General features: G+C 44.0%; 2 protein-coding genes across 2 annotated transcripts; one reads left to right on the forward strand and one right to left on the reverse strand.

The window, feature by feature from the left end:
• The first annotated feature begins 15,028 nt into the window (after positions 1 to 15,028).
• On the forward strand, positions 15,029 to 69,382 carry fam13c (family with sequence similarity 13 member C). The gene is made up of 11 exons (XM_078565904.1): positions 15,029 to 15,450; positions 15,749 to 15,814; positions 26,684 to 26,894; positions 39,757 to 39,895; positions 43,274 to 43,355; positions 45,180 to 45,391; positions 45,509 to 45,592; positions 51,822 to 51,917; positions 53,165 to 53,370; positions 56,623 to 56,724; positions 65,523 to 69,382. Exons 1-11 carry the CDS (start codon positions 15,147 to 15,149, stop codon positions 65,653 to 65,655), a joined length of 1,635 nt encoding a protein of 544 aa, XP_078422030.1. The 5' UTR covers positions 15,029 to 15,146; the 3' UTR covers positions 65,656 to 69,382.
• phyhiplb (phytanoyl-CoA 2-hydroxylase interacting protein-like b) lies at positions 68,729 to 120,989 on the reverse strand. The gene is made up of 5 exons (XM_078565905.1): positions 120,752 to 120,989; positions 87,100 to 87,296; positions 80,768 to 80,942; positions 76,918 to 77,035; positions 68,729 to 70,389 (listed from the first exon to the last, which is right to left on the reverse strand). The coding sequence occupies exons 1-5, from the start codon at positions 120,855 to 120,857 to the stop codon at positions 69,855 to 69,857; spliced, it is 1,131 nt and encodes a 376-aa protein (XP_078422031.1). The 5' UTR covers positions 120,858 to 120,989; the 3' UTR covers positions 68,729 to 69,854.
• Positions 120,990 to 124,585: the final 3,596 nt, after the last annotated feature.

The raw sequence follows: 124,585 nt of genomic DNA on the forward strand, positions 1-124,585 counted from the left end.
TAATTTGCTAGGGCAGCATTTTTCCCTCGTCAAGCAGGCACACACCTAACCCGAATGGAAGTAAAATAGTGCACAATGACGTTGTGATATTTTACTCGGCGGGTGCACGCGAGAGGCAGAAGCGCACCCACCGATGGTTAAGAGGCCTATTAAAGCCAATGGAACTTTTCGACGCCCATCCAACCGTTTGGTTGGCGGGCAGGCGAATAGGCCAAGCGGCCTTTGCATTTTTTGTGGGATGAGGTTTCGACTGGTGATTTTAAAACACTTATAAAACTCATTTTTAACATGTCCCTGTTCATGTGACAGAGTCACATGAGGGGACATGGTTCCCTTATTTTCCCATTCTTCATTTTTCATGTTTTAAATCTTCAGCTTCCCTGAGGCAGATCTGTGCCTTCAAGGAGCTTTCACTGAGTGCACCTGTGCGCATGCATTGACTTCTGCACTCGCCCTCTCCCACCCCCCCCCCCCCCCCCCCAACCCAGGCAGCACTGAGCGTTTCAGTGTGAAATCGTGGTGGGGGCCCGATCGAGGGCGGTGGACCGTTGCGTGGCCGGTCCCAGGCCCGCCCGCCCAATGAGGAGAAAATCTTGCCCCTAGAGTTTTTTGACATTCAAGGTGAATAAAGGGTAACCTGTAGATGTGGTGTACTTGGATTTCCAAAAGGCTTTTGATAAAATGTCACATTAAAGATTACTACACAAGATAAGAGCACATGGTGTAGGGGGTAACATATTAGCATGAATATAGGATTGGTTGGCTAACTGGAAGCAGAGAGTAAGGATAAATGGGTCTTTTTGGATTGGCAGGCTGTAACTAGTGGATTGCCACTGGGGTCAGTGCTGGAGCCTCAACTATTTACAATCTATATCAATGACTTGGGTGAACAGAACAAACATATGGTAACTAAATTTGCCAATCACACCAACATAGGCAGGAAAGTAAGTTTCAAGAGGAGGTAGAGAGTCTACAAAAGAATATCGACAGGTTAAATGAGTGCACAAATTTGGTAGATGAAGTACAACATGAGTAAATGTGAACTTGTCCACTTGGCAGGAAGAATAGAAAAACAATATACTATTTAAATGGAGAAAATTTGTAGAACTCGGTAGTACAGAGGGATCTGGGTGTCTTGGTACATGAATCACATAATGTTGGAATGCAGATACGGCAAGTGATTAGGAAGGCAAATGGAATGTTGCCTTTTATTGCAAGAGGAATGGAATATAAAAGTAGGAAAGTTTTACTGCAGCTGTACATGGCAGTGGTGCGACTACATCTGGAGCACTGTGTTGCAGTTTTGGTCTTATTTTAAAAAATATATAATTGCTTCAGAAGCAGTTCAGCGAAGATTCACTGGACTCATTCCTGGGATAAAGGGATTATTTTATGAAGAAAGGTTGAACAGATTAGGCCTATACCCATTGGAGTTCAGAAGAATGAGAGATGATCTTATTGAAATATATAAGATCCTGAGGAGACTTGATAGGGTTACCCAGAGAATATTTCCTCTTGTGGGGGTGACTATAACTAGGGAACATAGTTTAAAAATAGGAGATCTCTATTTTAAGACAGAATAAGGAGAAACTTTTTCTCCCAAAGGGTCGTTGGTGTGTGGACATTCTCTTCTCTAGAAAGTAGTGGAGGCTGGGTCTTTTAATTTTTTTAAGGCAGAGTTAGACAGATTTTTGTTAGGCAAGGGAGTCAAGGGTTAAGGGGGGCAGACAGGAAAGTGGAGCTGGAACCACAACCAGATCAGCCATAATCTTATTGAATGGTGGAGCAGGCTCAAAGGGCCAAATGGCCTACTCCTGCTCCTATGTTTCTAAGTAAAAATAATCCTTCTTAATATGAATGAAATATAAATTTGGGCAGAAATCTCAAAATGTTCCATGGTGTTTGTTAAAGTAAAATTGTATTTCTAAACCTACCACCTTTAACACTTTGGCATGTAATCACAGTCTATGGGATGCAAAGATTTAGAAGTCTGCTTTCAGCTGTTTTGCAAAATGTGTAAGCCTTCTGTGGACTATCCCTCAAATGATGCAAGATGCTTAATATCTTCTCATTGTCTCATCTGGTTTATAAAAGGGCAGCACTTTGTGGTGATGACATTTAGCACATGTTTTGATGATTTTGAAGCTTTATTAAGGGTAGCAGTAGATGGCATCATTTTTCTGAATCACATTATTACATTAAATATCTGTCTTTCAAATGTGTGGCTCAGTCAAACCGCAATATGCTATAAACATGAACCAAAGAAGGCTTCTTTTTAACTGAGGGGTATCTGCAATGCTTTAATGGCATTTAATGGCAGTGAGATCTATTTGTTTTACAATTTTATAAATCAAGATTATTCAAAAGTATGATTTACTATCGTGTGCTGGAATGCATGTGCTTGGGCTGCTTGGAGTACTGATCCTAAAATAGCATTCCTAGCAATGCTGAGGAATCATCATGTCAATAAAACTGTAAACTGCTTATTTGTGCTTAGAGAAGCAGAATTCAAATAGCTCTCAAACCAACTACTTGCAGGTTCGTAAAACAACCTCACTCCTTGAAGTCAACCGGATCACAGTATAAGTCAAAGACCTGTATTTCTGTCCACAAGCCGGGTGTGCAGAGTCGGGAGAATTCCAGGCTCCTCAAAGCCAACTTTTAAAAATAAAAACAGAATTACCTGGAAAAACTCAGCAGGTCTGGCAGCATCGGCGGAGAAGAAAAGAGTTGACGTTTCGAGTCCTCAAAATCAAAACTTTTAAAAATGTCTGGCGGTACGGCACACTTTCGGTCTGGAGAGGGGCGGGTTACATTCGGCGTCGGGGCGGGCGACCCTGGAAGTAGTGAGGGGTTGAAGGTAGTCTCGGTGCAGATAGGGCGACTCAGGCACAGATAAAAAGCGGGCCTTCAGAAAGGCCCATTTGAGAGGTTGATCATCTGTGGCTAACTTCCTGTGCCTCGAAAGAGACATCATTACCTTGTCAGGTGAGTGTCAAAGCTGTAAATGTTGTCCAACCATTAGCTGACCCTGGAATGGATGGCCCATCATGGGCTTTCCCTATTGGAGAACGGTTGCTGTCTAATCAAAGTGTACTCTACTGAACCACTGAAAGCATGGAGTGGATTCATAAATCACAGCCATGGAGATGGCATTGTCTTGCCACCACTAGCTGGTACAGATATTATGCAGTCATGTAGTTAGCTGGCAAGACACAGTGGGTGGATGAATGATGGACAGTGTCATGCTCATTATCCCATCCACTTGCCCTCTTGCCACCGATCTATCAGGATGTGCCCACACTGTTGACCCTTGACCAGGGCCCTCACCTGTCACGGCAAAACAGTGTGACTAAGAGGGAGGAAGTAGGGCTGTCAGTGGTTAAGGTAACACAATGCTCTACCTTGGAGTCACAGCCACAACATACTTCGCATCAAGCGTTTGTACAGAGCCATTTTCTACACCTCACCTTAACAGTAATCATTGATGATATGGTGAAAATGGTTTGTGCATGTGAGTATACAGAAGTGAATGAGAGCATTGTAATCTGAATGGCTCACAACCCTTTTCAACTTACATTTTTATTCCTAGAATGTCATACAGAGGAGATGCAGAGGAGGGGTGGGTCCAGCTGCCCCCGTGCTTTTCTAATCAGCATCTTCACATTTGGTTGAAAAGATCCAAAAGAGGAGACCAGTCCTCGACCCTGCTGGCTATCAAAATCCATCTGCTGCAAACAAGAAGGCCTGGATTCAGATAGCGGCTGTGGTGAGTGCAGCAGGAGAGCATGAGTGTTTCTGGTTTCAGTACCAGAAAAGGTTTCAGTGACCTGCCGTGTTCTGGCAAGGTGAGTAGCTTGGCTCATCCACACAGAGCACTAAGGAAAGGGTCATATCTGCATGCTGCAGCTAAGCTTCAGCACTGAGGATTGTATGTGTACGCAGCTCATGTAGCTGCACACAGAACACATGGATGAGCATTGTGATGCACAGACACAGTGAAGAGCAATATCCTTCCATGCACTATATATCAGGCTAACATAATTCATGTGCTGTCGCAGTCGAAAAGGGTGAAGAACGCTAAGGAGAAGGCCTTGGCTGGGGGTGGGTCTGCCCAGTTGAGTCATGTTTGTCCCGTGGAGCAGATGGCCATGGAGATTGCCAGGGTGCCTGAACAGCTGTCTATTGGTGATAGTGAATTGCTGTTAGCAGGTGAGAAAGGTGGTGTTGAAATCACCTTGGTATATGGTGATAATGGTGGAGGTCATGATGTCAGTTCACTCAGCACAACAAGACGTTGACATGAGAGGGAGTATATCGATGGGGTTGTGTCATAAGGGCAGTGCGAGCGTGATCACAGGCAATAGCGTGTGTCAGAGAGTGCATTCATAATGAGAAAGGCTATACTGAAATAACTCCTTTTGTGCCTCACACTGGTCCCAGCTCTGCTCCCTCAATTCCCCAGGCTACCTCATCCCTCGGGCATCAGGCAGAGGAAGAGATTTCCAAGAAAGCAGCGTCACATCTGACTAGCCCACACACCCCCAACTCAGATACAATCTCTTCAGAGGGATGTAGCATGCGTAGAGTTGGTGGGACAGGGTGAAAGTCACCGCACCAGAGTGCAGGAGGAGGTATCAGAGTTAGAGACATCTGTGCACAGACCCCCTCGGAGAAGGGAGGAAAATCACGATGATGCTCCAGTAGGCAGGAACATGGAGCCTCAGGAGTCATCTTTTGGGGCACAGTATTTAAATAATCAGCAGCAGATGTGTGGATATCTGGCAGAGTTCCCTGAGGCAGTGGGATCTCTAGGACTACAAATAGAGGAGTTAACCACCATCATGAACTCCACATTGTCCCGGGGGCTCCACTGCATGAGCTCTGACCATGAGAGATTGGCCAATCTCACAGAAAGACAACTGTAGCAACACTTGGAGTGGATGCAAGAGCTGGGTCTCAGCCAGGAAAGGGTGCAAGGCTCACTAAGTAGCCTGGATCAGTCCACTCAGCATATGAGTGCTGATGTCCATGGAATACATGAGGAACTGCATACCCTTAGCAGGACGGCCACACTTAACTGGCACAGCAATTGTTGGAATGGATGGCTGCTTTACATGAGCAGCCAACCCCATCAACCCCACCTGAAGGTCAGCCCAGGGCTGTGGAGATTAGTGAGGAAGGTGAAGGTACCGAGAGTTCCTCAGCACCCTTATCTTCCTCCACCTCCTCAGCCCCTCCACCAGAGCCCTTGTCTACTGCACGTGGACCAATGACCCTGGCTGCTCATACAGAGATGCAGAGGGCACAGTCTGAAGGAGGTCCCCAAAGGGTACCTGCATGATGAGGCTGGCCACCACGCTCCTCATTGCTGTTTAGACAGAGAAGTGAGCAGCCTGCCTCCACCACCTCCAAGGCAACATGGTGAGGGAGGGGGGACTTTGTAGGAGTGTGCGAGAGCAAAGGGCATTGTCTCTAGAGCACGAATGGGTTCATCATGGTTACACTTTACACATTGTATATAACACTTCTTTAATGTATTTACTTACACTTCTACGTGACTTGGTGTGTGTTTGTACACTGGAGAACTCAAGAAGAAAGGTAACGTTACGAAGGCGATTCTTCCCAGTAATAATGAGGGTGTCATGCTGAGGTCCATGATGTCATCAGGAACAATCTTGTCACCTGACTTGTGATGCTTTGGAGGGCTCTTCCTTCTCTATTGTATCACATAAGATCCCAGAGCTCAAAGGTTCAAGCACTGAGATGCTGTTCCTTGTATCTTTCATTGTCTATCCAAATTTGACTTTAATGGAGGCTCAATGGTTAGGCTGCATGAACAGAGGCTGGGCAGCAGGTGCAACTCAAACATGAGCACTGGGTGCAAGGCATTCACCTGTACTGCAATGTTACACATCGGCCTAGGCGTAGGCATCACAGCTCAGGAGGCCATGTGTGCTTCAGGTAATATTGGTCGCTTGCTGTGCCCACTAATCTGGTTGCATTTTCATTCCAGGTGTCACAGGATGTGCTTTATGCAGTAAGTAGAGGTATACAAAAACCAGGAATATTGCATGTGGTGCCCATGTCAGAAACTGGACCATTGGCCAAAATGGATAGTGCACAAGCTCTCTCAAAAAGCTTTTATTGCACAGTAATGGGCTCCTCATGGACAAGGTAACTTATTTATATGTGCTACAACTCAGCATGTATAGGGTTTGAAGTCTTAAGTCGTGTCACTCTCAGCATTGTGGGCATGGTTTGATTATGGACAATTTGATGGCATGGGCTTCTCATTTACAGTCATTGGCGTTCATGTGAGGGGGACAGATTGTGAATGACTTATTATCATATGTGTTTACAATATGATGAAGCCTATAGTTATGGTGATGGTTTCAGTCAGGTCAGTGTGACTGAGTCAAACTCATTGATGTTGATTCTCTCCTTTGTGGGGATGGCCAGTGCCTGTAGTAATTGTGGAGCCAATGTACAAGGTTCTTTCGGTGGAAGTTACTCACCAGGGATTGGCTGATGGCAGTTGTGATATCGGAGGATCTTATGAGAATCTATTTTGTATAAGGACCCGTCTCTCGATGATCCTCTCCTGCACAGAACCAGCCCTGGCTTCATGGCCACACCTCCCCGCTGCTCTGCCATTGGCAGCCTCCTCATCCTCATACAGTTCTGAATCATCAGAATGGAGAGGGGCTTCCTCCTCCTCCATATCTTCCTCCTCCTCTGCCCATGGTATCATTGTCATTGATTTGTAAGCCCCTCCACTGCACAATGTTGTGCAGCATGCAGCACACCACTGCTATTCTTGATACCCTTGCTGGAGCAGTTTGCAAAGCTCCACCTGAGTGCCCAGCGCATCTGTAAAATGCCAATGGCCTGCTCGATGGTACTCCTGGTGACAACATGGCTGTTGTTGTAGTAGTGCTGTGCCTCAGTTTGAGGGCTCCTAAGCCAGGTTCTTAAGGGGTAGCTCTCGTCCACTAGAAGCCAACCATGGACCTGCAAAGGTGGCTGAAATAGCTGAGGGAGTTGGGAGCTCCTTAGTATGACGAAGGAAACCTTGCTCACATTTGAAGGAAGACCTTGTTGTACTCACAAACCACCTGTACATTGATCGAGTGGAAGGACTTCTGCTTGACAAAGGTGTCTCTGCATATTGAGTTGGGGTCTTTCTGGCAGCATGGGTCAATCAACACTACCCTGCACCTGAGGGAAGCCCTCTAATTGGGCAAAGACTGTAGCTCTCTGAATCTGAGATGCCAAATCTCCAGGGAGATTAATGTGATTTCCCCCACATGAGCAAATGGAACATCAGTTATAGCCTTAATGCAGCTGTGCGCTGCTGACTGGGATATAACGGATAGGTCTCCTGATAAGCACTGGAAAGAGCCTAATGAAAAAAATTGAGAGCAACTGTTACCTTCACAACAAAGGCAGGGCATGGAGGTCGATGGGTTGTGGTTCGAGTTGATCCTGGACCATGCGACATGTTTGTCGCCACCTCACGGCTTAACATCAGTTGCCGTCTACACTGGTTCTCCATCATATTGCAGTAGGATTGGTCTGCACACCCTTCCCACAGGGTAGTAGCTGGTCATTGTCCTCCTTCCTGGTGTGCATGCCACAACCTCTTCCTCCTGACCTTCTGCCGTCTCCCTGGCCTCTGACTGCTCACGGTGACTGGCTTCTACGGCCTCTATGTGTATGGGTGCCATGCCCATCTTCTATATTCTTTTGCATGAAGCACAATGTACCCTTCTCAAGCAAATTGTTCTTCCAGTACCTGGGTGCGCAAGTCAGTAGGGGTAAAATCGATTGCCCTGTGTGTCCACCAGCCCCACCCTCCTACTCACTTGGGGTAAGGCAAGAAAGTTGATATTAAGTTTGTGCCAATCCTTGGCCAGTGAAGACAAGTTTAAAGATAATTCCTGCACCTGCCCAAAGGGGCACTTTGGGTATCAACGAATTGCACAAAGTTCAGACCTGCTCTACTCTGCGTTTCACACTCCTAGATGACCAAAATCCCACTTGAGTGGAGGCAGCTGATGACTTAAATGACCAGCTGTCTCAGTGAACCACACATGCATGAAATGTGCCCTGCCTCCAGTCCCACCCCCACAATAATGGGAAGTGTCATGTTTGGGAGCAGGACTTGCAATTTCCAGGCTCATCCATCATTTCACCATGACAGATTTGAACCCTTGTCCCTGGAGCATTAGCCTGGGTGTCTGGATTATTAGGTCAGTGACGTTGCCGCTATGCCACTATCTCCCTCATATTTTGGAGAGGCGACTAAAGAGTGGAGAGGGGAATATCTATGAATATTGTTGATATGGACTTCCTGAAGGCATTTGGTAAAGTCCCTCATGAAAGACTGTTAGCGTCACAGTCCGTGGAATTGAAGGCAAATTATTGACCTGGGGAGGAAATTGGCAGAACGTAAGGATCCCACAAGGATCTCTGTTGGGACCTCAACTGTTCACCATATTTATCAAGGATCTTGATGATAAATCAGAAAGCAACATATCCAGATGTGCAGATGACACAAAGAAATGCAGCATTGTAAGTGGTGTAGAGGGAAGTATAAAATTATCAGGAGATATTAATAGATTAAATGAATGGGCAAAACTGCCGCAAATGAATTTCAATGCCAACAAATGTGAAGCCATCTACTTTGGACCTAAAAATGATAGAACAGAGCACTTTCTAAATGGGGAAAAGCTAGAAACATTGGAGGTCTAGATAGACTTGGGGGTCAAGGTACATAGATTATTAAAATGCCATGAAGAGATACAGTAAATAATCAAAAAGGCTTGTGGAATGCCTTTATATCTAGAGGACTCGAATACAAGGGAGTAGAAGTCATGTTTCAGCCATACAAAAACCCTGGTTCAACCACACCTAGAGAACAGTGCTCAGTTCTGGGCACAACATCTTTGAAACAATATATTGGCCTTGCAGGGAGTTCAGCATGGATTTACCAGAATGAGACCTGGACTCTAAAGGCTAAGGTACGGGGAACGATTACATAAACTGGTGTTCCCCGGAATTTGGAGGGTTAAGGGAGAAACTATTTCCGCTAGTTGGAGTGAAATTAGGAAATGCTTCTACGCACAAAGGGTGGTTGAAGTTTGGAATTTTCTTCTGCAAATGGGAGTTGATGTTAGTTCAGTTGTTCATTTTAAATCTGAGATTGACATTTTTGTTAACCAAAGGTATTAAGGGATATGGGCAAAGATGGGTGTGGGGTTATGTCACAGGTCAGTCATGATCACATTGAAAGGCAGGAACAGAACTGAGCAGCTAAATGGCCCACTCCTGTGCTGATGTTCCTACCTTCATTTATTTACCACTTCCCCAACCTCAGAATGTCCCAAAGGGCTTTACAACCAATGAGCGTAAAGTCAGAAAAGCTTGGGAACTTACCGCAGATCAGACAGTGTCAGGGGAGAAAACAGACTATCCATGTTTCCTTCCTCAGAATTCAAAAATATTTTTAAAAACAGGCATGTTTATCCAACTGGTTGGTAATAAAACAGCTAAGATAAAACCAGGGAGTGCCATTGGAAAAAGAAATAATTTAACCACAAATATCTGGTAAATATTCAATGACTTTAGTTATTATCATAGCAACCTTAACTTATACTTATGGCGGTTACTCAATATTCCTACTTCAAAGAAAACAATTATCTTACAGTTACTAGTGGAGCTCTCTTGGTGATACTGGTGGGGCCAGAGTTATGCTGTTGCAAGTAGATGGGAGAACACTTCTGCTGGAAGGATCTGGGTGAGATTTGTGACAGCATTTTTATCACCCACCAATGGTCAGTATAATATGAAAAAGAATGATTTGGGTGTGGGGAGAGATGAGAGGGTGTACCTCATGAAAAAGCAGTGTAGTTCTTTTGTCTAGAAGGGTTGAGGGTGGGACAAAGTGGGAAGGGAATCATCAGTTTTAATGAGAATTCAAATGGATCCAGTCACCTTCAACAGTCCAAATTGGACCTATAACTAGACTGTGCATAGAATTCAAACCAGAGTAGTGTTCTTGTGCGAAGGGAACTTTTCCATTACCAGGCAAAGGTTAAAGGGATGGGAGGGGTGGGCGGGAGGAGAGTTTACAAGCAGCAAGTCAATGGCCAATCAATTACTATCAATCATAAAGAAAAAAATGTGAAAGTTGTCTACTTTTATTGAGTGTCCTTGGAATGCTTATTGGGAAGCCCTAGGCCTGTCAGTAAAGCATATGACAGTAGGATAAAAGCAAAATACTGCGGATGCTGGAAATCTGAAACAAAAACAAAAATTAAAACAAAAATTGCTGGAAAAACTCAGCAGGTCTGACAGCATCTGTGGAGAGGAATACAGTTAACGTTTCGAGTCCGTATGACTCTTCATCAGAACTGATGAAGAGTCATACAGACTTGAAACGTTAACTCTGTTTTTCCAGCAATTTTTGTTTTTGTTTGAAGCACATGACAGTGTTACTAGTGAGAGCCAATACACAAAGAAGTACATCTCTACAGTTTGGATCACTTTCTTGTATATTTTGAAATCTTGCACAGGCAGAACATCTAGAGCTTGAGATGGGTGTTCTCAAAGTTTAGAAGAATAGAATATTAGTGTATCTCCTGTGGAGGGGCAAAAACTAAGGGCAGAATTTTGCCGTCAGCGAGCAGGGGACAGGGCCCGCTCGCCAACACGTAAAATGACATGGGATGATGTTGGGCGGAACCCCCGACGTCATCCCGCCCCATTTAAATTTTCAGGAAGGTGGGGGGGGGGCAACAAAATCAGCTGCGGGCCCGCCGACCTGTCAATGGCCAATTGAGGCCATTGACAGGGTCATTTAAACAATTAAAGTACCTGCCCGTCCAACCTTAAGGTTGGCGGGCAGGCCAGGAGCCCCAGCGAGCAATAGAGAAAACACGAAACCTCATCCAGTGGCGGGATGAGGTTTCATGCAAGGTTTTAAACATTTTAATAAAGTTATTCTGTAAATTATGAACATGTCCCATCTCCTGTGACATTGTCACATGAGGGGGACATGTTAGAGATTTTCTTTTTCTATTTTTAATATTTTTTAAAGTGGAAGCGATCTCCCTGAGGCTGCACTTAGCCTCAGGGAGATGTGCGCTCTTTCGTGCACATGCGCGAAGAGCGCACTCTCGCTTTTAGGGAATTTCCCCCCCGCCCGCGCAGGAAGTGCATAGCGCTGGGCGGGCCTTAATTGGCCCACCCACATAAAGTGGCGGTGCGGCCCCGATCGCTGGCGGGGATCGGCTCTCCGCCCGCCAGAGATTGGGTCGGGCCCGCCCGCCTGACAGGCAGAAAATTGTGCCCTAAGAGTGGGATTTTCTGGCCCCACCTGCTGTCGGGGTCATCTGGTCGCGCCGAAAGTAAATGGACTTTTGGCTGGGCCGCCGAATCTCTCACAGGGGGTCCCACCACAACAGGGCTGGAAAATCCCAGCCTACATCGATAAATACATCACTTTGCACATAGATGTATGACATATAAAGCACGCTGTTTTATTTTGCTGCTATGGTGGAATGGCAGTCACTCTGACCTTTCTCTTTATGTCCAGAAGGGCCAATTACTGCAAATAAACACAGCTGAGGTCACTTAGAGTTCAATTATTGTTCAGTTCAAGAACTTTTTAAATTTGAATTTTGGATTGCAGCTAAGAAGTATCCTGCATTTTAGGACTGCTTTGCACCTATAACAAAGTGTGATGTCTGGACTGTGACATCTGTGCACAACAGCATGTTGTACTAAAAGTTGCTAGTAGGTCACCCGTGGCATCACTCAATGTTGAATCTAAGGATATGCTATTTCATTTAATGCAATGCACACTATATAATCAGAGATAAAAACAAAAACCTACTGCGGATGCTGGAAATCCAAAACAAAAACAAAAACAGAATTACCTGGAAAAACTCAGCAGGTCTGGCAGCATCGGTGGAGAAGAGAAGAGTTGATGTTTCGAGTCCAATGACCCTTCAACAGAACTGAGTGTAGTTAGGAGAGGGGTGAAATATTTCACCCCTCTCCTAACTACACTCAGTTCTGTTGAAGGGTCATTGGACTCGAAACGTCAACTATATAATCAGGGCTGCTAATGTGTAGTGATTGAATACATCAAATTGCATTTTCATCACAAATACTGTTGTCGGAGTATTACTGATAGCTACAGAGTTGAATACCTTGAGCTTGCAAACATTTGCATGAAAACTATAAATTAGTGCTCTTCCCTGCAATTAACTGTTCATTTCACTGTGTAGCTAGTTTTCGTACATCTTCTTCTTCAAGCTTGGCACATTATGGAAGATGGAATGGAAGATGTTCCAGATTGCAACTTTTGGGTATGGTCACTTTGGAGAAGAAAACATCAATAATTCAATTGGTTGAATTTGTGTCAGTTGCTGCTCTGTGATTCATAGCTTTTCCTACATGAAAAAGGGAACTTGCTTTTGATTGGTTTTTATTTAGTCAGTTGGATATTTAACTCAATCAGCTTGATTCACTTTACTGATTTATTTTAGTCAATTGTGATTGTCATTCTTTGCCTTATGACCAAGTGGGTGAATGTTGGCATAGTGGTTATGTTGGTGGACTAGTAATTTCAGAGATCTGGAAATGTGAGATCAAATTCACCATGGCATGTTAATTGTATGTCAATTGGGGGTTAATTGTGTTCAGCTAGTGGGGATTAATTGGCAACTCATATATAGGAACAGATTGAAAGTGTGATTGTTGGTTGGAGGTGCACAATATGTAGAGTGTCTTTTTAAATGAAAGCTTATAAATGTCTGAAGTGGATCCAGTTTATTGCTTCTATCTGAATTGTAACGTGGCAGTTATGGAATTTAAATTTGTTTAATTAAATAAATCAATAATAAACAAAAGTTAACATCAGTACTAGTGACCATGATTGTTGTAAAAATGCATCTGCCTCATTAATGTCCTAATGTTCATTTGAAGGAAATATTTCATCCTTATCTACTGGTCTATAAGTGACTCCAGACCCACAACAATGTGGCTGACTCTCAACCACCCTCTCAAACGGCCCAGCAGCCACTCAATTGTATCTTAAGGGTATTTGGGGAAGGACAATAAATGGTGGTCTTGCCAATGACACCCACAGCACATGGATGAATAAAGAGTGGCACTATGCATGTGTGACAGAGAGTTTTAATTATATAGATGCTTTCTATGTGAGAACAAAAAAATTAGACTGCACACTAACTTTATGTAGTGCAAAAAATTTCACTTTCAGCAAATGACCTGGGCTTTACATTTTAATTAAAGCGCATGAACTTCATGGAACATTGCCAACCCATTTTGATATTGCATATGCAAATCAACATATTTATGAATAATTTGCTGCAACGACTGTGATATTGAGAATGGAATTTGGGGAATTAAATGTATAATTAACCTTTATTGGTATTTATCTGTAATTTTAAAAAAACTATAAATAGATTTTTTAAAACTGACAATCGAACATTTGTTTGGATAATATATTGCTGCTATATTGAGAGTATATCAAAATTAGCAATCATCTCATTTTAAGACACTGACCTTCCCACAAGACACTTTAAATGCCTGCAATCAGTGAAGGGTGTCAATGTTTGAGTGTGATGTTTTATTCATTATTAAATGTGTGAAGATTTGCCTTTTAATTATAAATAGACACAGTGGAGTAGATCTTGGCTGTCACTGCCGGGCGGAAACCTCGTAGTTGGGGAGGAACTGACCATATTACTCTCCACTCCTGTCGCCGGTGGAAAAGGAAATTTTGTTGCGTTTGCATAATCTCTGGCTATTCCACAACTGCTGCAGTGACAGTTTAACATTTACCTCCACTTAGTTGTCAATAAGAGAATCAACATTTAATGCAAAGTGAGAAAATTCCAATGTTGCAAACCTAACAATCTCTATCTCTGTAAACATCTTGTCTGTCCTACAACCCTCTGAGAACTATGTGTACTTCCAATTCTAGCCGCTTTCAATGTTTGATTTCCATTGCTGTGTCTTCAGCCATCCATGCCCTGAAAACTCACCTCCAAGATCCTCCTCAAAACCTATCTCTGTAACCCAAGTTTTTTATTTTGCTACCTACCCTTTAGTCTCCTTCATTGTATCAGTGTCAGTTTTTACTTGACTCAGGTTCCTGTGAAGCACCCTGGGTTTCATAAGTAATGACACTAATACCATGGCAAATTGTCGAACATTTTAGAAAATGCATTAAAAATTAGTGACAGAAACTTTAATTTGTCCTTCTCATCCTTGAATTTAATGTGCACACGATACAGACACGCTTGCCATTGAGTTTGCACGTTTTAATACATGTGATTGTCTGATGACAAACATTTGAACAAACTTTAAATTGAGCATCACTTGCTGTGTGTCAGCTCCTGCCTGGAGACGTGCAGGAGTACACATTTGCATTGCGTATGCCAGTGCAGGCAATCCACCCCCCCCCCCCCGAGGGAAAACGAGGTGCTGGGAACAGCTAATTCATTGCAGTCAGGTTGTCACGAGCCTTCTGCTGAGCCGGGCTTATTATGAAGGATATGTTTGTTACAGGATTCTGCACCTATTGTGCGATGAATTTCAAAGAGCAAAAGCTGCATGTTGGACTCTAGGGGGGGAAAACTGAAGGGGCTTCATCTAAAACGCTCTCTCTGAATAGATAAAAATATCCTGCTGACTCTCATTTGCAGCTGGTGCTGGTTTAAACCCGAGCTGCTGAAATCCAACAATCAATATTTCGATCCACAAAGGAGACATTTGGTGAAAATGTATTCTGTATGTGGAGTAAAGGCATTGCATGGTTCATTCGTAGGGACATCACTACATCCGACCTAGGCTTTTATGAATGGACTGCACTGGGAGGGGCAAATTGTCACCAGAGATGATGTCAGCAGCCTCCATGAAACTATTGCACAGGGAGACACAGCTCTAACGACAGTATAATCTGGCTGGCGTGTCAGATTGGTTGGCTGACAGATCACGGAGTGCTGACGGAATGAGTGTTCCCACTGGGCTTGGGTCGCAATTAAACTACAATCCGCGATGTGCTTTAGCTGCAGAGCCCAAAGCAGCATGTTAGTCATCCTGGATAGATGGCTTTAAGTTCGACGCATCACGGTTGGCCTTCACACAAGTGCTCCAGGGCTGTGCTGCACACACCTCTCACTAAAAGCACCGTGATACGGCCGTGGGCAGAGCTGGCGTCTGTGCTAGTGTTTCATGGCATCATGTTCTGCTTTTGTCTGCAGAGCTCGCTGATGAAGCTGCAAACCTTTGACGTTGACCTGTGCTCAACATTTTTACCGAGCCCGGAGGAAAGTGCTGCAACACCACATAGCAAGGAGCAAACACCTCAGACAGGTCAGACTGGGATTGCTGATGAAGGGAGCAGCGGTGGTAAGATATTTAATATATTTGTAGCTCGACACTTAAAGCTTTAACACCTTATTTTGACACAGAAAGTGCCCTGTACTTGTGGTGCAAAACCTCATAATTCATCGTAGCTTGATACTCTTGAGAAGCTGCTGTGATACAAAACATTAGTGTCTTATCATCTTTTATTCTTTTTACATTCAGTGTATGGCTGAGTGGGATTTTTATCATGAGAAGTGGGTTTTTTAATTTCCACTGTTATAATCAATGTTTGTCCTTGCATTCTAGTTTTGTTTTACTTTATACACTTTTGTTTTGTCAGAGCACAGTACCATCATTGCCCCTATTATTGATTTCAAATTAATGCATCAGCAAAGAGATAGTGATGGTAAGTACGTTCTATTGTTTCATGCTTTGATTTGAAACTCTGAAACCTGCCCTTTAATCCAGTCACATTACTGCCCATGACAGCTTGTCCCAGTTGATGAGTACTGCACGTGAGGGAATGCCTTATTTTTATTGTACGTTCCTGCTAACGCCTACACCCACCATCATCTGCAGGACATGGGTTTGCTCAGTGATACTTTATCATAAGGAGGAGTGTGTGTGACAAAGTCACAGTAGTTCCCTTCTTTCATATGAAAATCAGATTGTCATCTTCCATCATAATTGATTTATTTCCTTGATTGAATTAGCTACTTTGTCCCTTTGATTGAAAAAAATGGGTTTATCCTTTTGTTTAAGATCTGTGTGTCTCTGTCTACAATAGGGTAGCCCCATTCTATTAATGAAATTTGACCCACAGTTTTATTTAGAAACATGTTTGAAGCATTGTTGAGTTGTCCCGAAGCCTCTACGTCAAGGAGGTTACAGGGACGTCGGTTTTAAAACCCCAGGGGCTATAAGTAGGACCTTGGAGGCATGCCCACTTCTTTCAAGAGGTTTGTTTGAACAAAGTAAGAGATACAGGCTGTAACTGATGGTGAATGAAACTTGGACCAGAAGAGTCCCAACTACTTCAACATCAATTCATGAGGATGTGGTTTAATACTTAACAGTAACTCATTAACTCAATAAGGAGCTAGTCTGAACAGCAATGGATCCATTCAAAAAGCTAGACTTCTGAAGGGTAACTACCTCCTCATTAGACACTTTTGCACTCAGATTGTGCACTTCATATATGTTGATTACTATGTTGTCATGTATTCTTTATATGGAAATAAAGCTATGAATTGCTTCTGTCTAGACTTCTGGTTTGAATGGCAATAGCCACCATTTCAAAGAGAATTTTGTACCGTGCTGTGAATTCAGATTAAACCTAGTTTATTGAAACTGCAGCAATTGGCTTTTTGGTTATGTACCTCTGTAAGCCACCAGAGGGTTTGAGATGGGGCCAGTTCTGATGGAAACGAGATGAAGGAACAGTGGAACATGTTAGTCATCACCCAGACAGGCTGTAAAAGGATTAAATTAGGCCAACCTTAGCAAAAAAGGAGGGCCTTATAATGGATATGGTGTTAGAAAATGATCTAGAACTGCTGTGGTGCAAGAGGACATTCCAAAGTGAATCATATGGAATCTAGTCTCCGGTGGATGAATTGGCCCATTGTGAATGGAATTGTATCAGCGGGCAGTGGGTGAGAAGCAACACAAAGTTAGCATAAAGGAACCCTAAATCTGTGGTGTAGCGGCAGGGATGCAGTGGGGATTCTCTGTATAGCCCAGAGAAAAGTTGTGAATGGCATTAATTAGAGGCATAAGTCAGTCAGTCATGCACCACTACAGTGGTTGAACCTGTTGTTCCAAATATACATGTTTGAAATTGTGTGGGATTTTGAATTTAAAATATGTTTTTTTTTAAACTTGAGTTATTTTAGGTTTATATTGTTCACAGTTTAACCAACCTTCCTAACGCCTCACAACATATACTGGGAAGGCAAGTGTGACAGGTGGGAGGATGGTCAAGGGAAGGCTGAGGGTTGGGACACGGAAAACACAGTGGGTTTAGGGGCATGGAGATGCAAGGAGAGGGCTTGGACCTAAATTGAGATTTTTCCAGGACCAGAAGAAATCTCACGAAAACCTTTTGTTTTAAAAACAAACAAACGTATCTAGTTTTGCAGTGGCCCACAGCAGTCTATATCCAAGCTACTGGTTAGAAAGCTCAACACTTGCTATCAATGCGTGGTGCCTCTGCACTCAAAATGGCATTGGGGTCAACCATACATCATAAGCTGCTAATTAGCATAATAGACTGACAACACAGGGCTGCCCATGTGGAGACCCAGTGCAAGAGAATGGAGTAGGAAAGGAGCAGATAGTGTATCCTTGAGATTTTTAAGATGCAACTGCATCTATCCCATCGGGCAAAGAAAAGGAAAGCCAAACCCTAGGTTTTAAAATCAGTGGTTCAAGCCATCTAAAAGTCACTGAACAGCAAAATTTTCACTCAAATCCAATTAGAGCTGCCATGAAATGGTGGGAAAAAATGGACAAATGTCTCTGTTTTTGTTTGCATCAAAATGCATACGTCATTGGGGAGGTGAGTGGCCCTTTGGGTTAAGGCACTGAACTTTCGCAGCCTGTGTTTGAATCTAGTACGTGATGCTGAGATGATGAGTTCTGTTTGGACTGTCATGACCTATTGCTTGGTGTATGCCTTGTCAAAGTGCAAATTTTGACACAAATTAGCACTAAACTGGCAGCTCACTCACTGGAGAAATGACTGTGAGGGAGCAGGTGTATTTTCTGAGGTTTTAGGCTTTTGGAACCAGGGCCAGGATTTTACCCTCATCAGCGAGCTCGCCAGGGGCGATCGGGAAGCCGACCGGGGCCAGACAGTGACTTCACACTGGCGGGCCTGCGGTCAGCACTGCCTGTGTTGTGGGGGAAGGAGGGCGAGCGGGGAACTTCACATATGCGCGTAGGTGCGCACAGGAAAAGCTTCCTGAGGCACAGAGCTGCCTCAGGGACCTGAAGATATAAAAAAATCAAAAATAAAGAATTTAAAAATGTAAAAAAAAAACATGTCCCCTCATGTGCCTCTCACATGAGCAGGGACCTGTTAGAAGTTAGTGTGAAATTTTTTTTAAAAGACGGATCGAAACCTGATCCCGCCCATGGATGAGGTTTTGCAAAAAATCCAAAGGCCGCTTGGCCTTTTCACCTGCCTGCCAATCGTAAGGTTGGACAGGCAGCAAAAAATTTAATTCAATTGGATTGTTCGTGGCCTTAATAGGCCTGTTAATTGTCGGCGGTTGCGCTGCCAACTCTGCGCGCCCGCTGAGTGAAATATCGTGCAAGTGCGTAATGACATCAGGACGCTTGCCCGCTTAAATTATTAATGTTAGTGCAATTCCTAGCACACTCGGCATTGTTCAGCAAGTGGTGTCCAATTGCACAATCACATCTAACTTTAAACATTATATTCTGAGTTTTACAAGCGCTTGCTGGCTGAATACCAGCTGGTTAGCTAGTATTTTATAGCGTAGGAAATGCTTTAAAAAGTCAAGCAGTAAATTATTTTGTGCCAGTTCAGATTTGCCTGAGTGCCAAGCCACCATCTGGTTTAGTACTGTAGAATATAACTACAGTGGCCTGACGAGCAGTAAATTCTGGCCCAGATTTCCTCTCTCCCCACCTATGCAACAGAAAATCATTCCACATAGCATGAGTTGTCTAAATTTTCCAACTGTCATTTTAATAGGTCTGGTGTTCTTCCAGCATAGCTTCAGCCTTACACCCAGAATGTAAAGTTATTATAATGGCTGGCAGTGGGGCCTTCTAGATGCTGTTCAAAAAAACAGTTGAGTTTTTCTGGCCTTTTTATGATCATGATTAAGCAAGGCTGGCATCTAAGCCTTTTTACCCAGTACTTGTAGGTGTTCCTTCAAATAGGTGTCTGTCAGGACAGAGAAATGCAAATGAGACAGGAAGTGCTGTGACCACACTTCATTTAAATTGGGTTTTGATGCTTCCGCAAGGTAATTATCCACCCCCCAGCCCCTCTGAAAACCCAGCCAAGCGATGAGTCTCTGTTTTCTCTCCACCGTAAGCCCAGGAACTTGGCATTTCCTGGGGGAGGAAATTGTTCAGTATTATTGAGGCCACGCAGGAGGAATATTTACTCAGGAACTGAGTTTGTTATTGATGAACTGGGATGCTCAAGGGTGGAGAGAAGAAATTAAAAGCTTTCTGTTCCTCCGCACTTGCTGAGGACAAAGAATTTATTTTTACACTGCTATAGCACCTTTGTCCGCAACGCAAGTGGAATGTTTGCTAACATTATCCATTGACATCACATCATCTGGTGCAATAGAGATTTCTGCGTTGAACGTTAGTGGATCGTTGTTGTGAAAAAGGAATAAATGACAAATAGTTAAAATTACCAAGTCTCACAGCTCAGAATGAGGCCATTTGGCCCATCATGTCTGTGCCAGTTCTTTGAAATAACAATTCAATTAATCCCACTCCCTTGCTCTTTCCCCATTGCGCTACAACTTTTCCTTTTTCAAGTATATATCCAACTTTCTTTTAAATATTATTGGTGAATTTGCTTCCACTCTCCTTGTGCAGTGCATTTCAGATCATCATAACTTGCGGATTAAAAAAAAACTTGTTTACCCGCTGTTTTTTTTTGACAAATTATTTTAAACCTGTATCCTCTGGTTTTTGAACATTCTGCCTGTGGAAATAGCTTCTCCTCATTTGCTCTTTCAAAACCCCTCATAATTTTGGACACCGCTATTAAATCTCCCCTTAACATTCTCTGCTCACAATTAATCCCAGCTTCTCCAGTCTCTCCATATAACTGAAGTTCCTCATCCCCAGTACCATGCTGGCAGATCCTCTCTGCACCCTCTGCAAGGCCTTCATATCCTTAGGTACTTACTTATGCCTGAGAAGTGTTGATTCCGCTGTAGTTTTATTCTACACGAAACCAGATGGTGGCTTGGCACTTGGGTATCTCTGAACTGGCACAAAATAATTTACTGCTTGACTTTTTAAAGCATTTTCTTCATATAAAATATTAGCCAACCAGCAAGTATTCAGCCAGCAAGTGCTTGTAAAACTCAGAATATAATGTTTAAAGTTAGATGTGATTCTGCAATTGGACACCAATTGCTGAACAATTTTGAGTGTGCTAGGAATTACACCAACATTAATAATTTAAGATTATCAGTCGGGCTTGCAATGTGGCTCACTTTTGCTTGCTAAAAGCTACAAATATATATATACACACAGGGACTTTTCCTCTGCAGGCAAAAGGAACATGTCCAGGCATTGCACCTTTTTTGAGTTAAACAAAAGACCTGGTGGGGGAGGCGGGGGGACAATAGTTCCCTGGTGCATTCATCATGGCAACACCTCAAACAATCAGAATCAACTTGCCAATCAATCAGCACCCTTTTCTCATGCAGTATAAATTGTTGTTTCCGTTGAAATTTGGCATTCTTGCATCTGTCCTGATGAGTGCAAGACAAAAAGCTTCAACAGTATATCTGTTTTTTCAGTAATACTCAATATACCAGTTTTTATTTTAAATTTGTGCTATTCTGTAACATTTTTGATTCGTGTGCATATTTTTGTGTTGTATGGCCAAATCGAATTTTGAGAAGTCTCTTTTTTGGTTAGCCCACCCTTATGAAATAAATAATCTAGACAACAAAACACTCTTTTTACTTGTTTATCTGTCACAGCCAGAAGTTTGGTTGACTTAACGAAATGATAGTGCTCTGAAGGGGGGGATCTCTTATGTTCCCCAAATGAACAATATTTACAATAATAAATACGAAAAATGCTGGCAGCATCTGTGGAGAGAGAAACAGAGTTAATGTTTCAAGAAGTATGACACTTCAGAGCTGAAGAGAGGTGGAAAACAGACAAGTTGAACCTCTAAGTACAGAAATAGTCTTTCAGATATAAAGGTCTCTTCGATCTGCGATTAGATCTATAAATTTGATGTGGCTCTGTGTGATCAACTTAGAGGTGGATGAACAACATCATCCGTAGGAAAAGAAAATGTATCCTCATAATTACTGCCCTCAAAATATCCTGGTCAGCTCACTATTGAGCAGCTCACATTCTTCTTGGTGTTGTGGTGCAACAAATTGCATTGGTACCGAGCAACCGCTTGATCTACTTTGGACCTAATACAGATGATGCAAGTTTGTGGTGGCAATTTGACCCAAACCCAATCTCCAACTGCAAACCGTGGTTCCCTTGTGTCTGTACGCTTGTCAAAGTATGCTTTTGCTTTACTTGTCGCTTTGCGATTTCATCTGCTTTTGCTGTGACATTCTCGTTAACTGATGGTGACGGCTCAAGAATGCTAATTGGCATGCGAAAGTTACACCATACCATAAGTTCGGCGTGGATCGATATGTGCCAAGTAGGATGTGAATGGAATTTTGGAGTGTTTTTCCCTCTAACTTACTAGCTCTCAGACTCTACTCTGTTGCAGCGTTCAACATCACTATTCGATTGTAGACTGCAGCGCAATGTCAGATGGTGGTGAATTCTGGTAACTTGCTAGGAAGTCCATGAACTGACTGGAAACAAACTGCAGTCCATTGTCTGTAGTAATAGTCTCTGGCAAACCACATTTCAAAACAACTTGTCTAGAATGTCAATGACTGAAGTGGTTGTTGTGGAATTTGTTGTAGCAGTTTCTGGCCATTTACTATGTAGATCATGAGCAACAAGCAAAAAACTTTGACTGCTAGGGGTTGTTTGCACTTCTCCGAAGATAGCTACTTGGTTTTGCTGCCATGGTTTTGTTGGCCGTGGAGTTGGCTGTAGAGGTGTGGGACACAGTTTAGCAGTTTCTAATGAACTCTTTGACACAGTGATGTACGTTGGCCACCAGAATCTTTGTTTCACCGTAACAACATCCAGCTGTGCTTTATGGACAAAATGCAATACTCGTTATTGTGCTTTTGGGATAACCACATGAGTTTCTCATGCAACACAGTCATCACATCACAGTCATCACATAATACAAGCTCATTGTGTATGGGATCAGTTCTTTCCCTATTTCACGAGGCCACTCGGTTTTTAGATACTGGCTTACTTTCTGCAGTATGCAGTCTGTCGCTGATTCTGCCTCCAACTCCCCTTGCATAACCAGATTTGCGGTCGTGTGTGAAATCACTGCGATCACATAGTCTTTGCCATTGCAAATTGCTTCGCTATCGCTGACGCTGTCTGCAATAGCAGTATGGCTAAGCATATCAGCTTCTGGGTTGTGTGTACCTGAAAGATACTCGACCTTGAAGTTATACTGATGAAGATGACCTGACCATCTGTATGTGCATGGAAGTCAATGACCTGGTCCTGATGTAGCTAGTGCTTGGTGATCAGTGCGGAAAGTGAACTTTCTAACCTAGAGATACGTGTGCCATTGTTCACATGCGTAGATACAGGCTGCTGTTTCTCACACTCCAGTAGAGTATTTGTGTCCAATTCCTGACAACGGGTGTGACACAAGCGATTGGTCATTCACTTTCTTCAATGCACTGTAAGAGTACAGCTGCTATCACATTTCTTGACGTATCAGTTGTAACATAAGTTTCCACATATGGGCTGAAATGTGCGCGGACTGGCAGAGATGCTATAATTGTCTTCATGTTTCAAACACTGTTTGCTGTGTGATTGTCCATTCTCATTGTGCATCTTGGTGTAATCACTTCTGAAGAGGCTCTGTGATTTCTGTGCACGTAGGAACAAATTTGTGATAAAAGTTGGTAGTACCAAGGAATGATGCCAACTCATTAATTAGATGGTGTCGGAAGCAGATGAATGTCTTTGACATTGTTGTGCATAGTCTTTACTCCAGCTGCTGTCAGCCTGTACCCTAGAAAATCAATCTTGGGTGCCATTAATGTGCATTTGTCTTTGTTGAGCATCAAATTGTGTTGTGTGAGTTGAGTGAGCACCGTTGATAATCGTTGACCATGTTCTGCTTTATCCCTTCCATTGACAACAATGTCATCCAATAGGTTGAGTGTTCTGTCAACATCTGACAAGATTGCAGAAGCGATCTCCTAGAATGCACCAGGTACTGAATTTGACCCATAGGACATTTTGCAGTGCTGAAACACACCTTCATGAGTAACAAAAGCTGTAATATGTCTGCTTTGCTCCTCTAGAAGTATCTGAATATAGCACCATAGCATATTTGTGAAGACTGTGGAGTCACAAAATGATGCTGATATTCTTGGATTGTAGGAAGTGGATGCTTGTGTGGAATGATGGCTTTGCTGACTGTCTTAAAGTTGACGTGCAGTCTAAGTTCACCATTTTCCCTTTTGGCAATGACTAGATTTGAAATCCATGGCAGTGGATTCGCTCAATGATACTGTCTGCTTCTAGTTGTTTCAGCTCCTGTGACACTTCACTTCAGCATGGATTGCAAATGGCAGCCATCTCAAATTTTGTCAAAATGATGGAATTGATATGTTGATGTGAGGAGCACGACAGTACCCCTTAATCTCCACAAATCCAGTGAATAGGGAAGGATACCGTTGTGTGTGTGTGTGTGTGTATATATAGTCTGCGTCATTAGTCATGTTAATGTGTTCTCCAGTGGGGGTCTTCAAGTTTGAATCTAAGCTTATCGAAAAGATTTATCCCCATTCTGCTTCTGCCTTGAGCTATGTAGAAAGTGAACCTGCCTAGGAATACGTTTTTTGTAGCAAACTAGAACTGTGATCATTCCCGAAATTGGAATAATAGATTCATCATAAACTTGAAGAGTATCTATAGCCAGAGTGAGAGAAAGTTGTGAAAATTAACGACGGTAGAGTTTGTCGCTTGATATCGACACTTTTGCACCAACCTCGATAAGGAGTGACATTGAGATGCCAACGATCTTGACTGAGCATTCGTTAAAATGACCTGGTGCTTTAACTTTTGCGATGGTATATACATGCTGTACCTCAGTCTCAGGAAGAGACTCTTCCAAGTGTTGAACTAATGAAGTCTTCTTTGATGACCTACACATCTTTGCAAAGTGGTTCTACTTAGAGCATGAGTTGTACTTTTTCTCTCAAACTGGACATGGCATTGGGACTCAATGAGCATTTCCATAGTTTGGGCACAGTTCTGAAGGTATCTAATCCTGGTGGGACACGTGTCGATGAGATTGCTGAGTTCTCTTTGTCCATAACCCTTACACTTGAGCTGATTGGGCAAGCTGAGTCAGCAACCCTGAGCCTAAGGGCGCATTGCTGTGTAACCTCCTTGAATCTAACATGACAGATTTGATTTGAACGGTTATGGTCATGACTTTTTCCAAAGTTAAGTCATCGTCCACCATGAGGAGATGTTTTCTAATTCATGGAATTGAAGTATTTTCAATCAGTTGGTCACTAATTAGTTCATTGGTTGGTGTACCAAATTTACATGTGGAAACCAATTGCTGCAATGCTGCCACATATTGTTTGTTGGACTCACTGTTTCCCTGGGATCTCTGACAAGATGTATATCATTTGATCATCATACTGTTCTTTGGCCCAAAGCATTTTCCGAGAGCACTTACATCTGTGTTTGACCTGGCAGTATCTCCTCTGAGTTGCTTGAATATTCACTGGCCTTTTGCTCCGAGACAATATACAACTATTGCTTTCTTACTTACAAATCGTCTCTACATCCAGACTGTCCATCTTTGTAGCAAGCAAGTAGATCTTGAACCCTGCAATCCATTGCTCCCAAGACATGGGAGGATCTCCCAGCAGTGAAAGGAATGATTCTGAAGCTGGTAAAGTTAAACCTTCTCAACCATTCTTGTTACCAATTTTGTTATGCATTTTCTGGGTTGCCGTATATTTATATGTCTGATTTATCTTGGAGCAATGCGGAGATGACACTAGTTTCAAATTCAAACAGGTTCATTTACAGGACTTTAAAAGTCTCAGGATTTTGCATGCACACAAGGTCTCTGCAGCTCTATTTCATAGCTCTCCATGTCTACCCACAGGCTTAAACAATCAAACAAATCAATCAAAGATCAGTTGCCAGATTAACATAATCAAATACAGATCAATCAAACCATTGAACACTACAGAATCTATCAAGCATCTGTAAATGTCTTTGAACATATGAGTCCCCTATAACCTGTAAATTGTACTAGAGTACATGACATAGACACCGTGATGATGAGTGTGTTTTGATGACACAAAGATAGATAGAAAAGTAAATTGTGAAGAGGACATAAGGAGGCTACAAAGGGACATAAGTTAAGTGAGCAGGCAAGGATTTGGCAAATGGAGTATTATATGGGCAAATGTGAAATTGTCCATTTTGGTTGGAGGAATAAAAAAAGCTTACCACCTAAATGGTGAGAGCTTGCAGAGCTCTGAGATTCAGAGGGACCTGGGTGTCCTAGTACATGGATCACAAAAGGCTAGTATGCAGGTAAAGCAAGTAATTAGGAAAGCTAATAAAATGTTGTCATTTATTATGAGGGGAATTAATTACAAAAATAGGGAGGTTATGCTTCAGTTATACAGGGCATTGGTGAGACCACATCTACAGTATTGTGTACAGTACTAGTCTCCTTTATTTAAAGAAAGATGTAAATGCATTAGATGTAATTCAGAGAAGGTTTACTCGACTAATACCAGGAATGGGTGGGTTGTCTTACGAGGAAAGGTTGGACAGGTTAGGCTTGTATCCACTGGAGTTTAGAAGAGTAAGAGGCGACTTGATCAAAACCTTTAAGATCCTGAGGAGTCTTGACAGGATGGATGTGGAGAGGATGTTTCCCCTTGTGGGATAATCTAGAACTAGGGGGTCACTGTTTAAAAATAAGGGATTGTTTATTTAGGACAGAAATTAGGAGAAATTTTTTCTCTCCGAATGTAGTGAGTCTTTGGAACTCTCTTCCTCAAAAGGCGGTGGAAGCAGAGCCTTTGAATATTTTTACGGCAGAGCTAGATAGATCATTGATTAGCAAGGGGGTGAGAGGTTATCGGGGGTAGGCAGGAATATGGGGTTGAGGTTGTAATCGGATCAGCCATGATCTTACCGAATGGCAGAGCAGACTCGAAGGGCCGAATGACCTACTCCTGCTCCTAATTCATATGTATGTATGTTGAGATACATCGTTCTATTCCTGGCATTCCTATCATTATTTTACTTTTCGCTATGTACAAGAAGACTGCATAATAAACTGACAAGTCTTTGTCTTAACTGTAGCTTCTGTTCTCAACAGACTCAACGTAGCAAACTTCTAACAGTCTGGTTATTGTTGCAGAGCCAATTCCAGCCTTTGAAAGCTGGCAGAGTGAGCTGGAAAATGGAGTAGAAGCCCATCGATCCCTGGGGGCTGGGAGATTGCTGCATCACATAGCAGAAGGTGACAATCCGCTAATATCACCACGTTGCTCGAGCTTTAGCAAGAGTCAAAGATTTGTGTTGGATACAGAGGCTGCCCCCTCTCCACCAAACGCTCAGCTCTTCATCATGTAAGAAAAGGAATATATTTTACTTTATGCTTTCATATATGCAAAACATAGATTTGCAATGTGATTATTATTTAAAAGAAGTGCCTTTTCCTCGTGTTTCAGGCATATTGTGATAACCTACAGAATAATGAGCAGGAAATGGTGTTAGATGCAAACCATGGTAGCACCCTTCTTTGAGTCAGAATGCTGGGTGTTCAGGTCCAACTCAAGACTTGAGCTCCTAATCTAGGCTGGCATTGCTTAGGCGGTACTGAGGGAGTGCTGCACTGTTGGAAGTGCCGTCTTTTGGATGAGATATTAAACTGAAACCCCGTCTGCCTTCTCATTTAAAGGTTTCCATGGCACCATTTCAAAGAGGAGCAGGGGAGTTCTCTCTGGTTTCTTGACCATTATCCCACAACCAATATTACTAAAACATGGGGCAGAATATTGCGCTCGGTGGGCAGACATTGCCTGGCCAAAACCCGTGTAAAATGACGTGCGATGAAGTCGGGCGAGTGTCCTGATGTCATTGCGCACTTGCACTATATTTCGGTCGGCAGGTGCACGTGGGAGTCAGCAGCACGCCCGCCAATAATTAACCGGCCTATTAAGGCCATTAAAATATCAATTGAATTAAATTTTTCACTGCCCATCCAACCTTGTGGTTGGTGGGCAGGCGAAAAGGCCAAGCAGCCTTTGAATTTTTTAGGAAACCTCATCCACGGGTGGGATGAGGTTTCCAACAGCAATTAAAAATTAAATAAAAATTTTAACATTTCATTCACAACATCTCCCTGCTGATGTGACGGAGTCACATGAGGGGGCATGTTTTTTTAATATTTTAAAATTCTTTATTTTTCATTTTTAAAATCTTCAGCTCCCTAAGGGAATTCTGTGCCTCAGGAAGTTTTCATTGTGCACATTCATGCGCATGCCTGAACTTATGTGCTCGCCCTCCTCCCACCTCGACCCAGGCAGCGCTGCTCGCGTTTCACGTTGGGTGGGCCTTAATTGGCCTGCCAGCGTGAAATCACGGTCGGGGCCCGATTACAGGCAGCGGTTGCTTTTGTGGTCGCCCCCCCCCTGACCCCACCCGACAAGGGCAAAATCCTGGGCGTTATCTAGTCAGTACCTTTGCTGGTTGTGGGAGATGGCTGTACACAAGTTAACTGCTGCGTTCCCTACATTACAAGTGTCCACAGACTGCAGAGGACTCGTGATGACTTTGGCACAAGCTATCAAATAAAGCTGATGTGCATTCACCAGGAAATGCCTGCTGCACTGGACAACCTTCCAATGAGCTTGTGCTCAATGGTTCAGAGCATGAAGGAACCCAGCTCCACCGCTTATCAAAGCTTCACTCAGAGGATGGAGAGTGTTCTGGCCAACATGGAGTGCGTGCTCACCATGTCGGAACCTCTGCTGCCAGCTCTGTCATTTTCCATGGGATCTCACTGTGCCGCAGCCAGTTGGGCCAGACTGCTCCGGCCCTTGCTGAGATACGGTTGTCTGCAGATGGGTCCTGGTGGTGCAGAACTGCTCACAGTCACCCGACGCAGCCACCTGATGTGACCTGAATGGAAGTTCAGCAGTCTTCCACCTGTCTAGCTGTAGCCATTGTTAGGAACGAGAGAACTTAAGTACGTTATATGTTTATTTGGGTGTGTTAGGAATAAGGTATATTTTTAAGTTAAAGTTTAATTTTGTTTCTGTACGTTGTGGGTTAAAAGAATGAAGCCTGAGTTTTAGTTTCACTTTAAAAGATCCCTGCATTTTTAATAAGTTTTATAATCTTTGAAGTGGAGAGCTGTGTTTTCAAAGAGGGTAGTGGTTTAGGAAGTTAAAACAAAGTAGAAAAAAACTGTGCTGTTGCCTAGCAACAGGGATCCAGAGAAGGGCACACGCACATGCACACACACACACTGTTACGTGGCGTGCAGAGTGAAGAGCGGATTGGGAGAGGCTGTAGGCCTGCGGGAAGCCAGAACACGCCTGAAGGCCTGTGACTCTTTACCATGGGCATGTGATGCATGGTGTTCTGTTGGTATGACTGAGTCAGTGAGAGAGAGTGTGTGGAAGGAAGCTTGAGGCAATCCAGGAGAGTTTGAAGCCCTGGAGGTGGACCCTTGTGGAAGGTATCTGAGACAAAGCGTCATTTGGGATAAGATTCCAAAGCAGTTTCTTCAAGAGTGGAGATTGGAAACCCTCATGTGAAAGACTGAGTTTGGCGAGTCCGGTTGGCTCACAGTGTGACAAGCATCTAGGGGGAGTTGAGGAGAGATCCATAACATCTGTCTGTCGCTTGGTTTCAGAGTGTGGCGTTTCTGACTACAGGTTGTCTGTTCGTTTACATGGACTGTGCACTTACAATGGACATTAGAGTATAAGTTGGCTTTTGTAACTTGTGTTATCCTAAATCTGTATATATCTGTAAAGGTATAGGTGTGGGTGAAGGAGTATTGTAATATAGTTAATCTTTTCTTGTTTAATAAATTGTTTATTCTTTTGTTAAACGTTCATCAGCTGACTCCTGTGACTGTTCAGTAGCCGCTCTCCACGTATCTAAACAAAAAATAAGTTGCGATCAATCAAACTGGATTCCATCCTGGGATCTGGCTTGCCCAGTAGTAATTTCAGCTGGAATCACAACAAAGTGGGGGCTCATTATAAGGTGGAAATCTTTGACTCTCGTTGCGATCTATGAATCCTTTTAACGATTACATGGAGGTACTGAGGTACTGGACATAGGAATTGGAGTTGCTGTGAGGTATAGGATACAGGTTGGAATTTGAAATGGCTTTGGAGGTTGCTAAGACTGTTTTACAGATGGAAGATGTAACCCTGACTGGTTTGCAGAAATTAACCAAGAGTAAGTTAATGGAATTGATGGATGAGTTGGAGTTAGAATTACCCTTAGGGGCGAGGAAAGCAGACATAGTTGAGGTAATAGCGCAGCATTTGAAACCAGAAGGGATACCAGAGAGACCACGTTCTCCAGGGGGTGAGTCAATTGAATTGGTTAAGATTCAGTTGTAAATCAAAAAATTTGAATTAGAGGTTAAAGAAAAAGAAAGAGAATTGGAATTGAAAAAGAGAGAGACAAAGGAAAAAGAAAAGGAAAGGAAAGGGAAAGAGAAGGCAAGAGAGAAAGCATTTCAAAGGGAACAAGCAGAAAGGAAGGAGAGAGAAAGGGAGCGAGATAAGAGAACTTGACCTTCAGAGGGAGAAGGAACGAGAAAGGGAATACTGGTTTAAAAGGCTAGACTTTAAAAGAGAAGCTTCAGATGCTGAGGGAGGTTCTGATGATGAAAAAACTTCCAATCCAAAGCCTAGCGGGGAGATGTTTAAATTTGTACAAGCCCTCCCATGATTTGAGGAAAGGGATGTAGTGGCATTCTTTATTTTGTTTGAAAAAGTGGCTAAGCAAATGAAGTGGCCAAAAGAAATCTGGACATTGCTCTTACAGAGTAAGTTGGTGGGTAGACCTCATGAGGTTTATGCATCGCTGCTAGAAGAGGTTTCTGTGGATTATGATGCAGTAAAAAAGGCTATTCTTACTTAGTATGAATGAGTTGGCCTATGAGACGTACAGGCAGAAATTTCGCAACATAAAGAAACAGCCTGGGCAGACCTATATTGAGTTTGAGAGGGTAAAGCAAAATGATCTTGACTGTTGAATACGGGCATTAAAGGTAGGGATGACATATAAAGCTCTTAAAGAAATAATTCTCTTGAAAGCATTTAAAATTTCACTTCCTCCAATAGTTAGAACCCCTGTTGAATACCAGAGGGTTAAAATGGCAAATGGCTAGGCAGGCAGCAGAGACAGCTGATGTTATGAACTGGTCCATAAATCTAAACTCTTTTTCCATCATCCCCACAAACCCAAGAAGGATAGAAGATGGGAAGGTGAAAGGAAAGCAAGTGATCAGGGAAGAGAAGAGACAGTTGGGAATTCCCAGGAAATTCCTCCTCAGATCAGGAAAGAAGCTGCTGAGGGCAGAAGTGACATTCGAAAGCCTAAGTGTTTTCATTGTAACAAGGTGGGACATGTTCGGGCAGATTGCTGGAGGCTAAATAGGAGACTTATTGCAGTAGTAGGAATACCTAAGGAATCCTCAGGAAAGGTTGCATCAGAAAAGGAAATGGTTGTTAAAACTGTAGCAGTGGTACAGGTGAAACATGTTTATTCAGAACATAACAGGAAAGGGAGATATGGTTCAGGTAGTGCAAAGATTTCTTCTTTGATTACTGATGAAGGAAGTCAGGATATTAGAGAGCCTGGATGTTTTGTCTCAAGGGAGAAGTGTTCCCTTATTCCTCCAGTAAAATAGGTAAACAGATTAAAATTTTGAAAGATACTGGAGCAGATCAGTTATTGAGGGTGGCTGATGATAATTTGTGTTTTGGATAGTTTTGTGAAGGAAAAAATATTAATAAGGGGTATTAATGGAATTTGTGAGCCTGTTTCTTTGTGTAAAGCCAACTCACTTTATTAAGGTGGGAACAATTCCTAGATCAGCTGTTGAAGGGGTGGATTTTATTCTGGGTAATGATTTAGCTAGTGGAGACGGTAATGTGGCAACGACTGTATTGCAGTAGGCAGTTAATCATACTGATCTTAACAAACTTCAGAAAATTACATTTAGTAAGGTCATGGCTGATTTGGTTGTCCATTTTCTTGTCTGCCCCTCAACTCTTGACTCCCTGGTATTTCAAAAATCTGTTTAACTCAGCCTTGAATATATTCAATGACCCAGCCCCCACTGCTCCCTGGGAAAGAGAATTCCACAGACTAATGACCCTCTAAGAAAAAAAATCTTCTGATCTCCTAAACTGTGTCCCCTAGTTCTAGTCAGAATATGTGCATCACTGGCAAGACCATCCCTAATTGCCCTTGAGAAGGAGGCGGAGAGTGGCTGCCTTAAGCCTGTGAGATGTAAGTATTCCCACAGTGCTGTTGGGTAAGGAGTTGCAGGATTTTGACCCAGTGATGATGAAGGAATGGTGATCTGTAAGGTAAGGGCGATGTGTGACTTGGAGGGGAGTTTTGAGGTGCTGGCGTTCCCATGCTCCTTGTCCTTCTAGGTGGTCAAAGTCATGGGTTTGGGAGGTTAACTACATAGCTGAGGAAGAATAGGGTAGAGCAGGAAGTGTGTATGATACTGCAGCAAAACGTTATCCATTTACAGCCTACACAATTACATCACCAGGTGTTCCCAGGCTGTCTCCCAAACGAAACCAGGCCTGACTCTGCTTAGCTTCTGAAATTAGATGAGGTTGGACATTTTCAGAGTCGTGTGAATTATGACAAGCTAAAAGGGGGCACTCTATGTTTTTCTTTTTAGAGAATGAATAATTAGTACAAATACCTTGAAAGGTTTTTCTCATTATTTTGAATGAAGCACCCTTCAGATTCCTTAGGGCATTGACACCTAGAAAAGTCATGAGGCCCCTATCTCCTTTTGAGTGTCTGATGTCAGGGACATTTGGATGATGACTATTATGATTCTCACTGCTCCATAGAAGGCGTTCTGGGATAACCCATGGGTGCCACTTGGCCCCTCTCCTCACACAGGAACTCGCCTGCATTGAATGCAGGTTAATGAATTGAGGTTTTATGATTATAGCCCTATCCAACCAATCGCATTCACATCCTTAGCTGAGCTAAGCCTCATAAAATTGCCTTCATAATTCTTTCCCCGTGTGTAACACCTGATGAAATATGGCCTGAGCAGTAGTTTGGAATCTGTGTAAAATTGATCCCTTGAAGTTGGTTTGGACAGTACACGGATATTTTTAAGAATGATTTAAAAACCTAATAAAATACGCCAAGTTAATTTCTTCTTTATTCCTCCTCCTCATACACCACACAGGGGCTATTTAATAGAACCTAGAAAGCGGAAGATGGCTCTTTATTTCAGTGAAATATCTGAATAGATTTGTCAAATTATAGATTATCTTTTACCCCATGAATATGCCCAGAAACGTTCGATGAAAGTATAATTGCTGCCCACTGGAGTTGTATTGCATAAAGTGACTTGTTAAAATTAACCTGAGATATGGATGTCAAGTTCTCCCATTACAGAAAGAAAGCATTTACATTTATGTAGCACTTTTTGACCTCAGAATTTTCCAAATCACTTTACTGCCAGTGAAGTACCGATTGAAGTGTGCTCGCTGACATGTTCATCCTTGTACTGTCCAATGCGCCAACTGTGCTGAATACATTCAAGGATTCCATTTCCGCAGCCTTTCATTAGATATGGCAGATCCAAGACTGTACAGTTAGAAGGTATGGACAGTTGCTTAGACTTACTGGTTGTCAACACTATATTGCAAAATTGTTCAGTCATCCATTTTGCAAAATCTTGAGTTTTGCTTCTACATATTGCCAAATTGTGCTTCATAAAACTGGGATGTTCTATCCATTATAATCAATGGGGAAAGCAACAGCCTAGGGTTAAGCAATTTTATGATATATGCTTGTGGAGTTTTTACGCTTGTATTCCATTATATTCAGATATAGTGTAAACAATGAATAGACACATTATATGCAGTAGATGAAAATCAGACAGCATCTTTGGACAGAAGTTTGGGTGAGCTGTCCAGCTCACACCACATCACCTTTAACTGACTGAGTGACTAGGGTTCACTGTCTCACTGAGTTAGTGTCAGTGGTGGCAGTCAGTGCTGAGCTTGACTTCTATACTGTACTATATAAGGATGGAGTCCATGGCAGGACGTCATGGTAGGCAGAGGAGGGCACAATTGGTGCAAAGGCCAAAAATTAGTTTTACAGCGTTGCACAACCAGTTTGCAATCGTCCACTGCACTCAAATGGCAGGCTGCGTTTCCCACTGCTGCACGTTGGGAACTTCATTTTAATACATTTGCATCTAATTATAAGCCCTATTCGCCAGAATCATCCCCCCCCACGTCAAATTTACCGCTTACGTCGGCGTGACTTCAGAATGGCATGTTTCACAAGGCGCTCACCTGGCGACCTGAACTTCAAGGGGAACTCGGAGGCGAGTGCACACAACCCTGCGCAGCGCTCGCAAGCACCGCCCATTGAAGATCAAGGAAGATAGGTTATTCGGGGGTGGTACAGGCAAGTCGCTTATTCCTGGCCAGCTTTCAGTGCAGTAGCAGGGCAAGGGATCCAGTTTGGGTCATACTGGGTGGGGGGTGTGGGGGGGAGGGGGGGGGGTGGGGTTGGTGGTGATTGTGGTGAGGGTGAGGGGCAAGGCAGCACAGACAGACTGAAATAAACACTCAAGCACATGCCGGCGGGATAGGGGTAGGGGTAGAGGAGCGGGTGGGAAACGCCACGCACTTGGAAAAGCTTTTCAAAAGTGAGCATTCTTCAGCGGCTGAGACTGTTCAGCTGCAGCTCCATTCCTTGGAGTCAGGCCTCTGAAGCTTTTCTACCCACTCAAGCAACACAAAAGCCTGAAACTGCCACCAAATACTCCTGAACATTTCACCCCTGGAGCACAGACTGTAAATTAATGTGTGTTTTAGGGGGCAGCAGAACAATTGGCCGACTGGGCAAGTTGTAAAATCCCCTTGTGAAAGGTGGTCATGGCGCAGTCACTGGTGGAGGTGCTCACAGCCCCTTGTGATGTCTTTATTCAGGTTTGGACCAGTATCCCTCATGGTTCAAGCTAACAGCCCAGCCTTGCAGTGCGGGTTAGGAGAATGCCTGTGCCTGAACTGAGAGCACAGTATGCAGTCCAATGGCACAGTATGCAGTCCAATGGCAAAGCTGCTGCCAATCGGTCAAGTGGAGTGGGGTGGAGGTGGGTGGGGTTTCAGACAGTCAATGAGTGCACTACACACTGGCCATCCAAGTGGTGGCCAACACTCTCCTGCATGCATGGAGGGGCCTTCAGACTTAACCAAGAGACGTTCTTAGTACACCCATGCTAACCCACGCAACTCTCTCTTTGATCCTGCAGGAGAAGAACATCAGGATCATGGAGCCGGGTGATGTAGCAGTGTGCCTCATGGCTTACAGAGAGCAGAGAGGAAGAAGAGTGCAATGGGGTCGCCTGGCTTGGCAAAGGGAGGAGAACCTACCTCAAGATGAAGGGGCAGCAGGGCTGCTGAAGATCCACAGAGAGCCATCGTTTGTAGGCACCTCACTAGACCCAGGGCCTATAGACGGTGCCTGTCATTCTTGCAGATGACCGAGAGCCAGTGTCGCTGAAGACTGCGCATGTCTAGGGAACTGGTCGATCACATATGCCACCTGCTGCAGGAATTGGTGCCACGGGGACATGGAGGGCACCCAGTGGCCGTGAAAGTGACTGCGACGCTCAATTTTTATGCCAGTGGCTCCTTCCAGGGCTCCACAGGTGAATTGTGCAAGCCTCCATGCACAAGTGTACCAAGGTTGTCTCAGACGCCATCTTTGCGAAGGCACAGAACTTTATGCATTTTGCCCGGGATCAGGAAAGACAGGATGCAAGAGTGGCGATCTCAGGTTTTCCACAGGTGCAGGGTGCCATTGACTGCACTCATGTGGTGCTTAGATCTTCATGGCAACAAGCAGTCAACCAAGTCAGCCACAAGGGCTTCCACTCACTGAATGTTCAGCTGGTGTATGACCACCACAAACGCATCCTACAGGTCTGCCCATGATTCCCAGGGAGCGTCTTTGCCGGATCTCGTATCCCTGACATCTTCCAGAGTCCTCAGAGGCTGTAGGTTTGGCTCCTCGAGGACAAGGGCTACCCATTGAGGACGTAGCTGGTGACGCCGGTGCAGTGGCTTCAGACTGTATCAAGGTTCGTGCCGCCACCCGGACTTTGGGGTAGCAAACGATAGGCATTTTGAAAAATGAGGTTCCGGTGCCTCGACAGGTTTGGTGGAGCACTGCAATACAGGCCCCAGAGGGTGTCGCGCATCATTGTCGCTTGCTGCACGCTCCACAACCTGGTGCTACAAAGAGGGGGAGGACCTGGCTGAAGAGGAGGGGGAGGAGCTGCACGTATCCTCCAATGAGGAGGACATCGAAGGGGATGACAGTGATGTGGTCCTCGAAGGCGAGGATGCCGGCGGTGAGGCCATCGTACTGGCCAAACGAGGCAGGTGCGTTAGGGAGGCCCTCATAGCCGCAAGATTCCTGGAGGATGATGACGAGATGCAGTGAGGACAGTCCTAGCATCCTCACCTTGCATCTGTGAACATTTGAATCCTGTGTGGCTGATGACAGTGCACATACCCTCAGTGTTCAGGCTCATATCATGGAGATGCTGCAAGGCCCTAATAGTCGCTAGATTCCAGGAGAATGATGACACAATGCAGTGAGGACACTCCATAGATTTTCACATAGCCTGGTAGAATGTCCGACTCCTGTCTGGCTGAGGGCAGCTCGCTTGCGCTCTGTGATCAGGGTGATATGGAGACGCAGCCGTGAAACTTTAAAAGCACCTGATCCTTTGTCAGCCTTCAGCACCTGACCTCTTCAGGAGCACAGTGTCACCGGTCACAGATGCTGAAGAGATGGGGGCCAGCCCCACCTCAAAGGTTTAGAGAGCACACAGAGAGAATGACGGAACTCTGTGACGCCTGTCCACGACATTCTGGCAGTAATGACCAGCACCATCACGGTGCACGCATCACTAATGTGTCCAGTAAATGTGAAACCAGAACATCACTTTGGTCTGGAGGTTGCACACTGCCCAGGGAAGAGGCCTTGGACAGAGACACCTGCCTTTATCTTGTGCAGGAACCAATGTTTCACATCTGAATGAGACAAACACTGCTCATCATAACAATGAGCCATTGACAGGGAGACATTCTTGGGAGTTTATTTACAATAGTGGACATTATGTACAAGTGATTCACACCCGTGCCCAGACTGTGCAACTACATCAGCTGTGGCTCAGTTCATAGCACCCTCGCCTTTGAATCAGAGGGTTGTGGGTTCATGTCCCACTCCCGGAAACCAAGAACTGTGAATGTACTCGAAAGAGTTACAATCTGTGACTGTTGATAACTCGAAAGAGTTACATCTTCTTAATCATCCAAACGCTGCTGCTACATCTTGGTGTCCCCCCAACATCCACAGTGGAGGTGGAGGCAGCCTGCTGACTGATAGGGCCTGTCTGTGATGACCTTGATGGGCATCCCTTGAGGGGCCGTGACCTGATTTCGGGGACTTGCTTTGTGGCAGTGGCACCCTCCCCTGCCTGTGGAGCTGAAGCTGCTGGGGTCACAGGAAGAGGGGTTTCCTTTGGGCCAGACACTCCCAGAGTCATCTGGGTGGATGACCTGGGGTGTGCACTTGCTGATCCTCCTCCCTATGAGTGCCCGAGGGCCCCTGGCTGATTCCTTAAAGAGAAGGGGAAGCTGGAGTGAGATCAAGCTGCCCTGCACCCATCTCGTGTTGACACTGTTAGAGGCCAACTATGCGTCAGTGATGGAGTTCAGCCCATGCAGCAGTGCAGGACCAATGTCCTGGACCAAGGTCTCCCTGGCTGCCGCCATCCTACCAGTGTTGACCTTGGAGCATGCCGGCACTATCATCTCAGACTGAAGATGGATGCACTCCTCCATCGTGCCTTGCAATCTGAGGAGTGCAGCGGACATCCCTTCCTGATGTTCCCGAGCTTGCCTTTGCAGCTCCAGCAACTGTGACATGACCGAGTCCAGAGGCTCATCATCTGACTCGGACTCAGCAAATTTCTGGCCTCCAGCAGTCCTCTGAGTAACGGAAACTTGGGAACCACCTTCTGTGGATCAGACAGTGCGATATGCTCACCTGATTGTGAGCCTGAGGCTACTCTAGAACCAAGTCCCATCGAGGTGTGTGTGTCTGTCCTGGTGGGGGATGTGGATGAGCGCTGTGACGGGACTTCAATTAGGGAGTCATCAGATTCTTCTTCTGAGGTGTCTTTGGGGCTTGAGTTGAGGACCTGAGTCGTGGTCCCCCTCAGCTACTTCCCAGGTGTACCTGTGAAAGCAAGGAGAGATAATTAATGCATGGCGGGGGCTGTGGAACAGGGGAACTGACTCACAGCATAGTTATCCGATGGATGTTGCACTGCTGAATCCTCACTTGGTTGAGCAGCGCTGACCTCACTGTCAGCACAGGAACAGTCCAGCTGGATGACTCTATTTTCAAAGTCTGCATGGAACTTGATGATAGGCATTCCTCCACCATTCCTCTGTGACCCCTCCCTCTTGTGTGCCAGCTTATCCTGCATGAATACAGATGGAGAGAGTGTAAGCAGGACACCTGCCAGGCCAGATGATAAGGATGCCCTGGCATGTGTGGGTGGCGAGTGGCGCCATGGACGAGATGAGGACACGAACCATGGGGCAGATGAAGGTGTGTGTGAGAAAGTGAATGGTGATGTCTCTTGACCTGGCAGTGAGTGAGATCCCTGTGGATCTGTGATGGGTTTGTGAGTGTCTGAGTTGAGAGTGATGAGAAGAGTTACTTAAGAGTTCCTGGCGGAATGGAGGAGACTATTTATCCTCTTTCTGCACCGGGTGGCTGTCCTCTTTTGCAAGGCATTGGCGCTGACCACTGGTGCCATCACCTTCCATGTTGGTGACTTTGCGTGTTGGTCTTTGCCCAGAGCAGGGGTAGAGGACTTTATGGCGGCCTTCACTGCTTTCATTAGCAACCCGGTGTGTCTCCCAGGAATGCATTATTAATGAGGCCAGGAATGGGATGATATGGTTGGAAAACCCGCCGTTGCAGCTGGTGGGTAAAACATCCTTTTTCCCCACTACTGCACTTAGATCTGGGACGATTCCACTCTGAGTCTGCATGGGAGTGTTTCTTTGAGAAGGGGTGGACATCAGATGACAACTGCCCACCACTGCTCAGGCCCAGTGCTCCATTCCAAGGTTTACGAGAATGGTTCCAGGGATGGGACACTTCAGTTATGAGGAAAGATTGGAGAAGTTAGGACTGTTTTCCTTGGAGAGGAGAAGGCTAAAAGGAGACTTGATAGAAGTTTCAAAAGCATGAATGTTCCGGATAGAATAGATAGGGAGAAACTGTTGCCGTTCATAAACAGATCAAGAACCAGAAGGCACAGTTTTTAAAGTGTTTTGCAAAAGAAGCAAATGTGAGGTAAGAAAATCTTTTTCACACAGCGAGTAGTTAGGGTTTGGAATGCACTGCCTGGAATTGTGGTGGAGGCAGGTTCGATTGAGGCATTCAAGAGGGCATTGGATGATTATTTAAATAGAAACAATGTGCAGGGTTATGGGGAAAAGGCAGGAGATTGAGCATTTTAACTTAGTGCCAGATAGCTGGTACAGACACGATGGACCAAATGGCCTCCTTCAGTAGCATAATAATTCTGTGATTCTGTGTATATTTTTGTGCATAGAAGCCCCAAGCTTGTCCAGATTCAGATAGATAGAAGTCCTCTTCCAAATTTCATGCAGCCTGGTACGGCATTAAATGCAAAAAAAATTCTGGACAATGCCAATTGTGAATGACTGAACTGTGATTGAATAAAACAAGAAAATGATAGTACAAAACAGAGAAGGCAAGACTGAATAATAAGGAGGATTTTTTCATGCAAACTATGAGGAGGGCTCTCCTTTTCTGGGAATATTTGGGGCTGATGCCTTTATATGGAATGGGAGAGTAATATAGTGCAGTCCTGACATAAACGGGATTGAGCCCTTGTAATTCTTTTTGTTCAGAATCTGGGTTTACTCCAGTAATATATTAGAAAGATTTATCGTTTTTCTTAGTAATGTGCAAATTCTTGTTTTGGGCAGCAAAGTTGCTCAAAGAAACATTTGACTTTCTGTGAACAGTGCTCCAGTTGTAGCATTGATGTCAGAACAACTGAGTTGCTGTGTTTTGAATTGCCCCTCTACCACTCTCTCCTTCAAGGCCGAGAAACTCTGCACTGGTCAATGCAGAAGCTGAGAACAGTCCAATGTTGGTGACGCAACTGACAAAACAGATCCAGAATTTGAGAAAGAAAATACGAAAATATGAAGAAAAATTTGAGCAAGAAAAGAATTACCGAGTATGTAATTAAAAAGTTAGATTTAATAATGTTTGTTAAAGTAACTTGATTTTGAGGCTGTCTCTTAACTTTTGCTTTATGGTGTTTAAGATACATTCCTCTACTTGCTGCAATCTTCACTTTCTGCTTTGTGACACAAAAACTAACTCTGCCTTAAAAGTGAAAAACTTGTTGCAATATATTCTAAGGTGATAAGAAAATGTTGAAGGTCAACTGACCTATGAAGCATGCAACTTTGTATAATCAATCCAAACAGGGATGCCTCCACACTTACCTTCCCACTTATTAAATTGCTCGAGGTAAAATGAAACCTTCCTTGAGGAAATCCAAGAGAAACTTTGAACACCTCATTTACCTATCTCTTATTTCCCTTTCTCTCCATTGTCACACCTCTGGCACTCAGATTGGATTGATTGATTTCTATGACCACCTTTAAATTATCAACAGCAGAAACTGCAAGCACTTGACATCTCTATCTTGTTTAAATAAACATTGAGCCATTGACAAAATGGATTGAAGAAAAATAGCTTGATCTGTCGATCAATGTCTTCCCTTCTCTGAATCCATTTTGAACCACATATTTCTCCAGCTCTTTAATGCAGCATTAACTATTGCTCAGAGTCTGTTCCACATGCTCACTAATCTTTAGGAGGGGAACAATTCTTCTAACCTCAACCCTTGCCCGAGGTCCATTAACTTGTGGTGCAAGGAAATCCTTGATTTCCTGGGAGAATAATTCTGTTTGCTTCTAATTTATGCACTATGATACTGTAATAAACATAAAATTACAGTAATAATGGTAAAGAAATATGAATCATAAACTATCAGGTTAAACACCCAAAGCACAATTTAATGACTTACTAGAAAATAGCAATTAAACACTTTACGTATTAGTATTTGACAGTTGTACCATTTCCCTTCCCTATTTCTGACTGTCCCATGTTTTAATACTAACGTGAATTTCAGTCCACTTTTTTGTAAAGTTTAAGGTGTTTAATTTACTTTCTTCACCACCCTTTTACTACCACCATTCGTTTTGGAAGCGGGAACTACTTCAGGGTTTTTTTTACAAAGAACAGAGAAGATGTCCAGAAAGTCAATTAATGCCTGAGAGATAAATAGTAATATGTCCCTATGTTTCATTACAATGATGAATTTAGTGATTTCATAAACAAATAGAAATCTGGGACTATTAACCTCTGTAAATGCTGCAATCCCAGCAAGGCAGTGCAACATCTAAAGCATCGCTGCTGTTGAAAAGATGGTTTTCAAACAGTTTCTAAATAAAAATCTCCCTCTGTCCATTTATGTACGTATTTTTTCATAGATAATGCATAATGAGGTTTGGCTGAGAGCAGACTTCCATTAGTTTGCTGAAACAGATGCAGAGAAAGGAATGCATTGTTTGATTGACAGATCAAGCTTTTCTTCTATCTATTTTGTCAATGGCTCAGTGTTTCTTTAAATGAGGTAAAGAGATGTCAAGTGCTTATAGTTTCTGCTTTTGATACTTTAAAGGTGTAGCTCATTGACACTTTTATAGAATTGTAGTAACAACAATTTTAAACAAAAGTTGAATGGCTGATTTTTAAGCTTTCCCATATATGCCATTGTTACTATAGGGTTCATTGGGCCTGTACAGAGTGCATGGAAATTCTATAAGTTGTCATGAAGAGTATGAGGGGCCATTGGGGGTGGATGGGAGGCACAGGTTGGCATGGGGGATATGGGTAAGACCTTTTGAATTTATCTTTCAAAGGTTCCCGCATCCAGACTATGGTTCACAAACCATCTGAGGGGCTATGAACTGTGAGTCCTTGAGCATCTGCCTGCTCCATGAAAAATGGGGTAGGGGTGAGGGTGGCGTGGGGGCTAGGAGATGTAATACAGCTGGCCAGATTGGGAATTTAGGTTGCAGGCTCGCTGTCCACACCCTTCTCCTGCACCAGCAAAACCTGGGGATGCTGGTAATGAAGCGGGGCATCCCGGAATAGGGTCCCGTTTGCTATTTTTAAAGGTCTGTGGGGTCTCGTTGACTCCATGAAAATCCGGCCCAATATTCCAGCTGGGGGCCAAACCAATGCTGGATAAAGATTTAGCATAACTTCCCTGTTCTTTCTCTTCTTTCATTCTGTGCCTTCTCAGCTTGTCCATCCACCATCAAAGACTTGTGTACTGTACATACCCAGATCCCTCTATTCCTACACTCCCTTTAAAATAAGGCCATTTAGCTTATATTGTGTTCCTCATTCTTCCCAGCAAAATAAATTACTTTACAATTTCATTAAATTTCATCTGCTGCATGCCTGCCTGTTTCATCATTCTTGTTATGTCCTCCTGAAGCTTGTTACTGTCTTGTTGTTTGCTACATTTCTGAGTTTGGTTTCATCTAAGATTTAGAAGTTGTGTCCTGTATATGCAAATCTACATCACTCACACATCAAAAAGGGTAGTAGTCCTAATACTGACCACTTTTTTCATCTCTCCAGTCTGAGAAACAACCATTCACCACTGCTCTTTGCTTTCTGTTTCTTAGCCAATTTCTTATCCACGCAGCTATTTGTGAGTATTGAACTTGATCATGTTGAGTGTGTTAAGGCCTATCAGTACATGGTTATAGTCATGTATTCTGATGATGCTATTATCTTGCTCCTGCACCAGGTACAGGATAGGCAACGAGTTTATGCAAACCGTGCTCTAAACCATAAGGTTTTGGTATCAGCGAGGTTGACTGGGGATTCCCACCGATAGAAAGAAAACTAGTAAACAAAGTGTGTACACCTAACCAGTTTCGTCAGCCAGGGCACCCTACATAGAGAAAATAACTGAAAACAGTTCTTTTAATGACATTAATGATGAAGGAAATATAACACCAATTTCTCCAAGTCAGTGGCTAAATAATAATAATAATTATAATAATAACTCTGCAGTTTAAATCCAGTGTTTTAAGCCCAGCTGAAACTCTCGTTTCTTTCAATTGCAACATAGAAAAAATTCAGTATTTTGAGGGTTTTTATTATTTTGTAAAAATTGTTTTTTAAGGAAATAGAATTGCAGGGTGCTTCATCATTATGTCAACTGCTCAGAGTTGGAGAACCTCACATTTTGGTGCCATAGAGTCATACAGCACAGACAGGAGGCCATTCTGCCCATCATGCCTATGCTGGCTCTTTAAAAGAACTATCCAATTAGTGCAACATTCCTTTTTCACCATAACCCTGCAAATTTCTCCTTTTCAGGCATACTTCCAATTCTACCAACTTTTCAGGCAATGTTGTGTTTTTTTCTAAAGTTAAAAAGATTCATGCAGTATGTATAATTATGTCAAATAACATTGCAATGATAAGGAAAGATAATGTTCATCTGTTGTGGTTTTAGCCCTCCTACAGTGATAAAGTTGGCGATCCAGAAGTCATGAGGTGGATGAATGATCTGACAAGGGCCCGTAAGCAGTTAAAAGGTACACACTGTGGTTGCATGCAATTTGTGCTATAATTAGAGCCATTACTTTTAGCAGCAAAGCGGTAGCAATTAAACAACCAGCATGAAATGTGAAGTTCAGTGCAGCAGCTGGAATAATGTCAGGAGCAGTTTTAGCAGAGGTCCAAGCAGTGAGCTGATGGAACATTCTGTCCTTTGCAGCAATTTAAAATGTCATCAGCGGTACAATAGGTTACCTGAGTATTTCCCTTTAAAAAAAACTTCAGAAAGCAGGTTGTTCATCACTGCACATGGCACACAAGATTGTGCTCGTTATTGATGCAATGCCTGAAAATCATTCCAATCCAATAAAAAATAGCAAAGTTAATTGGGCCACTCACAACTTGTACTTGTCTAAATTTAGTCCGCATATATGAAGTCCTGAACTGATCCTTATCTCTTCATAGAATTATACAGCACAGAAGGAGGCTGTTCTTCCCATCATGACTGTGCCAGCTCTTTGAAAGAGCTATCCAATTATTCCCTCTCCATAATAGCCTTCCATACTCTTCCTTTCAGGTACTTATCCAATTTCCTTTTGAAAGTTGCTGTCGAAACTATTTGCACCACCTTTTCAGGCTGTGATTTCCATATCATTACAACCCGCTGCATAAATATTATTCTCCTCATCTCACTTCTTTCACAGATCTTTATTGTTCAAGAAATCACAACTGTGATGTTCAACCCAATTACACATTGTCTATTTTTCATCGCTCATTCAAGAACCAAGCAACATCTTCTTGTCTCTAAAGTCACAAGCATTCGTACCAGTTTCAAGAATTTATTCTGATCTCCTTCAACCCATGTATATGGGATGCACGCATTAAGATGGTTAATCTGTACTATAATCCTACCGACAATCAAGAAATGTAACTTTGACCTGGAGAAAAAGCAAAGATTTGCTTTAAAGAACTGTTTTATCACATCTCCCCAACAATTGAAAAGTTTGACACATACAATGAGTTTCTTTGAAGAGCAGTCACTGTTGTGTCATTTTGCACATAGCAAGATCCCACAAATAATATAAGAAATGAATGATCAGTTAAAACATTTTTGATGGCATTGATTGTGGAAGGAATGTCAGATAGAACAGGAGGAGAAACTCCAGATGTTCTGTAAACAAAACCTCAGGATCTTTGATATATATACACACCAACCTGGAAATTGGGCAAATAGCATCAATTATCTCCCAAATAGTTTAACACATGAACTATAGCCCTCGTTAAAAGCTAATGTCATGAAAACAAGTCACGAGCAAACAAGCCATAAAAGAAGATCTGGTGGTTTATCATCTCATTGTTTATATATAAAACAATGAGTTAAACATAATATTCCCATTGGCGTTCAGGGATATATCCACTCAATTTGTGAAACAGGATGCATTATTTGTGCTAAAGACCTGCAAAAGTGAAATGAGTTTAACAAAATATTTGTCTGATAACAGCCCTGTGAAGCACCCTGGGCTATTTTAACATGTTAAAGGTGCTATTCTAAATACAGTAAAAACAGAAAGTGCTGGAAACACTCAGCAGGTCTGGCAGCATCTGTGGAGAGAGAAACTGAGTTAACGTTTCGAGTCCAACATGACTCTTCTTCAAAGAGTCCAAAGAAGGTTCCAAAGAAGAGTCATATTGGGCTCGAAACGTTAACTCTGTTTCTCTTTCCACAGATGCTGCCAGACCTGATGAGTTTTTCCAGCATGTTCTGTTTTTATTTCAGTATCCGCAGTATTTTGCTTTTATATTACTACATTAATACAAGTTGCTGTTGTTTGTTGCTGTTATTTTTGCAATTGGTCTCACAGAGCTGAAACTGAAGATCTCCGAGGAAGAGAATAACAGACGGCACAGACACCGAAGCAACCTGTTGCCTATAAACTCCAGGCAGGACAAAGAAAACAAGCACCACACATCAGTGGAATCCCAGCAGAAACCAAGTGTTGAGGAAACCGTACAAATTGTGATGAGAAAGCTCAAAGAAAAGCAGGAAATTCTTGGTCTTCCGGAGGATGTTAAGGTACCTCACAATAAAAGTAAACTTTCAATTATTGAGGAATTTGAAATAAAATGATTTGAACAAATGTACAGTTCTATAAATGGTCTGACCAAAACAATTCAACAATATTTTGCACAGGAAATGACACAAAAGCAACTGAGGTTAGATAAGGTCAACATGCAAAATTGCCTATTGCATTTTGAAAGCATTTATGGACGACCGGTATGTATTCAGTTAAATAGGTTATGAATTAGATATGGATTAATGATACAATGGTAATCTCATCAATGGGCTCCTGATTTTCTAAAGCAGTTTGCAATCACAACCCAGAGATAAGATTCCAGTCATTCCACAGTAACTATTGTGTTCTTGTTTATTCATTATTGTGACCTACATTGGACATTGCATTTTGGTTCTGTTTGATCTTAGCTAACAGCACCTTCATGGTGGGTACTATGAGAAGTCTGCCCTACCATGTCGATAGATGATGTCTGCACATTTGCGGTTACAATATAATCACTGCAGTGTGAATGAGCTGTCATCATCACCATTATCAATTAATAACAAGGAGCTAACAAACTGGTAGATGTCCCATATAGAATAATGCATACTGGGGAATGACTTGTAGGGTTCAGGGTTGAATGACTCATGATCAGAGGTCTAAGGTACAGATTGAGATCAGTGGAGCCACTTTGGGATAGATGGGCTCCATTTTAACAGAGCACCTTGAGAGATGAAAATCATGAAATGTTGGTCTCTAAGGCTGAAAATACCCTCAGCCTGAGTATTGAGCTGTGGACGATAGAAACATTTTAATAGAGGACTTAATGGAAGAAAATGTTCCTTTACTCTCATTTAAGCTATTGATTTTAAATAAAGACAAATTTTATACCCCGTACATTTCACATTATCAGTTGGACCAGCTCCATGACTGGTAATAATGTCACCTTCACTACATACTGTAAACTTGGCGCTTCACACAGGCAAGTACCCATGTACTGGATCCCCTTGCAATCCTTCTATCTAGCAAGTTTCATTTTAGGGTTTCCACCCAAGTAAGACAAGTGTGAGAAGCCAGCAGCACAAGCCCTTAGAAAGGTAGCTATGGTGAACATTCCCCACCTAATTGATGTCCAGGAAATAATCACAAGGCTCAGAATTGGCAAGCATCTATTTGGGTACTGCTGGGTACAAGCCTGATCCTGAAACTCCAACTTATAGCTTACCAGTACAGAATACTGTTAAGCTTTTCCTTGCTTGCCCATCCATCCACGGGAACATTCTCCTATAGGATTATGTGGAACTGAATGAGAATCCTAGGGCCCAATGACTGATTTGTCCTTCCAGGTGTCTCCTTAATGAACCATACTAGTTTGTCAATCATCAACAATGCCCTGGAGGATGGTGGGCCTGGCCAGTTTGGATTACCAAGAGGCTCACAGATTGACTCTCTTCCAATCATGCGTGGGCAGAATGGTGTCTCATCTTGGAGCCAACCTGACCACAAATACTCCCCTACCTTCCACATCTGTGATGAGAATAATCACCAATTTGTCATCAAACAACTGATTCAGTTGGGTATGAAGCCTAATTAGGTGAATAGAAGCTACAGGCAGCTACTTGTGAGCAATGATGCTCAGTTTGGGTTCTGCCAGGGCCACTCAGCTCCTGACCTCATTACAGCCTTGGTTCAAACATGGACAAAAGAGCTGAACTCCCAATGTAAGGTGAGAGTGACTGCACTTGACATCAAGGCAGCATTTGACCAAGTGTGGCACCAAGGAGCCCTAGCAAAACTGGAGTCAATGGGAATCAGTGGAAAACTCTGCTGGTTGGAGTCATACCTAGAACAAAGAACAAAGAAAAGTACAGCACAGGAACAGGCCTTTCAGCTCTCCAAGCCTGCGCCGATCATATTGCCCGTCAACTAAAACATTTTGCACTTCCGGGGTCCATATCCCACTATTCCCATCCTATTCATGTATTTGTCAAGCTGCCTCTTAAACACCACTATCGTACTTGCTTCCATCACCTCCTCTGGCAGCGAATTCCAGACACTCACTACCCTCTGTGTAAAAAAACTTGCCCCACACATCTCCTCTATAGTTTTCTCCTCTCACCTTAAATCTATGTCCCCTAGTAATTGACTCTTCCACCCTGGGGAAAAAGCTTCTGACTATCTACTCTGTCCATGCCACTCATAATTTTGTAAACTTCTATCAAGTCGCCCCTCAATCTCCGTCGCTCTAGTGAGAACATTCCGAGTTTCTCCAACCTCTCCTCATAGCTAATAACCTCCAGACCAGGCAGCATCCTGGTAAGCCTCCTCTGCATCCTCTCCAACGCCTCCATATCCTTCTGGTAATGTGGCGACCAGAATTGCACGCAATATTCCAAGTGTGGCCTAACCAAGGTTCTATACAGCTGCAGCATGACTTCCCAGCTTTTATACTCAATACCCCTGTCGATGAAGGCAAGCATGCCATATGCCTTCCTGACTACCTTATCCACCTGCGTTGCCACTTTCAGTGACCTGTGGACCAGTACACCCAGATCCCTCTGCCTGTCGATGCACTTAAGGGTTCTACTATTTACTGTATAATTCCTGCCTGTATTAGACCTTCCAAAATGCATTACCTCGCATTTGTCCATATTAAACTCCATCTGCCATTTCTCCACCCAAGTCTCCAACCGATCTATATCCCGTTGTATCCTTTGACAATCCTCTTCACTATCTGCAACTCCTCCAACCTTAGTGTCGTCTGCAAACTTACTAATTAGCCCAGTTACATTTTCTTCCAAATCATTCATACAAACAGCAAAGGTCCCAGCACTGATCCCTGCAGAACTCCACTAGTCACAGCTCTCCATTCAGAAAAGCACCCTTCCACTGCTACCCTCTGTCTTCAATGACCAAGCCAATTCTGTATCCATCTTGCCAGCTCACCTCTGATCCCGTGCGACTTTACCTTCTGTACCAGTCTGCCATGAGGGACCTTGTCAAAGGCCTTACTGAAATCCATGTATATAACATCCACTGCCCTTCCATCGTCGATCATCTTTGTCACTTCCTCGAAAAACTCGATCAAGTTAGTGAAACACGACCTCCCCTTCACAAAACCATGCTGCCTCTTACTAATAAGCCCATTTGCTTCCAAATGGTAGTAAATCCTGTCACGAAGAATCTTCTCCAATAATTTCCCTACCACTGACGTAAGGCTCACCGGCCTGTAATTTCCTGGATTATCCCTGCTACCCTTCTTAAACAATGGAACAACATTGGCCATTCTCCAGTCCTCTGGGACCTCACCCATAGCCAGTGAGGATACAACGATTTCTAGCTCAAAGGAAGATGGTTGATTGTTGGAGGTCAATCATCTCAGTTCCAGGACATCACTGCAGGAGTTCCTCAGGCTAGTGTCCTAGGCCCAACCATATTCAGCTGCTTCATCAATGACCTTTCTTCCATCATAAGGTCAGAAGTGGGGATGTTCGCTGATGATTGCACAATGTTCAGCACCATTCATGACTCCTCAGATACTGAAGCAGCCCATCTCCAAATGCAGCAAGACCTGGACAATATCCAGGCTTGGCCTGACAAGTGGCAAGTAACATTCACACCATGCAAGTGCCAGGCAATGACCATCTCCAACAAGAGAGAATCTAACCATCGCCCCTTGACATTCAACGGCATTACCATCACTGAATCCGCCACTATCAACATCCTGGGGATTACCATTGACCAGAAACTGAACTGGACTAGCCATATAAATACTGTGGCTACAAAGCAGGTCAGAGGTGAGTAACTCATCTGACTCCCCAAAGCCTGTCCACCATCTACAAGGCACAAGTCAGGGTGTGATGGATACTCTCCACTTGCCTGGATGAGTGCAGCTCCCACAACACTCAAGAAGTTTGACACCATCCAGGACAAAGCAACCTGCTTGATTGGCATCCCATCCACAAATATTCACTCCCTCCACCACCGACACACAGTGGCAGCAATGTGTACCATCTACAAGATGCACTGCAGGAACGCACCAAGGTTCCTTAGGCAGCACCTTCCAAACCCACGACCCTACAGGACAGGACAAGGGCAGCAGACACATGGGAACACCACCACCTGGAAGTTCCCCTCCAAGCCACTCACCATCCTGACTTGGAAATATATCACCGTTCCTTCACTGTCGCTGGGTCAAAATCCTGGAACTCCCTTCCTAACAGCACAGTGGGTGTCCCTGCACCACATGGACTGCAGTGGTTCAAGAAGGCAGCTCACCACCACCTTCTCGAGGGCAATTAGTGATGGGCAATAAATGCTGGCATAGCCAGCGATACCCACATCCTGTGAATGAATTTAAAAAATGTAACTGTGAGTAAAATCCCAATATTCTCTGATTCCATTGGGATGGTGACTCCACCAGTCACAGGTCTGCAGCAGAATCTGTATTCCTTTGTTTTCTTGCAGCTCAGTCACATTGGGCACTGAACCCTGATAACTCCTACCAGCTGCTGCTGTTGTCGAGTTTTGAAAGTCCGTCTCTGCCTTCAGCATGTTGGCAGGAACTAGGTAGGATAGGCCACAGTGTGCCTGCCACTTTGACAGATCCAATGCTGCTTATTGTAGGGCCTCCATATAACTTGTCCTCGCAAAATTTGGCAACGCAATGAATAGTGAGCATGATAGTAACAAACTTCAGAAGGTCAGGCTGATGAATTGGGTAGACACAGGGTAGATGCAATTCAATGCAGAAAAGTGACTTTGGAAGTGAAAAGTGTGATATCATCTAAATGGCACTATAGTGAGGTAGTGCAAGAACAATAAGGGGCAAAAAAACTAAAGGAGAAATTTCTTTGGGAGGCTTTTAAGATCTAGAACATGCTACCTGAAAGGGTGGTGGAAACAAATTCCGCAGGAAGTTTTGAAACACAATTGAACCTGTACTAGCAGAGGGTGAATTTACCGGGTTATGGAGGGAAATGCTGGAATGTGGGACTAAATTGGAGAGCTCTTTGCAAGAGCTGCTACAGGAGTGACAGAATGAACACTGCGTCTCTCCTCTCCTGTGAGATTCTATGAATGAGGAAGCACTTTGGCAAAGAAATATGATTGCTGTGGCACCGACTCCCTCTTCAGGCCACTGAGCAGCAGTTGAGCGTAGGCCCGAGCTTCCCTCCTTGGATTTGTGTTTCTCTTTGTCTTAAATCCAACTCGTAGCTTTTGTACCTAACAAGCGCTGTAAATCAGAATAGCATCAGAGGATGATTTGGCCTTGGCTTTGAACCCAAGTTGATATTCTATAGAATACAGAGCTCTTGTGCTGGTATCTGCAGCTAGGGGCTGCAAAATGGTGAATATCCTGGGCCCTTTTTTTGATTACTTTGAGGATTATGGGGACTATTTATACAAAACATTCCTTTTGGAGATTAATTGGATGGGTTAGTGTCCATGGTGGAGTTTGATTATATCTGATGTGTAGAAAGAATGAGCTTAGTGGCAGAATGATTATTTTTTGGACATGCTCTACTTGACATGGTTAGGGCAATTTTACAATTCCCAACAGATAAATCTGACTCCATGTGCACTGTCTGCATAGATGGAGTTTATGAAAAAGCTATTTTATTAGTATGGTATTTTGGTGTATTGATGTAGTTGATTATGTTTTAGTTGTCGCCCTGACATGTGTTTCTGACATTTTCATAGTACTGTGTACTCTTGCTGCTCTTCCAAATGTTATTTCAAAGCAGGTTTTGGAAAAAAATGTATTAAGATTACAAGGAGCGCCGTTTCCCATCACCTCCGACTCTTTTCCCTCAATCATCCCTCCGATACATGACCACCTGACCTCGATCAGCCCCCCCACTTCAATCAGGCCAGACCTCTCCACCTCGATCAGGCCAGACCTCCCCACGATCAAGCCGCCTCCCTCACATCAATCAGCCCCCTTCCCTCCACGATCAGGCCCAGCCCCACTGCGAACAGGGCCCCCCACTTTGATTAGCCCCTCCCCCACACCGATCAGCCCCTCCTCAACCTCGAGCAGCGCCTCTCCCCAACCTCAACCAGCCCTCTCCCCACTTCGACCAGCCCCTCCCCCCACTTAGACCAGCCCCTCTTCAACTCAAGCAGCCCCTCTCCACCTCGACCAGCTCCTCCCTACTTCGATCGTCCCCTCCCCCATCTCATTAGACCACCCCCCCACATCAATGTGATCCAGTAACCCCTGGTGCACTATTCCACCTGGCTGGGTCTTTTGATATTTTGGTTTTGGTTTGGGATGGTGTCCCTCTGTCCGGTATCAGGTGCTATTTACAAGTCCACAACTCCCTCTTTTGAAGGCACACCAGTTTCATTCCTGCTAGATATTCTAATTGTGATCTCCCTTTACTTAAGAGTCTGAAAATAATTCTCAGTAAATGTCCCACTGATGACCGCTGTCTATTTGGATAGGTGAACAAACAGGAAAAACAGCTAATGAAGCCTCTGTATGACCGATATCGAAGCATCAGGCAGCTTCTGTCTCCTGCAGCAGCAATCCCCACTATTGTAAGTAAAACACAAAGGGAATTGCTTTATTTGTGTTCATGAGGGTGTCCGCATCAATTGCCCCCAGACAAATGGCATTTATTCTGCCACAAGCAATGATCCTTACTCATGAGCAATCTCTAACCCGCAAGCTTCTCATGCAGCTGTATAGCGCCTTTAACATAGTGAAATGTCCCAAAATGCTTCACAGGAGTTAATTCCAAGTCAAAGCTCGAGACTTTAGAACAAGTGACCAAATGTTTGGTCAAAGAGTTTAGGACATGGGCAGCAGAGTTTTGGATGAGCTGAAGTGAGAGGCGGGAGGCTGATGATGAAAGCATTGGAGTAGTCGAGCCTGGTGGTAACAAAAACATAAAATGAGGGTTTCAGCAGTGGATAAGCTGAGGCAAGGATAGGGACAGGTGATATTATGCAGGTAGAAGAGTCTTGCCCAAGGTTGACTGTTTGGCCCCACGTGCCACTCTGTGGCCTCTCAAAGAGTGATCACTCACTCATTTTTTACTGCGCCTCCATGTCCACTTGAAACTGATGGTCCCTGACCACATTTCAAATGGACCATTATGTCTAAGAGAGAGTCCCACCCTATCTGAATTAGATTTGAAATGATCTGACCCAAGTCTAACCCAAGCAGGTCCTTGTTAAAGCAGCACCAATGTTATCAGTAAACATGTGGCACAGTAAGCACATTGTTGCGAAAACATTTTTACTGAAATTTATATAGTAATTTATTGACACCATCCAGGGCAAAGCAGCCCAGTGGATCAGCACCCCATCCACAAACATTCATTCCCTCCACCACCGATGCACAGTGGCAGCAGTGTGTACCATGTACACGATGCACCGCAGGAATTCACCAAGGTTCCTTAGACAGCACCTTCCAAACCCATGACCACTACCATCTAGAAAGGCAAGGGCAACAGATAGATGGGAACACCACCACCTGGAAGTTCCCCTCCAAGTCTCTCACCATCCTGACTTGGAAATATATCGCCGTTCCTTCACTGTCGCTGGGGCAAAATCCTGGAACTCCCTCCCTAACAGCACTGTGGGTGTACCTACACCACATGGACTGCAGCAGTTCAAGAAGGCAGCTCACCACCACCTTCTCAAGGGCAATTAAGGATGGGCAATAAATGCTGGCCCAGCCAGCAAAACCCACATCTCTTGAATGAATTTTTAAAAATTAGTCATATATCTATGATGTATGGTTGGGAAGGTTTATAAAGTTGATGCTTTGATTTCTATAGGAAGAAGAGGGTTCTGATGAAGAAACTATCCTGAAGAGTTGTGAAATATCTACCAGACCAACAGCTGACTTTCCTTTCCAAGAATTTGTAGATAATGTAGATCATCGAGAGGAAGATCGTGAACCTGGATTTCTTTCTCCTCCAGATGAAAAGAAAGATACCAAGCAACCATCTGCTTCACTTTCCAATCTACATGAAGCATCCATGTAAGAATTGCAAATTTGATTATTTTTTCTTTCTGACTTTAACACTAGATCAAATTAAATTGAAACAAGGTTTAGTTTTATTAATTAGTTGGTTTACTATGAACTTGGTACTTGGAATTTATACCTCTGTAGATGAGCTTATGTGATTCACTGGATGCTGTGAATTTTAACTCATTGTCGCTTTGCGTGTGCATCAATTCAAAGATTTGTGTGTTTGATATGGGAAGTAAGTGTGACAACAGGAAGTATGCCCAGATACAAGACTTCCAATGTGTAGGGTATAAACTGTAACCTCTCCAGTTTGGAAATGTATTTGGAAACACCAATTGTCCGGAAATCTTTGATCAGACCCAGGCAACACATGGCATCATTTTAATGCAGCATTTTGAGAGTGGAAACATGGATGATACAGCCTTTGGATAAGCAAAACAATTTTTATTACTAGTTTATAATGTTTTATCACTGTTTTATACTTCAGATAAAATATTTGTATCCATGATGGTTTCCCATTCACGCACATGTGGTTAGGCATTCTAACGCATTCTATAATTCAGAAAATTCCCAAAATCCAGGAATGACTTGATCCCAAATGTTCTAGACTAGAGAGGTTACAGTGTATTTATTTCTGTATCTTGCACTTCTGGGTATTACCACACTAATTATATTTCTAGTTAAGATTAAAAATCTCTCATTTTAGCCTGTAAATCTGACCAGTGTCTGCATTTCACAATGAGTAAGAGGTAATGAATCCAGCAAACACAACACAATGAGTAAGGGCATTGATGTCACAAAAGCTTCTGGATTTCAGGAGTGAAGGTTGGCGTATGTGAACTGCTGTTGAACTGTTGAGAAAGATGATCAGCTCTATAAAATGCCACTTGTTCAGTGAATAATCAGCTACCTCTGTACTCCGCCAAAATCAATAACGACATTAGAAACCACTGTCTGTTTGAAACTCTACTCGCCAATGAATTTTTAAATTTTTTTACTGTAATGAATAATTTACAGTACCACTACAATACAAAATGCAAAAATGGTCACACGCAGGTAGGGCAGGATGCAAGATTTCCCCACAAACCAAATTCTTGACAACAGATGGTAACACTACGAGGAAGCAACGGGGTGAACTCCCCAATCCAGTGCTCCCAGTGGAGTGTACCACTCCATTTGGAGAAATGAAGTGTTGCAGTCATTTTATCTGACTGTAGTGCCCCTGAGCACTGCTCCCTACTTGGAATTTAGCAACACCCCCCTACCCCCAATCTCCACCCCCATGCTCTTATCCCCAAGGGAAAATTAGAAGCCGATTGATTTTTGCAACAGTTGTCTTTTTAAAAGATTCATTCTGAGGATGGGACATTGCTTGCAATTTTATTGCCTATCCAACGTTGACTTGAGAAGGTGGTGGTGGTGGGCCTACTTTTTGAACCACTGCAGTACTGTTAGGTTTGGACTTCTAGGATTTTAACCCAGCAACAAGAGAGGGACAGCGACATATCCGAGTCAGGATGGGGTGACTTGGAGGGGAACTTGGACGTGATGGTGTCCCAAGCTTAAGGGCAGCATTAGTGGAAAACTAGGAGTAGGAGGTAGGCTGCTGTGTTCCCCAAGTAATCTTACCAAAGGGAAAGAATGAGGCCAAATGGACCCCTCCCAGTCAGGGTGGAATCCGCCATTGACTCAATGAAGGAGCAAGTGGGTTTTTTATGAAGTTTTATAATGATCTGGAATATATTGTTTGAAAGGGTGGTGGGAATAGTTTCAGTAGTAACTTGCAGAAGGAAATGGGATAGATATTTGAAGGGGAGAAATTCTCATGGGAATGGGGAAAGGACATGCTAATGGGAGTAGTTAGACAGATCTTTCAAATAACGGGCAGAGGTACAATGGAACATCTTGCCTGCTGTTTCATTCTGAGATTCCATAAACACATTGGGCGGAAGTTTTCATCCGGCAGGCAGGCGCCCCACCCGAACGGGAGTGAAACAGTGCGTGATGATGTCGGGCAAGCGTCCCATCATTGTTGCACATTCTTGTGATCTTTTGGTTGGTGGGCGCGCGGGAGAGGCGGCAGTGCGCCCGCCAACAATTAAGAGGCCTATTAAAGGCCCTTAAGCAATTAAGCCGAGTTTTTCGCTGCCCGCTCAGCCTGGTTGGCCGGGTGGGGCCTGGCGGCCTTTGCATTTTTAACGAAACCTCTTCCACGGGCAGAATGAGATTCCAGCGCTTACTAAAAACACAATAAAAATTTTATAACACCCTTTTTCACATGTCCCTCTTCAGGTGACTTAGTCACATGTAGGGACTTGTTTATCTCATATGTATAAAGTTAATTTTTATATTTAAAATCAGTCGGCTCCCTGAGGCAGCTCCGTGCCTTCAGGGAGCTGTCAGTGCGCACTCCCCCTGCACACGTGCACGTTTCACCCTCCTCCTGCACCCCCCCCACCCACCCACCCTGGCAGTGCTGAGGTTACACGCTCGATGACCGTTAATTGGCCAGCCAGCGTGAAATTGCGGCCGGGGCCTGATCGCGAGCGGTGGACCATTGCGTGTCCGCTCCCAGGCCTGTCCGCTGCACCCGTCCAACAAGGGAAGAATTCTGCCCTTAGGGGAGAAAGAGAGAGAAGGATATGTTGATAAGATTAGATGAAGTAGAATGCGAAGAGACTTGTGAGCATAAACACAGGCATAGACCATTTGGGACGAGTGGTCTGCTTTTTGAGCTGTCTGTCCTTTGTAGCTGTTCAGTTGGGTAGCATTGCCCAAGCACTGGTGCCAACCGTGGCTCTGTGTTGGCACTCTCGCCTCTGAGTTCGAAGATTGAGCATTCAAGTTCCACCTGCATAGGAACCTGATCATAGGCTGGCACTTCGGTGCAGTAGCAAGGGAGCGTGGCACTGTCTGAGCCGCGTTGTCGTTCAATGAGACACCACTTGGCGTCTTAGGTTGATTCCAACGATCACATGGCACTATTCCATCATGGGAGTTCCCTCTGGAGCCCCAGCCAATGGGAGACTGCAGAGGATAAATTAATGCTTCTGCTTCTTGACTACCCCAAAATAGAGATTTATTTATTCGCTGTGAAACACTTTGGGATGCCATGAGGTTGTGAAACACATTTTATAACTGTACGTTTTTCTTTAATTTGAGAGTATATGTCTTATTTTCCTCTCATCAATAATGGTGTGGCATAAATTCATATTCAGACGATCGGTCAGCGCCAAATAATTTGCATTTATTATTGTACAGACCCGAATTGTTGGAACAGCTTCGTGAAGCTCGATCACAGAAGAAGAAACTCCGCAAAGTTCTCCGAGAGTTTGAAGAGCAATTTTTCAAACAAACAGGAAGGTAAGTTAGAGCTTCACCTAATCTTATCAACATATCCTTCCACGTCTTTCTCCCCACAGGTAGAGTTTATCCCTCAGTGGGCGGGCGGGCCTGGGAGTGGCTGTGCAATGGTCTGCTGCCTGCGATCGGGCCACAACCAGCTTTGGAAGAATATATTAGCAAGTCAGCAGCAAAACTAGACTTCATTCAAAAAGAAATAATTAGGAATGAAAGACTTTTGATAATTTTGATTATTTGAAAATTATTAGAAAGTGAAACAAGAGCTGAGGATTAATGCTCAAAAGCCCACATACTAAACATGCACCACCACTCAGAACACACACACCACACACACACACACACAAGCTCAGCACAAGCACACACAGAAAGACACACACACATCGCTCGGCGCACTGACACACACACCACCACTCAGCACCGCTCAGTGCGTACACACTCTCTCTCTCACACACACACTCAGAGCACCGCTCAGCACATGCACACTGCACCACTCAGAACAGACGCACACACACATGCAGCACCGCTCAGCACACACAGACACACAGCACCAGTCAGCATGTGCACACATACACTGCATCGCTCAGCACATGCACACAAAGGCACACACACATGTACACATGCACACAGACACACACATTCTGCGCAGAACACACACACTTTGCGCAGAACACACACACTCTGCGCAGAACACACACACTCTGCGCAGAACACACACACTCTGCGCAGAACACACACTGCTCAGAACATACACACACTGCTCAGAACATACACACAGCTCAGAACACACACACTCTGCGCAGAACACACACACTCTGCGCAGAACACACACACACTGCTCAGAACATACACACACTGCTCAGAACACATACACACAGCTCAGAACACACATATACACACACACACACACAAAACCACTCAGCGCACACACACACCAACACAGGTGCGTGCATGCACACACATACACCCACTCAGCACATACACTAACACTACACCACTTATCATACATACATATGCACACACACACGGGTACAAACACATTGCACACAGCATATGCACAAACACATGCACACACACACACTCACATGCAGCACTGCTCAGCACACGTACGCGCGCGCGCACACTGCACTGCTCAGCACACGCGCGCGCACACATACACCGCACCATTCAGCAGGTGTGCACACACACAGCATCATTCAGTACATGCACACAAGTGCACACAAACTGCACCACTCAGCACACAGACACATGCACAAATGGGCACACACACACACCACCACTCAGCATGTGCACAAACTCACACACACACACACACACACAACCACTCAGCACATGCACACGCACACACACAGCACCATTCAGCACATGCACACTCACGCATTGCACTGCTCAGCACATGTACACACACTGCACCACTCAGCACTAGCGCACACAGATGCATACACACACCACCACTCAGAACGCATGCTCACAGGCAGCACCGCTCAGCACAGGCACACACACAGTACCTAGCAGCACACGCGCGCACACACACATTGCACTGCTCTGCGCACACACACACATACATACACGGGGCACCACTCAGCACCAGCGCACACACAGATGAACACAGACACACCACCACTCAGAACACACACACACACACACACGCAGATACATGGTACCACTCTGCACAAGCGCACACACAGATGAACACACACACACGCACGCAGCACCGTTCAGCACACTCACATGCAGCACAACTCAGTACATACACTAACACTGCACCACTCAGCACACACACACACATGCACACACACACATGGGCACACACACACTCCACCACTCAGCATATGCACAAACACACACACATACTCATGTACAGCACTGCTCAGCACACGCGCACACACACAACTGCTCACACACGCACACTGCACCGCTCAGCACATGCGCGCGCACACACACACACATACACAGCACCACCCAGCAGGTGCACACCCACGCAGCACCACTCAGTGCATGCACACACACATTGCACTGCTCAGCACACACACACACACACGGCACCACTCAGCACAAGCGCACACACAGATGAACACACACACCACTCAGAACACACACATACATACACACACACAAACACACACACACACAGCACCACTCAGCACATGCACACACACACAGCACCACTCAGTACATACACTAACACTGCACCACTCAGAACACACACACACATACACACACACACACGCAGAGCCACTCAGCATACACACACAGCACCACTCAGCATATGCACAAACACACGTATATATACACACACATATGCAGCACTGCTTAGCACACACTCAGCACATGCACACACACATGCGCACATGCACAGCACCACTCAGCAGGTGCACACACAGCACCGCTCAGTACATGCACACAAACTGCAGCACTCAGCACATACACACATGCACACGCACATATGGGCACACACACACTCCACCACTCAGCATATGCACAAACACACATATATACACACACATATGCAGCACTGTTCAGCACACACAAACATCACGCTCAGCACATGCACACACACACACATGCACATACACAGCACCACTCAGTACATGCACACAAGTGCACACACATGCACACAAACTGCACCACTCAGCACATACACTAACACTGCACCACTCAACACACACACACACACATGCAGCACTGTTTAACACACGCGCACACACACGCACACACACAACCGCTCAGCACACACACACACACAGCACCATTCAGCACATGCACACAAGTGCACACACACACAGTGCACTGCTCAGCACATGCACACACACACTGCACCACTCAGCACAAGCGCACACAGATGCACACACACACCACCACTCAGAACACACGCACACGCGCACACGGACAGCATTAACACAAACACACATCAACACACACATGGACACACCCACATGTATGCAGCACTGCTTAGCACACACACACACACACGACTGCTCAGCACACGCACACTGTACCACTCAGCACATGCGCGTGCACACGCACACACCACCACTCAGAACATGCGCACACACACGCAGCACCGCTCAGCATAGGCACACACACAGCACCGCTCAGCAGACACACACGCACACGTGTGCACAGACACTGCACTGCTCAGCACATGCGCGTACACACACTGACACACGCGCACAGCACTGCTTAGCACACACACACACACACACACCCCGCACCACTCAGTACATGCACATAAATGCACACACACAAACTGCACCACTCAGCACATACACTAACACTGCACCACTCAACACACACACACACATATGCAGCACTGCTTAGCACACATGCACGCACAAACACATACACAACCGCTCAGCACACGCACACACAGACACACGCGCACACACAGCACCATTCACCACATGCACACAAGTGCACACAGACATTGCACTGCTCAGTACACACACACGACACCACTCAGCACAAGGGCACACAGATGCACACACACACCACCACTCAGAACACACACATGTGCGCACGCACGCACACATACACACACACAAGCAGCACCGTTCAGCATAGACGCACACACGAGCGCAGCACTGCACCACTCAGTAAATGCACAAACACGTACACACACACACGTACTGCACCACTCAGCACACGTGCGCACACACACATGAGCGCAGCACTGCTCAGCACACACAGCACATGCGCATAAGTGCGCACACACACACACACACACACACACAAACGGCACCACTAAACACATGCACTAACACTGCACCTCTCATCACACATACACACGCACACATGGGCACAAACACACTGCATCACTCATCATATGCGTAAACACACATATACACACACGCACTCACATGAAGCACTGCTCAGCACACGCACACACAGATGCACAACTGCTCACACACGCGCACTGCAATACTCAGCGCGCATGCACGCCCACACACACTGCTCAGAACACACACACACACAGCACCACTCAGCACATGAACTAACACTACACTAGTCAGCACCCATGCACACACACACACGGGCACAAACACACTGCCACTCAGCATATGCACAAACACATATTCACACACACACTCACATGTAGCACTGCTCAGCACACGCACATGCATAACTGCTCACACATGCACACTGCACCACTCAGCACACGCGCACACACACACATACATACACAGCATCACTTAGCACACGCACACACACACATTGCACTGCACAGACACACACACACAGAGCACCGCTCAGCATGCACAGACACACATACACGCAGCACCGCTCAGCATGCACAGACACACACTAACATACACGCAGCACCGCTCAGCACACACAGACACACACACATACACGCAGCACCACTCAGCACGCACAGACACACACACATACACGCAGCACCACTCAGCACGCACAGACACACACACAAACATACATGCAGCACTGCTCAGCACACACAGACACATACACACACACATGCAGCACTGCTCAGCACACACAGACACATGCACATATACAACACCATTCAGCACGTGCATACAGACGCAGCACCATTCAGCACAAGCGCGCACACAGATGCACACACACACCACCACTCAGAACACATACACGCACACACGCAGCACCATTCAGCATAGACGCACACATGAGCACAGCACTGCACCACTCAGCAAATGCACAAACACATATACATACACACTGCACCGCTCAGCACATGCGCATGCGCGCGCACACACACACACACACGAGCGCTGCACTGCTTAGTACACACAGCACCACTCAGCAAATGCACACAATTGTACACACACACACAAACTGCACCACAAAGCATATTCACTAACACTACAGCACTCATCACACATACACATGCACACACACACATGGGCACAAACACACTGCATCACTCAGCATATGCACAAACACACATATACACACACGCACTCACATGCAGCACTGCTCAGCACACGCACACACACACACAGGTGCACAACTGCTCACACACGCACACTGCACCATTCAGCACACGCACGCGCACACATACACAGCACCACTCAGCACATGCACACACACACATTGCACTGCATAGCACATACAGACACACACACACACTGCTCAGAGCAGACACACACACACACACTGCTCAGAACACACACACAGCACCACTCAGCACAAGCGCACACACAGATGAACACACACACCACCACTCAGAACACATACATACACATACACACAGCACCACTCAGCACATGCGCACACACACACATTGCACTGCTCAGCACACACACACACACACACAAACTGCACTGCTCAGCACATGCACTAACACTGCACCGCTCAGCACATACGCACATGCACACGCACATATGGGCACACACACTCCACCACTCAGCATATGCACAAACACACACACACACACACACACACACACACATATGCAGCACTGCTCAGCACACGGGCGCGCACACACACATACACAACCACTCAGCACACACACGCTCAGCACACGCAGACTGCACCACTCAGAACATGCACACACACACACACTACCGCTCAGCACACGCACACACAGACACACGCACATACGCAGCACCATTCAGCACGTGCATACACACACACCACCATTCAGCACACGCACACACACATTGCACTGCTCAGCACACACACACACAACTGCTCACATGCACACTGCACCACTCAGCACACACGCACATGGACACACTCACGCACCACTCAGCACATGCACACACACAGACATTGCTCTGCTCAGCACACACACACATACGCACACAGCACCACTTAGCACAAGCACACACAGATGAACACACACACAACCACTCAGCACACGTGCACACACAGCACCATTCAGCATGTGCATACACACACACAGCACCATTCAGCACATGCACACAAGTGCACACACACGCATTGCACTGCTCAGCACATGTACACACACTGCACCACTCAGCACAAACGCACACAGATGCATACACACACCAGCACTCAGAACGCACGCACATGCACGCTCAAAGGCAGCACCGCTCAGCATAGGCGCACAGTCTCCCACACAGCATCGCTCAGCACAGGCACCCACACAACACCTATCAGCACACGTGCACAGCCACACACATTGCACTGCTCAGCGCACATACACACACGCAGCACCGCTCAGTACACACACACACACACACACACACACACACACAAACTACACCACTCAGCACATACACTAACACTGCACTACTCAGCACATACACTAACACTGCACCACTCAGCACACACACACATGCACACGGGCACACACACACTCCACCACTCAGCATATGCACAAACACACATATGCACTCACACACACACACTGCACCACTCAGCACACGCACACACACACCATTCTGCACAAGCGCACACATAAACACACACATACACAGACACACTGCACCACTCAGCACATGCACACAGACACACACACATACACGGCACTATTCAGCACATGCACACAAGTGCACACACGCACACATGACACCAATCCGCACAAGTGCACACAGATGCACACACACACCACCTCTCAAAAGACATATATACAAACACACACACACTCTGTGCCGCTCAGCCACACACACACTGACACATACACACATGCGCATAGCACTGCTTAGCATACACAGACACAGACACACACACACACACACACACACACACACACAGCACCACTCAGCACATGCGCACAAGTGCACACACACAAACTGCACCACACAGCACATGTACTAACACTACACCACTCATCACACATCCATATGTACACGCATACATGGGCACAAACACCACTCAGCATATGCACAAACACACATACACACACAGACACATACAGCACTGCTCAGCACACACACGCATACATAACCGCTCAGCACACACACACGCAGCACGCTCAGCACACGCACGTTGCACCACTCAGCACACACACAGAAACACGCACATACACAGCACCATTCAGCACATGCATACACACACAGCACCATTCAACACATGCACACACACACATTGCACTGCTCAGCACATACTAACACACTGCACCACTCAGTACATGAATACATACACGACACCACAGCACAAGCGTACGCAGATGCACGCACACACCACCACTCAGAACACATACACACACACACAAAGACACATGCACACACACACATATATATACAAAGCATCGCTCAGCACAGGCACACACACACACACACCCCACCAGTCAGCGCACAAACACACACACACTCACACACCAGCGCTCAGAACATACATACACACACGTAGCACCTCTCAGCACATGCACATTGCACCGCTCAGAACACACCCACACACAACCGCTCAACACACACACACACACACCATCGCTCAGCAGAAATGCACAGTGTAACACACAGCACTCAGCACAGCGTGCACACACAAACGCAAACAAACACACACATACAAAGCATCGCTCAGCACAGACACACACCCCACCACCACTCAGCGCGCGCACACACAGAGCACCGCTCAGCACATGCACACACGCAGCACACACACACATACATAAAAACAAACACACACACAGCACCACTCAGCGCGCACACACACTACTGCTCAGCGCGCGCGCACACACACACACACACACACACACAGACTGCACCGCTCAGAACATACACACACATAAACATACATACACACACATGCAGCACCGCTCAGAACACGAACACACACACACACACACACACACACACAGTCTCCCACACAGCATCGCTCAGCACAGGCGCGCGCGCACACACACACACCCCAACCATTCCAGGAGTTTAATGTTAAGTTTCTACTCTCACCCTTTACAGTGTACATCCCTTTAATTTGTACCTGCTGGCCAGATTACAATTTCCCCATATAGTGTTACTGTGCACAGCCAGGCTAGGTTACATTGTTGACTGGTGATAGCTGCTTCAGATTATCTGGACAATATAGGCCAGTTAGTCCATGCTCCACTGGCCCCACAAATGTGACACAAAAGCCTTAATTGTGCCAGTAGATCAGTTTTGGTCCATTATGTTCAATTTTGAGAACCCATTTAATGAAGGATGTATTGGCTTTGGAGAATAATCTGGAGGCGATTCACTGGAATAATACTCCGAGATGAAGGGATTTAGCCATGAGGTGATTAAAGTAAATGAAATGTCAGCCTAGATAGGGAACAACTTTTGCTCAAGATGAATATGGAACAAATGGGTATAATTTTAGAAATCAAGTTGAAAGCAAATCTCAGAAAAATTCTTTAGGCAAAAGGTTATGAGAAGGTGGAAAGATCTGCTCAAGGTCATTTTAAATCAAACTGAGAGATTCAAAAGAGGGGCAGAAATTTGTAAATAAATGTATTGAGGGGTAGCGAGGAAGGGTAAGAAACCAAATTCAAAAGCTAGAGCTAACAAAATGGCACAGCTTGCTCAGTATTTCAAACAGTCTGCTCCTGTTTCAATGGTTAGATGAGTAAGGTTCTCCATAGGACAATGAGAAGTAACAATATTTTTTTCTATTTTGTATTTGTTTCTTCCTGTTGCCCTGGAATTCAAGCCAAGAGGAGCAATTCCTCTTACCTCCCTGTGGAGATACACCTGCTCTTAACTTTCTTTACTGTATTGCCAGTAGAGCTGAGACCGGAAGCTCATTTTGGAGGAATGTAATTGCAGGCAAATAGCCTCACTCTGTGGCACGCAGTTTTAATTAACCCTTTTATTATTATTTATTATTTTATGTGTGTTCCCTATAAATGATAATCACAGAGAATTTTCTTGCAGGAATGTACTGAAAGAAGATCGCATACCAATGGCTGAAGAATACAGCGAGTACAAGCATATAAAAGCCAAACTTCGTTTGTTGGAGGTACTCATAACTAAGCACGATGGCTCCAAAGCTGTCTTGAGTTCTTAAAGACAAACCTCATACAGAAGACAATTTTCTTGCCCTTAATTGAACCAGATGAAATTATTCAACCCTTTCTAAAGCTCTGGATACTTCATCCTCTCATTTGTGCCATAGAAACACTTGGCTGCACTTTATTATTCACTGAAGTCTGCAAATTCCAACCGTGACTACAAAAATGAACACTAGGGTTGCCGAGCAACTAATCAGAGTCACTGTCACTAATGACAACAAACGTTACAAGATGCACTGATGATATTTTTGAGTAGGTAGCTTTGAGAATTTTATGAAATAGACCCTATTCTGGACAATGATGAACTCAGAATAGTTGAATTATTTCTCGGCAAGGCACATGTTTAGGAGGGAGACATTTATTTGATGGTCTCCATGTGAGACACCATAGCACTTTATTTATGTCATTGTGAACTGAAAAAAAGTGTGTCATGTACAACCAAAAAAAAACAGCCTGCCTTTTTTTGCTCGTGTGTTTTGATGGTTTCTTCAGTTTTTATCACATTGAGTAGTCAATTACAGTTTAAATACAAAGATTGCCATTTCTTGTTTGATTATTGAAAGGATTAAAAAGGAAATTCAAAGTGAATTTATAATTGTTTGGACTCCAATCCCAATCTTCTTTGTGGCCATTTGAAACAGGGTCAAGTTGCAGCTCTTTAACTATTTCAGATTCAAGTTAGGGATTGACATCCCTTTATATTGTCCACTAGAAATGTCATTTATATTTTTGGTAATTATTTGCTGAAAAATGTTTGTAATGTTTTGTAATTTAGGACATTCATAAAGTGTATCATTCTGAAATAGGCATATTTTTGCATGCGTAATGTTCCTGCAGCATCTTAAAGGTCTATGTGTCATTAAGGTTTGACTTACTTAAACTAATTTAATTCATCCTTTCAGCAATCCATTGTTTATTGAAAAGCTGTTATGTCACAAGATAAATGAAAGAAGCCATTTGAGCTATCTGAGTTCATGATCCAAAAAGAACCCAAAGTTCCTTTATCACAGTCTATTTTTTAATTGATCTTTGGCTGCTCCTCAGTCATTTGGTATTATCGATGAATTTGACCACTTTGCACTTATATATTCAAGTCATTAATTTTTTTTAAAAAATCCTTTATGGGATGTGGGCATTCCTGGCAAAGCCAGTATTTGTTGCCCATCCCTAATTGCCCTTGAACTGAGTGGTTTGCTTGACCACTTTAGAGCACAGTTAAGAGTCAACCACATTGCTGTGGGTCTGGAGGCGCATTTACGCCAGACTAGGTAAGGATGGCAGATTTCCTTCACTAAAAGAAGTTAATGAACCAGATGGGCTTTTATAACAATTGATGATAGTTTCACAGTCATCAGCACTGAAACTATATTTTTATTCCAGTTTTTATTAACAACTTAAATTCCCACCAGCTGCCATGATGGGATTTGAACCCATTTGCCCAGAGCATTAGCTTGGGCATCTGAATCACTAGTCCAATGACATTACCATTATGCCACTGTCTCCCCAGTTTAATATAAAATTAGAAACAGTAGTTTGCAATGCCATTCATTCCCAGTACCAATCCTTTGAATACTTCACTTGCCCACTCTCCAGTCACTCCCCAAACAAGTACCAGCTGCTTCTTATCCATTGTCAGGTTTTATTTTGAATTTTGATCACTTTAAATTTAAGGAGCAGTCTTCCATGTAGAATTCTGTCAGCTTTTTTGATTAGCTCAATGCAGTAAGGCTTTTTGCAGTCTGCTTGGTATGTCATTTCCTCAAATTAAGTAGGTTAATATTGTACAGGTAATCTTCAATTTATCTTGATAACAAATTCCATTATTTCACTTGGTAAGGGATGTAAAAACCAGAAGTGAAATACTGTTAATGCTGGAAATCTGAAATAAAAACGGAAAATGCTGGCAATATTCAACACCTGCGGAGAGAAAAACAGCTAATGTTTCAGGTCAATGATCTTTTGTTGGAAGGAGCCGTTCTGAACTGCTGCTTATTTCCAGGGATGTAAAAACCATTTGGGTTTATAGTTGTTTGTCAAGTCTGTTGTATTGGAATAACTTGCTTTCACTGTAGCAAGATCTCCCCAGTGTTCACAGGATGTCTAGCAGCATCTTTCAGGTTTCATCCCTTTTATTTTGAACCCATGTGTGTCTCAGACCTTCATCCATTTGATCACGTTCAGCCTATTTCATTTCTGATTACTGAATAGTCATAAGAGTGCATGAATTATTTTCAACCTGTTTCAGGTCCACTAGTATCATTTTCATGTTCTTCTTCTCTAACTCCCTTCTTACTGTGATAGTACTGCTGAGCTATAATTTGCTTTTGAGCTAATATTGCTTGCTGTTATTTATGCACAAAGTGTATAGCAACTGCAGGTGAGGAGTAAATGCATGGTTAAACTTGTAAAATTGTGGTAGATATTAACTAAGCTCGGCAGAGAAGGTTAAGTCTTGTCTATTTCAGTCCAAGTACGGTTTTAATTATGTTAATTACAGCTAGTCAACCCCACTAGCACTGAAATACATGGTTGCTTGCCCTGTTCACTGAGGTCTTAGATGACCAATTTCCCTCACTGCGATGTTATCAGCTTACATTTTCAGAAACCTGCAATGTAAAAACTTAAAGCAGGTGCAATGGTAAGTCTAACTGCCATTAGATTCATTTCCACAGCAAATTATGGCGCAATGTGTTTCAGAAGCTTCCAATGCATCCCCAACTTACCATGTTATTTACAAGTTTTATATTTTCTTCACCTTGGATTGTTTATGGATTTACCCAGATACTTTTGAATGGTGTTTAATTCATCCCTATCTGAGGTAGAATACAACTTAGCACTCTTTCAATCAATTTCCTTAAGCTTATCCCTCAATGACTTGAAGCCAGCCATTTTTAAAAGTGTCTAGTTGTTTGTTGGCCTTTGGTGCTGCCAATCCTGTAGAACTTTAAGTTGCCACTGTCTGGTCAAGGCTTTTTGTGTTTTTTAAATGTTTATTTGAACTGCACTCATTTTGAGTTTACTTCTTTTGCAATGCTAATGAATGTATACATGTAACTTTTGCCAAAAATATTTGTAGCTAAACCTGAACTTCCATATAAATGGAATTGAACACTGAGTTTCTTTGCTTGGTTCAGGCATGCTATTATCTACACTCAACTGAAGCAGCACAAAGCAGTAGCTTTATCCTAGACTGGAAGCATTTGTTCAAAATCATTATTGGTAGTGAGAGAATTTAACTCACATTCTTAATTTGTGCCATCCTATAAAATCCCCATTTCATATTCTACAAAATTCAAAAATTAAATTTGGAAGCAATGTTTAAAATATACTGTTAATTTACTATTTCTTAGTTGTAATTTGAGTTTTCCTTGTTGTGGACCATTCAAAACACTTCATTGTTCCAAACTGACTATAAATGGGGAAAAACAACTGCTAAATTATAAGCTACTGTTTGGTTAACCCAGATAATGCTGGCACTTTGTATTTCTTTGTAGGAAGCAGTAGGAAGCAGTGTAGCTTTGTAAGAAAAATTCTAATGAACTTAATGAGGTGTTGGAATGTAATAAATAGGATAGTAATGTCTGCATGTTACAGCCATTTAATTTTTTAGGAGTAATATGGTTTCATAACACTGTCAAATTACTACAAAATGCTCTGTAGTTGATCATCCACTGAACTGTAAATCTTTTTGAACAGTACAAATACAAATATTTTTCTATTGTATTACATTTATTTTCTTCAAATACAGCAATTTAAAATGTTTCTTATTAACTAGTTATTACAAGTAACGTGAACACAATGAACAAGTCGGAAGTACTGTATTTCTATTTTGCAAGATAAAGTCATGCTGCCACTGTAACCTTCATGCTTATTCCAATCGATAGTTGTTCATTCAGGTTAAATATTTGTTTTAGAACACTACAAAATAAGCTAATTGTTTTGCTTTGCAAGAGCACATTAATATCAATTGTACTTTCTCTTAAAGCAGGAACTTTGCAGCAACTTTATGAAGTATCTCACAAAAAGAAACAGACATTTACATATTCTGTAAAATGGATGTTTCAGTAAATAAATCAACCAGCGGATAAGCTTTTGGTGAAAAGCTGCATATATGCGTGCTTTCAAGAGGAAAGAACTGAAATAACACAAAATGAAAACTATATTGTCAGTAATGTGAAAATTGTAGATTGTTCAGTTAACGTCCAGCACTAATGTTACAAGTCTTGCAGCTAGGATCTTTTTTTGCATTTGCTGTGGATAAACTCATTAGCTGATGGCCACTGATCTCAGCCACGCTACCAAGAGAGAGATCCACTGGGTCAGTGTAGATAATTTCTAAAATAGCATCCTGGGCATGATGATAAACAAGCCTATCATCCTCCTCAGTGCATGTCAGGAATTTGTTGTCTGCAATATTTAGCTGAGGAAGTCGCTGCTTGCAGAATTCATCTCCCTCTGATCCCATAGGTGCAATAACAAGAATGATGTAGTGGTATGCTGTATACATACAATAAAAATCACCAAAATAGAGGTTAGTGTTCTGGTTGAAGAGGTTGCTGGCAGGAATCTGATAGCGGTGCCTCCCGTAAGGTGAATCATGCGGAGGTTTTCCAGTGTTGAATTCAGTGTTGCAGCTAAAGAAGATGCCTTGCAGTTTCCCACTGATGGGAGAACCATGACTGCCACTGTTATCTTTAATGGAAGTTTGCATCATTTGCCCCTGATGTTCCCTGAAAGCAGTAATTTTCATTTGTCAGTAATGCAGGTGAACTGCTGCTGGAGGCACAGTGTTAGCAGCTCACCCCAATTATTATGAAGCCGGTGACCCAATTACGAGCCAGCCTTGGACTTCTCTGAACTGCTGAATCTGCACGTGACTACTGTCAGAATTCTTAATCAATTTGATTGACTCAGTTTATAGAGTACTTTCTAGAAGCTAACAGAGAGAACCCTTGGACTAAGATGAGCAGGCAGCAATTATTTAACTCTACGAATTTAACAATGCATACTGGAATTTCAGTGAGAGGTGTATCTAAATTTCTGAATGGCAATAAACTTCTTCCACATAACATTGCGTGCCTTACTTAGTTGGGTGGGTGGAGACACTTGAGCATATCAGGACAGGGCTCTGAAACCAGGGGCAGAAAGATGGGGGTACAGGGAGCAATGAGGATGAGAAGTGGGCTAGGAAGCAGGAGACTGAGGCTTGGCAGGGGAAGGGTGGGGGGTTCCATTTTTCAGAGCTCGTAGCTGCAGCAAGAGCATAGAATGGGAACAGCACAGAGCGGAGCAGTCAATTGAGTGGAAGAACAAATAAGTAAGGTTCTTAAACTGAAGTTACACCATGGGAAAAAATACTTTCCTCCTATTCATTTCCAATACACTACCTGCCTAAACTGTCTCCAATTGGTTCATCATTGTTAAAACTTAATCGTATCCCATCTAAAGGTGCATGTCTCCAAGCTAAATAACCTGCAGAAGGTCCCCTCATAACTAACAGTCCCAATTCCTTCACTGAGCACAGGGACCAAAGCTGAACACAGTGCTGGCTGGTTGTGGGGGTGGAATTAGTCTGCGTCCATTTGGTGAACAACATTCTACACCTGATCTGAGTCCAAGTGATGTCATATTGGTGAAGCAATTGCCCAGTGTCCATTGTGCCCACTTAAAACAGATGAAATGCCCTTTGAGTGTAAGTTTCAAGAAATTTAGCCGAGCAGGAGCCAGGTGTGAGCATTATCTGATCTACATGAAACCTATACCATGGTCTTCAATGGACCAAAGAAGTAATTTTAAAAAAATTATTTTGATATGGGGCTAGAAGCAACAGGAGTGCTACTCCCAGCATTTAGCGCAAAAGGTGCTGGAAACTTTATTGTGGGTCAGAATTTGGGCGTCAGCCCAGGGAAATGCTGTTGGCTTTCGACCAACTGCCCCAATTGTGTGGAATACAATCAGGAAAATTATGAAGTAACAAAATTGCTGTTCAAAATCATACTATCATTTGAATCAATTCAACATTAAACTAGCTATGTTAAGACTGCATGAGTCATATTGTATGTGAACACATAAATTAATTTGGAGTGCTCCCTAAGGAATCTGGATTATAATGCTTTCAGCAATTGAGAAATTTTGAAAGAAGTCGCAATTAAGATTTATTTAATATATATTCCTTAATTCCCTGATTACGTAATGTACTTTGCTGATATTCTTCTGGTTACCTCTGCACAGCTTCTGATGCCCTGAAGACAGAGTCCTTGTTGCAGAAGACCCAATTAGCTGCAATTAATGTTGGTTTAAAAATTTGAATTCTAAAATTTTATTGATGTTCTCTCATGGATTATTACATTTTTCTATTTTACCAGAAAAGTACCGCATACTCATTTAAAACTGAGCTGCTCATTGATATTTGTTGAGGTGGTAACATACTAATCAGGAGCAGGAGTAGGCCACATGACCCCTCGAGTCTGCTCCACCACTCAATAAGATCATAGCTGATCTGACTGTAATCTCAACTCCACATTCCCGTGTACCATCGATAACATTTTCACCCCTTTGTGAATGAAAAATCTATCTAGCTCCACCTTAAAAATATTCAAACACTCTGCTTCCACCACCTTTTAAGGAAGAGAATTTCAGACTCTCAACCTTCTGAGAGAAAATATTTCTCCTCATCTCTGCCTTAAATGGCTGGCCCCTTATTTTTAAACAATGGCCTCTAGTTCTAGATTCTCCCACAAGAGGAAACATCCTCTCCACATCCACCCTGTCAAAACCCCTCAGGATCTTTTATGTTTCAATAAGTCACCTCTTAGTCTTCTAAACTCCAGTGGATACAAGCCTAGCCTGTCCAGCCTCTCCTTGTAAAACAACCTGCACATTCCAGTTATTAATCTGGTAAACCTTCCCTGAACCGCTCCCAACAATTTACATCCTTCCTTAACTATGGAGACCAATACTGTACACAGTACACCAGAGGTGATCTCACCAACGCCCTGTATAACTGAAGCATTATCTCACCATTTTTGTATTCAATTCCTCTCAATAAACAATAACATTATATTAACTTTTCTAATTACTTGCTGTACCTGCATACTAACCTTTTGTGATTCATGCACTAGGATATCCAGATCCCTCTGAATCTCTGAGCTCTGCAATCTCTCACCATATAATAGTATGCTTTTTTATTCTTCCTGCCAAAATGGACAATTCCACATTTTCTCACATTACACATTATACTCCATTTGCCAGATTTTTGTCCAACCACTTAACCTATCTATGTCCCCTTGTGCACTCTATGTTTTCTTCACAACCTACCATCCTACCTATCTTTGTGTCATCAGCAAATTAGCAACCAAACCTTTGGTCCCTTCTTCTAAGTCATTTATATAAATTGTAAACAGTTGAGGTCCTGGCACTGATCCCTGTGGCATTCCACTTGTTACATCTTGCCAACCAGAAAATGACCCTTTATGCCTTTTCTGTTTCCTCTTAGCTGGCCAATTTTCTATCCATGCCAATATGTCACCCCCTACACCATGAGCTTTTATTTTCCGCAATAACCTTTGTTGTGACACCTTTATCAAATGCCTTCTGGAAATCTAAGTACAGTATATCCACAGTAGAGTACATCCTTTTATCCACAGTACAAGTTACTTCTTCAAAAAATGCCAATAGATTGGTTAAACTTGATTTCCCTCTCACAAAACCATGTTGACTCTGCCTGATTACCTTGAATTTATCTAAGTGCCCTGCTATTGTGTCTTTAACAATAGCTTCTAACATTTTTCCTTTGACAGATGTTAAGCTAACTGGCCTGTAGTTTTTTGTTTTTTGTTTTCTGTCTCCCTCCCTTTTGAATAAAGGAGTTAGATTTGCTATTTTCCAATCGAATGAACTATCCCCAAATCTAGGGAATTTTGGAAAAGTAAAACCAACTATCTTACTTGCCACTTCTTTTAAGGCCCTAGGATGAAGTCCATCTGGACCCAGGGACTTGTCAGCCGCAGCTCCAACAATTTACTCTGTACCACAACCCTGGTGATTGTAATTTTCTTGAGTTCCATTTACAGCTATTTCTAGTACGTTGGATCTTCACATAACGAAGACAAATGCGAAATACTAATCAATTCATCCGACATCCCCTTATTTTCCATGTTAATTCCCAGACTCACTTTCCATAGGACCAACTTTATTAACTATTTTTAAAATATCTATAGAAACTCCTACTATCTGTCTTTATATTTCTAGCTAGCTTTCTCTTATACTCTAATTTTCCCCTCATTAATATTTTAGTCATTCCTTGCTGTTTTTTATATTTTGTCCAATCTTCTGATCTGCCACCCATCTTTGCACAATTATACGTTTTTTCTTTAAGGTTGATACTATTTTTAACTTTTTTAGTTAATCAAGGATAGTGGGTCTTCCCCTTGAAATTTTTCTTTCTCGTTGGAATGTACCTATTCTGTGTATTCTGAAATATCAACTTAAATATCTGCCACTGCATTTCTACTGACCTATCCCTTAACCTAATTTGCCAATTCACTTTAGCTAGCTCTGCTTTCATACCTTCAGAATTGCCTTATTTAAGTTTAAAATACTAGTCTTAGACTCACTCTTCTCTCCCTCAAATTAAATGTCAACTTCAATCATATTATGTTCGCTGCTACCTAGGGGCACCTTCACTAAGGTCATTAATTAATCCTATCTTATTGCACAATACCAGGTCTAGTTTAGCCTGCTTTCAGGTTGGCGCTAGAACATACTGTTCCAAGGAACCATCCCGAAAATATTCTATGAATTCTTCATCTAGGCTATCTTTTCCCATCTGATTTTTCCAGTCTACGTATAGGTTAAAATCCCCCATGTTATTGCTGTACCTTTCTGACAACATCCCATTATTTCTTCCTTTATACCCCATCCTACTGTGTGGTTACTGTTAAGGGGGCTGTACACCACTCCAAGTGTCTTCTTGCCTTTATTGTTTCTCATCTCTACCCAAATTCTATCTATATCCTGGTTTCCTAAACTTACGTTTTCCCTCTCTATTGTGCTAATAGCATCATTAATTAACAGAGCCACCCTCCATCTTTTCCTAGCTTCCTGTCCTTCCTAAGTGTAATGTACCCTTCAATCTTCAATTCCCAATCTATGTCAACCTGCAGCCATGTCTCTGTAATGGCTATCAGATCGTACTTATTTATTTCTATTTGCGCTTAGTTCATCTGTTTTGTTTTAAATGCTATGTGCATTCAGATACAGAGCCTTTAGTTTTGTCCTTTTATTATTTTTGTAACTCTAGCCTTATCTGCTGATTTGTTCTTAGATTTGCACTCTGTCCCTTCCTGTCACAGTCTGTTTATTATTTTCCATATTAATACTTTTCTCTTCTTGTCTTGTCTCTACTCTTTGATTTGCAACATCTTCCCAAATTTGATCCCTTGCCCCCAATATTTAGTTTAAAACCCTTTCCACTTCCCTAGTTATGTGGCTCGCTAGAACACTGGTCCTAGTACTGTCAGGTGTAGACCATCCCAACAGTACAGCCCCCACTTTCGCCAGTACTGGTGCCAGTGCCCCATGAACCAGAACCCACTTCTCCCACACCAGACTTTGAGCCATGCATTCATCTCGCTAATTTTATTTACCCTACACCAATTTTCACATGGCTCAGTTAATAATCCAGATTACTTTTGAGGTTCTGCTTTTTAATTTAATGCCTAGCTTCTCATTTGCAGAATTTCTTTCCTAGTTCTACCTATGTCATTCGTACCTACATGGACCACGATGACGGGATCCTCCTCTTCCTACTGCAAGATCCTCTCCAAACCTGAGCCGATATCCCGAACCTTGGCACAGGGCAGACAACACAGCCTTTTGGATTCTCGCTCTCAGCTGCAGAGAATAGTGTCTATCCCCCTGACCATACTGTCCCTTACTACCACTAAATTCCTTTTTGCTCCCCTCGCTTGAACAATTACCTGTACCATGGTGCCATGGCTAGTCCACTCATCCACCCTACAGACCTCACTTCCATCCACAGAGGTTGCAAGCACCTCAAACCTGTTTGACAACTGCAAAGTCTGAGGCTCTTCCACTGCTATCTGCTTGGTCCCTTTGCCTGCCTCACTCATGGTCACACCCTCCTATCACTCATCACTGACCAAAATAGATGACCCTAACCTAAGAGGTGTAACTGTCTTCTGATGCAAAGTGTTCAGGTATTTCTCCCCCCCCAACTTCCCTGATGTTGCACAGCATCTACAGTTCTGCTTCCGGAACAATAATCCTGATCTGGAATTCCTCTAGCTGCTTACACTTTTTGCAGACGTGTTTGTCCTGGATTGTATTGGCGTCCAGGACCTTCTACATTCCACAGCTGCAACACAACACCTATCCTGCCATTGTTATTATGTTATTTAATCAATTCAATTTAATTACTTTCTTAATTATGAGGCTAATCCCAATATATACTACAATTTACTGTATTTATTAAATAGTAGTATTACTTTCAACTAAGAGTTATACATTTCTTAATTCCTAATTGGCTTACTAGTTACTCACTAACCAGCCTCTTCCGCTGCACCAAAGAAATAAAAAAGCAGGAAAGAAAGAGCAACTCCTACCAGCTCATTCTTCTTGCAATCTACACTCCATTTTCAAAGCTGCACCCAGGCCTCTATATTTATGGTCTTTGGAGCTTAGACTACAACAACTAGATTGGACTAGTTAGCCAATTAACTAATCAGCTGCTCTTCAGTACAGCTTGTTTATCCCTACCTAAGGCTGGAAGAAACTTACTTTAGTTTATTAACTTACTTTAAGTAAACACCAGTTAAATGCTAACTGCAGACCAGATTTTTAGAAAGGTATTGATACTTTAAACTCCCCACTCACTAAACTCTTATCAGCTCACTCTGCTTGCAATCTGCACTCCATTTCAGCGTCATTTTACCTCACTTATGACTAGACAACCCAAACTTATCACTGGCAGTGAATTAAGACTATAAAAGAATAGTTAATGCCTTGCTTCTGCAGACAGCAGGAAATGTCTGTGTGTAGTTACCGCCAAATATGATCAATTTACTGCCTCACACACACTTTTCCCCATAATGCACAATTATCATTAAAAAGATGTGATTCACAGCTTTATTAAAAATCATTCTTCTCCTCAGTGGTCTCATAAAGACGTAGCAACAAACACTTTTCTCAACTTTAACAACAGAAATGAAGATGGCTTTTCTGGTGATTTTTCTTACCGAACATAGTCAAAATATTCTCTGTGCTGGTTACGATAGAAAACTGAAAACTTCAACATGCGCCCTGAAATCACTTCAGCTTTTTCCATCAACTGTGTTAAGTGAACCTTGGAATAATCTACAGAAAAATAAAATGGCATTTTATTACTAACATTGCATTATGTTTCAATGTTATACTAAATTAAAATACTGAAAATTACACTGGCATGGTTTGAAGATCAAGTTTAATTTTAGTGGCATGTATATGAAAACATTACTTTGAGGGGAAAGCATCAAAATCAATAGTTGCTTGTCCAAAAACAAAGAACAAGCAAACATTTTCTGTTGTAATCACAACAGAAAATGCCGGAAATACTCAGCAGATCAGGCAACATCTGTGGGGAGAGAAACAACATCAACGTGACCTGGGTCTTTTCATCAGTGGCAAAGCTGTGGTGGAACTAAGGTGCTTGGGATGTCGGGAGTGGGGGAAAGAGGAGGGTGAACCGGGTGCGACAAAAGGAAGGGGTGAGCTGTGGATGCCGTTGAGGGAAGGGGGGGGGGGGGGGAACGTTGTGAGGGGTAAGAAGTAGAGGTGAACAGGAAGTTGGAGGGGGTGAGCACCAGGGGCAATGGGAGTCTGAAGGTCCTCCTGATTGAAAGGGCTGCTCTGAGAAGGTTTTATGCCTATTAGGAACTGTGCTAAATAAATCAGGGTTAAAAAGTGAGCTAGGTCCCATATAAACAGCCCAAGTTTATGCACTGACAACCCAGCGGGGGCTATTTCTGGCAAACTGCAAGTTTGGGATTCTGGTGTAAGTTGGCTCTCTAAAACTTCCAATTCCATTGCAGTCCTCAATAGTGGCAAACATCTGCTATTCACTGCTACTGGGACTGGAAGATCTGGGCCCATATTTCAGGACAATAACCTTTCATCAGTACTGGGCAAGTTAGGTTTTAAGCAGTGAAATGGGGGAGAATAGCAAAAGAACAAATGGAAAGGTATGTGATAGTGTTGAAGATGGATAGATTAAATAATAAAGAGTTGGTGATGCAGGGCCAAAGGGTGTGACAATGGGACGAGTAAAACACAAGCTGTGTCGTGAGGTGTGAATTGCAGAGTAATGAACAGCTGTTATCTGAAAGCAAGAACAAGAGGTTAAAACAAAAGATCAAAACTTGTAAAGAGGAGAAAATGGGGACAGAAAAATATGATCTGAAAATGTGTAATTCAATGTTGAATCCTGAAGGCTGCAAAGTGTCAAAACTAAAGGTGAAGTGCTGTTCCTCCGGCTTGCATTGACCTTCAATGAAACACTGTATAGTCGGTTGAGGACAGAGACTTCAGCATGTGAAGAAGGTGAACAATTAAAATGACAGGCCACCAGAAGTTGGAAATGATTGAGGACTGGACCAGGGGGGACAGTCCCTTCAGAATGTAGGAGGGGATGTGTTTGGTAGTGGCATCATGCTGGAGTTAGCAGAAGTGGCAGAGGATGATCTGTTGAATACGGAGGCTGGTGGGGTGGAAAGTGAGGACAAGGAGTCTATCGCGGTTCTGGGAGGGACAGGAAGGTGAGAGCAGAAGAGTGGGAAATGGGGCAAACATGGTCGAGGGTCCTGTCAACCATGAAGAGGGGAAATCCTCGATTGAGGAAAAAGGAAGATCTATCAGAAGTTCTGGTATGGAAGGTTGCATCATTATAACAGATGTGATGACAAATTGGAAGAATGGAATGGAGTTCTTCCAAGAAGCAGGGTGTAAGGAAGTGTAGTCAAGGTAGCTGTTATTTTCAATTACCATAAAAAGTAACATGTTTTTGTTCCCAGATATTTCTAGTGCTCAGCCAAACTGCTGTGATCAAGCTCTCACTCCCTACGGAGTGAGATTTTATAGCAGAAGAGGGCAAAACAATGGAAAGATCTCTGGATTGCTCTAGACCAGGATCAGCATGGCCACAATGGGCCAACCATCCTCCTCCTATGTTACAATATCTCGTAATGTACCACTGCCCAGAGTTTGAATAGAAAGCCTTGGTGTTTTCACTAACTTACAGAACTAGCATCTTCGACTCTGTTCTTCTAAGGTTTTCAATTTGTTATCCTGGAATAAAATTTGTGTTATAGATCAGCCTTCCATTGTAGAAACAGCTTCAGCTTTCATCCTCATTGATCAATGGAACTGCATTTGAGTTGTCCCCTTGCTCCTCTGCTTGACTGATCCCTGAACTGAAACATGCTAGCTACTCTAAAGAAGAGCCATATGGACTCGAAATGTTAAATCTGTTTTTCTCTCCACAGGTGCTGTCAGATCTGCTTAGTTTTTCCAGCATTTTCTGTTTTTATTTCAGATTTCCAGCATCCGCAGTATTTTGCTTTTATCATGCTAGCAGCTTGCTTTGATCCACATCCTTTACCAGTTTCTAAGCTTTCTGCTGATGTGCTGGCTTCTGGTTTAAGGTCCACTGCCTGCAGCTTTTCCTGCTTTCTTAACTGTCTTGTTTCTACATGACCATGAATTAAATGTTTTCACCCTTTTCTTCATGTGAAAGGCAGTATCATGCATTTAAACTCAATTATATTGTTAAAAATGAGATGCAGGTTTTTTCCTTCTATTTGAAAATTTTTGACAGATATAGCAGGTCCCAAAATTATACTCTTGCAGAGTACATAGGAAACGCTTAGCATTTTCAAAAAAGCTTGCATCTTCTGCTTTTAAAAGCAGGGGAAGTCAAAGATTCATGCCTGATTTACTTGACAAATGACAATATTTTTGCAATTGTTCTTTCATATGAAACAGCTTATGTTGTGGCAATCAAAAAAAGCGGGGGAACAAAAGGACAGAAAATGTGTTTAAGTAAGCACAGGGTGACATTATGGGAAGAGAGTGTACACAATCCATATCAAACAGATCCTCTACTTGTGGATTTCTCAGCACAGTAAAATCTTTAATTTAGGACGCCCAAATATGCCTATTTTCCTGGAGTCCAGAAGAGTAAGAGGTGATCTGATTGAAACATATAAAATTCTTAGGGGGATTGACAAGGTGAATAGGGATTGACAAAGTGGATACTGAGAAAATGTTTCCCCTGACTGGGGAATCTAGATCATGGGGGTTATAGTCTGAGGATAAAGGGTCGGCCATCTAGGACAAAGAAATTTCTTCACTCAAAGGGTTGCGAAACTTCAGAGTTCTCTACCCTGGAGAGCTGTGAATGCTCAGTTGTTGAGTATATTCAAGATTCAAGTTGATACATTTTTGGGTATGAAGGGAATTTGGGGTATGAGGATAGTGCAGGAAAGTGGAGTTGAGATAAAGATCATTATCTCAATGAATAGCAGTGCAGGCTCAAAGGGTGAAGTGTTCCACTCCAGCTCCTAGTTTTTATATTCTTAATGATTTTCCTCACTCTAGGTGTAATTTTATCTTTTACAAACTTCCATCCTTGAAAAATAATCACTAGGACAATGTCAGTTCAAGAATTTTATACTCTCTGAAGCCATCCGAGAGTCATGGGGTCAACTCCACCAATCTCATAGTACACTAAATTAAAGATCAGTTCTCAGTTCATTTTGTTAGTAAACCAGAAAGTTAGCACATTCTAAAGCTGGTAGATTGCTTTGAGAATATTTTCTCCACAACTGGCATTAATGCTATATGGGAGAGGCAAAGATCACATGTCACACAAAATTTTGGTGTCATCGTTCCACTGATGCTTCCTATAACAAATGACAAATCAAGCCAGAGAAAGATAAAGCAATAAAGATAAATGATGGGATTTTTATAAGAATCTTATTGTAGCCTGGAAAGGGTTAGAATGTTTATGCCTGAATAGGCCTTTTTAAGAAATTCATTATAATATAATTTTACCTGCAGTACAGAATTCCACAACTTCACTCCAGTCAGAAACTGTATAATCTCCATCACCTTGCTTTGATGCGGTCTGAACAGCCACAGTGTACTCTGTCCTGGGACTCAAGAACCAGTGGCCACGCACTGTCATTGGCAGAGGAACTGCTTTTGCCACCAGTTTAGTAGGAACATCCTGCAGAAGAAATGGAACTCTGATCTCTCAAATGGATCAAGCATTTACATTGCAGATGATACGGTGCTCATCATCAAAGACAACATCCTCCCTGAGGCATTCAAGTTTCAAAAATTTTCAATTCAAAAGAAGCTATAGGTTGTTGAAATACTTCTTTGTCCACAGAAATTATGTTGCCAAACAGATTACAAACCTGGAGCCATTGAGCAAGTCAGACATGAGGAAGTAAGAAGGTATGTGACAACTGAGGCTTCATCCTGATATTCAATTTGTCTTGGTTTGTTACCTTGCATTATATGTCAGGAAACACATTAAGAAGCCCTCAGAAGTCCTTCTACTTATTGAGTTTCACTCCTCAGGCAACCATACCAAACTCTGTTCCTCAGACTTCAACAATGCCAGCAATTTCCAGCATGTACTGTTACTCACCCTAACTTCCCAAACACTATCTTAGAGACATTCACCTCATGGGTGACAGTGAACCAGAGAAAGTGCATTAGGTAGCAAAGAGTGAGCAGGAGCAACATTAGTAGTACAAAGAAGAAGTCACTGCAAGCCGAAAGGTCTGAAAGAATCATTTATTGACCTGGGGATTTGGAACTCAAGTCCTACATATTATCATTCCAGTGAGAATATGAATTGGCAATAGCAAGGTGGAAATTACAGAAAATCTGATGTAGAATTATAGAAAGGTTACAGCACAGGAGGCTGCCATTTGGCCTGTCATGTCTATGCTGACTTTCCGCAAGAACAATTTAGCTCGCCCCTTTCCATGCCCTTTCCCCGTAGCCCTGTAATTTTATTTTCCCTTTCGGTACTTACTCAATTCCCTTTGAAAGTCACAATTAAATCTGTCTCCAGTACCCTTTCAGGCAGCGTATTCCAGATCCTAAGCACTCACTCCATACAAAAGTTCTTCCTCATGTGCCTTTGCTTCTTTTATCAATCACTGTAAATCTGTGTCCTCTGGTTCTAAACCCTTCTGCCAATGGGAACAATTTCTCTCTTATTTATTCTGTTCTATCTACTCTCTATCTATCCCTTATGATTTTGAACACTGTCATTAAACCTTCTCTAAGGAGAACAAGCCAGCTTCTCCAATCTATCCAACTAATTGAGATCCCTCATCCCTGGGAGCATGGGCTTTATAGGGACATAAGAGTACAAAAGCAAGGAAGTTGTAGTGAAAAATTCTCCTTCAACCTCAACTGGATTACTGTGTCCAATTCTGCACCACACTTTAAGAAGGCTGTGAAGGCATTGGAAAGGGTTGCAGAAACAATTAAGAATGGTTCTGGGGATAACAGACTATAGTTACAGGAGTAGATTGGCGAAGTTGGGGCTGTTCTCTTTAGAGAAGGGAAGGTTGAGAGGAAATTTGATAGAGGCCCTCAAAATCATGCGGGGTCTGAACAGAGTAGATAAGGTGAAACTGTTCCCATTTGCAGAAGAGTCATGAACCAAATTTCAGGTGATTGACAATGGAACGAGAGGCAACATGAGGAAAAACATTTTTTTACGAAGCAAGTAGTAAGAATCTGGAATACATTGCCTTAGAGTGTAGTGGAGATGGATTCAACTATGGGTTTTATGTACACCATTTAGAACTGCACCCTTTAATTTATATTGCCTCTCCTTGTTCTTCCTACAAAATGTATCACTTCACACTTCTCTGCAACAAATTGCATCTGCCATGTGTCCGCCCAATCCACTAGTCTGGCTACATTCCCTTGAAGTCTATCACCGTCGTCCTCATAGCTCCAAGTTTTGAGTTGTCTGGAAATTTTAAAATTGTGCCCAAGTCCATGTCATTAATATAGGTCAAGGAAAGCAGTGGTCCTAGCACTGACCCCTGAGGAACATTATTGTATACCTTCCTCCAGTCCAGTAAACAACTGTTCATCAACATTTTGTTTCCTGTCACTCAGTTAACTTCACATCCAAGTTGCAACTACCTCTATTATTCCATGCATTTTAACTTTTCTGACAAACCTGTTATGTGGCACTTTATCAAACATCTTTTGGAAGCCCACATACACTACATCAACCCTATTACCCTCATCAACCCTCTCTATTACTTCATCAAAGAACTTAATCAATTTAGTTAAACATGATTTGCTTTTAACAATTTTTTTTATATGTTTGTTCATGGGATGTGGGCATTGCTGGCTAGGCCAGCATTTATTGCCCATCCCTAATTGCCCTTGAGAAGATGGTGGCGAGCTGCCTTCTTGAACTGTTGCATCCGTGTGGTGTAGGTACACCCACAGTGCTGTTAGGAAGGGAGTTCCAAGATTTTGACCCAATGACAGTGAAGGAATGACGATATATTTCCAAGTCAGGATGGTTTGTGGCTTGGAGGGGAACTTCCAGGTGGTGGTGTTCCCATGTGCCGGCTTTCCTTAGTTAGTCCACATTTGTCCAAGTGACTGTTAATTTTGTCCCGGATTACTGTTGTTTCTAAATGTTTCCCCACCTCTGAGGTTAAACTAACTGGCCTGTAGTTGCTGGTTTATTCTTACACCTTTTTTTGAACAACATTAGCAATTCTTCAGCCCTCTGGAACAATCCCTTTATCTAAGGAGCATTGGAAAATTGTGACCAGTATCTCTGCAATTTCCACCCTTACTTCTCTCGGCATCCTTGGATGCATTCTGTTCAGTCCTGGTGACTTCTCAACTTTTAAGTACAGCCAATCTTTCTAGTATTATATTTAGCTCATTCAGTGTCTCAACTACCTCCTCTTTCACTATGATTTTGGCAGCATCTTCTTCCTTGGTAAAGGCAAATGCAAAGTGCTTATTATTCAATACCTCCACCAGGCTCTCTGCTCCCAAGTGTAGTTCTCCTTTTTGGTTCCTAATCTATCCCAGACCTCCTCTTACTATCCTTTTTTTGTGTATATAAAGGTTTATAGACCCATAGAAGATTTTACAATTCTCTTTTATGTTGGCTGTCAGTCAGTCCTTCTCCTACTCTCACTTTGCTCCTCTTCTTCCTTTTTTCACTTCCTCTCCGAACTTCCTATATTCAACCTTCTTCTCACTTAAGCACCTGTCACCTGCACCCTTTATCTGCTTCATCTTATTCTTTACCTCTTTTGTCATCCAGTTAGCTCTGGCTTTGACTGTCTTACCTTTTCCCCCATGCAGCAATGTACCACAGTTGTAACTGAACCATCTCTTCTTTAAAGGCAGCCCATTGCTCGATTACAGTTTTGCCTGCCAATCTTGGATTCCAATTTACCCAGGGCAAATCCGTTTTCAACCCATTGAAATTGGCCCTCCAATTTTACTTTGAATTAGTCCATGTCCTTTTCTATTGCTAACCTAAACCTTATAATACATTGATCTCTGTTCCCTAATTGTTCCCCTGACACTTGATCCACTTGACCCACCTCATTCCTCAGACAAGATCTAGCAATTCCTCCTTCCTCATTGGGTCAGAAATGTACTGCACAAGAAAATTCAGCTGAATACACTTTAGAAACTACTCCCCCTCTTTGTCCTTTACATTATTTCTATCCCAGTCTATATTAGTATAATTGAAATCCCCACACTATTGGCGCCTTATTGTTACCCTGTCCACCAGAAATGGGTTGCACACAAAAAAGGGTGGTGATCCTGCAAAACAAAACACCTATCCATTTTCCACTGTCGGCTGATCAAATTATACCAGTACAGTGAGTGACTGGGAGCAGAAATTACAAGCTGCGGTCCCAGATGGTCTGTTAACAGCTGTGCCAAAGCACTGACTCAAGTAATACATTTATTACATTCATCAGTAACTGTAATTACATCTTGATGCAGCAATCACAGCCTGAATAAGCTTTCCAGGTTGCATTGTTAAATAACGTTTTGCGACTTTTTAAATCTTGCTTTAAAATAGCCGAAGAGCCAGTTAAACAAAAAGTGTCACAAGGAATATAACCATTTAATTGCCAGATCCTAAAAACATTTTCTTCCATTTGTTGTCTATTTTATCAAAAATGTATTATAACAATGGGTAGAGACTTTGATCTCTGTGGGCAACAATATCAAACACATACAAAAAGAACATGCTTGTAATGCTGACACATTGTGATCACAGCATTTCGTTCTCCGATATGTGGAACAATATCCATTGCAATTCATTTGTAATCAATATATTAGAAGTCTTACATATAGCACACACCTCTAAGAGTAATACTTGCTTTCTGCATCGTGCTTGAAAACCAACTTAATATATTTGCCTCTGGTTGAGTTATTCATTGCTTCCTACTCTGTCTCCTGACCCAAGTGCCAGTTTTGTTTCCTGATCCATCCCTCTTTAGTATCTTTGGGGTGGCTGGTAATTTCCTTAAAGCTGCTTGAACTCGCCATTCCAATCGACAGGGACAAGCTACAACTGATGCCAGGAGAAAACTTAAGTTGCATGACCCAGAATATGTGATGTGTGTCAATTTAGGGAGGGACAAGAGGAGGTTCATCTGATCTAGGTAACACATGGCACAGCATTCTTCATAGGATGGTATTCTTAAGTGATAATTCCTCTGAAGAATTATGAATTTTTATAGAAGTGAAATTACAGTTAAGAAGAAAACTTCCAAAATCATTTAATCATTGAAACCATACCAAGGCATGTTTGAAACTGAGCATCTACGCAGGACTTGCATTGCAGATACTCACTGAGTTCTCTCCAGACATTTGGTGCATAATAGTGGTTACTGGCCTCCAGGCAGCTTTCCCCAGTTCCAGTACAAATTAGGTTACAAATGTAACCTAATCTCTTATTACACTGTTACAAGCCCCATGAGGAAACTTTAAACTAAAAATAACCAAACTTGCCAAATGACCCCAAATGAAGAAATTGCCAACAAGATTTCACTTTTTATAACTTTTACTTTAACACAAATCAGAATCAACATAAATTAAATATGAATTAACGGGCAAATGATACTGTAAATGAAAAGGTGAATTTAATTTAAAATAGTTGATACAACAAAGATACATCTTACATAACCACGAGCACTCACATCAGTCTCCACACAAATGTGGCACCACATGCAGTTCCAAAGTTCTCTAACTCGGCCCCTGCTACGTAAGATTTCTTATTTTTCCACTCAATCCATTCAGCCTTTGAGCTACGTTCACTGCCAGCTGTATTTCATCCAAGGTCCCTGAATACGGTGGATACCAACAAGGCGCATGTTTATGAACCCTATCTCATTTAGATCAAATCAGTCCTGATGGTGTCACTTTCCAGAGATCCTTTTCAACCGACCAATAAGCAATACATGGTTCACAATCCGGACCTCTGATACAAACTCTCAATTCTTTCACATGTCTGAGTTATTTGCATCACGTTTAGGATTCAGTCCCGTTTAATTCACTCATACGTCACTTCTCCAAGAGGTTCTGAAATTTTACTTTTCTTTTTACTGCCAACCAGAAAACTGACCTTTTTGCAGAGAGCTTTACTGGCCTCACAAAAATTCTGTGTTCCTCTTTCTATCTGTGTCTATCTCCTTCTGTTTGCATCTATGCTGACCATCTTCTGACTTCAGCTCCTCTGTTTTCTTTACAGTTTGTCTGTCTTCTTTGTGCCCCCACTGCAGAACTTTGTGTCTGGCCACCCAGCTTTCATATCTTAACTTCCTCCGTGCTGGTTCTGCTTGAAGGTTTGCAAGGTCACATGGATCCATATTTCTCGTAGTCCAAGAAAATTATAGTTGATTCCTTTGCAATTGATGCAAACTCTTAAAAGACCTTTTCAAACATTCTTAAAAACAATTACAGATTCCCTCGACATTTTTTTAAAATTACAAATTTTCCTTAGCGCTGTTTCTGGGTCAAAGGTTGTCATATACCTCATTAGGAAAAATCTTGCACAAAACATCAACTTCCAGAGGGCCTCAAATCAAAAACTTTAACACACAGAAACAAGGTACATCAACAGTAACCAAAGACATACTGACATCGTTCTTTATATTTGAGATTATTTCATAATTTAACAGAATATCTTTCCTCTTTAAGAGAATCTGCTTTATCAATTTTCACTGTAACCAATGCATGTAGAAATATGTAGCATTATTTTGTAAAACAACTTTGCTCCATGAAAAATCAAATAATTTTATATCTTAAAACTCTAAGTAAATTTTTATAATAGAGTACTTTACCTTGTGCTTGAATTTATTTGAATTCTTGGTTTCTTTCTTATTAAGATCAATAAAGTAATGTGTGATACGATCTTTGTATTTTGGATCCATGCTCCATGAGATCTTGAAAGAATCACATGTGATATTACTTATTTTTATGTTGTGTGGAACAGCAAGCTCTTCCATCTCTGCAATGCCACTGTCTTGCGATTTGTTCCCTGTGCAAAAATAAAATGCAATGTCTTTGATAGTATTGACGATAAAGTTACATAAAATGGATCACAAAACAACTTAATCGCAATGGAGGAAGATAAAAGGAATTTCTAGTTCTCAATTCAAGTATTGACCAATCGCCTTGCATTATCTGCTCTCCTGCATGGTGCAGTGCAAAAACTCCAGCAGTAAGTTTGAATGGATACTGGACCTTGCAGTGGCACAGTAGTTCAGTGTAGTATCCAGTAGTAATGGCATGATGTTTGTCAACTCACCTCATAGATGTAATTAGGACATAAACTCGACAATAGAACCTAATAATTTTAAAAGTAATCTTACAATATTTAACACCTGATGCAAATCCTACAGCTTGGAAGGAATGAAAGTCGTCTAACAAAATAAGTCACAAAAGAATTAATCATTAAAAGTAAAATACTGAGATTAGTGGCAATACACATCTTCCTTCTCAGTCACAGCTTGGCTTTAAATCTACAACAAGCAAAGGAATTAAATAACAATTTACACAATCTCAATTCATAGATTGTCTGGATCAAAGCTTGCTTGGCTGAGAGATGTTGTTTAACCATCCTTATCTTTTCATCCCATTAGTGAATGATGCCTTGTACACCAGACTTAACATAGTCCTGGACTTTTTAACTTTCATCTTCGTTCATTCTCTCTGCAGTGGTGGCAAAACCTGCACAGCTGTATTAATAAGATCCAGCCTTTACAGCACATATCTTTAGCAATGGTGTAGAGAATGTTCCACATAGCTGTTGCACAGATAGATTCATAGCTTACTCTAGACAGGGATCAATGAGGTGATCGGAACTTGGGTTAAGCTACTTTTCTTGGTGATTGATAACCAGTCTATCTGGTAACCTCAGGTGATACATTCCATTAATTATCTAGCAACATGTTGTTTTTCCATAAACCTATGTTAAAAAGATAAACTAAATAAAATAAATTGTTATCTAATAGACCTACACAGTCTTAGTCATGCCGACTCAGTTTACAAGAGTTCTGAATAAACTAAGCAGAAACCCGAGTTTGACTCCTGGTTGATGACAAAGTCTATAAACAAATGTGAAGAGTAATTTGAATTATGCTCTGCAAGGGTTTATGCTCTACAAGGACTCTAACAAGCTACATTGTGCTGGTCAATTCTCTTATTGAGAGGTACCTGATGAAGATTCTGGGGGTCAATATCAGACCAGATAGTAGTAGCTTGCAAAGACACTTTCATGCTGAGAATGTTGAAATAAAGATACTTCCTGCTGGAATCCTTGTAATTAGAAAGACATGTCAAGTTAATTGCTTCTTGCCAATTGTCCAGAAAGCCCACTGTATAGCTATCAATTTCTTACAAACAGCAGCATTCAGGAGAGCTCATCACACTGTGCCTATACTCCCCTTCAAGCTTCACTCTCCACATGCTCTCATAATCTATTACATTCAGTGTAATTTCTTTACAAGGAGTCAAACTTCATTGTCATCCTTCAGCTCGAATCTGTCCTTCTGTATGTCTTTTTGTTCTTCATGTAAGCATTTCACAATTTTCAACATCACTGTATTAAAGAATTGCCCATCATGCAATCCATTTCACATACTGAGATTTTGACACCTAAGTACAGTACAGCTCCCTTGAGCCTGCCCTGCCGTTCAGTAAGATCATGGCTGACCTTCCACCTGAACTCACTTTCCTGCCCGATCTCCATATGCCTTGGTTCCCTGCGAGTCCAAAAATCTATCAATCTCAATTTTGAATATACTTAATAACTAAGCATCCACAGTCCTCTGGGACTGAATGAAAAAATACTAAATAACTAAGCTGTACTGGAAGGATTTACAGTGTGAAGCCGCTTTAAGCTTTCAGAGTGACACTTTAAGCTTTCAGTGTGAGATAAGTTCAGGTGTTCTTTGGTAAGACCACACCTGAAGTACTGTGTACAATATTAGTCTGCACACCTGCCTTAGAGTAAGTGCACCAGATAGATTTCTGGGATGAAAGGGTTGTCCTCTCTGAAGTCATTGAAACATAGGGCAGAATATTACGCTTGGTGTGCGATGACGTTGGGCGTGCATCCTGATGTCATCGCGCAGTCTTGCGATGTTTCATTTGGCGGGCATGCATCAGAGTTGGCTGCGCTGATAATTGGCTGATAATTGAAAGGTCTATTAAGACCATTAACAATCTAATTAAATTCAAATTGAGGCTGCCTGTCCAACCTAACGGTTGACAGGCAGGCGAAAAGGCCAAGCGGCCTTTACATTTTTTTAGGAAACCTCATCCACGAGCTGGATGAGATTCCCAAAGCAAATAAACATTAATAAAAATTTTATTTTTGAATTAAAAACATGTTTTATTAAATTTTTATTCTCTTTTTTTTTACACAGTGCTTCAATCTCCCTAAGGCAGCTCCATGCCTCAGGGAGATTGAAGCGCTCTTTCTCACGCATATGCGAACTGTGCACTAGGCCTGTAAGCATCTTGAATCTCAAACTTTATCTACTTAAATACACATTATTAGTCCCTAACCATATCTCCCCCAAGTTCCGGGGTCTGGCCAAGGATCATAACACCGGCAAAAACAATTCTAAAACAATTATAGTTATTATGTAATCAGAACAAAATTATCTAGTATTAACAACGACAATCTCAAATGTTGTGTACGTAATGCATAGTTTCAACTTCACATAATTTAATTGATGAAAAACCATTATTTAAAGTGCATTTTTATAAAGTTCAAATGCAAATTCCTGTACGCAGAGTGATAAGATGAAAATAGCTTTGTCAAAACGATATGTGCTCGGAATCTAAATATTTCCCACTAAAAGAATAATATTTCGTCATCTGGTAAGACAGTAGGCTATCATTGTTCTGATAAACAGAGGAGGCTTTCATTAATCTTCCTAGCAACACAAGCTGAACATAGTGCTCCAATTTTAGTTAGATATACTACTTCAAACTGGCAGTGTCACATGCCAGTAAATGCATGAATGAATAAATAAAGTTCCACAGTTAACAGCCAAGTGAACAGCATTACAACACAATGCAATATTGTGCTTTTAGTCATCATTTAATGCACACACTGGAGAGATTACTATTCTTTGCAGTGACAAATCAATTACTCCAAGGATCATAGTAGAAACACTGTCCTCGTTAAAACCGATAAGAAAACACAGTGCTATGATACAGATGGATGAAAGTTTCTATTTCTTAGGACATTATCAGAATGTCTGAAAATTCTTCATATCCAACAAAACATTTTTTGAATTTTTATGTAGGCCAACATGACGCAAGTTGCCATTAACAGCAAATGAGTAACCAGTAATGGGTGTTTCAATAGTGTTAGCTGAGGAAATGTTCATCCACAAACATTTTACATCCATCTAAAATGACAAGATATCAGTTTCACAACTCAACTGAAAGATGGCACTTCCACTAATGCAGCACATCCTTGGTGCAGCATTGAAGTGGTATGGTTGGATTATGGGCTCAAATCTTACAGTGGGGCTTCAATCCACAAACTCCTGATCAGAAGCAAAAATACTACCAACTCAGCAAAATTACAGTACTAACCAATCAAGACTAATATATATCTAAAACAAAAACTCTGTAAAGCAAAACTACTTCAAATTTCATCTTTTTGCTTAATATAAAATCTTTTGAGTGTCGGCATCAGATTCCAAGATTAAGACGTTTCCTGCAATGCTATGGGCAGATGGTAGCTCCTATTCCCAAAGTAATCAAACCACAGCTGGTCTGAAACATTGACTTATGGTATTCATCAGTGTGACATCATCTGCCAGAAAAATAACACTAGGTAAAGCTTATGAAAGCCAATTACAATAAAACAAGTCCTTGTGAAGAATTATTATTTAGATATCCTCAAACGTTACTCATTTGCTAATTGTTAACTGCTAAAATTCGTCCACTGTGTTATGTCTAGTCCTTTTCTTAAAAGAAGGCATTCATATAGTCCATGCTGAAAAGAAAGGAACTAAATGCTGGCTTGTGCGATTACAAAAAGATACTGTTTACATTGCCCCTTACAGTTGCAAGCTTAGATATTGTGGTTGATGCATAAAACTCCCAAACACTGATCAGGTGGTGAAAAGGGCAAACAATCGCTTTTCTTATTAAATATGGACTGCAATGAGAAGGCAACATGGAAAATAACACTAGGCAGGCAAAGCCAGGTTATTGCTCAGCAAAGTTGCTGTATGTTTTGGGCATCTGAACCAGAAACACCAGTTTTACAGAGTAGCAGCTTCAGATCCTAAATATACATAGGGGAGGATTTTCCCCTCGTCAGGCGGGCCCGGGAGCAGCCACGCAATGGTCCTGCTGCCCGCGATCAGGCCCCGACTGCAATTTCACGTTGGCTAGTCAATTAATGGTCAACCAGCATGAATCGCGTGCTGAAACACTCAGCACTGCCTGGGTTGGTTTGGGGGGGGGGGGGGGGGGGGAGAGAGAGAGAGAGAGAGAGAGAGAGAGGGAGAGGGAGAGAGAGAGAGAGAGAGAGAGAGAGAGGGTGGGGGGGGGCGGGGGGGGGGGGGTGGCGAGGAGGAGGGTGAGCACGGAAGTCAGTGCGTGCATGCGGGTGCACTCACTGAAAGCTCCCTGAAGGCACAGAGCTGCCTCAGGAAGCTGAAGATTTCTAACGTTAAAAATTAAGATTTCAAAAATAAAGAAAACATGTTCCCTCATGTGACACTGTCACATGAACAGGGACATGTTAAAAACAAGTTTTAAACATTTATTGCTTTTTTTATTTACTGTCCGAAACCTCATCCCACCCGTGGATGTGGTTTCGTTAAAAATGCAAAGGCCACCTGTCCTATTCGCCTCCCAGCAAACCGAACAGTTGGACAGACAGCAAAATATTCAATTTAATTAATTGACTAAGGGCCTTAATAGGCCTCTTAATTGTCGGCAGGCATGTGCCCGCCGAGCAAAATATCACGAGAGTGCGTGATGACGTTGGGACGCTCATCCAATGTCATCACGCACTATTTCACTCCCATTCGGGTCGGGCACGCACCCGAGGGAAAAATTCTGCCCATAGTAAAGTTGGGGTTTGGGGGTGGTGGCGAGTGTGGGGGGGGAGGTGGAGAACCTAATGCCTTTATTGAAGTCAGATCATTGAGTATCAGAAAGGGAAAAGTTGAGTGAGGATGATGAAAACTGGTAAATAGCATCCGAACAGAACAAGCTTTTGAAGAGAAGATCAGCAATGTTGCAAATCTACTCTCCATCTAATCTTAAACAGTTAGGAAAATTTAAATGACTATTCATCATAGTCAGGGTCATACCTGGCTCTTGATTTCCTCATTGGACTTTACACCCTCTATCACCATGGCCAGAGGTTTACACCCCACTTCTCCTCTCAGGGAGCGGGCTGGCAAGGTAGGTGTTGAGTGGCCCACCTGCCCTTGGGCCAATTAATGGCCACTTAAGAGTCTCCTCCCACCACTGCTGGTATTTTACCAGCAGCATGGGGTGCCCACATCACGTGGCAAAGCTGCCAGGCTGCAGGCTCAAGGGTCACCTTCCTGTGCCCAATGCAGCCCTACCTGAACCCCCCACACCACCACTCCTGCCGACTTGATTGCTGCACTCTCCCTTGACTTGACAATATATCGTGAATGTGAATTTAGCCTAAGTGAGTGATGCAAAATTGGCTAATAGTAAATAAGCCCATTTTAATCCTCATCCACATTCGATTTCCTTGCAATATCAGTAATGTATATAATATATATTGGAACAAGTACATTTAAATTGCTGTCTTGCACAGGAATGGTTTTTGGAGCCTTCAGGAACAGTATGAATGATTTTCCAGTTCTGGGACAGAAGCAGTGGAACCAGCTTGCAGCACATCTTAGCTTCAAAGTTTTCCAAAGTTTGATGTCATATGATTAATGAGCTACGATCACTTTCCTATGACTGATGAGCAGCCTGCCCACGTTGGGAATGTGCCAGAAGTTATTCAGTTGCAGAGTGTGCGATTATGTAGAGCCATTAAAGATCTGCAATGCTGCAAGCTTCCAATTTGAAACTGTTGGAAGCTTGATCACAGAAAAAGAAAGATCCCGCTGTTGAACTGCTCCTTTTCATGATGGTGAAGTTCAAGTCCTTCTGTAAGGAATGCAGCAAAGGTAGATTTGCTCTATTTGAGAAAGAGCCACATGTTCACTACATAGGATTTCACACTACATGGGACGGATTGGTCAAGAGATTCACCATCTCCAATACTCACAGGTTATGGGAGAAACTGAGAAAGAAATTTGCCAGTTTTCGTAAGATTGCCAAAGTAAACATACCCAACATTTATCTTCCCACAGAAGATGAACAACATATACAGGTCACAGAATTTTCTCTCAATTTGGTGCAGCTAGACTGCAACTACATTCAGAAACCTCAGACAACTTTTCAATGGTTTCACTCAATCATGTGCATTACTAGAATACTAAAAGACAAACTTGTAGCTGGCCCACTTAAAAATGCAAAATTGTCACACATGTAATTAAATTTCAAAGAAATTTTCTGACAAAACAGGGACATGGTCCACGCTCACTGACTCAAAAACTGGATACAGCGTGAGCTCTTGGATGTTGGTGTCTGTGCTCTTCAATGTCTAATATTGCATCATTTTGTAACTGATTGCAGGAAAGGTCATCCAGAACAGGAGGGCACTGCAGCATACTGATAGAGGGTCCTGAAATTTCAGACAATTAGGCACATTTGAAAGGTTCATTTTTAAAATCCTGGGACCAGAGCCCATAGAGGGGTGAAGATTGTAGGGGGCTTCCCCCAAACACAAGGCTAAATCATCCTTTGCTTATTACTCTTACTTCCCTTCTACATGCATGCACAAATAAGCATGCACTGCACAAGAGCAATATAATACACTGGGGATGAAACTGAAAAAGAAAATCAGAGGAGGTTTAGAATGGGCTGATTTACTATTAGCTGATTCTGCATCACTGACATAGGCTAATTTCACCTTCACAATAAATTGTCATGTCAGCTCTATATACACGAGCTTCTTGCATGTGCTTAAGGGCCCACAATTTTATATCCTCTTTCATTACCTTGTAATTCTCTTTTGGTTACGTGATGTGGACACGAAGGCCTTTAAGCTTACTTCCACTCTTACCAAACTTCATTCCTCCCCATCTCCTCAGAGCTTTCCCATATACCCGTGCTGAAAAATTGTCTCTAATTATTCAGAGGCTATCAGGCAAACTCCAAGATTTCCCAAAACTATTAATTATCTATAACAATTCACCCCTATCTTTTTCTTTCCCCAGAAGTTAATTTGTCACCTTCTCCCCAACTGTCTGTTGACTTCATTGGTAGATATTGCTCGAAATTGCTTGGAATGATCCAGCGGTAACAAAGATCACAGGTGTTGTCACCTTAACAAGCCATTTGCACAGTCATTACTTATGGCGGATGCTGCCTAGAGACCCGGCTCAAAATTACAGCCTAACTCTGCTGTTTTCTGAAACAAGCAGAATAGGAAATATAGATGTCCTCCGAAACACCCAGGTAATTTTGGCCTTGCTCTATAGACCTGGTGTAGTACACCTATGTTGTATTCTCATTATATTCCTCCTCCAAATACCTGTAATAGTAGTTTTACTTGCTGCAGCTAAAATTGAAGGTTTCAATAATAGCAATGAAAAAGAATTTGAATTTAAGTTTGAATTTAGGATTGTGGATGCTCCATTGTGGAATACTTTTAAGGCTGAGATAGACAGGTTCCCAGGGAATCAAGGGCCATGGGGAGCAGGTGGGAAAATGGACTTGAGGCAGAAGATCATGATTTTAGTGAATGGTGGAGCAGGCTCAAGGGGGGGCATATGCTCTGCTCCTGCTCCTTTTCCTTATGTTCTTATGTTCAATAGTGCCAGAGCACGTCACAGCTAATTAATTATTTTGAAGTGCGGTTACTGCCATGTACACAAGCACAGCAGCCAATTTTCACACAAGGTCCTATTAACGTCACTAAGATAAATGGCAGGATCATTTGTTTTAGTGGTGATGGTTGAAGGACAAATGTTAACCAAGTACTTAGCAAACTCCCCTGCTCTTTGTCAAATAGTATCATGGGATCTTTTATTTGATGTTATTTGACAAACAAAAAAAAGCAATGGAGGAAGAAAAAGAAGAAAAATAAAAGCCAAAATCAAAATAGAGCAAAAAGTAAGAACAAAAGTAAGATGCAAGAGCTCTACTGATTTGGGAGGGACACAGGACATCCATCTGTTTAAAATGAAAAAGGCCACTGTTAATAACAAGTGCATATGTGGAAGGGGTGTGACGGTGGAACATGGCATAAACAGGCAGCTTTCAGAATGGCTAAAAGTAGCTTAATCTTGGCCGGACTTAGAATGGTTACAACACAAAAGGAGGCCACTTGGCCCATCACATCCGTGCCTGGCTTTGGACAGATTTCAAGCTTTCTGGACTTTTTGGACCATGAAGGGCTTTACGATAATTTACGTTATGTTGTTGCTAATAAATTAAATGAAACATAGAGTTGGTTCATTCCACGTAACACACAAGTATTGCTAATGGGATTTAGATCTAGTAGCTAGGACTTGTAACATAGGCTAACAAAACTTTGTGTTCCTTGCACTCTGTATTAGCTTGAGGCATATTCCAGAGACAAAAATGGATGCTACATTAAATAATTTCCAGTTTCTGAACTCACCAGAAATCTTATGACCAGGTCCTGCAAATGTCATGTAAGGGAATGGGTTTCTGAATTGAGATAGTAGCTCAATGAGGCAATCCCTGGCACAGTTAGGGAAAATCAATGAGTGGGCTAGCTTTTAGCTTCCTCTCCAACTGGAACAATGACAGTCTGCAGTAAATTTAAGTGGGAAAGAGACATGAGAACTGGTTTTTCTTAAGGTTTGTGCTGTCTAGTTTCAAGGACCGATAGCCTAGAAGGTGAATTTAGCTTGTTATAGGAATAGAATGGCATTCTGTCTCATTTCCCATGTTACGGGGAACAATAAGAAACTGATTGAATTTCACAGGATCACACTTACTTAACAGTCCAAGATATCCTCCCACAGATAATTTTTGTCGTATCAGCAGCCGGACTTAGCACACTGTTCGATAGTTACACGACGTGGAAACACATGCAATAAGGCAGCATATACAGCAAAATACATCAAGCAGCTCATCCAAGGTTGCACAGCACAATGTTGCCTGCCACACCATACATAATTCATACTCTCCTACACTATGCTCTCAAAATCACTTTACAGAACTTTCATTACATTATCTATCCAAATTTCAGCAATTAACATCTTCAAATTGTAACATACAACTAAAACCCTTGCAACATTCACACATTCTGAGGGTTTAACGCAAACATGGTAACTTCCACAGTCCCACACCTTATGGAATCACTAATGAACTTTAAGAAATTCAGAAGTACAGTGACATTAAGCAGCTAGGTTAGTAGGAAAAGAGATGGAAGTGTCGGATATACTGACCATATCTGACATGAGCAGCAAATTAGCTGGTATTGCAGTGCTAGACTGGACTGAGTCATGGGCATAATAGGTGAGAGCTGCAATGACCTTGCCAACCACTTGCAGTGCCATCCTTATGCTGCAATATGTCAGCAGGTGTCCTTGCGGCAGATGGTAGAGCTCTAACAGCATCCTTGTTGGCTTGAGCAAACTGAGGTAGTTGTTCTCCATCACTAACAGGTAGGTGTGCCAAGATCTACAGATATGGTCTGGTATTCGCTGATCTCCCCTTCCTCTTGTACCACTTTAATGACTAAATACTTTTTTTTCCTCAAGTTTTTTTTTTAACAAACTTATTTTGAGTAAAAAAAGGTCCAAAAATTCTCAACTAAGGGTGTCAAAATTATTGAAAAAAATGTCTAATGAAAATAAACCATACCAACCAGATGCTGCAAATACTGAGGAAAAGAAACCCTTCAAAGTTTTCTTTCCCTTTAAGAGCTCCATTATCCATGGAGTTTCCCTTGCTCGCATTACAAATATGCACTAAAGTAAAAAACAAATCTATGTCCAATAGAACTGTGTGAGGTGTTCATTTAGAAAGAATAAGAAAGGGGAGAAAAGGGAAAGCATGAATGATAACCATGTCCTAACTGGATCATACGGAAAGTAAATACAGAAAGAGTCAAAGATACAAGGTGCTCTAATTCAAGATTAGCTAATTTCGTTAAACTGAAAGAAGCAAACAAGGTCTAGATAACATTAATTGATTGCAAGAAAAAAATCACAGATCGAACAGCAGGAGATAAAATACTGGAGAAACAGGAGTTAAAGGGGCATGGAAAGGCTGGGGTTTCAATACCTCCGCCAGCGACCCCCCCAAGATTAGAATGATACTGAGATTGAGGAAGTGCACATATTAATCATAAGGAAACAATGCAAAAGAAATTTGATAAATATAGCAATCGTAAAAGGGAAGTAAAAACGGAGATGATGAAGGGTAAAATGCAGTATGCACAGATGATGGGCAAACAACAAATAGGGAGCATTTTAGAAATATAGATTAGATAAAATTAGTGATCCTTTAGTAAAAATATAGGGTAATTTGGGGAGCCAGCATTAACTTGTTCTAGGTAATCGTTTTTTTAATAGATAATGGGGATTCATATGCTAGTCCAAATTAAGGTTCAGAAAGTTCAATAAGGTGTCTCACAAGAGGATTGTTAAAAAATAAGAAAAATAGCAATACTGGATAGATAGGAAACAAATGGTATGAGTAACTGGGCGTCGCTCCAGTTTCAGGAAAGTTGGAAGCGGTACATGCTAAAAGCCAGTGCTTTTTATTATTTTTGCAGTGCAAATGCAGCAATTACTTGACACTCATAGGAGATTTACACAAAGCTCTGTTTTTTTTTGCCAGAATATAGCAAAATGGCACAAATTGTCCAGCAATTTGGGGTGAATCACAACCCAGGGCATACCTCTTCCTCATCATAAATTGCTGGGGATTTTTTGCACATTAGTAACAGTGTAAAGTGCAAACGTGTTATTTTTGCAGCAACTTTTGGGCCAGTGATAAATTTATACAAACCACTAGAGCACAACTGGAGTGCTGTTTTGGGCTCTCAGTGGTAGTGCCGTAATTTTTCTCTTCTGTCTTGCCCAGCTGCCCAACCTGTACTGCAGAAATTCCCACGTCTAACCTCTATTTCGCAACTGGCCAAGGTGCCCTAACCTGTGCTATTTAACTATCTAACTACATGAAAAATCTGGTATCTGCGGGAGCTTGTTGTCATCTTTTTTCATTATAATGTCCTATGTACACATTTAAAATGAAAAATGCTCATGGTATAATTATAATTACTCTTGCCATTGGAAGTGCTTAAATGCCATATTAATATGGGTACAGAAATTTAGAATAGAAATGAAAAATTAAGGAATGGATTGACATTAAAATGGAGACAGCATCACATCTGTGCACCTTGTTCCACTCAGCATCATTCTTATCAAAGTCACAAATGACATTCTATGTGACCTATTTTATTCTATCACAGGATGTGGGTGTTGCTGGCCAGGCCAGCATTTATTGCCCATCCTTAATTGCCCTTGAGAAGGTGGTGGTGAGCTGCCTTCTTGAACTGCTGCAGTCCATGTGGTGTAGGTATACCCACAGTGCTATTGGGAAGGGAGGGCAGGATCTTTAGGTCAGCGAGCGGGGGGCGGGGCCTGCTCACTGACTCGTAAAATGACGCGCGATGATATCGGGCAGAACTTGCGAAGTCACCCCGCATCACTTCCATTTTCAGGTCGGTGGGGGCACAGCCGAAACAGCTGTGCACCGCCGACCTGTCAACGACCTACTGAGGCCATTTAAAAAGTATTTATTGCAATTAATGGACCTGCCCGTTCAATCTTAAAGTTGGCGGGCAGGCCGGAAGCCCTAGCAGGCTTAAGAAAAAGCATGAAACCTCATCCTCAGGCGGGATGAGGTTTCATGAGGGTTTTTAAATATTTAATAAAGGTTTCACTGAAAGTGATGGACATGTCCCAACTCATGTGACGGTGTCACATGAGAGGACATGTCAGGGAAATTTTGTTTTTGTCTCTTTAACATTTTTAAATTTGGAGCCAATCTCCCTGAGGTAGCTCTCAGCTGAAGGAATCCCCTCACCTGCACAGGGAGTGCATAGCACTTCCTGGCGGACATCACGCTGGGCGGGCCTTAATTGGCCCGCCCACGCAAATTGGCAGCGCGCCCCATCGGAGATGCGCCTGCCCGCGCCCGTTCCTGCACTTCCCCCCCGACGGTGGGAAAATTCTTCCCGGAGTTCCAGGATTTTGACCCAGTGACAGTGAAGGAACGGCGATATAGTTCCAAGTCAGGATGGTGTGTAATTTGGAGGGGAATGTGCACTTCTAGGTGGTAAAGATCGTGGGTTTGGAAGGTGCTGTCAAAGGAGCCTTGGTGAGTTGATGTGGTGCATCTTTTGGATTGTATAGAGGGGAGCCAGTAGACTTACTGTACTTGGATTTCCAGAAGGCATTTGATAAGGTGCCACATCAAAGGTTATTGCAGAAAATAAAAGCTCATAGTGTAGGGGTTAATATATTAGCATTGACAGAAGATTGGCTGGTTGGCAGAAAACAGAGAGCATGCATAAATGGGCCTTTGTCTGATTGACTGATGAGTGGAGTCCCACAGGAGGGTTGGGCTGGGGCCTCAACTTTTTACAACTTACATCAATGATTTATATGAAGAGTATGAAGGCATGGTAGCTAAATTTGGAGACGAGACAAAGATAGGTAGCAAAGTATGGTGTGAAGAAGACATAAGCAGTTTGCAGACAGATATAGATAGGTTGAATGAATGCACAAAAATTTGGCAGATGGTGTATAATTTGGTAAAATTTAAAGTTGTTCACTTTGGCAGGAAGAATAAAAAAGCAGAGTATTCCTTAAATGGAGAACAGCTGCAGAATTCCAAGCTGCAGAGGGATCTAGGTGTTCTACTGCATGAGTCACAAAAAGTTAGTATGCAGGTACAGCAAGTAATCAAGAAGGCTAATGGAATGCTATCCTTTATTACGAGAGGAATTGAAAATAAAAGTAAGGCTGTTATGCTTCAGTTATACAGGGCATTGGTGAGACCGCATCTCCAATATTGTGTGCAGTTTTGGTTTCCTTATTTAAGGAAGGATGTAAATGCATTAGAGGCGGTTCAGTGGAGGTTTACTAGATTGATATCTGGACTGAGCAGATTGTCTTATGAGGATAGGTTGGACAGGCTGGACTTGTTTTCACTGGAGTTTAGAAGAGTGAGAGAGGTGGCTTGGTTGAAGTATATAAGGTCCTGAATGGTCTTGATAAGGTGGATATGGAAAGGATGTTTCCTCTTGTCAGTGTGTCCAGAACGAGGGGGCACTTTTTAAAATTAGGGGTGGCCCTTTTAGGACAGAGATGTGGAGAAATTTTTTCTCTCAGGGGTTGTGTGACTTTGGAACTCTGCCTCAGAAGGTAGTGGAGGCAGAGTCACTGAATATTTTTAAGGCAGAGGTCGATAGATTCTTGTTAGGCAAGGGAATCAAAGGTTATCAGGGGTAGATGGGAATGCAGAACTCGAAACACAAACAGATCAGCCATGATCTTATTGAATGGCGGAGCAGGCTCGAGGAGCCAAATGGACTATTTCATATGCTAATGTTTGTCTGTTCATGTGAAGCACTGAATTCCTTATTGAATTTCAACTGCCGCCTGGCTCTGTTGGTCAACCAACTACATACCCACCTGGGATCCAGCAATGATCCTCAGCATTGGGTGAGTGTTGTACCAGTAGCAACCACCACCACCCTGGTGGTGTTGCCATTCAATGGAGCCTGCAAAGCTCTAATTGGTCGGCTGATCTCAGCGGGTGAGATTTACACCCCTGGGGTCCTGGATCCCAAGGAAAGGCTTTCCATTAGCCTGTAAAGTGTCTGAGTGGCGCATGATGCGGTGGGTCTTCCAGGGAAGAGGCAATGCGGGGCTCTTGCCGCTCTGACAACCCAGACCTCTGTTGCCTCCATAAAATTCCAGCATGTGTTGACTAATGAGAATGTTGGGGGTGAGAGGAAACGGGTGCAGTGAGAGAGACAGAGAGAGAGAAAGCAAACTGGTCCATGCATGACATGGCTGCAGCAAATGGTCTTTGGATAGAATGCATGGAGGAACATCCTGGAGGGGAGAGATGGGTATATTTATAAGTAGTATTGTTGAGAGTTATGAAGCCTGGCTCCTATCACTTACAGCAGGGCTGTATTACACAGTTTTAAAGTTCAGAATATATATTATGGCTTTAGTTAATTAAATTCATTCCACCCCACCATCAACCAACTCAGTTGGTTTTGTTAATCCACTGCCACTGATATGATGATCCTGTGTTAAGGAGTACAGTAGTATTAACATTGGTCAAACTATCTTAATGCTATAACAACTTAAACCACTCTAACTGAATTAATACTCTTATCCCTAAATCTTCAATTCTTTTTTTAAATCCAAAAGAAGCAAAAAAGTTAAAACATTGTTGTCAGTTTCTTTGGCTACAAGAGTGTAGGAAAACACAGCTTGTAACAAATAGCCATTTTAAAAATAGCCCATTTTATAAAACCCAGATGCTGATCCTGTCATCCTTTGCATGTTAATAAGCATATGTAGAATACTGCCAAAGTTTGAAAAGACTATTGTTGAATCTTTTTACCAATCTCTAATTAGCTTTATAAATGCAAACTTTTCACAGACACATTTTACATATATGTTCATACCCAGTACTGCACGAATGATACTGTATTCAGTTAATTTGTGTTTATATTTATTTAAGCACCAGACATGACAGTCATCAGTTCACTACATTGTGTTGCAGTGAATTACATAGAATATCAAATACAGGAGAACGATTAAAGTAGAAATTGGATCACACAGTCAATTATGGGAACAAATACGCCACACCCTAATGCTTGGTTTTGACCATTTTGTGGGGCAGGCAGGAAAATGGAGTTATGGTTACAATCAGATCAGCCATGATCTTATTGAATGGCAGAGCAGGCTCTAGGGGTCGAATGGCCCATTCCTGCTCCTAGTTCTTATGTTCTTATTTTTCAGGCGTCCTTAGCAGTTGCCTAAAACAGGTGTTAGGCCACTTAAGTTTGTAAATGAAGGGTTTAATGCCTGTTTTAGGGCCCTTCTTGGAAAGTGAATATTGCAAAGCAGAGTAGGAATCAGGATTCTTCATTAGCTGCTGCAGTCTAAGAAGCAGTCACCACCAAAAGTATAGTTTTGAAGAAAATACATGTTTTTAAAAGCTCCCATGAAGCCATGAGGATCAGAGTGCTCCTCCCACTCTACAGTATCCCATTTGTTCCCCTTACAGTTCTAAATCCCTGGGAGTTACCTTAGAGCTTCTGGCAGCATGGTGAACAGCCTGAAATTCATCTTTTTCAAAACGTAGGCGTGACAAGAACAAGGACAAATCTAGAAAAATATAAATCACTGTGGCTGCTAGATCTGAGTAATAGTATTTTGTACAGTGTACTAATTATGGAATCACAGAATCTTACAACACAGGAGGAAGCCATTCAGCCCGTTGTCATCTCCTTGACACAGCCATTCAGTCCCACTTCCCTGTTTTTTCCCAAAAGCCCTGTAATTTTTCCTAATTAAGTACATATTTAATTCATTTTTGAAAGTCCCTTTTGAATCTGCTTCTGCCACCCTTGCGGAGGTGAATGTCAGATCATAATAACTCAATGTGGAACAAAATTTCTCATCTCCATAAGGAGAAAAATCCCAGTGTCTCTAGCCTCTCCACATAATTAAAATCCCATGCCCCTGGTATAGTTTTGATGCTTCTCTTCTACACCAACACCAAGACGTTGACATCATTTCTCAAGTATGGTGGCCAGAGCTAAAAACGTTACACCAGCTGAGGCCTAAACAGTGACTTATAATGGTTTAGCATAACTTCTAGATTACTCCAAGCATCAGTGTTATAGACATATTTTAAACCTGACCACAGATAGAGATGTGTGGGTGGAGAATATTGATTTTTCTGTGAGTGCAGTTTAAAGTTATAGCACTCTGGACATCTGTAGAAATATAGGAACAGTAGTAGGCCATTCGTCCCCTCAAGTTTGTTCTGTCATTCAATTAAAACATAGCTGATAACTTAACTCTCCTTATCTATCTTTGATTCATATCCCTTGATAACCTTAACTAATAAAAAATCTGTTGATCTCAGTATTGAAAATTTCAATTGAGCCAACATGTACAGCATTGCAAATACATCAATAAGGTCAGCCCTCAACCTTATAAACTAAAGGGAAAACAAGTCAAATTTATGCAACTTGTCCTCATAATTTAACCCTTTAAGCCATGGTATCATTTTGGTGAAGCTGCACTCCAACATCAATATATCCTTCCTGAGGTGCATTGCCCAAAAGTAAACACCATACTCCAGATGGGATGTGACAAAAACTCAGTACAACTGAAACTTAACTTCTTCCGCTTTGTGTTGCAACCTGTTTGAGATAAAGGCCAACATTCCATTTGATTATGTTTTGTATCTGTACACTAACTTTTAGTTATGTGTATACCTGGACAACTAAATACCTTTAGTGCTGTACAGTTCTCAGTCTCTCACCATTAAGAAAATGTTCAGATTTGTCTTCCCTGGATCCAAGGTGGATGACCTCACACTTCCTCAAATTGAGCTCCATCTGCTAGCTTTGCCAATTCACTTAATCTGCCTAAATACCATATAAATTCCTGCTCTCATCCACATAAATTACTGTGCCTCCTAATACGGTCAAATGAAAACTCTGACATTTCTTCATCCAAGTCATTGATGCAAATAGTGAAAAACTAAGTCCCCAGATTCCTGAAGGAACATTACTTGTACATTCCACCAATCAAAGTACACTTCCTTAATCCCTAGTCTCAGTTTCCAACCTCCCAACCAATTACTAACCCAAGTTTGAACTGGGGCCTCAGCTTTTCACCACTTCCGTACTCTCTTTTTCACTAATGTCTCATGCAGAAACTTATCAAATGTGTTCTGGAAGTCTAAATGGACAAAATCCACGGACACTCCCGTCCACTGTGTTAGTGACTGCCTCAAAAAATTCAACTGGATTACTCAGACATGACCGTTGCTTCATAAATCCATGATGGCTCGGAGTATTGAACAAGTATGAACTAGTCAGTCACTCTGACCCTGATGCTAGATTTCAGGAACTTCCCCACAACTTACATTAAACCATCAGATCTGTAGATTCCTGACTTTGTCCTCCCTTTTGTCTTAAATAAAGGAGCGAAATTTGAAATTTTCCAATCCAAAAGGCACAATTCCCAAACCTACAGAGCTTTGGAAAAATATGACTAACGCACCTGTAATGTCCACACCAAATTATTTTAATATCTATGGTGTAAATCAACTGGCCCTGGAAATAAGCCTATCTTAAGTCTCATTATTTTCTCCATTAAGTTCCTAATCTTGACGCATTTTTAGATTCCTTTGTACTGCTGATATTTGTCCTCTTCCTCTGCTGTGTAAATGGATACAAAATATTCATTTAACAAGTCTGCCATTTCCTTGTTATCCTTTATACTATTACCTGCACCTGTCTTTAAATGGCCCACATTCCTGCTTACCACCCTTTCTCTGAATATACCACTCTTTCTCTGTATCTTGCTATGAGGCAAGGTTATTATTTTTATCCTTTAACAGGTGTTTTGTTGTTACTTCTCTGTTCTTGAAATACTTATTGCATTTTTCTCTCCTTCTGTGCTGAGCTTTCATCTTACCTCTTATTTTTCACAGAATTACACAGAACATACAGCAAACAGGCCAATCAGCTCAATTAGTCTGGTATTTATGCTCCATTCCACTTCCCTCATACCTTTCAGCATATCTTGCTATTTCCTTTTCCCTCCTATACTCTTCCTTTGAAAGCATCTAAGATATTTGCCTCAACCACTTCTATGGTAGCAATTCCACATTCTAACCAATCCCTGAATGAAGAATTATTCTTTCATGGGATGTGGGCGTCACTGGCTCAGCAAGCATTTGTTGCCCATCCTTAATTTTCCTACTGGACTTAGTAGAAACTATCTTGTATTTATAGATGCTAGTTTTGGATTCTCCCACAAATGAAAACATTCCTGTTTCAGTCCATTCATAATTTTGGAAGACCTCCATCAGGTCATGTCTAAGTTTTCTCCCCTCTAAAGGAAAAGCCCCAGCCTGTTCAATCTTTCCTAATAACTGTACCCTCTCCGTTCTAATAGCATTTATCCTTAGGTTATTATTTTCTCCACCTTCTTCCCTTCATTTACTTGATTAAAGCCTTTTTTCATTTCACACCTACCTCCTGACACAGACTAAACAGGCCCTCCCTCTGTATTCTTGCCTATGTCATTGGTTCCAAAGTGGATCACAACAACTGGTTCTACTCTTCTCTTTTTGCCAATCGGAAATATTCCTGGTAGGCAACACAATCCGGATGCTGTTCCCACCCTAGGGAACTACTTCCTGCTATACAGAGCCTTGGTTGGCATTCCGGCCATCCTATCCATAGCCATCTTCTGTATTCTCACAGCTATTACTACATTGTACCTGTTGGATAAGGCCATTTTCTGAAGTCAGAGTCAGAAGCTCAACATAAATATTAAATGAGGATTGACTCTGGAAGATTTGGTAGGGTTGATTGTGCATAGAACACACAAACATCGCGCCCACTTCACAGCCTTTGATTTTTTTTTTAAAGCCAACAAAAGAAGCTCTCTCATGTTCTACTATTCACCTAGCCAGTTTCTCTTAGGAGGCGGCCTTTCCAATTCTGGAACCATGATCTACGATAAGTTGGGCAGAATTTACAAAACTTAGCAGTAGTTGGTTCAGTTACGTAGTACTATCACTTATAAATCAGATAGCTCTGAGTTCAAGCTTCATTCCAGGACCCAAGCACATAATCTAGGTTGACATTATTGTAGGAAGCACTACATTATTGATGGTTGTCTTTCAGTTGATATGTTGACTTAAGATCCCAGCTACCTATTCAAGTAGATGTACCTGATTTCATAGCACTATTAAGAGCAAGGAAGTTCTTTCAGTATCTTAGCCAAAGCTTATCTCTCAGCGCCAAAATGAAACAAACTGGTCACTGCACTTATTTCCTGTTTTCAGAAGCGTGAATGTGCTAAACAGCTTTCTAGTTCGCCTATAGGACTCATGCTAGTACATCTAAGTATTTATTAATTGTGCAGGTACCATATAAATGCAACTTCTGTCTTAAGTAAAAATTACATGAACAGCTTTGAAAATATTTATTTAAAGAAACTTCAATTCAAGTTTGATTTGGTGAGGTGGCAGATAGAATTCTGGAATAACTCTCTCTTGTTGGAAACAGAATTGTGAATCTACTTTTTTTTAAGAAACTGTGGTTTAGAGAGTAATTGAAAAAGGAAAGAAGGGCAAAGAGAGAGTATGAAAAGAGACTGGCAGATAAAATAAAAATGTAGTAAAAGGAGGGGTGGGATGATTAGGCATAAGTACACAAAAATAAACATTTTAAAAATGAGAGAAGCATGTCCCCACATGTGACTCAGTCACATGAAGACGGACATGTTTAAAATTATGTTTGAATTTTTAAAAAAAATTACTTCTGGAAACCTCATCCCGACCGTGGATGAGGTTTCATAAAAAATCCAAAGGCAGTCTGGCTGATTCGACAGCCCGCCAACTGAATGGTTGGACGGGCAGTGAAAAATACAAATTAATTACCTGCTTAAGGGCATTAATGGGCCTCTTAATTGTCGGCGGGCACACTGCTGACTCTCATGCGCGCCTGCCAGCCGAAAGATCATGTATGATTTTACGCCCGATTGGGTCAGGTGCACGCCACCCGTGGGACGTAAGATCCTACCCAAAGGGTACAATTCTAAAAGAAATGCAGAAGTAGAGGGACCTGGGTGTTTATGTGCATAAATCATTGAAGGTGATAGGACAGGTTGAGAAATTATACTGAAGCTTACGTTTTATACATAGGGGCACAGAGCACAAAAGCAAGTTATGAACCTTCATAAAACACTGGTTCAGCCTCAACAGGAAGGATGTGATGATTTTAGATAGGGTGCAGAAAAAAATTACAAGAATGGTTCCGACGATGGGAGACTTCTGTTATGTGGATTGATTTGCGAAGCTGGGGCTGTTCCCCTTGGAGAGGAGGTGGTTAAGAGGAGATTTGTTAGACGCGTTCAAAGTCATGATGGACCTGGAGAGCATAAATGGAGAGAAACTGTTCCCATTAGAAGAAGATCGAGAATCCTAAGGTGATGAACAAAAGAACCAGAGGCGACATGAAAAAAAACTTCTTTATGGTTTGGAATCAGAATGCACTGCCTGAGAGTGTGGTGGAGACAGATTCAATTGAGGTTTTTAAAAGGGAACTGGATAATTATCTGAAGAGAAAAGATTTTACTGAGCTACAGGGAAAAGGTTGAGGAATGGGACTAGCTGAGTTGCTGTTGCAGAGAACTGACACAAAGACAATGGGCTGACTGGGGCCCTTCTGTGCTGTAACCATTCTGTGATTCTAGTATAGATACATTCAAGGAAGTTGATAAACACATGGGGAAGAAAGAATCTGAAGGTTACCCTGATAGTGTGATCAAGAAGGGTGGGAGGAGGCTTGTGTGGAACATAAACACCAACATAAATGGAGTAGGCCAAATAGCCTGTTTCCGTGCTGTAAATTCCATGTAAAGTTGCCAGCAGGGAATACAAGCAGTGTACCTCAAATCCTCAGGCCATCAATGCTAAGGAATTAATGTGAATCACTCTCTCTCCCCACCCTCTCTTCCCCCCACACACACACTCTCACCCCCCTGACACTCTCTCTCTCCTCCCCACATTCTCACCCTCTCCCCCACCTCTTCATACTCTCTCTCCTCCCATTCCCTCATTCTCTCTCAGTCTCTAGTCGCTCAATTACTCAGACGCCAGTGGGCGCCACTGCTCCCCTAAGCCATGCACCACTGTTCTGGCTGCCTCGCCTGAGCCCCACACTGTCGTCCTGGCTGCCTCCCCTGAGCACTGCACCATCTATCTGGCTGCCTCGCCTAGACCCCACACCGTCGTTCCTACTGCCTCGTCTGTGCCCCATACTGCTGCTCCGGCTGCCTCGCCTGTGGCCTGTACTGCCACTTTGGCTGCCTCGCCTGGGCCCCGCACTGCCACTCCGGCTGCCTCCCCTGGGCCCCGTACTGCCACTCCGGCTGCCTCGCCTGGGACCCGTACTGCCGCTCCGGCTGCCTCGCCTGGGACCCGCACTGCCGCTCCGGCTGCCTCGCCTGGGCCCCGTACTGCCGCTCCGGCTGCCTCGCCTGGGCCCCGTACTGCCGCTCCGGCTGCCTCGCCTGGGACCCGTACTGCCGCTCCGGCTGCCTCGCTTGGGCCCCGTACTGCCGCTCCGGCTGCCTCGCTTGGGCCCCGTACTGCCGCTCCGGCTGCCTCGCCTGGGACCCGTACTGCCGCTCCGGCTGCCTCGCCTGGGACCCGTACTGCCGCTCCGGCTGCCTCGCCTGGGCCCCGTACTGCCGCTCCGGCTGCCTCGCCTGGGCCCCGTACTGCCGCTCCGGCTGCCTCGCCTGGGACCCGTACTGCCGCTCCGGCTGCCTCCCCTGGGCCCCGTACTGCCGCTCCGGCTGCCTCGCCTGGGCCCCGTACTGCCGCTCCGGCTGCCTCGCCTGGGTCCCGTACTGCCGCTCCGGCTGCCTCGCTTGGGCCCCGTACTGCCGCTCCGGCTACCTCACCTGGGCCCCGTACTGCCGCTCCGGCTGCCTCGCCTGGGACCCGTACTGCCGCTCCGGCTGCCTCGCCTGGGCCCCGTACTGCCGCTCCGGCTGCCTCGCCTGGGACCCGTACTGCCGCTCCGGCTGCCTCCCCTGAGCCCCGTACTGCCGCTCCGGCTGCCTCCCCTGGGCCCCGTACTGCCGCTCCGGCTGCCTCGCCTGGGACCCGTACTGCCGCTCCGGCTGCCTCGCCTGGGACCCGTACTGCCGCTCCGGCTGCCTCACTTGGGCCCCGTACTGCCGCTCCGGCTGCCTCCTCTGGGCTCCGTACTGCCGCTCTGGCTGCCTCCTCTGGGCTCCGTACTGCCGCTCTGGCTGCCTCCTCTGGGCTCCGTACTGCCGCTCCGGCTGCCTCGCCTGGGCCCCGTACTGCCGCTCCGGCTGCCTCGCCTGGGACCCGTACTGCCGCTCCGGCTGCCTCCCCTGAGCCCCGTACTGCCGCTCCGGCTGCCTCCCCTGGGACCCGTACTGCCGCTCCGGCTGCCTCGCCTGGGACCCGTACTGCCGCTCCAGCTGCCTCGCCTGGGACCCGTACTGCCGCTCCGGCTGCCTCGCCTGGGACCCGTACTGCCGCTCCGGCTGCCTCGCCTGGGACCCGTACTGCCGCTCCGGCTGCCTCACTTGGGCCCCGTACTGCCGCTCTGGCTGCCTCCTCTGGGCTCCGTACTGCCGCTCTGGCTGCCTCCTCTGGGCTCCGTACTGCCGCTCTGGCTGCCTCCTCTGGGCTCCGTACTGCCGCTCCGGCTGCCTCGCCTGGGCCCCGTACTGCCGCTCCGGCTGCCTCGCCTGGGACCCGTACTGCCGCTCCGGCTGCCTCCCCTGAGCCCCGTACTGCCGCTCCGGCTGCCTCCCCTGGGACCCGTACTGCCGCTCCGGCTGCCTCGCCTGGGACCCGTACTGCCGCTCCAGCTGCCTCGCCTGGGACCCGTACTGCCGCTCCGGCTGCCTCGCCTGGGACCCGTACTGCCGCTCCGGCTGCCTCCCCTGGGACCCGTACTGCCGCTCCGGCTGCCTCGCCTGGGACCCGTACTGCCGCTCCAGCTGCCTCGCCTGGGACCCGTACTGCCGCTCCGGCTGCCTCACTTGGGCCCCGTACTGCCGCTCTGGCTGCCTCCCCTGAGCCCCGTACTGCCGCTCCGGCTGCCTCCCCTGGGACCCGTACTGCCGCTCCGGCTGCCTCGCCTGGGACCCGTACTGCCGCTCCAGCTGCCTCGCCTGGGACCCGTACTGCCGCTCCGGCTGCCTCCCCTGAGCCCCGTACTGCCGCTCCGGCTGCCTCCCCTGGGACCCGTACTGCCGCTCCGGCTGCCTCGCCTGGGACCCGTACTGCCGCTCCAGCTGCCTCGCCTGGGACCCGTACTGCCGCTCCGGCTGCCTCACTTGGGCCCCGTACTGCCGCTCTGGCTGCCTCCTCTGGGCTCCGTACTGCCGCTCTGGCTGCCTCCTCTGGGCTCCGTACTGCCGCTCTGGCTGCCTCCTCTGGGCTCCGTACTGCCGCTCCGGCTGCCTCGCCTGGGCCTCGTACTGCCACTCCGGCTGCCTCGCCTGGGCCTCGTACTGCCGCTCTGGCTGCCTCGCCTGGGCTCCACACCGTCGTTCCTACTGCCTCACCTGGGCCTAGTACTACCGCTCTGGCTGCCTCGCCTAGGCCCCACACCGTCGCTCCAGCTGCCTCCCGTGTCCCGCACTGCCCCTCCAGCTGCCTCCCCTGGGCTCCGCACTGCCCCTCCAGCTGCCTCCCCTGTGTCCCGCACTGCCCCTCCAGCTGCCTCCCCTGGGCTCCGTACTGCCGCTCCAGCTGCCCCCCTGGGCCTCGTACTGCCGCTCCGGCTGCCTCACCTGTGTCCCGCACTGCCGCTCTGGCTGCCTCGCCTGTGCTCTGCACTGCCGCTCCAGCTGCCTCGCCTGGGCCCCGCACCGCCGGCCCGGCTGCCACGCCTGGACCCCACACCATCGCTCCAGCTGCCTTGTCTGGGTCCCGCACTGCCGCTCCAGCTGCCTCGCACTCCGGACCCTGAAATTTACCTTCAATACTCACCTTCCCACTCTTTGCTGCTCGTCCAACAATAGGCTGGTTTCTCACTGATTTGCTGTTGATAGGCTCACTAGTGCAGAGAGGAACAAGTCTGTGATTGGATCTGAGCAGCTTTACAGCATTTTTCAAGTATCAGCCACTTGAATGTCCAGGTTTGGTGGGCCTCATTGAGTTTACAAGTCTGCTTGAAATTGAAGGTGTTTGAGTGGCGCTCCGATGCGCTTTGGCAGCACTACACCACTGATGTGTAGGACAAAATTACACGATCAAATTTACTTACAAGTAAAGTAATATCCAGAAGCAAAGACAATCATAGTAGTTACACAATGTAACTAGAATCACCTCCAAAGGTATTTTTTGTTTAGTTGACTCAGTCTCTGGAGTGGAAAATTCCGCCCTAAATATTGAAACGGCACACGGGCACACATTCACTCTCTGCAGCCCAGGACTTGTCGTGGCAAGCAGCAGAATGGCCCCCATAGAACCATAGAACACTACAGCACAGAAAACAGGCCATTCGGCCCTTCTAGTCTGCGCCGAAATATTATTCCGCTAGTCCCATTGACCGGCACCTAGTCCATAACCCTCCAGACCTCTCCCATCTATGTATCTATCTAATTTATTCTTAAAACTTAAGAGTGAGAAGAGACAAACTGTCAGAAGAGACAAACTGTGTGCACCGAAGCTCAGCGACAAGGGACTGGCAACACTCCTCCAGGCAGTCGAGGACCAGCAGGAGGTCCCCCCCCCCAGCCCCGTGATGGGACCTGAAGGTCCACCAACATCACCACCAAGGCTTGAAAGGAGGTCACCAGGGTGGTTAGCACCTGCGGCCCTCAGATGAGAATCGCTCTCCAGTGCAGAAAAGAGGATGAATAATCTCATCCACTCTGCCAGGGTAAGTCAACCTTCTCCTCATTCTCAATTCACACTCTCATAAGGGTTACAGTCCACAGGGATCTCACACAAAGGACATCACCACTAATTCTCTCACACACACTTTTACATCTTCATCTCTTGTCACATTCTGCACAAGTCACGTCTTCAACCCTTACACAGGTCCACTCAGCACATGCAGCAGTCAGGCATGCTTATCATCTGCTTTGGCATCCATCCTGCTCACAGTCAGTCTGTCTGTCTTTATGCAGCTCAAGATCACCCACGATAATAATGAAAGATCCCAGACAGGAGGCGGGATGCCAGAGCTCAGGCCAATTACCCGTTTTGAAGAGCAGGCAGCAGAGCTGTTTGGCGAGGACAGGGACTGTTCCTGCACCAAAGGCAAGATCAGCATCTCCCAACATGCCAGTGAGGCCCCATCCACTAGTCTTCGCTCATCCTCCAAAACTGTGAGTGCTCTTTAACGTAGATGACAATCCAGCCAATCACTAATTATCTCTTCTCTCTATTACCGCCACCAATAGGGAAAGGAAGAGACACACCCGCAGCCAGCCCATCAGCCCCAAGACCACCTCGGGCAAGGATCCTGAGGACCTACTGAATGTAGAGCCGTCACCACATTTACCTGCACTCTTCACCAGCACAGAGACACACACCTCAATGGGACCTAACTTTAGAGCAAACTCGGAGTCACCATCTGGTCAGCACAGGACAGATTATGGACCACAGCAGGCGGAGGCAGTGACAGCCAAGGTCTCCCGCGCTCAGAGGACTGCTGGAGGCTAGGCTCCTGCTGAGTCCGAATCTGATGACAAGCCTCTGGTATTGACCTTCAGAGATGTTGGAGCCTTCGGTGGCATTCATGCGAAAACCAGTGATTGATGATTGTCCTCCTTGAGGTGCCTTGCAACACTGCCATGAGTGCACTGAGGTTTGCAGTGCTGCTCCTGCCTGTTGAAGGTTGCCATAACCAGTGAAATGTTGGCGCGATGCTTGAAAATACTGCACAATATCTAATTTCTTCACAGTGAGTGCTGGTGGAGTTCTTATCCCGTAACAGAACGGCCACATGCTCCAAAGGCTGCCTAGCTTCTAAGGATGATGCAAGGTTGTGACTACTCATTCCGAGACTGATGTCCTTCATTGAGATGCTGAGGATAGCAAAGAAGGTGTTGATTTCTAGACTGCATGGAGAGAACAGGTGAAAGAGGCTCATATGAGTTAGTCATCTTCATTGTCCTGGAACTTTGTGGCTATCTCCTCATTGGATGCGCAGCTCCTTCATCTCTCCACCTGGCAATTCAACCCCCCTTTGGAGCGCCAGTTTATATAGAGTGCAGCAAACCACGATAATGTGGGGCACCCTCTGGGGAGAGTACTGGAGAGCGCCACCTGACCGGTCCAGACATCCGAAATGCATCTTCAGCATTCCAATGGTCTGCTCAATCAAGGAGCATATTGCCGAATGAGCAGCCTTTTACCTCTCCTCTGAAGCACTCTGTGGCCAGTGAATGTAGCGTCATTAGCCTGATGTAGCCTTTGTCACCGATTAGCCAACCCTGAATGCTCTGTGGAATTGGTCTTTCCACTTCAGCTTCTGGGTCTTCATGGTGCCCGACTGGCCTATGTTCCTCAGGGCAAGGCTCTTCCCTTTGCCCTGCCTGATGGCAACAGGCCCTTCTTCTCCTCCTCAGTTGCACGAGAACCATGAAAAAGGCAGCGTTATCTGCTGTCTCCATTGTGTACTCCTCATCTCTGTGGAAAAACTGAACAGACTCATGATTGAACATTATCTTGCAATGATCATCATCCATCGTCAAGCTATGGGTCATTGTGATGTCCTTGGAGTGCCCTCATTCCAGGCATTCCATCCCCGGATCCTCCCTTACAATTGTAGCACAGCCATAAGGATCACTGGAAGATGAGTTCCCCCCAACACCCCAGGCATGACAGCGCTTTCAAAAAGGGGGCTGGATCTGGATGAGTACAGCCAGGCACTATCAGCCTCAGTCAGGGCACTATCAGGCTGCCTCCTTTGGAGCAACTAGAGCCCAGCCTTGCACTAATGTAATGACTGTAATCATTGAGCTGTGTAAAGCCTGAACCTCTCAGTGCGATGTGTAGAGGCCTTTTGAGCATTTTACATATGAACTTTAGTCGTGGCCCTTTTACAGTTGGATGCTTCTAGCCTTTGTGCATTCCTATGAGAGGGACAAATGGTCATTCAAACACAATCAACATGTGGCCCCAAGCTGTGATGGATTCTCGCAAGAATACACACCATGAGTTAATTTGCCCAAATCCTTCAATTGGCATTTGAGTCTTCCTAAAATGTTTCAGCTGAGCCTTGATCTTCAGGTTCTAAAGCAGAAATTAGGGTGCCTTTTAATTGGCCCAAAAGTACAGCAGTCCACACCTCCCACAAGCCCTCAGACCTCTCTCCTGGCAATTCTTTTTCCTAGGTTATTTTTCAACTGCATCATGCCATCGGCTGTCAAAATATTGTTGCTCCACTTTTATTATGAGGCCAGCTTCCAACACCCCACCAGCCTTGACTCCCATCACTGTCCAAGTTCCTCCTATTGTCCTAGAAGATCATCATGTGCAAGGTCTCCTCCCTCCGATCACTCTCCTGCCTCCCCCTCTAACCCTGGAGCCCATCAAAATTATTGTAGATATCCCTGTCCTCCCACTGAGCCGTTTTCTGTGGATGTCCCGATGCCTCATGTCAACCTCACCCCTCCCCATCTTGAGGCCCTAAGCACAGTGGCCTACCGAGACCCATCCTATGAGACCATCAAGTGCACGCCCTCTTACTTACCAGTTTCCATTTACAGGCTGCAGATGCCTCCCCTGACTGTGACTGTGCCATCTGTGACCCATCAAGCCACCAAACCCCAGGACCCAAATGTGTGAGGGACTGACCAATCCCTGCACACTATGCTGTGCACGAGTAACACAACACGGACAAACCCTCCCCGCCCTGGACTGGGACCCAGACATATGTCCCAGGCACAGCTTTGTAGCATGGTGCACACTGCCCCAGGACTGTATCTGCTTTCTGGCCCCAACTACATGGTGCACATTGCCCCAGGACTGCCTCAGACTTATGCCCCCTCTTCCTTTCACCACCCCCTCACCAGTCATGTGTCCCTGTCCAGCTCTTCCCTCCTGTGCTCCAGTCAACAATCCCGCCCCCCCAGTCATGTGTCTCTGTCACCCCTTCCAACTTGTTTTATACCCCACCCCCTACAGTCAAGCGTTCACCTTGCAGCCCCTTCCCTTCCCACTGGTCTTGCCTGAGCAGCCTTGGTATGGAGTTGGAGCAGCTGTGGACGCTTTGAAAGGTAAGCAACCACTGCGCATACAAACCTTGAATTCATGAGTGAAGTGCAGTTTGCCAGGTGCATGCCGGTAACATCCGGTCATGATTCCCACTGGTCCAATTAGCCACCAGCGCCGCCATTGGATTTGAAATGGGAGCATGATTCCGGCGAATTGGGTTTTATAATGAGTATTTATGAAATGCAAAGGCATGCAAGTGCAACACGGCACGGTGGGCAACCCGACCCGCCATGAAAACTGGGAGGGAAAAAAAAATCACAATCCTTTTTTATGCCAGTAGAAAACTGACTTTTGGCCGCACTGTGAATTTTCTGGTCCGGCTGCCAAGATACCGGCCGCTGGCAGGGCTGGAAAATCCAGCCCATAGTCTGAATTTACTTTTTCTCTCTTGGCGTGCATGAATGCTGCACGTTTAGCATTGGTGCAATGCAGTTTGTATTCGAACAGATGTTATGTTGGCAGTGCGGAGTCAGAGTCGCAGCTCAGACCTAACTTCAAAGTGAAGGACTTAGGGTCCCATCATATCTATGTGACAACACATGGAATGCAAACATACTGCTGTATCAACTTGGCTTGCCAAATGCTGAGATGATGTGTTGGATCCTGTGGACACTTTGGTCAGGATTCTATCAGGCCAACAGGGGTCTCGTCCACAAGTCGGAGTGCCGGCGGGGAACTCCCGTCACTTCTGTGGGAGAGGCCCCAGAATCAAATTGGTTACCATTGGCCCTTCCCCAAGATTAAGATCCCTGGTGGTGAAAGCCTCAACCGCAGAGGGATGTCGGATAATCAGCAGCCAGCAGCTCCTCAGTGGGAAGGCTGGCAGCTGGCAGCAATGCACCTACCACAGATCGAGGATGATCAAAGGTGAGTGAAGATGAAATGGGGCGTTGGTCGGCCTTCGGAGGATTCAGGGGAGCCATGCGGCCCCGCATTTATTCCCTGAGCCACCACTAAATCGTGTGTGTTCAGGGATAACGGGTGTCAATTGGCTCATTAATCATTAAAGCTTCCAGGAATGCAGTGTCACTCCCTTCTATCCTCCGATTTAATCATGTCAGGTTTTGCTGCCACCAGGAGACGGACGTGGGGCCTCTCCCATGATTAAGTGGGTCCAGTCGCCATGTTTCCTGCTGTGGTGGGCTGTTTTAAATTCAGCCCTTTGTATTCTAGCCTGAACTTAATTTAATTTTGTTTCCAAAACATTAACATTTCAGTAAAATACCTGTTGGAAGACAGTTCTGCCCATACAATTACCCAGGCATCTGCAGAGCTCTATCCTAAACAAAAACATTTAGGTTCCAGCCACGCAGAGGCCAAGCAATGTTAACAGAGTTCTACCTGGCTGGAGTCCACACTGCAGCTACTGATCTCCAACCAAACAAATTGGATGCGTAGTGGGTGAAACATTTCCCAAAAATCCTTTCTTATCCCAGCAAATTTCATTTACAAGGCAAAGTAGAGATCGAAAGATTACAAGGCAGTTGTGGAATTATATGTGTGTGTCCTCTGCAGTAAAAGATGACCTTTTGAAGGTACATAGATAATATGCGCCACAGCAAAAGACGCATTAAAGGGCCATGAAATTCTTATCCCAGTGATGTTTACAACTAACAGCTGGAAAGCACAACCAGGATCAATGGGGTTTGAATGAAATCAGCATACAAAGTACCTCTTGATATTCAATAACTCTATGATAAATTAACTAACTTAGCACCAGCAGCTACTGCAGCTTGATCCAGACACACCATCTGTAGGTCCCATTATAATTGTCACAAGGAAATGCTTAAGGGCGCCACAATTTTGAAACGATTAGTAAAATATACATGGCTCACAGAACAAATCATCTATTTGGCATCACACTTATGTCCTCTAATAAAGCTATTTTGTGGCCACACTTTATGAAAATATGCCTCTTTGAGAATGGGCTTGAAGACAAGGTGAAATTTCAATGGTCAAAAATTTTAGAAACATCAAAAAATCCATAAGCATCGATAACTAGACAAGAAAGAATGTCGACAGTGAGAAACAATCCACAGCCTCAAGGTTGGAGTGTGCTCTTCTAATCACATGGAACAGAAAAGGTCACATGGTCAATGATCCACAACAAAACCGTCTGTCATTTTACAGATTATGCACTTTGCTCAGGACAGCTCCAATTTAGTGTACGGTAGATGCCAAGAATGAAGAAATGGGTTATTTGACATGTTTCATGATAAAAAAAACATTTATATTAAAGCATATGTTCGTTAATTCTTATTCCATATAAATTCTGCACCTTGAAAAGTGCTAGTTATAACAGGAGATTATGTCAAATCTCAAGTACAGAACATTCATCTTCAGTTCCCCAAATTACACAAGTGTGAAATTTTGCATAATTTAATCTAGCAGACTTTAGTTTAACTCCAAATGAGTTTAAGAAAACTATATCTCAATAATACTTTTGTGACTGCTGAAATTTTCATTTCCCACCTCTGGCCTCAGCTTCAGTTTCAGGTCGCCAGCTCTACTCTGAACTACCCAGGATGTTTGGCTTCCAATGCTATATCAGCTTCAAGTCTCCTGCCATAAACCAACCTCAAGCCTTTGGCTGTGTTAACACTCCCCTAGTTGTAGCCCAACACGACTAGCTGGTAATCTGGCATTAAAGTTTCTGATTTATTATATTGTATAAATTACAATTAATATTTTTATAAAGTTTTTTGCACGCTATAGATTTTATATCAAAAATACATTATATAAATCTTATTTACTATTTTAATTATATAGATCAAAATTAATAAGATATTAGGGTTTGCATTATATTAAAACAAAGTATAAATAATATCAAATATTAAATGTTATTAGTGTACTTTCAGGAAATTAACTTAGGTCTTCATTGGTTTTGGGAATACAACAGATCAACTTATAACCTCACAAATCTGCTCTAGGTCCCCTGTAGCGTCTTACCCCCTGTCCAGCTCCATTTTCAGTTGTTACCACCTAACCAGCCCTCTAAAAATGAGCACCTGCAACCTGTTCACTCTATAGCTTAAATATGATTATTCTCTGACTTACTAGCTCCTTCATTTCTCTGTACTTTGCAAAAGACATTCCCTCTTTCCTATTATAACACCTCCTCCTCACTGCATCTCTGCTAAGGCCAATTAAAGATTCCTAAGAAAAAGCAAAATACTGTGAATGCTGGAAATCTGAAACAAAAACAAAAATTGCTGGAAAAACTCAGCAGGTTTGATAGCATCTGTGGAGAGGAAGACAGAGTTAACGTTTCGAGTCTGTATGACTCTTCATCAGAACTAAAAAGAAATTGAAATGTAGTGAAATATAAGCTGTTTTAAGGTGGGGTGGGACAGGTGGAGCTGGATAGAGGGCCAGTGATAGGTGGAGGCAAAGAAAAGATTGCCAAAGATGTCATAAACAAATTAAAGATTCCTTACTGGCCTCGGCACTTCACTGTACTGCATTTTCCTGTATCGAGTACACCGTTACCATCTTATACCATTCAGTGAATTCTAGAGAACCTTAGTAAAATCTGGGAAATTCAGACTGAAAACACAAAACTGAAAACTAAAAGATTTGAAAAGGCAACAGTTACAGAACTGCTGTGAAACACAAAGCTAATGTAAATCTAATTGAATGGCTATACATAAAGCAAGACTATACACAGTATTCTTTATTTGCTCAGATCTCATCAGAATTACTTGTGTGATAAATAAAATCCATTAACCATAAACACTGAATTTTACATGTGAAATATCTGAGCATGTCATAATAAAGGTTGTTAATGATAGTTCACTGATCCTTGCGAGGACAGATTAGTCTGCAAGAATGGATCCCGCTTTCATCAATTTCTATTCATCTTCCAACACTGTTCCACCTGTCAATATGTATCAAGAATTTCATTAAATATAATGAAAACCTAGAAACCACAGACTCTCACAACTTGGCTCAGTTTGCCCCATGTTGAATAGGATTCTCAGAAAAGGTGCAAGTCTTATTGTGCTTAAAACAAAACACTTTCACTTCAAGTAAACTGACACTTCAATATCTCTTACATAAGGTGCATGGACCATTGTTCAGCCTGAGAAAATAATACAAAGTCCTCATGCTAATCATTCTGAATGGCTCCAAATACAGTCTGAAAGTTCACTTTCTGAACTGATAAGGAACAAAACCTTGAATGCCCACTGGAAGAACCTACTGCACAGTTTAAACGGTCTATGATTTTCAGTATGGTGCTCTCTAATCTGCCTTGTTATTTTGGGATGATTTACCCACATACCTTCTGCGGCTTCTTTGCTTTGACTTGAAGCTACTTTTAGATTTAATTTTTTGTGGTGGGATTCTCGAACCATCTACCTAGATAATTGATGTGCTCTGCATTTGGCATAAATGTTATACATTATTGTTTGATTTTTGAAAAAAAAACAAACAAAATGTTATTCAAAAATACCAGCTGGGTAGCTGGTGGCAATTAGTGAAAATATGAAATACTACTGATGGAATTAATGCTCGCTAGAGAAACTTTTGCACCTGAATGACCTTGAGGCTTTTGAAAGATTGCTTTGTACTGAAGTTATGCTTCCGCACCATGACTGAAACAAATGCACATTATGTTAAACAGCTGTCATCACTATGACTATTCTGTTTTTAAGATACTGATACGGGGAACTTGAGCAGTCATTCTAACAATGCGACAAAAATACCAAAACTGCTACCAATTAAACATTAATCTCAAATAAATCCTTCCTGCATAGATGTGTGCTTTATTCTCGGGGCCGAAGTATTTCCGCAAAAGGCAAACCCAATTGTGTGCCTTGTTTGAACCAACCACTGTCCCCCACAGCAGTCAAGTATAGTGCATCTATTTTGTTCGGTTGCCCACTGCAGTAAGCACATTGAGCGATCCTTTCCTATCTTGTCCATGGTGCTGAATATCGAACCATGAAACGCACCCAATTTCCTTCACATTGTGTGAACTGTTTCACTCCACTGGACAAGCCATTATACATCTTCGCTATAAAAAGATTACATAATAAACGGTGAAGCACGCAGTGTGATTAAATCGACATTGTGAAAAGCCATCAGACAAACGGAATAACCTGCAAGAAATGAAAGCGCATCAGTTCCACTGAACAGGATTAATAGCTAGCTGGCATTCAGTGATAGAACTGAGCGTCAAATTGAATCACTGGGCGAATGTAAATGCCATGTACTTGACAATGAACAGGCGTGAGCCACCCGAGGTTAGCTTTCCATGAATTCGTCTGAATTCCTCCTTCTTACCAACCTTACCTTCTCTGTCACACAGTTGTATGGCCTCCAAACTGCTGATATTTTTCAGCATGTCGTCGCATGGGCTGGTCGGGCTACTGAGACTGTGGGCAAGATGTGCATCCATTTTGCAGTTTTACGAGGATTTGTTTTTTTTTGTTCTCCGCCTTCACCTTGACTGTCGGACTGGAATCGCTCGGGCGCTTTCACTGGCGAGAAAGGGGAACAGCGTCAGCTCCAGACTCAACTATTCAGCTCACTGCGAAGGGGAGAGAGAAAGCACAGCCATCAGCAATGCCTACAGCAAAAACAAAACACTGCCAGAGCTACACAAACTAATAGCGCTGCTTCACCTAAACCTCATCCAGCTGCCCCAGTTCAAACCCATCGCCTTCCTGGATATTTGACATTTCCAGCTCAACTGCTCCAACAGCCTGACCTGCTTTGGAAATGCCCGCAAGTTCCCTTACAGAGGGCACATCTTTTCCAGCGCCAGATCATTTATGAGGCATTCACATTCACCTCGTGTTGGCAGTGCCCGTTCATACTGGCACTCAGAGAAAGAAACTTCCAGAAACTGGCTGACTGGCAGCATCCCCTTCACCGGCTTCCCAGACCAACTCTCAGTCCCTCTCCCAACTTCAATCTCAGTCTTGCTTTCTCTCTCTCCTTCGATCCCAGTGTCTCTCTCTCTCCCGCTCCTTCAATCCTGTTTCTCTCCCTCTCTCTCCTACAATCCAGTGTCTCTCCCTCTCCTTCAATCCAGTGTCTCTCCCTCTCTCTCCTTCAATCCAGTGTCTCTCCCTCTCCTTCAATCCAGTGTCTCTCCCTCTCCTTCAATCCAGTGTCTCTTCCTCTCTCTCCCTCAATCCTGTTTCTCTCCCTCTCTCCTTCAAACCAGTGTCTCTCCCTCTCTCTCCTTCAATCCAGTGTCTCTCCCTCTCTCTCCTTCAATCCAGTGTCTCTCCCTCTCCTTCAATCCAGTGTCTCTTCCTCTCTCTCCTTCAATCCTGTTTCTCTCCCTCTCTCCTTCAAACCAGTGTCTCTCCCTTTCCTTCAATCGTTTCTCTCCCTCTCTCTCCTTCAGTCCTAGTGTCTCTCCCTTTCCTTCAATCCCAGTGTCTCTCCCTCAATCCCAGTGTCTCTCCCTCTCTCCTTCAATCCCAGTGTCTCTCCCTCAATCCCAATGTCTCTCCCTCTCTCCTTCAATCCCAGCGTCTCTCCCTCTCTCCTTCAATCCCAGTGTCTCTCCCTCTCCCCCTCAATCCCAGTGTCTCTCCCTTTCTCCTTCAATCACAGGGTCACTCCTTCTCTCCTAGTGTCTCCCTCTCTCCCCCCCTTCAATCCATGCCTTTCAGTTGTTTATTTCCACGCCCCACCCCTGATGTTTTATGACCCCTCCCCAGCATTTTATTCTCCTCCCCTGTGTTTTATTCTCCCCGCCTTCCAGTGTTTTATTTCCTCCCCTGCTGTGTTTCATTCCCCCACATGGGGTTTTATTCTCCACACCCCCCCCACACCCCAAGCCTCCAGTGTTTTCATTCCCCCCAGCAATGTTTTATTTCACCACCTCCCCCTGGTGTTTTTGCCCCCCCCCCCCCCCCTCCAGATGTTTTATTCCTCCCCTCACATTCACCCTCCCCCATTTATTCCACCTGTCCAGGTCCTCCACCCGATTCTATTCCCCCCTACCCCGTTTTAGGTCCCCACCCTGTGTTTTGATGGCCCCCCTCTCCCCTGGTGTTCTATTCGCCCGACCCACACCCTCCCTGGTGTTATAGTCACCCCCTCCCCTGGTATTTTATTCACCCCCTCCCACAACACTCCCCTCTCCCGGTGTCTTATTCCGCTCCCCTCCCCAGTGTCGTATTTCCCCCCTGCTGCTGCAGCTTATTCCACCATCCCCCCCATCCCCGTGTCTTAATCCTGCCCATCCCCGTGTCTCAATCCACCCCCATCCCCGTGTCTCAATCCACCCCCATCCCTATGTCTCAATCCCGCCCATCCCTGTGTCTCAATCCCTGCCATCCCCGTATCTCAATCCACCCCCATCCCCGTGTCTCAATCCCCCCCCCACCCCCGTGTTTCAATTCCCACCCACCATCCCCATGTCTCAATCCCCCCCCCATCCCCGTGTCTCAATCCCCCCCATCCCCGTGTCTCAATACCCCCTATCCCCGTGTCTCAATACCCCCCATCCCGGTGTCTCATTCCCCCCGTGTCTCATTCACCCCCAACCCCGTATCTCATTCCCCCCATCCCAGTGTCTCATTCCCCCCGTGTCTCATTCACCCCCAACCCCGTATCTCATTCCCCCCATCCCAGTGTCTCATTCTCCCCGCGTCTCACACCCCCCCGTGTCCCACACCCCACCACGTCTCACTCCACCCGCGTCTCACTCCCCCCTGGGTCTCACAACCCCCCGCGTTTCACTTCCCCCCCCCCCCGCGTCTCATTCCCCCCCCCCGCGTCTCATTCCCCCCCCGCGTCTCATTCCCCCCCCCGCGTCTCATTCCCCCCCCCGTGTCTCATCCACCCCCCATCTCATCCCCCCCCGCCATCTCATCCCCCCCACCCTGTCTCCCCCCCGTGTCCCTTTCTCCACCCCCCCCCTATCTCATCTCCCCCCCCCATCTCATCTCCCCCCCATCTCATCCCCCCCCCCATCTCATCTCCCCCCCCGTATCTCATCCCCCCCCCCCCCGTATCTCATCTCCCCCCCCCCCCGTATCTCATCTTCTCCCCCCCCCCCGTATCTCATCTTCCCCCCCCCCCCGTATCTCATCTTCCCCCCCCCCCCGTATCTCATCTCCCCCCCCCGTATCTCATCTTCCCCCCCCCCCGTATCTCATCTTCCACCCCCCCCCCCCCCGTATCTCATCTTCCCCCCCCCGTATCTCACCTCCCCCCACCCCCGTATCTCACCTCCCCCCCCCCGTATCTCACCTCCCCCCCCCCCCGTATCTCACCTCCCCCCCCCCCCGTATCTCATCTCCCCCCCCCCGTATCTCATCTCCCCCCCCCCCCGTATCTCATCTTCCCCCCCCCCACCCCCCCGTATCTCATCTTCCCCCCCCCCCCGTATCTCATCTTCCCCCCCCCCGTATCTCATCTCCCCCCCCCCCCCCGTATCTCATCCCCCCCCCCCCCGTATCTCATCTCCCCCCCCCCCCGTATCTCATCTTCCCCCCCACCCCCCCCGTATCTCATCTCCCCCCCCCCCGTATCTCATCTCCCCCCCCCCCCCGTATCTCATCTTCCCCCCCCCCCCCCCGTATCTCATCTTCCCCCCCCCCCCCCGTATCTCATCTTCCCCCCCCCCCCCCCGTATCTCATCTTCCCCCCCCCCCCCCCGTATCTCATCTTCCCCCCCCCCCCCCCGTATCTCATCTTCCCCCCCCCCCGTATCTCATCTTCCCCCCCCCCCCCGTATCTCATCTTCCCCCCCCCCCCGTATCTCATCTTCCCCCCCCCCCCGTATCTCATCTTCCCCCCCCCCCCCCCGTATCTCATCTTCCCCCCCCCCCCCCCGTATCTCATCTTCCACCCCCCCCCCCCCGTATCTCATCTTCCCCCCCCCCCCCCGTATCTCATCTTCCCCCCCCCCCCCGTATCTCATCTTCCCCCCCCCCCCCCGTATCTCATCTTCCCCCCCCCCCCCCCCCATCTCATCTTCCCCCCCCCCCCCCCCCCCCCATCTCATCTTCCCCCCCCCCCCCCCCCATCTCATCTTCCCCCCCCCCCCCCATCTCATCTTCCCCCCCCCCCCCCATCTCATCTTCCCCCCCCCCCCCATCTCATCTTCCCCCCCCCCCATCTCATCTTCCCCCCCCCCCCCATCTCATCTTCCCCCCC

Source organism: Cetorhinus maximus, chromosome 20 (assembly GCF_964194155.1).
Source record: "Cetorhinus maximus chromosome 20, sCetMax3.hap1.1, whole genome shotgun sequence".
Lineage (NCBI taxonomy): Eukaryota > Metazoa > Chordata > Chondrichthyes > Lamniformes > Cetorhinidae > Cetorhinus > Cetorhinus maximus.

Coding starts and splice junctions, on each gene's coding strand:
- fam13c (XM_078565904.1), top strand. CDS start 15,147: ATGGCTTTAAGTTCGACGCATCACGGTTGGCCTTCACACAAGTGCTCC. Junction 15,815..26,683: donor TCAGCAAAGAGATAGTGATG/GTAAGTACGTTC, acceptor TTATTGTTGCAG/AGCCAATTCCAGCCTTTGAA. Junction 43,356..45,179: donor GGCCCGTAAGCAGTTAAAAG/GTACACACTGTG, acceptor TTGGTCTCACAG/AGCTGAAACTGAAGATCTCC.
- phyhiplb (XM_078565905.1), bottom strand. CDS start 120,857: ATGGATGCACATCTTGCCCACAGTCTCAGTAGCCCGACCAGCCCATGC. Junction 77,036..80,767: donor TGTGGAATTCTGTACTGCAG/GTAAAATTATAT, acceptor ATTTTTCTGTAG/ATTATTCCAAGGTTCACTTA. Junction 70,390..76,917: donor GAATATTTTGACTATGTTCG/GTAAGAAAAATC, acceptor TACTGCTTTCAG/GGAACATCAGGGGCAAATGA.